The sequence below is a fragment of the Acomys minous genome, assembly GCF_964271855.1.
Source record: "Acomys minous genome assembly, chromosome: 10".
NCBI lineage: Eukaryota > Metazoa > Chordata > Mammalia > Rodentia > Muridae > Acomys > Acomys minous.
Genome location: NC_140491.1, coordinates 60300803 through 60444981, shown reverse-complemented (window position 1 = coordinate 60444981; position 144179 = coordinate 60300803). Strand labels below are relative to the sequence as shown.

The 144179-nt window shown below is 42.5% G+C and overlaps 2 protein-coding genes and 2 pseudogenes across 4 annotated transcripts; 1 reads left to right on the top strand and 3 right to left on the bottom strand.

Moving 5' to 3' along the window:
* The first annotated feature begins 18245 nt into the window (after positions 1–18245).
* On the top strand, positions 18246–19063 carry LOC311606685 (serine/threonine-protein phosphatase 2A catalytic subunit beta isoform-like; annotated as a pseudogene). The gene has a single exon. The product of its transcript is annotated as a serine/threonine-protein phosphatase 2A catalytic subunit beta isoform-like (transcript).
* Positions 19064–33277: 14214 nt separating this feature from the next.
* LOC311608006 (protein SET-like) lies at positions 33278–34661 on the bottom strand. The gene has a single exon (XM_084800309.1). It carries the CDS (start codon positions 34584–34586, stop codon positions 33720–33722), a length of 867 nt encoding a protein of 288 aa, XP_084656435.1. The 5' UTR covers positions 34587–34661; the 3' UTR covers positions 33278–33719.
* A 6704-nt stretch (positions 34662–41365) lies between these two features.
* Positions 41366–75692, bottom strand: LOC311607278 (E3 ubiquitin-protein ligase pellino homolog 2-like; annotated as a pseudogene). Its single transcript has 6 exons — positions 75492–75692; positions 73404–73471; positions 57285–57508; positions 47307–47494; positions 41999–42491; positions 41366–41429 (listed from the first exon to the last, which is right to left on the bottom strand). The product of its transcript is annotated as an E3 ubiquitin-protein ligase pellino homolog 2-like (transcript).
* LOC311607277 (uncharacterized protein) lies at positions 74526–102003 on the bottom strand (the record flags this gene model as incomplete). Its single annotated transcript, XM_084798951.1, has 7 exons — positions 74526–76463; positions 77492–77587; positions 78191–78245; positions 78847–78877; positions 87787–87864; positions 91570–91686; positions 101854–102003. 7 exons carry the CDS (start codon positions 102001–102003, stop codon positions 76169–76171), a joined length of 822 nt encoding a protein of 273 aa, XP_084655077.1. The 3' UTR covers positions 74526–76168.
* Positions 102004–144179: the final 42176 nt, after the last annotated feature.

The window sequence follows — 144179 nt, the reverse complement described above, 5'->3', positions numbered from 1 at the left end:
GCTGTTTTCCGCTCCGGCCACATGACTAGGCTAGTCGCCACCTTTGTTATGGGCGACCACGTGACTACCTTCTCTAAGGACAACTTGGTGGTTAGCTGCCACCTTTGTTAAGGGCAACCACTACATGCTCTGGCCCCACCCAATTCCCATTGCAGGTAAACTGGCAATCCAGTAGATATGCTCAGCTGATCAACCAGCTTTGCTGTTTATTACACCTGCCTTTTTACCAAAAAAATCGTGTGATTATTTGACTGTGTTTTAATTTATGTTTTTGATAATTCCTAGACAAGTAAATAAATGCTATTTCTCCTATCACCAGCTAACTTGGATTCAACTCCTGTTTACAATATTAGATTTTCAATCATTGCCTTAAACCATGTTTAGCTTAAAATTCTAAATATGATATTATTGGTCATACAAAATCTGTTCTATTCTCTTTTATGGATTGTGTTTTTGGACTGTACTTGTGTTATTAACATTCCAACTTAACAGAGATAAAATCTAAAGTTTTAGTCTGTCTATTTAGATATTCTTAAGATAGACAAGACTGTGGTCTTGTTGCCATTTTAATTAAAAGGCTGAGGATGTGTCCTGAGCCCCATATAAGGACCGGTAAATCTTTAAACCCCAAAAGACCTTCCCAACAGGCTCAAACTACTCCAGGCTTTAACCACTACCTGAGGAAAATAGAAGTCGGCATGCCCCTTCCCGCCGGGGTCCAGCCTGAGCCAGCTCTGCCAGGGACCTGTTTCAGATGTAGCCTAAAGGAGACACTGGTCTCACAGCTGCTGTAACCAGAATGGGATGCTGATCCCACAGTCTAGCCTGTTGGCAAATTTTGCCTATGGATGTCGATGCTCATATGCGGGCTTGTTTTCCTTCCTAGTCACTGGAGGTTCAAGCAACACAAAAGCTGCAGACATGTCCAGCCTTCAAGCCCCTTGACCTGGCAGAGTACAGATAGCTCTTAAATTCAACGTCACAAAACAGGGCAATGCTGCAGGTCTGTTTCAAATTCATACTCGAGCTACATACATAGTCACATTGCCAGCTTCTATCATGAGAGACTTCAGGTACCTTTCCAGCCCTCTTTATATGCAAGAGACCAAATTTTAACTGTTAATTTCACCTATTGCTTAAAGCTTCCAAGAAGATGTTTTAAAAATGTGTTTTAAGTTGGAAAATGTAAGTTATGAAGGTCCACATGTCTAAACAAATGCTTCATTTCTTCCTGTTACTATGCTATTGTATTAACTGTTCAAGGTATTGAGACTGATCAGTGGAGCTCTGATTTACTAATCTAATTATGGTAAATCATTCCACTATATGATCCTACCATGGTTCCAATATTTTAAATTTCCTTTTGTTACTGTTCCACAGAGGCCAAAAGGGCTTCTGCTTTCCCTAAGCTCATCTCAGAGCATTTATGCTCTTAACACAAAGTTCTTTTCCCAAGGATGATATATTTATGGTATATATATTTACTACCCTTTTCCTACAATGTGTTCATGTCTAACAATGTGTATTTCACTGCAGATTTCAAACAGTGATGATGTCATATTTATCTCCCTATATGAACTTAGAAGGATTCTTGTAAGCTACAGGAAATCCATCTCTGAGGTCAAATTAAGTCCAGCTAAGTACAGTAATCCGAAACCTAAGTTTCTCACCTATCTTTAAGAGTGGGATTCCTTTTCCATTTCCCTGGTTTTGGGACTCCCCTTTCCCTAACTCCCTGATTGCCACCTTTCTACACCCAACACCAGCTAAATTCTCCCTAAATGCTTCCCTCTAGTTAGAGAGTTTGCTGGCCCTCTCTGATTGACTGGGAGCAGGGGACACCCTGGTCCTCTTCACTGACCCTCAACTAGGCTCTTTCTCTCCTGTTTAGTCACAGCCACTGAAAAATTAGAGTGCATTCCTAGCTACATCCCTGTGGCTAACTCATCTGTTGAGCTAGGCTATTGGTTGCGGGTTAGTGCTGATGAGCTACTAACTGGTCTGCACCAGACCCCTGGGTCACTAACCATTTTTGGGACACCCTGATGGCTTACTGACCTCACCTCCCCATGGGAAATGTTCAGTCATCCATTCTTTCTGACACGCCTCTGGGAACACCACCTTAAGGCTTATATGCCTCTACAACCAAACTTCAACATTTCCAAAAATAAACTTTTAATTATTGCCAACAATCAGATAAATGAAAGGAAGCTCCCATATCTAAACTTTTTCTTTGCTCTCCCAAAATTCTCACAGTGTCAGCATTGTCTTAAGCCTTTTCTGTTTGCTCTCCCAAGAGTTTCAAATATACACCTAAGTTTTTTTCCTCCCTGTCTTCTGCCCACATATATGTTCCAGTATTTTGCCAGACTGCCTACATGTAAGATATCTTCAAAGAAGCTACACACAAGTGCTCCTGTCCAACCTCAGAAATCGTGCCAGCTGGTCCTGCATTGTTCCTTCTAGCTGGACCTACATTGCCCTTCCCAGCTACAGATGTTCTCAGACCCTGGACAACAAATGCAAGAGCCTGTTCTTCTGGAACCTGACCAACATTTCAGCCTTTTAAATCCCCTATCGGCACCCTACTGTCAGCAGGAAGTAGTTAAGATGATTACTTCGCCTCTTATCTATATACAAAAGACTGAAATGGTGTGTTCCAGGTTCCCTCAGCACTCCTCAGCCCCTATCTACTGCAGGATATGACTAACATAGTCTGCCTTCTACCTTGAATTTTCAGGGCAGAACTTTTCCTTCCTCTTCATGATATGATTTGGACATTTCGTTGCTATTGCTTTTTTTCCTATCTTTTTTCTTCATTACCTACATTTACATACTTTAACTTGCCTTATATAAAAACAATCCAATGTTCTTCATTTTTAAATATAGGAAAAGGAAGGAATGTTAGCAGTCTGCCTACCTGTGATGTTGTTAGACTTTGATTGACCGAGTCTGTTCCTGGAAGCCAGACTGTGAGCCAGAGTCCAGAGATGATGCAAAAGTAACGGATTAATTAAGCTGACGAGTCAGGGTCCACCGTACTTTGGGGAGATGGAAAGACCCGCATTCTGTAATGGCGGAGGGTTTGAATACCCTTACAGATGCAGAACTTAGTACAAACATGATTGGTTAGTTGACCTTTAAAATGCTTGGTTACTAGTTATTTTATCCCTGAGGGGGCAAGTGCTCAGCTTGGGACATCATGTCACATAAAAGACACCCTCCACATGGTGCTCTATCTCTTCTTCTCTACCTCTCTCTCTACACCCCTCTTACTTTCTCCCTCACTCTCTCTCTCTCTCTCTCTCTCTCTCTCTCTCTCTCTCTCTGGTGCCCCTTCCCCCTTTTTCTTCTCCCTCCTTGTTCCTTTAATAAACTCTGTATTACATCTGCTGCTGGTACCTTGTATTCTATTCTATCATCTGCCTTAATCTTATATATAACGAAAAGCAAGCAAACAAACAACAACAACAACAAACTAACAAAAAAAACCTAATGAGTATAGAATGTCAATCTGGTTTTTAGAAAACAAATAACAACCATTAGACACCCCTTAAAACCACATTGGATCTGTGCACTATTCTGAAGAAAAGCAGTCCCAGCACTTGGAGGCAGAGGCAGGAAGATCTCTTGGCTCTGCTCCTTAACAATTAGATTTTATTATGAATTTATTAAACAAAACTGTCTTCCTTACAACCCAACTACTCTAAGCAAAAAGGAAAGGAGGTTAAAAAAAAAAGAAGATTAAATCTTCCGGGTCCCTAGGTGTCTCTGGGCCTGTAGGAAGATCCTCTCCCTGATCGAAGGAATCCTCCCCTTGTGGTCCAAACCTGCAGCCCTTTCTGTTGTCTTTTTGTCTCCTTCTTCCAGTCTGTCTACAACTCAGAACTTGGTCTTCTTTCCATTTCCCACCTCCCATCATTGGCAATTTACAATACAATAGCCCGCCTGGAGTTCCCAGTCCTTTTTCTTAATTTTGGACCCAGGATGGATCCTCTCAGTCCATCACAATGTTTATCACAATAGGTATCCGTGGTGTCTCAAAAAAGCCCACCAAGATTGCTTTTACCTTGGGCCAAGTCATATTCCTTCCACAAGGATCTCTATGAATTTGAGGCTTATCTGGCATCTATATGAGTTCATGGCTGATCTTGAGTAAGTAGCAGGCCAGCTAGGACAGACTGCATAGTAAGAGCTTGCTTCTGCTGCTGCTGATAATGAGGAGGAGGAAGAGGAGGAGGAGAAGGAGGAGGAGGAGGAGGAAGAAGAAGAAGAAGAAGATGAAGAGGAAGAAGAAGAAGAAGAAGAAGAAGAAGAAGAAGAAGAAGAAGAAGAAGAAGAAGAAACAACAGGAGGAAGAGGAGAAGAGGAAGAGGGAGAAGGGAGAGAAGAAGGGGAGAGGAGGAGGTAGAAATATTTTTAAAAGATATATTTTTTATTGGTTAAATGATTGTCATCACAAGTATTTGTACATATAAATATATAAACACAACCTGCTGAGTGCATTTATGTTTCCCATATGTATATGGTTTTAGAGCTGACTGTTTGGCGTTAATCTATCAGGGATAATCCCTTAAGAAGATTGATTCTCCCTTCCTTAGCAGTCATTAATTGACTGAAGCTCTTCATTTCTGTGTGTGACCTTGTGAGATTTCTGTTCTTCATGATGATGTGTCAATTGGTGGAGTCATCTTTCAACTGTTGTTCAGGCAAGCCATAATGTTGAGATTTCACAGATACAGCTTCCCTGTTATTAATAGAAGATACTGTCTCACAACTGATTTCCTAGTTCTTGGGCTTGTAGGAGAGGTACACATGTTTTTGTATTGATCCAAAATATGGGATGGGGAACAGACTTGTGAGAGAGCAGGATGTTTTTCGGCTTAGAAGTCAAACCATTTTGCTGGAGAACTTGGATGTTTCCAGCTGAAAACATCCTAGTAGAGACTCTGGGAATATATATATATATATATATATATATATATATGAGCCTCAGCTGCTGTCCAGGTTCCAGCAACAATCTTGGTTGAATTGCGGGTTTGCTGAGGGCCTGCTTACTACACCAGGAGAATTGTTCCTTATAACTGATATCCTTAAGATTTCATTATTGTGTTCCTTAATCTTCTTTTCCTATTGTTTGGGTTAGTCGGGTTGTAAGTGAGGTACTCTCTGTTAGGGAGTTCATAATAAAGTATAATTGTTAAGACAATTGGGCCAAAACAGGCTCTTACAGCCTTTCCACTCCCTCTTCCAAAATGTTCCCTGAGCCTTAGGTATAAGGTCTATGTTGAAGATGCATCAATTGGGCTGGATGCGAGGTGCTAGGTGCCAGGTGCCCAATGGTCAGATTTCCACGACATTTCGTCCAGTTGAGGCTTTCTGTAACAGCCTCTGTTTGGTGCTAAAAAAAATAATTAGAAGAATTTTCAAAATTATAAAACAGAGACAGCTGTGAATAGAATGCTTGCTACCATGTTCTGGCTATTATGAAACAGCCTAAGTGTCCCTCAATTGAAGAATGGATAAAGAAACTGTGGTACATATACACTATGGAATACTATTCAGCTATTAAAAACAAGGAATTCCCGAAATTTGTGGATAAATGGATTGAGCTAGAAATGATCATAATGAGTGAGTTAAACCAGAAGCAGAACGACTCAAATGGTATATACTCATATCTGCATATTAGCCCAAGGGGCATGTCCCACGAAAGCCTTCACTTACCAGGAAACCAAGACAGAGGGGAGGACATTCTAGTGGGACTCTAGATGAGAGAAGCATGGAAGAATGGCAAAGTAGAAGGATCCAGAGGTCCTAGAAGCCTACAAGTAGAACATTATGATAGGCAGATTTGGGCTCAGGGGTCCCGCTCAAACTAAGGCAACAGCCAAGGACAATACAGGCGATAAACCTTAAACCCCTACCCAGATCTAGCCAATGGACAGAACACTCTCCACAGTAGAGTGGAGAGTGGGATATTACTTTCTCACATAGTCTGGTGCCTCACCTTTGACCATGTCCCCTGGAGGGGGAGACCTGGTGGCACTCAGAGGAAGGACAGCAGCTTACCAAGAAGAGACTTGATACCCTATGAACATAAACAGGGGGAGGTAATCCCCCTCAGGAACAGTCATAGGGGAGGGGAATTAGGGGAAAATGGGAGGGAGGGAAGAATGGGAGGATACAAGGGATGGGATAACCATTGAGATGTAACAAGAATAAATCAATAAAGGAGAAAAAAAACCAAAACAAAACAAAAAAAATAGAATGCTTGCTACGTAAGCCTAATGGCCTGAATTCAATCACAGAACTCACACAACACTACAAAGGAGAGAATCATTCCAAAAAGTGGTTCTCTGACTTCTACGGACCCAACACACATACCTACACTCACACATGTGGAATATATGCACATACTAGGTAGATGGATGATAGATAGATGACAGATAGATAGATGATAGTAGATAAATAAAAAGAACAAATAGATGATAGATAAGGAAAAGATGGAAAAATAGATGATAGATGGGTAGAAAGATAGATGATAGATAGATAGATTATAGATAAATAGAAAGGAAACTGAGGGTAGATGGATAGATAGAAAGAAAGATGATAGATAGAAGATAGCTAAAAAGATAGATGATAGATAGACAGACAGACTGATAGATGATAGGTAAGAAACAGGTGGGGAGCTGGCTCAGTGGTTAAGACTGAGTTGCTATCGCAAAGGACCTAAAGTTAAGGTCCCAGTATCTATGTGGGGTGGCTCACAACTACCTGTAACTCCAACTCTAGGAAACTCAATGCCCTCTTCTGTTCTCTGAGGACATCTACAATGTGTGCAAATACCCAACCCCTACACATATACACACATACTTAATAATACAATATTAAAATAATAAACACTTTAAAATTTTGAGACAATTAAAAATAAAAATGTTAAAAAGTAATTGATTTGGGTTAAAACAATTAACTCCAAACACAGAATTCTTTTTATTTTATTCGTATGGAGACTATTGTACCAAGAAGCAAATGTGTGATGAGACTAGATTGGTCACTGAGAAAGTGGCCCTTACTCCCTGTCTCCTCCATCTGCCTAGTACAAGCTTGCCACTCTGCTTCAGTTCTCCCCTCTTCACCCCACCTGTACAGACAGCTCATCTATGTCAAACAAGTTCATCTGGCATTTGAATACATTCTCAAAACAACAACAGAGTGAGTATTGTATCAGAAACAGCCCAGAGGATTGCAGGGATTTCTTGAAAGATGTGTGGTGACACCATTCAGGGATGTAGGGTACACTGGGGGTGGGGGAGGGACACTGAAGCTCCCTGGGCTGGAAAAGGAGATGTTGTGGGTTGATTTCACTTTCAAAACCCATAAGCTGATACAAAATCAGGACAGTAAGAAAAGGGGGCTTGAAGTGGCCACTTTAATCTTCTTTGCTTTCCTTTGAGAGACTGAAGGAACCTAGATTTCCTTCTTCTGCAGGGCTGTCCAGTGTGTTGTGGCTCCAAGACTGGATCACATGGGCCAGGACATCATTCCAGTTATGAGTGCCAATGGGGATGAGCACATCATGGTTCAGTACTGAGCAGCTGCCCCAGCCAAGTCAGCATGACCCTTGAGCCTCTGTTTTCTTATTTCCAAAGCAGAGAAACTCAGTAGGACCAGAATTTCCAAGGGATGTTCTGTTGGAATTTAATGCTGATTATCTGGAAAAGGGCATAAGCAAGGTGAGGTGTGAAAATAGTGCGTTAAACATATTTAGCTTGTTTCCTCAAGAGTTTCTGAGATATTCATGTCGTGTGGCTTGGGAATTCTCAATCATGCTCCTAGTTCATGCTTGATTGTGGGATTCTTCCTACCATCCGGCTTACCTCAGGGTTTCTCAGATTATACTGTGGGTATGTGCTAATACCCATTAAGATCCCTGCCCCATCTCCAACTCTAATATGCATGATTTTAAAAAAATCCATATTCATCAATGGAAGATGTTATCTATTTGATCTGTTTGGAAAAAATACAGAAGGAAGGACTGAATGCAGGTCACAGGATCTCTGAAGGAGGATATAGAGGTCATTGCCTTTGTAGCTCTAACTCTGTCATGGATATTTCATTATTGGTGGTAGATAAGTGCATAAAAATATATCTAATAGTGAAAGTGTAAAATCCAATGTTAAGCTCACTGAAATGTCATCAGTTTCAATGTGTGATTGCTACCTTATTTCCAAGTTTTTAATGATAAATTTATTTTTAATTTTTTAAATAAGTAGAATGAAAAGTATATTTTCTATGAAGTGAGAAAAGTCAGAGATCATGAAGAAGACAGCAGGAAAGAAGGTTGAAGGGGAAGGTGGGCAGAGAGGGTCCCTTAGGGCACTGGCTGAAGGAGCAACCAAAGCATGCGTGTGTGTGTGTGTGTGTGTGTGTGTGTGTGCGCACCCACCCACCCACCCACACACACACACACACACACACACACTCATGCATGTTTAAAATGATCTGTGAGCCCATGGGTGGTTGCTGACAGGTCAAAGAAGGCTTTGCATTATAGGTTCAAAAGTGTTGCCGCCAGTACCTTTGTCTATTGAATAGCACAAGAGGGACAATGAGCAAGGCCTTAGCACTGAGCACTGAGCACTCCTCAAAGGAGGCTGAGTAAACTTCCTGCTGCTTTTCCCTGAGATAGTATGGGCACTTCCTGAATATCTGCCACAGGGATGTAGAGATCCTGGATTCTCACCAGTTTCTAGAAGTAGAAACAGTCTCCCAGGATGACCAGTATAAGTCAGTTGCAGTGACAATTAGAGCTGGTTATGACCTGTGACTCACTGCAGCATCCTATCCCCAGATTGACACAGCCAGGTTCCACCAGAAAGCAAAATCAAGTCTAGGTGCTGAGCTGTGCTTCCTCCTGGAGTCTCTCCCTCTTTAGAAGTTAGTTAGTGGCCTCTCCACATGAAAATAAAGGCCAGCTCCAAAATGGCTATAGGGGTGTTTTCCTCCCCCAAAACACTTTTCTTATCAAAAGTTCTTGTTCAAAAGTGCTTGCATTCTATGGGTTCTTGGCTCTAAAATCTGGCCAGATAACCAGACACAATGGTTCTCTTCATTTACTCTGTGGAAGGGTTTGTTTTGTAATGAGCTGAGAGTCTTGGTGGACCTAACAGCCCATCAGATACCCAGCTGTCTGGGGTGCTGCCTGGTAATCAGGGCTTAGAAGAGGCCAACAATTCTTAACACTAAAACAGCAGCTGGAAAGCAAAGCCTGGTGGCCTAGCCTTACCCAACCAGATTGCAGGGCTATTTTTGTCCCTGGTGCTGACTATCCTGATGGAATGCAGAATTACTTTTGTGATTAAATGTGACCAAAAGGCTAGCAACTGTTAATCTCTGGAAATCTGTTACAAATTGGATGGCAAGCACCAGCAAACTGCTATTTTTTTTAAGTCTAAAAATAATTCTTAGTGCCCTTTAATGTAAGTAACGTAGGAGTAAAAGGGATTTTCATTTATTAGGTTGGAGTGGTAATGATTGTTAGCAGTCAATTCTGAATATAGTAGGAGGCATGGATGTGTGGGCTCCCAAGGGAAGAGGAGTGGGTGGGGGTGCTAGAGGGGCAGGCAGAGCAGCAGGTAGGGCTTTGAGCTTCCACACTTTAGTCATTCTGGTCTGGAGAGTACTGCACAAGAGCCGATATCCTTTAACTCTGCTTCTGGGGAGCTTTCGTGACTGAGATGAGAGTATATGAGATGTGGACCAAAACAGGGTGGGGGCCTCACTGATTGGGATCACTCTGAAGTAGTGGTGAATATATTGCTAGTCTGGCTGTGTGTCATCTGTGTTTGGTTTCTTCGGAAATCAGGGTCAGATCCAGAAGAATGTTCTACCCCAGAAAAGGCTTTGATTTCTAATTTGGGCCATGTGCAGTCAGCTGTACCGAGACAGGCTGAGAAATAAGTGAGACTCCGGGGGGCGGGGGTGGGCAGCAAAATGCTTTTGTCATCCAAATCTAGGCTTTTTGAACACTCTGAAGATTTCTTGTAAGGAGTCTAGCCACATTGGCCTCAGTTTCATTTTTGTTTGAGTAGAGACCCAAGACTCCAGAGATGTTCCTCCCTACCCTCCTCTCCTCCTTAATTTCACTAGTCCACAGTCATGACTCACTATTTGCCTATTATCCTCAGGACTGTTCTGTACATATAAAGAAACTATGACAAACAGCATAAATTATAAAGCAGCAGCAGGAGCAAAGGTCTAGGCAGATTCCCACATCTTGTTCCTGAACCATTGTACTTTAAAAACCTATCCAATCACAGATTTAGCAAAGCTCCTTAAGCACACCCATATGTACTGCCTTTAAACATGACAGTGCTATATGCTTCTACATGTACACATGTGCTGACATCATTTACTAACATATGTTTGTATATACACACATCTCATAGTCATGAGCAAACAGTATTTGTTTTAATTTTTCCTGTCTCAGATAAATCTTGCAGTAAAGCATTGGATTTTCAGCATTCACAGGAAATACATCCAACTGAATCCATGAGGCATCTCAAGCTAACACTGACTTCTTGCTTATCCTGGGAGAGTCTTTCTTAAATGCCCTTCACTATTGTCTCTGCCATAGAGAAAGAATCACAATTATCCAGGTATTATATGATTATCTAGTGGGTAAGATGACACGAGGGTGGGGTGCATGCATTTGAGTTCCTGTGAGGAATTTGAGCATTAACACTACTCTCGAATCCATGAAATTACCTCAGCCCATGGTGCTCTTAGAATGCCTGATTCTACAGTTCAGAGTTTTTCTTTCCACATCTGGGCTTCAGCTTGTATCTGTATCACTTATATCGATATCCTTTTACTCTGCTGCTTCTAATTTGTTCAATAACTATATGATCAAACTCAGTGATTTGTGGGCAAGGTAAGAATAAACATGGTTGCCTGTGAACCTAAGGACATTCCTTGTAGGTGGCCTGCAGGGTCTTGAGTACCTAGCCCTTGTGAACAGCCTAAGTCCTAAGGCAGTAAAAACCAAAAGCCTGGGCAGAGTTTGATGTCTTGTTCTTCAAGCATTACACTTGTAATACTACTGGGATGCTAAGGGGTGTGTCTGGCCTTCCTGGGTCAGATATGTTTAACACACATGAAAGAAGCTGTCAAAACAGAGTGATTGTTCAGAAACACAAAATGAAAATATCTCCTAAGAGCATCCTTGAATGGAGGCTTCCACTTTACTCTGTTTAGGGAGAATGGGATTCAGTAGCATGGACAAGTGAATACTGATCTTAAACCCTCAGCAAACCTCAGCATCACTATGTTAGAACCCAAAACTTAGGTTACACATGATCTTTTTAAAAGAAAAAAAGCAATCGATCCTTTGCCGGACCTTATTTAATCAAATTCACTGTACAAAATGGATCTCTGAAACACTGAAGGTCATAGAAACTGCTTTGGTTCCCCTATACACAAATGCCTGATGCTAATGGGGCACCTTATGTGAGTGGTCTTCTGATTTAGAGAGTTTGGGGCAGGGGTCTGGTAATATAACTGAGTGACAGAGCATTTCCCTGGTGTTCAAGAGACCCTGGGTTCAGTCCCTATTTGTTGGTGTTGGGAAAAAATTTCCTGAATTAATGCAGCAACAGTCTGTACCATGGCCTGGACAGAGTTAGTATAGACCTGCAGGCACATTTTTACACAGCATATACTTGAGGTGTATTGTTATAATTGGATGTTTCTTACTCTCTCACTCAGGATACTCAGAGGGGTCCACCCTCCAGATGCTCGAACGGAACGCACCTGTGGTCTGCATGCAGCCTGCATATAAAGCATGAATTCACTGTGTGGGATGGTGGTACACCAGAGCCCCTGGCCTGGGGAAGTCTCAGGGAAACAGGAGAATCTGCCTTTGGCCCCCTCCACCTGCCCCATGCCAATTTGTGGAGGGCCCGGGGGCCACGTGGAAACACAGGTGACTGGGTCCACCTAGCCCAGTGAGGGCTCATGCGATGATGGAGGGGACTTAGCCCGCAAACCTGAGCAGCTAGAACCCAGCTTAGACAGTGCCCACAGCCCCGGCAGGATCTCCCACGCACCTGGGAGAGGCTGGAAACCCCTGAGGTGTCTATACACTGGTGTAAAAGGCAACAACAGCTCAGAAGGTCTGACCTGGGTGGGGTCTTGACTACAGGGCCATGGGAAGTACAGGCAGCTTGGAGCAACCTGCCCAGCCAGAGCATACAAAGCCTGTGGTCTGAAACATCCCTGTCTCTGGACCATGGCATACCAATCCTGCAGACTCCACCAGACAGAACCTAGCAGGTTCAGTTCCCATAGCCATGGCAGGATCTCTCATGCTCTCAGGAAAGGCTGGACATAACTGAGGTGTCTATATGCTGGTTGAAAAGTTGCCCATAGCTCAGTGGGTCTGATCTGGGTCAGGTCTTGACTACAGGGCTGAGGGAAGTGTAGGCAACTGGGAGCAACTTGCCCAGCCAGAGCTCGTTGTCCACAGTCTGAGTCCCAAAACAGCTGGTCTGCATCATAGCACTAATGTGAAAGGGACAAGGTGGAAGCCTACGTCTGCTGACCCACCCTGGTGCCTAAGGTATATAGCAAAGTCTCCAGGAGTGGAAACCAGGTCACCTGCCTGTTCCAGGGAAGAACTCCCTGCTCCCCATAGGCAAGGGCACATGACCTGTAATCATTCACCAACTATCTACTCTCAACGACCAGTGAAGAACACCAAAAGCTATGTCCCATCACCAGAAACAGTAAAATTACCAAAGGAGAGTGTAAGAATGCAAACAACAAAAACCAAAACAGTTCGACATCTCTGGATCCCAGCTATCCCAAAGAAAGTAGCCCTGAGAACCCAAACATAATCGAAATACAAGAAAATGATCTCAAGTCCTTAGTATGGAATATGATAATAAAAGAAACAAATAAAACTTGTAAACAACTGCAGGAGGATGCAAGCAAACAGGTTGAAGACATAAAAGAGACATATAGAGAGGCACAGGAAGAATTTCAGGAAAATACAAACAAACAGATGAAGTAGATCAATAAAAGAGTTCAAGATCTGAAGATGAAAATGGAATCTATGATAAATGAACACATAGAAGAAAAACGTGATCGAAAGACCTTAGAGAACATAGCAAGCAACATAGAGATGACCTTCTCTAACAGAATCCAAGAAATGGAGGAATGAATCTCAGGACTTGAAGATACAATTGTAGAATTTGAAAGAGCCATCAGTGAAAATGATGAATCTGAAAAGTTCCTGACACAGAACATCCAAGAAATCAAGGACACTATGAAAAGAAGAAACCTGAGAATAATAGGCATTGAGAAAAGAGAAGACACCTGACTCCACAGCCGAGAAAATATCTTGAACAATGTCATAGAAGAAAATTTCATCAATCTGAAGATGCATATGAACATGCAAGAGGCCTACAGAACATTAAATAAAATAGACCAGAAAAGAAAATCTTCCCATCACATAATAATAAAAAGACAAAACATACAGAACAAAGAAAAATATTAAAAACGGCAAGAGAAAAAGGCAGAGTAACGTATGATGGCAAACCTATCAGAATTACACCCGACTTCTTAGCATAGACCATGAAAACCAGAAGGACCTGAACAGAAGTCCTGCAAACCCTAAGAAAACACAGATGCCAGGCCAGACTACTATACCCAGCAAAACTATCAATAACCATTGATCGAGAAAACAAAAGATTCCACGACAGAAAAAAATTCAAACAGTTCCTATCCACAAATCCAGCTTTACAAAAGTTACTAGAAGGAAAACTCTACCCCAAAGGGATGAGTAACAACCAAAACTAGACAGGAAATAGATAACTACACCATTGTAAAATCACAACCTCACACACTCCCGACTATAACAAACATCAAAAATTGAAGGGACTTAACAGTCACTGGTCATTAATATCTCTCAACATCAATGGTCTCAATTCTCCAATAAAAAGACACAGACTAACCGAGTGGATGCATAAACAAGACCCAACATTCCTCTGCCTTCAAGAAACACATCTCATCCACAAAGACAGACATTACCTCAGGGTAAAAGGCTGGGAAAAAATATTCCAAGGAAACGGTCACAAGAAGCAAGCTGGTGTAACCATTCTAATTTCTAATAAAATAGACTTTCAACCAAAATTAATCAAAAGGGATGAGGAAGGACATTTCATACTCATCAAGGGTAAAATCAACCAAGATGGCATCACAATTCTGAACATCTATGCTCCACATACAAGGGTACCCACACTTGTAAAAAAAACTGTTAACAAAGCTTAAACCACTCATTGATCCCCACACATTAATAGTGGGAGACTTCAATACCACACTTTCACTGAAGGATACGTCATTGAAACAGAAACTAAGCCAAGAAATAACACCATTAACCAATGCCATGAATGAAATGGATCTAACAGATATTTACAGAACTTTTCACTCAATCACAAAGGATTATACCTTCTTCTCAGTACCCCACGGAGCCTTCTCCAAAACTGTTGAGAAAGTAGGTCACAAAGCAAGCCTCAACAGATACAAGAAGATTGAAATAATACATTGTATCCTATCAGATTACCATGGTCTAAAGCTGGACTTCAACAACAACAGAAATAACAAAAAGCCTACTCACACATGGAAACTAAACAACTCTCTACTTAATGACACCTGGAAGGAAGAAATAAGGAACTCCCTGAAATTCAATGAAAATGAAGGAACAACGTACCCAAATTTGTGGGATACATTGAAAGTAGTGCTAAGAGGAAAATTCATAGCACTAAGTGCCTTTATAAAGAAATTGGAAACATCCCACATAAGCAACTTAACGACACATCTGGAAACCCTAGGAAAAAAAGAAGCAGAAATGCCTAAGAGGAGTAGCTATCTGGACATATTCAAACTCAAGGCTGAAATCAATAAATTAGAAACAAAGAGAACAATTCAATGAATCAATAAAGCCAGGAGCTGGTTCTTCGAGAAAATCAACAAGATAGACAAACCATTAGCCAAACTAACTAAAAGATGGACAGACACTAAGCAAATCAACAAAATCAGAAATGAAAAGGGAGACATAACAACAGACCCTGAAGAAATACAAAGAATCATAAGATCCTACTTCAAAGGTATATATGCCACAAAATTTGAAAATCTAAGGGAAATGGAAAATTTTCTTGATTGATTCCACTTGTCAAAATTGAATCAAGATCAGATAAACAAATTAAATCATCCTATTTCTCCTATAGAAATAGAAGCAATCATTGATAGCCTCCCAACCAAAAACAGCCCAGGGCCAGATGGTTTCAGTGCAGAATTCTACCAGACCTTCAAAGAAGAGCTAATATCAATACTCTTCAAGCTACTCCAAAAGATAGAAATGGATGGAACATTACCAAATTTTTTCTATGAGGCCACAGTCATGTTGATACCTAAACCCCACAGAGACCGAACAAAAAAGAGAATTTCAGACCAATTTCTCTCATAAACATTGATGCAAAAATACTCAGTAAAATACTCGTAGAACAATTACAAGAACCTATCAAAGATATCATTTGCCATGGCCAGATAGGCTTCATTCCAGGCATGCAGGGATGTTTTAATGTATGGAAATCCATAAATGTAATCCACCATATACATAAACTGAAAGAAAAAAAACACATGATCATCTCCTTAGATGCAGAAAAAGCATTTGACAAAATCCAACACCCTTTCATGTTTAAAGTTTGGAGAGATCGGGAGTACATGGTGCATACCAAAACATAATAAAGGCTATACACAGCAAGCCAATAGCCAGCATCAAATTAAATGGAGAGATACTCAAGGAAATTCCTCTAAAATCAGGGATCAGACAAGGCTCCCCACTCTCTCCATATGTCTTCAATATAGTTCTTGAAGTTCTAGCCAGAGCAATAAGATATCAAAAGGAGATGAAGGGGATTCAAATGGGAAAGGAGGAAGTCAAATTATCCCTATTTGGAGATGATATGATAGTGTACATAAGTCACCCCCAAAATTCAACCAGAGAACTCCTACAGTTGATAAACACTTTCAGCAAATTGGCTGGGTACAAAATTAACTCAAAAAAGTCAGTAGACTTCCTATGTACAAAGGACAAACATTCAAAGGAAGAAATTAGGACAACTATTCCCTTCACGATAGCCACAAGCAATATAAAATATTTAGGAGTAACTCTAACCAAGCAAGTGAAGGACTTGTTTGAAAAGAACTTCAAATCTCTGAAGAAAGAGATTGAACATGGCATCAGAAGATGAAAGCATCTCCCTTGTTCATGGATTGGACGAGTTAACATAATAAAAATGGCTGTCTTACCAAAAGCAAATTACAGATTCAATGCAACTCCTATCCAAAAACCTACACAATGTTTTTAAGACATTGAAAGACCTATTCTCAACTTCATATGGAAAAACAAAAAAACCAGAATACCTAAAACAATCCAATACAATAAAAGATCCTCTGGAGGAATCTCCATTTCTGATCTCAAGCTGTACTGTAGAGTAACAATAATTAAAACAGCGTGGTACTGGTGCAGCAATAGGTGATCAATGGAATTGAATTGAAGACCCAGAAATAAATCCACACACATATGGTCACTTGATTTTTGAAAAAGAAGCCCAATCTATTCAATGAAAAAAGGATAGCATCTTCAACAAATGGTGCTGGTGTGACTGGATTTCTACATGTAGAAAAATACAATTAGACACATATTTGTCACCATGCACAAAACTCAAGTCCAAGTGCATTAAGGACCCCAACATAAAACCAGAGAAACTAAATCAGTCAGAAGAAAAAGTAGGGAAGAGCCTGGAACACATTGGCACAGGAGACAACTTCCTGAACAAAACTCTAATAGCCCAGGCCTCAAGGTCAACAATTCACAGTGGGACCTCATGAGGCTGAGAAGCTTCTGTAAGGCAGGAAACACTGTCAAAAGAACACAGTGACAGCGTACAGACTGGGAAAAGATCTTCACCAACTCTACATCTGACAAAGGTCTAACATCCAAAATATATAAAGAACTCAGGAAATTAAACACCACCAAACCAAACAACTCAATTAAGAAATGGGGTTCAGAATTAAAAAGAGAATTCTCAACAAAGGAATATCAAATGGCTGAGAAACACTTAAATACATGCTCAACATCTTTTGTTATCAGAGAAATGCAAACCAAAACAACTCTGAGATTCTATCTTACACTTATCAGAATGGCTAAGATCAAAAACTCAAATGACAGTACATGCTGGCAAGGATGTGGAGAAAGGGGAACTCCTTCACTGCTGGTGGGAGTGCAAACCTGTACAACCACTTTGGAAATCAATGTAACATTTTCTCAGACAACTGGAAATAGGGCTTCATCCAGACCCAGCTATTCCACTCCTAGGAATATACCCAGAAAATGCTCCACCACACAACAGGGACATATGTTCAACCATGTTCATAGCAGCCTTATTCATAACAGTAGAACATGGAAACAGCCAAAATGGCCCTCAGTTGAAGAATGGATAATGAAATTGTGGTACATTTACACTATGGTATACTACCCAGCTATAAAACACCAAGGAAATCCTGAAATTTATGGACAAATGGATGGAATTAGAAACGATCATACTGAGCAAGTTAACCCAGAAGCAGAAAGGCTTACATGGTATATACTCACTAGCCCAAAAGGCATGTCCCATGAAAGTTTTCACTTACCAGGAGATTGGACCAGTTGTGAGGACATCCTCTTGGGACTCTAGGTGAGAGAAATATAGGAGATGTGGTAATAGAAGGATCCAGAGCATCTTAGAAACCAGAGCATCTTAGAAAGAAGAAGATCATAATGGATGGATCAGGGCCCAGGGGTGACTTCTCAAAATATTGCACTAACAAAGGACAATACAAGTAATAAACACAAAACCCCTACTCTGATATAGGCAATAGACAGGACATTCTCCACAGTTATGTGGAGAGCAGGGACTAACTCTGACATGAACTCTGGTGCCCCATATTTGATGACCTACCTTCGGTGGAGAGCCCTGGTGGCACTCAAAGAAAGAATAGGCAGGCTGCTAAGATGAGATTTGATAGCCTGTCACCACAAAGTGGGGGAGGAGATCACCTTTGATCATGGACCTAGGGGAGAGTGGAAGGGAGGGAAGACCAGGAGGATACAAGTGATGGGAGAACAATTGAGTTGTAATCTGAATAAATTAATTTTTAAGATTACCAAAGAAATGTACAAAAGGTTTGCATTCTGTGGAGATGCACATGTTCAATTTTGTGACCTTATGGAACTCTTCAGAATTGGTGGGAAATCTCCAGACACAAACTACCTATTCATGAGTGACTGTGTAGGCCCAGGTTATTATTCTGTGGAGGCTGTGGCTCTTCTAGTAGCATTAAAGGTGCACTATCCAGAGCACATTACAATACTGCCAGGAAACTATGAAAGACGGCAGATCACACAAGTATACGGATTTTCTGATGAGTGTCTATGGAAGTATGGAAATGCCAGTGTACGGGAAAACTTTACAGACCTCTTTCATTGTCTTTCACTTACAGATTCAGTAGACAGATATTCTGCCTCCATGGTGGCTTCTCTCCACCCATAGATACAGTGGATCATGTGAGAGCTCTGGATCATTTACAAGAAGTTCCTCATGAGGGCCCAGTATGTGATCTCTTACGGTCAGACCCAGAGGACAATGGTGAATGGGGCTTTTCACCATGTGGTACTAGCTACACATTTGGACAAGATATTTCTGAAACACTTAATTATGCCAAGGATCTCACACTGGTGTGTCATGCTCTCCCGTTTGCAATGGAATGATATAAATGGTGCCATGATCAGAATGGGGTTACCATTTATAGTGTACCCAATTACTGCTCTTGTTCCAGAAACCAGGCTGCTACCATGGAATTAGACAGCCCTTTAAAATATTTTTCTCTTCAGTTTGGTCCAGCATCTCATCATGGAGAGCCCCATGTGACCCAGTGCACCCCAAACTACTTCCTATAAATTCCTCCCCTGGACCTTTTTTTTTGTATTTGCAAGTATACCTGGCCCTTTACTATGTACATATGTACATATATATTTAAAAACAATGGTTATCTATGTGTTTCTGTAACAAATGGTGGTATGTCTTGACATAAAGCCACATCATGGACCACAATGTGATGTACTAATGATAAGTGTTGAGTACAATTTGCAACTTAGGACCCTGTCCTAGACGAGTCAACTGGACTGCTTGCCTGTTGTACTGTAGTAACCATTGTTTTTGACTGGTTAAGCAAAAAAGGTCACTGACTACCTCATTTCCTTTGTGCTTTCTTGGAAATCTAGTTACAATGCTTTAACTGGCATGGATTAACAGAGTTGGAGTTTTATTTTTAAGAACTCACAAGCTGATTTACACTTAAATTCATAATCCTTTATTTTATTGAAATGTATGACTAATTGAAGAAGAGATTCCTTAGGAGTATGTTGTCATAACATTAAAGAGATTTTCTTTCATTTAAACTAAAGTACTATTTGATGTTGAGCTGCGTATTTCTGTCTATTTGTCATGACCATGCATGCATCCTATTTGGTGTCCTGCACAAATAAAGTTTCCAATTTAAACAAACAAATCTGGCTTTAATACTAAACTATTGGTAGACGTCAGTGTCCTGACCACCCTCTTTAAGCTTCTTTTTCTGTTAATGGCACATACAAGTGCAGTGAAGAAAGGCCTCCAGATAGCCAAAGCAGAAAAGGCTGCAATACAGGGGAAGGGTGCTTATGATCCAGGAAGGGCTGAAGTACTTTTTCAGTTAGGAAAGCCAATAGGCTTTCAGGTCATGCCATCATCACCTAACTCCAGAGGACATGAAACTACTGTCTCTGCCTCACTAATGGTAATCAACACTGAAAATTTGAATTCTCTGTAGCAAACATACATATTGCGTCTAACCTGCTAGCATCAAGAGAAGAAGCAAAGAACTTCCTACCTCACACCTAGATTTCAAATTTGGAGCTATTATTCCTCTGTGGTGAAACTTTTTACAGGTACCTCTGAGCGAGTCTAGGTTTTACATCACCAACCTCATTAACAGGGAGATGTACATAGAGAAAGATAGGAGTGCATGCTGAATGTGGCACATATATGGGTATGATTCTAGTAAATTACAAGCTCATCTAAAGTACGTAGTGCTGTGTCTGGAATATAGCAAGTACTTAATATTTACAAAGTTATTTATATTTATATAGCTGGTGTAGTGTTGGAATTCAGGTGCCACATGAGAATTAAATGGGATTCCCATTTTTCAGGCAACTTTTTCAAAATCCATTTTTAGATATTTAGTCTAAATTCTGAAATCACTTTTCCTTTAATCTCAACCTGCCTCATATTTTCCCTCAATTTCCAGTTTTAATCTAACTTTATTCACTAACATACCCTCATCTGGAAAAACGTACCCTAGTGTCTTTACCAGTAGAATCCAAACAGAAACCACCCATTTCCTTAATGACAGGGGGGAGCTTGATTTTCTGACACTACAATGTCAGAGAAATCTTTTCCATTCCCTTTGTCTAATATAGGAAAAATGGAGGAGAAAAACAAAATCTTTACCCATCCAAGCTGAGTTGAGTGGAAAGGTCATATCCTGGCAAGTAGCTAAAGTCAGGTCTCAAAAAGTCAAGTATTTATAAAGCTCCTAAATCTGGATTTTACTTAGCATGAGGAAACTCATTTCAGAGAGGTGAGGATGCAGAAGGCACCCTTAGTAAGGAGCAGTTCTTCTGCTGCCTCAGTCTTGGACTTCCCAGCCCCAGCAAACAGGAAGTGAGGAGCAGCTCTCTGTTTGCTTACAAGTTACCCAGTCTGTGGCATTTTGTTACAGTGGCCTAAAGGGATTCAAACAGGTCAAGGATCGGGAATGAACTTCCTGAGGAGATATGACATGGGGATCAGGTGCACGAGCACCTCAGGCTAGTAGAAAAGAAAACCAGAACAGGCACAAGAGCATGCCTTGGCAGATAAGTCAGTCAAGGGCAGCAGAGGCTGGATCATTCCCTGCCTCAGCATGGCTCCCTCCTCCCCTCCTGCTAGCCCAAACACTGACTTCTAGCAAGTGGCCCTCAGCAGAAGAGGGAGGGTCCAAGAGACAGCGTAGCAGGTAAAGTGCCAGTCATGCTGGCACTAGAACCTGAATTGCACTTCCCTACATTTTAAAAATAGCCTCTCATGGTAGAATGTGCATTTCAGTGCTAGAGCGACAGAGACAGGCAGATCCTTAGGGGCACTGGCCAACTAGTCTAGCCCATTTGTCAAATCCCAGGCAAACAAGAATTTCTTTCTTTCTTTCTTTCTTTCTTTCTTTCTTTCTTTCTTTCTTTCTTCCTTCCTTCCTTCCTTTCTTTCTGTTTCTTTCTTTCTCTTTAATTTTTTCTCTCTTTCTCTCTCTTACTGTCTCTCTCATACACACACACACACACACACACACACATACTCTGGAGTGGTAGGTAGTTATGAACTGCCCAATGTGGGTGTTCGGAGCCAAATTCGGCTCCTCTGCAAGGGCAGTACATGCTCTTAGCCATGGATCTATCTTTCTAACTCCAAGATTCTGAGACCCTTAAAGTTCCTAACATGCTCAGGCCTCTCACTAACCATCACCAAGACTCCCCAAAAGCCGAGGAAGCTGCTTCCCCAGAGGACCAGCCAATCACCTGCTCTAAAGTTAATTCCATCCCCCCTCCAAGTTATGAGGAATGGTCCCATTCACACATCTACCTATCCATCTCTGGCCAAGAGAAGCCTTGCTCTTGCTTTCAGCTCTGCATGGACTCACTTGAAATGATTTCTGGCCTTTTCTGCCCCACTTGCTCTTTAGTCACATAGCACTCCTCACCCAAACCCACTTCAACAACTCCAAAGGAATACTTCAGGTACTGGAAGGAATGTGAGAAAAATGACCCAAATCACAGTTAGACAGAAACCTGTGTCCATTGCAGGACCCCAGCACTTCAGTTTTTCAGGTGAACTGTACCTTTCCTTCTCGCTGAGTCATTTTGTTAATAATCCTGTCCTGGTTTCTCCAGCCCCAACTGCAGCAAGAATGAATGAATCCTGAGACTTTGGATGAGTATTTGTAATAAACATGTCAGGGCTTGTTTCAAAGCCCAGTGTAGGAAGCAGCTACATGTCAGGGCTTGTTTCAAGGCCCAGCGTAGAAAATAGCTGACAGCCCAAAAAGCTGACGTCTGACCAGATGTGTGAGTGATAGATAAAACCTTAGTAGTAAGTTCTGACCTAGGAGCAGCCAGGACTGCAAGTTGGTGATAAGAGTGCCGCAGAAAGCTAGATGTGTGAATTAGAGAGGGTAAGGTTACAGTAAGTATAAAAACCCTGAGAAGAAGCAGCCAGCTCTCTTCGATCTTCTCTCTTCGCTCGCTAGCTCTCTAGCTCTCTCTCTCTCGCTGTCACCATGATTACCTAAAATGCTACCAGCCGATGGGCGCTCTCCCAGGACGGAGCAGACAGACATGCTGTCAGAAAACAACCCGAGAACTGAATCAAGTCGCAGCAGCGAACCTGTTCGACAGAACTTCGCGATATCAGGTCGTATACCCTAATGGCATAAGCTCCCAGAACATTGATATTATAAGATGCTAAATGCTACTCCTATTAGAATTAAGATAGTTTTAAGAGTGTAATGAAATGGTATTGGTGGCTTGGCCTTGGAGCCTTAGCCGCTGCCTTTTGTTGTAGTTGCCTTTGTATTGCTAATAAACCTCTCTTGCTAAATCGTACCACTTGCTCTTGGCCTGACTCTTTTGTTCCGGATTCTGAGTGTAAACTCTCTGCTCGCGACAGTATTTAAGATGCATAGCAGGTGTCTAAGCAAGATTAAATCTAACTCAGCAATTCCCAGGCTGGCATTCTTCTTAGAGAGTCCCAGTCTCTTCTCCAGCAGGGTTAGTGGTAAGGTTTGTCACTCCGGGAACTCTTGGACAACTGAACCTCAAACTTACAGTAACCTGCTGATAAGAGCTTGGCTTCCATTCAAGGCATGGGCTTGGGTGGTGTGCTAGAAACCTAAGCCTAAAGCAGTTAGGAAAGGCTGGGGTCCAAAATTACAGCGTGGGTGAGCCCAGAGGATGCCAAGTCCAGCACCACTCACCTGTCAGGCCTGATTAGGGGCCCCACTTCCGGGCAGACAGGCCTGAGGTTAAAATCTCGACTGCTATTTTTCATGCTATGGGATTTTAGGCAGTTTATACACAGTGCCTCTTCTTTAAAACGGAGACTGTTAATAATAATCCCAGTGTCATGAACTGTGAGGAGGATAACACAAATGGTGTTTATTGATGAGCACTAGCCCTTTCTCACTTACATATGCATCACTTTTCTCAGAAAACAGGAACTTTAAATAACTGTTACATCATTTTAAAATTGCAATAGACAGATGGATGCATCAGACATACTGAATTGCTCAGGGGGAAAGAAAATGAAACCATGAACTACTATTAGAGATGAAGGTGGTGAAGTTCACACAACTAACCAATCAGCAAGGAGAGAACCCAACACAGATGGGTTGGGAGAAGCACTCTGCCATTCAGATCATCCTCCACTGTCCAGTGCATAGTGTCCGTCAGCTTTGCATGGGTCCCAACAAAGGCATTCCAAATGAAAAGCCTGGAGCAGTTCTCTAAGATTCTGGGCCAGCTGAGAAAGGGTTAACTACTCTGGAGCTGAGTGAAGCCCGCAACAGCCTCAGGCTCATGGCACTATTGTTTACCTTGTGTTCTGAGCACCTGACTCAAGCTGAGCAGGAGGGTTTATTTTCTCACTTGGAAAGTTTTCAAAGAACCAAAAGGATTTGGTTAAAAGGAAATAAGTCCACACCAGCCAATTTTTTTTCAGTGGCCAAATAGGATGGGCAGGAAAAAAAAAAGAATTAATCAGCAATCTGCTTCAGGTAGTATACAACAGACCCATTCAGAGGACACTGTCATTTGTTTATCAGTAGCAGCCAGCAGCTTCCTGCAACCAGCAGCTGCTGTCACTCTGCAAAGGGATGTAGTAAAAATGTTAAGGCAAAGCAAATGAAAAATATTTGACTGCATTTATCTTCTTTTTTGGCTATTTTTACCCCCTGCCAGCTTCTCTGACAGCATCTCACTTTTTATTCTTGCTTTTGCTTAGCACTGGAGGTATGAGTGTTGTTATTTAATGTTCTCAGGAGAAGGTGAGACCATGAAACCTAAGCGATGAGGACATGGTGGGACCACCTCTGTGCTGGACCTAAAATGGCCTCCTAGTCCGTAGGCAGGCCAATGGCAATCAGGAAAGGCGGAAATGGCCAAGTCTGTGAATGTTTGAATGCTTACTCACCTGAAGCTGGGCAGAGCAAAGTTACTACTTACCTTCCCAGTGAAGGGCTCCATAAACATACCTGAGCGCCTCAGTTTGAAGTGTAGGGATTTTGTTTTCTTAGCTTAGAATGATATTTATTATCCCATACTTTATTGGTTGACTGGTTGCATAACCCAGGCTTTGCTTGGAATCTGTCCCCTTCCTGCCTTGGTCTCCCTGGTACTAAGATTATGGGCTTGTGCTGCCATGCCCATCAAGATCCAGTGCTTATTTCTGAAGTTTACTTACCCATAATGCCCCTTTATATATTGTAATCTCGGTGAATTGTCTTCATCATTATCAGCAGACTGTGCAGTACTTTCTTCATGAAAAATTACTGTAATTATCTTCCTATTGTGCCTTAATCCATCCATCCACCTATTCATCCACCCTTTCTTTCTTTCTTTCTTTCTTTCTTTCTTTCTTTCTTTCTTTCTTTCTTTCATAGGTCATACACCAGGTTCTTGTTATGAGTGTAGTGGTGAGGACCTGTGGATAAAAAATTGAATGAGTCCCACTTGCTAGCATCAAGCTCACTCCAAGGAGCTAGAAGGTAAACAAGCAGGAGATTTGCAAGGAAATGTCCTGGACCCAGGAAAACCCATCTTCTGTGGGTGCACAAAGGGTGCCTTCTCTTCTGGCTACCTCTGCTTGACCCTGCCTTCTCTTCTCCCTTCGCTTATTGCCCTGTAGTGTTGGTATGTCTCCTACCATTTCCCTCACTGCACATCATACCCCATTTCTCATGCCCCAGCACAGAGGGCAGGCTCATGCGTGTACTTCTTACTCTTCTAGACGTCTTGCTTATGAGCAGCCTTTCACAGAATAAATCAATACTAGTTCTTTAAAGCAAAGCACCACTAAAGCGTCTTTCTCTTTTTCTTGAAGCACATTGTGAAGATTCTAATCTACAAAGCATACTAAAATGAGAACAGACTCGCTGTGCCTCCCTTCATACTCATTTTAACTCGTCTGATTTACAGAGCTGATAGGTGAGGAGATGCTGTCCTCCATCCTGCACTAGGGGTACCCTGACAGGAACATCCATCAAGCAAGCTGTCAGAGCACAATGCTTCAGAGACACCGTTAAACAAAGGTCTGTTTGGTTAACACTTCCAGGAGATGAGAAAGAAGACTGGTGGAATTTTGGGGTCACTTATATACACTATCATATCATCTGCAAACAGGTACATTTGCACTATGGAATACTACTCAGCTAATAAAAACAAGGAATTCCCGAAATTTGTGGACAAATGGATTGAACTAGAAATGATCGTAATGAGTGAGATAGCCCAGAAGCAGAAAGACTCAAATGGTATATACTCACTTATATCTGGACATTAACCCAAGGGGCATGTCCCATGAATGTCTTCACTTAGCAGAAAAGTAGGACAGATGGGAGAACATCCTATAGGGACTCTAGGTGAGAGAAGCATGTGAGAATGGGGAAATAGAAGGATCCAGAAGGTCCTAGAAACCTACAAGAAGAACATTATGATAGGTGGATCTGGGCCCAGGGGTCCTGCTCAAACTATGGCACCAGCCAAGGACAATACATGCAGTAAATACCAAACACTGACCAGATCTAGCCAATGGACAAGACATTCTCCACAGCTGAGTGGAGAGCGAGGACTGATTTTCACATGAACTCTGGTGCTCCATATTTGACCACGTCTCCTTGATGGGGAGGCCTGGCGGCACTCAGAGGAAGGATAGCAGGCTACCAAGAAGAGACTTGATACCCTGTGAGCATATACAGAGGGAGGAAGTCCTCCTCAGTCACAGTCATAGGGGAGGGGAGTAAGGAGAAAATGAGAGAGAGGGAGGGAGGAATGGGGGGATACAAGGGATGGGCTAACAATTGAGATGTAATATGAATAAATTAATTTTATATATATATATATATATATATATATAGAGAGAGAGAGAGAGAGAGAGAAGACTGTTAACTCCAGCACTCTGGAAAAAGTATGTCCCTCCCTCAACAGAGACGTGGCCATAGCAGTAAAGTCTCAAGACTTAAAAATGAATTACAAATATGTCTTCTTTTATGAATCAACTCCTGCCTGAAATATATTGATAAATATATTGATGCCACTGAAAACAGAATTTCTCTTTATTAGTAAACTCAGGCTCTTATTTATGTATGTAAATATAAAGATAACTGAGGGTTTTAAGCCCAAACAGGTAGTTATACTGGTCTGATGGGGTGCCAGATGGGAGCTGGGGCCCTGAGACACGAGCACATGAGAGGACAGCGGCCACTACACAGTCATTGCATTAGTATCTTAGTGATTGAATGTTTCAGAACATCTTGAAATTTAAACACATGTTAGAATCTAAAACACACATGTTAACTGCCATGTGAAATAGTATTTTGTTGTTCCTTTCAAAAGCCTTAGATCTTTCTGGTTTTGGGGTCACTCAAGGCAAGAGAGAATTCCCACAAAGATATAAGAGACTCAGAAGCATGACATCAGAAGCAGGCGGGGAGCAAGACTAAATGGGGTTCTCAGATATCAGGCTGTGTTTATGTGGGAAGCTGCGCTCACATTCGCCATTACAAGATGGCGCTGACATCCTGTGTCCCATGCTGACAAACAACTAATCTGCGCATGTGCGAAGGGATTTTCCACTTGTTGTGCTCTGCCTCTCTCGTGGCGTCATCTCGCCCGATGAGCAACAGCCAATCAGGGACTGACACATCCTAAGCGGAGGACAGTTTCCTACATAAGGGATGGGTTTCTGCTGTTTGGGGTCTCCATTTTACTTGTGTAAGCTTATGCTCTCCCTCTCAAGATGCATTAATGCTTTACTGCAGAAGGATCCTGTTTGTGTGTGTAGCGTCGTTCTTGCTGGCGAGACGGTAATGCTAGCCTCATGTTTAGAAGCCGTTGCACCTAGAATGGGGCTAATGCAAGGGAGGACAGTGAGGCATCACCAAGAGGCAGCATCTGCAGTCTCTGACAATTTGAACTCTGTGGGCACTCTCTAATAAAGACCCCTGCTCATCACTTGTATCCCCCCACCCTCATTTGACTTTGATTATTCATTCCGTGTTGGGTCATGGAACTCCATACTGTGGCAGAAGACTCTTCATGGTGGTATGCCAGCTTAATTTGCCTCTAATGGTAGGTATAACTGTCCTCAAGAATGCTAGTGGGGATGGTAGAGGGTGGGTCTGTCCACAAAGGGGTTCACAATTGAGAGTGACCAAGGAGACATAGCTGTCTATTCCTTTCAGGTTCCTCTTCAAGTCTGCCTTTGTCTCTTGTCTTAAAAGGCCCTAAGAATGCCTATTGCACTTCCAGGTGCATTTTCCTACATTCCCATCCTCTCCTGTCCCCAAGGCTTTGAGCATCCAGACTGCATAGTTAAGTACCCACACTACATAGATCCGTCAAAGGATCTAAGTATTCCATTAACATATTCATTGCCTCCCAGGGAAGGCTCCAGAGGCACACTACCTCATAGACCTCCCAGAAGACACAACTTCCAACCTCCTTTCAGGGTCTGGGTTAGCTTTACTTTGGGAAGAAGAACACATCCAATGTGTGAACTCAGCCTGGAGGCAGTTGTGTCTAAAGAGAATATCTGAGTGTCCTCTGTTGGAGTTTGTGCGTAGGGGTGAAGGAGGTACGGTGGGATGAAACTTTACTATCCCCTATAACTCATAGGCTTAAGTCTTGGCTGCCAGCCTATAGGACCGTTGGAAGGTGGAAGCAGTGTTAGGAGAAGGGATGTTGTCCTAGTCAGGGTTACTATTGCTATGATGAAACTCCACGACCAAAGAAGGAAAGCGTTTATTAGGCTTATACTTCTATTATCACTGTTCATCATCAAAGGAAGTCAGGACAGGAAGACAAACCTGGAGGCCATGGAGGGAAGGGCAGTGCTTACTGGCTTGTTCCTCCTTGCTTTCTCAGCCTGAGTTCTTATAGAATCCCAGATCATCAGGCCAGAGTGGCACCATCCATAAAGGGTTGGGCCCTCCTCCATCATCAATTACCAATTAAGAAATACTCTATGGGTTTGCCCACAGCCTGACCCTATGGAGGCATTTTTTCAATCAAAATAACTGCAGCATATGTCAACTTGATATAAATCTAGCCAGCACAGATGTAGTGAGAAAGTTAGATCTTGGGGGTAAGTCCCTGAAGGAGCCTGGAGTCCTTTCTCTCTCCTTGCTGGTTCAATAGTGTGACCCACCCTGAGCCACTATATGCTTTCCGCCCCCTATAGCATTTGCTTTGTTTCCCAGTTCTTAAATAGAATATGATGACAAAAACAACATAAGGGAGAAAGGGTTTATTCTGCTTCACAGTTCTAAGGTACAGTCCCTTGTGGTGTGGAAGTCAAGGCAACAGGAACTTGAAGCAGCCGGTCACATCGCATCCAGTCAGCTCATGGAAGTGCTCAGCCCTGTTTTCCAGTTCATATAGTCCAGGACCCTGGTCAGCAGATGGTGCCACCCACATTTGGCATATCATCTCACCTTAACACATTCAGGAAAACCCCCCACAGGCATGCCCAGAGGCCAGTTTCCTTGGTGATGAACCATCACGGTGTTCTGTTTAGAGATAGGTCACAGGGCCAAAAGACTATGAACAGAAGCCCGTGAAAACATAAGCCACAATTAACCTCTTCTCTTTCAAATTACTTATTTCATATATATTGTTACAATGAAAGGACATTAACACAGAAAGGGTAGCTGTCAAAAGCCCCTCTCTCCTGATCCCTAAGCAGGAAGAATCCCAAAGAAGAGTCCTTTGAAGCTGAAGGAAGATGAAAGTATGGGAGTGATTTAGGTGCGAGGATGCCAATCAGAGGAATAAGGTGTGCCAATTACTCTGCGCAGAGAAAAGAAAGACGCCACTGGTGAAGAACTGGCAGGAAGCAGAGAGGCCCAGGAGATAGTTACCTCTGAGACATGGATGGAGTTGTGCCATGTCTGGGTAATGCTACCTCATCAGCATACTCCCACAAACTTGCCTGAAGAGTGGCCATTACCAGAAAATGTTTTTGGAGTTCTATGGGGGTGGGGTGAGTGTGTGAGTGGCAAAGTTTAAGTTTGAAGAAGTGTCTGTACATGAGTAAAAAGGTAGGAAGAAGGATGGTCTAACAGGCTGATCCTGCACTGGGCCATGGAAATTAGCAAAAGGTGAAGGACAATGCTCCATTTTCATTATTGTTATTGCCAAGGTCATTTAAGGTTATAGGACAGCTCACTATTATAACAGGTCCCCAGACCTTAGCATGAGTTGCTCCATGACAGAAGTACCATGCAGGCCATAAAGTTCAGAAAGTAGACAGCAGCACCTGCCAAGATGAAAACAGGGACCTAATCCATCAAAGTTCATAGTTCCAGGAGTCTCAAAATGTACTAACCTTGATTTTTGGTTTTCTGTAGTTCTGCTTCTGGCTAACTGTTCTTGCTAACTGAAGATTGCCAACCCAGGGCATGGATTTTGTGCTTAAAAGGCCACTCTGAGAAATGCTTGGGGCTACACTTCAGTCAGAACACCCAATGTAGTCACAGACTGCCTAATACAGATTTTGTATTGGCTTAAACACATGTCTGACTTGTCTTCTCTGGTGGATACCCCACATCCCTGCCACTGAGTGATATGGGAGTGTGTAGAGAACCTGCAGAGGTGGCCTCTGGCAACTACATTTGTCTGTCTGCTGGAAACCTGTCACCAAAAAGCCTTCTCTGGCTTTAATCCAGTATCAGGCAGTTCACAACTCTCTCCAATTCCAGGTCTAGGGCCACTGATGCCCTCTTCTGGCCTTTGCAGTACTTGTGCACAGGTGGAATAGGCACACATAGACATGCACACATACAAAACAAATCTTTTTATCAACTTGAGAGTAAGGGCATGGGAGGAGTTCAAAGGACGGGGACTGGGAAGGGATGGAGGGGAAAGGGCTGGAGGAGGAAGCAATGCATTTCTATTTTGATTAAAAACATTTAAACAGGAGGTTGGAGAGATGGCTCAGCAGTCAAGAGCACTGGCTGCTCTTCCAGAGGTCCTGAGTTCAATTCTCAGCACCCACATGGTGACCCACAACCATCTATAATGTGCGCTGATGCCTCTTCTGGTGTGCAGGCATACATGCACACAGAACACTATGTACATAGTAAATAAATAAATAAATAAATCTTTAAAGAACATTAAAATAAACAAGCAGAATTAACTGCGGGCGGGGATCTATTATTTGAAGGCACCCTGGATACTTGGTAGGATGGATACCCCATAGGTATGAGTAAGATGTGCACCCAGATGTCAGCTTAGTTGGTGGTCTTCACTTGTGGATCCTGGTCTATAAGCATAACTTTTCACCTGCCATCTTGATAGAAACTCCAGAACTCAGATTTTAAAATTGCCAAGTGGGATTTCTGGGCATAGAGCCTGGTGTCATAGTGGAATGGTTCCCTAGGAGACCTAGACACATCTGAAAGATAATAAAGCCTTCTGGGCCAATAAAGAAACAAGAGACAAGCAATTTGATGTTTAGATCTTTATAATAGAGCCTTGTCTTCTGCAACGCGTACCACAGGGCCCTGCTAACTGACCTGGCCCATTCCCAGTCAGCTTCAAGTGCTCATCCAGACTGCAGTGACTCAGCCTCTAGGCCACTTCTTATTAGGCTCAGTCTTCTCAACGGAGATCTGATTCTCCAGGTGTGGGGAGCTTGGCAGGAAGCACCGATGTCAATCTCCATCTCCTATCCCAACTCTCCCACTCTCACCCCTAGATTTCAGGGGTAAGATGCTTGATCCTGGCTAAACAAGATTCTTATATTCATACTGACTGCCATAGCCATGACCAGAGGAGAACATTTCTAGATAGAAAGGCAAGCCAGAAGAGTAGAAACATGAGGCTGGTGGTGGCCATCTTTCCCTTAGTTAGAACATGGAAGAAGCAATTCTGTGAGTCCAGAGAAGAAATGGAGGGAGACAGAGCTGGGATCCAACCATACTTGGAGCTAAGTGCACACAATTACAGGTATAAAAGCCACAAAACCCTTTATGTTCCCTTAGACTAGTTCAGAAATTGAGCTTTTTAAGTTTCCAAGTGACAGAGCCATAACTCTTACACAGAGAAGTTTAAAAATATTAAAGATCAAGTCAGGCGCGATGGCACACACCTGTAATCCCAGCACTCGGGAAGCAGAGGCAGGTGGATCTCTGTGAGTTTGAGGCCAGCCTGGTCTACAAAGAGTCCAGGACAGGCAAGGCTACACATAGAAATCCTGTCTCAAAACAAACAAATAAACAAACAAACCAAAAAAGCAGCACACTAACTGAGGCCCATGGGATTATAAGTCAGTGAGCTGAGACTTGAACCTAGGCAGTCTGGCCTGAGTCTGTGCTGTAGTGACTGAGCCAACAACAACAACCATGAAGCAACACAGTGGTGTACAGTGATGGAGGAGAACAAGCCATAACGTCCCCTCTCTTCCCATCTTTGGCCGTCCCTAGGTACTGTTTTAGCTTTCCAAGATGACAAAGAGGCCTGGTTCCCCTGGAGATTTTGAGTACCACTGTCCTCTAGACCTAGGGCAGAACACTTTGGAAGAAATGTGACAACCCCCCCCCAGATCCAGCATAAATTCCCACAATTCCCTGGATGTGCCGATCTTTTCCCGAGTCCAGTGAATGATGTTATTTAACCTGTGATGAATCCAACCAAATCCCAGGGTAAATTGCGGTATATGGTATACAATACATTTATCAAGGAAAGCCAGATGTTATGAGAACAAGCACTCCCCCTGCTCAGGGCCTGCCTAAAGTGGAAAGCAGGATGACCTGCCATGCTTCATGGGACAAAGTCACTGGGTTTGCATATCCCATGGATAGCTCCCGAAGATTCTCCCTGAAGCTCCAGTTTTCTCTGCCCTCTGTCTAGTATCCCTAGAATTGCCAAATCCTGAATTTGCACTTAGTTTCTTGATTACCCGCAGAAGCCCTGAAGCAGCTACAGCTGCTGCTGTTTTAGGCCCTGTGCATGTCCCTTGCACTTGCCTGAGCTATGGCTTTTGAAATGAGCAGCGACATGGGGACAACAGTTGCCAGGCATGAGGATGGCAGAGCAAAGAAGTAATTCTGAGACTAGAAGGGCAGCAACAGAGGAAGCCTGGCATGCATGATATGCGCGTCTTCCTGAGGATGCCAACTATTTTAAGAAGACAGTTTTGCCTCCTGCCGTGGGATAGAGAGGGTACCTGTGAAGCACAGTGGCATGACATATGAGAAAAGGCATTCTGGGGAGGTGTGTAGAGAGGCTGCTTCTTAAATGGCGTAACCTAGAGAAGACGAAGCACTTTCCAAAGGCCCCTTTCAGCAATAATGCATGGCAGCAGGTTGCAGGGTCCCAGTGAGGTAAGGGTGTAGACACATTTCTGTTTTCTTTCTTTCTTCTCCCTCCTTTTTTTTTTTGGTTTTGTTTTGTTTTCTTTTTCGAGACAGGGTTTCTTTGTATAGCCTTGGCTGCCCTGGACTTGCTTTGTAGACTAGGATGGCCCAGAACTTAGAGAGATCCACCTGCCTCTGCCTCCCTAAGTGCTGGGATTACAGACGTGCACCACTGAGCCCAGTTCTATTTTCTTTTTTCTTTTTTTTTCATTTGGAGAGAATTTTATTTAAAAATGTCACCTTAAACTGCAAGGATGTCTGTTCAACATCACAATTAAACATGCCAAAGGAGAAGCCATGTTTTCAAAATGCCCACTTAATCCCCCCTCAGGCACCTCAAACCCACCCTTTGCTGACCTTCTATATACCTCCTTTTTTCTTTTTCTTTTTATTAAACAAGAGAAAATAGACAGATACATGTTGGTAAATGCTAACTGTCTGTATTCACATAGAGACACAGTGTAATCTCTGAGCCCAATATACAGAGAAAGGAAAAAAAGCTAGAATTCTATTCAGTACTACACAGGGGCCTAACACCCTCCAGCAGAGCCAAGAGAACTGAAGGGCTTCTCTTTTTTCCCCACCAAGCACGGTATTGATATTGAATCCACAGTTTTTGAGACACGAAAGGATAAAATGAATTTAGGACAGAAAAATGGAGATCCTTTTCCTGTTATATTTTGCTCAAGGTATTTTCCCCAAATAAGTTGAGAACCATGGTATTAAGAGAGACCTCGAAACAGGGCAACTGAGCACAAGAGGGGGAGGGAAATGACTGCAACTTGCTCCCAGGGACTGGAGAAAATTAAAAAAATAAAAAGAAAATAAAAAAGAAGGTTGGAATCCATCGGTCTTCTGTGCTAGTCATCCTCGCCTTCATCCTCCTCTCCTTCCTCCCCTTTGTCCTCCTCTCCTTCCTCCCCTTCATCATTATCTTTATCTTCTTCACCTTCATCCTCATCCCCTTCTTCATCAATATCTTCCAACCCTTCTTCCTCTTCGTCATCATCATCATCTTCTGCCTTTCCTTCTTCATCCTCATCCAGATCAGGAACCAAATAGTACTGCAAGGGATTTGGCCAAATGTCGTCTTTGACGGCACCCGCGTCAGAGTGGTCGGTGAACCAAGTGAAGAAGCTCTCTGGCTCTTCGTGCTGCTGCTTCCTGCTGGCCTTATTCTGCGTTTGACTTGAGCACTTTGTCAAATCCTTTCCAGATTTCCATTTGATTTCAGTGGACTTTGAAGATGGGTCACCACTCTCATTCAGATGAAATTCTTTGGAGAGAACTTTATTTTCAAAGTAAGGATTTTCATCAAAATAAAAATCTATTCTGGAACCTGATTTAATGTCTTCAAATTCTGTCACTTCCACTCTGGTCAAATAATGCAGAGCCTCTTCATCCTCCTCCCCAAGCAGTGCGGACATTTGTGGATGGTTGACAAATGTTGTTACCCCAAAATTTGGGACTTTGGCGATCAATTCTGTCCTCTTTTGAGAAAACGGTTGGTGGAGTTTGTTATATTTTTGTTCTACATTCAAAATTTCCTCACTGGCTTGTTCATTAAGTCTGTCTATTTCATTTTGTACTTCATCAATATGTTCAATTGCTTCTTGCTGTTTTTTTTTTCTCCTTCCGACAGGACAGGAGAGGCCAATGCGTTCTCCAGCTTCGGGGCAGGAGAGCGTTTGAGTTTCTTGGGCGGAGGCTCGTTCGCGGTTTGCCATTTTGGGGCCCTGGCACGAGGGAGGTGGTCTGAAGCCAGAGGGCAGAGACCCGATGTTCACAGCAGGAAGGAACTCGCAGGACTATTTTCTTTTCTTAATAGAAATCAATACTTTGTTTTCTTCAAGATCTAGATGAAAGTGAGTTCAAACCAAAGAGGAAACCAGGCAGCCAGTTCTCATGAGTTCTCTGCTCATTTGGCTTTGATTTGGGCTAATCGTTCCTCATGTTTGTTTGACCCTCAGACCTGCCATATTGTCAACGTCTCTTAGGAAGATGAAACAAGGCAGACAGCGGAGGAGAGTTGTAGATGGTGAAGGAGAGTTATGGAAGGTGAATTCCACAAGCCCTAAAGGACCAGATTTCTCCACACTTTCAGGTGTTGAGACCTTGTGTCCCCACAACAGCATCTACTGGCTCTTTATGCCCAAAGGCCTAGGCTTGAGACTGCATCTCTCTCTTGGTGCTCAAGCCACCACAGGCTGGCACACATCTCTGTTTGTGTGTACAATAACTCCTTCAGAAGCCAAAGGGAGAGGACACACATCCTCACCCCTGTCAATCCTAATCCAGGCAAGAGATTCCACAGGCCCTGATAACATGAAATTCATTCAACAAATCGTTGCTAAGCCTTCAAAGCAGAGCCACTTGGGTTTAATGTGAATAGTGTATGTGTTTTTACAGAAAACCTTCTTAATTGAAATTAAGAAAAAATAAGAGATGGACTACTGGCACTTACCTTAGTTACTGTTCTATTGCTGTGAAGAGACACTATGACCAAGGCAATTCTTACAAAAGAAAGCATTTAATTGAGGATTTGCTGAGAGTTTTTAACTTGCTTAGCAGTGTGAGAGGGTTACTCTGACCATCCTGGCAGTATGTAGGTAGGCATGGTGCTGGAGCAGTAGCCGAGGACTTTACATCCAGATAAAGACAGAGAGACAAAGACAGAGACTGAGCCTAATGTTCAAACCTCAAAGCCCACTTCAGTGACATGTTTCCTCAAACAGGTCCACACCCCTTAATCCTTCCCAAACACTTTATGAACTGGCAACTAAGTATGCAAACATATGATCCTTTGGGGGCCATTATCATTCAAACCCCCACAGTGCATGTTTGCCAAGGCTTGAGGGACATTAACTTTGATTAGAGAACTCTTGAGAGCCCTAGGTAGCAACTGGGTAAACAAAAGATTCATGGTTAAATGAAACTCCTGAGCAAAGGCTTCACATACAGGGTGACTTTTGCCTCTGCAGAGAATTCTGCTGGTGATGGTCCTACTGTGAAGAACTAAAATAGTCACATCAAATTAAAAACTGTCAGGGGGCATAGGAGGCCTGCCTGTTCCTTGATGCCTAGAAAGTGCATAGAGCTGCAGAGGAGGTGTTCTTGGCTTGACTTGACCTTCTTCGTTACTGGTGTGTGTGTGTGTGTGTGTGTGTGTGTGTGTGTGTGTGTGTGTAGGGATGTCCATGCCAAGGTGAGTGTTTGGAAGTCACAGAACTTACAGAATGTCTATTCTGATTGAATTGAGGTTGTCAGGCTCGGGGACAAGTGCCTTTACCTTCTGAGTCATCTTCCTTGTCCTAGGGTATCCTTTTTAAAAATAAGTTTTGAGATAAAATTCAAGTAGTTGTTATCTGTCTGTTCAAGTGTTCAATTCAGTTTTTTGGTTTTAGCATGTTCAGTTGACTACTAAGTTTAGAATGTTTTCATCACCTCCCTACCCCCAAACCATATACCTATTCATAAGCATTTTTTGTTTTTCCTTAATCCCCAGTGGCTATTATTAATTTACCTTTGTGGATTTTCATTTCTGACATATTTGTGGACATAGTGTCTGGTTTCTTACACTTAATGTATTTTAAAGGTTCAGTATGTATCAACACTTCATTTGTACAGCCCGAATTTCATTGTATATATATTCATTTTGCTTACCCATTTCTCAAGTGATGGACATTTGGGTTGCTTTCAGACACATCCACATGGCTTGGCACAATTGCAAGGGCATGGAATCAGTCTAGATGTCCATGAACAGATGGGCAGATCCCGGTATTGTTGCAAACACATACAGTGTTAACTGTACTCCGTCATAAAGAAAAATGGAATTTGCATGAAAGTGGACAGAACTGACAACCATTATTTTAAGTAGGGTAGGCCAGGCTCAGAAAGAGAAATTGGGGGGAAGGGGGAAAGGGGAAAGGGGGTAAAGGCAATGAAGTAGAAAGGGTGGGTAAGGATGGTGAAGGGGATAATGGCTTGGAGAGAGGCCTGGGAGCTGAGGAGTGTGCACAGGGATGGACCAAATGCAACCCGTACAGCAAACTCCATATGGAAACCTACTACTTCCTGAGCTAAAGATGGAAGGGACATTCACTAACGCTCTTATGTGTTCTCAGTTCTGTGTGCATGTATCTCTCCAGATTAGCTCTCCAGATCTCATAGTGACTACACTTTGGATGGTCTGAGGAATTGCAAACTGCTTGTCCCAAAGCAGCAGCACCGTTTTCCCATCCCAGAAAGGGGACACGGACGCTCACATTCCAACCTCTTACAAAAGTTCTGTGATGGTCTTTTTCTGCTGTTCCAGTGGTTATAAAGCTGAACTGTGCAGTTTTAATTTGCAGTCCTCAGTGGTTAATAGCGTTGAACATGTTTTATGTGCTTATTTGACATTTATGTATCTGAGGGGGACAACCAGCTTTGACCATTTTTAGTGGCATTGTGTTTTTGTGAGCAAGTTGAAATTCAGATGCTTGATCCAATTTCTTCGTGAGACCTACGACCACTACATTTTGACTCCATTTTGTGAGTTATAGTTATCTTTTTACTAATTACAGCTTCATTTTGTGCACAAACATTTTTAATTTTAATGAAATTCAATTTGTTCATTGGCAAAAGGCTTTTCCCCCCAGTGTAGTATTTAAGAAACCACTGACTAACCTAGTCAGCAGAGTTTAAGCTCTCTCTTCTGAGAGTTCTACAGTTCTGCTTTGACCCACTGAGTTATTTTTTTAAGACCTCACTGTGTATGGGTCTTAATTTCATTCTTTTGCATGATGATAAACAGTGGTCCTTGATCCCATTGTAGAAAATACCATTTTTCTCCACACTGAGTGGTTTTCAGCACACTTGATGGGTGGGTGATACCTTATAAGTGCAACTGCCTGTTTTACTACAGAAACACATTTTACAATTCATGACATCTTGGATTTGATAAAAACAGAACATCTGCATTCTGTTTTAGAAATTAAAAACCTATTTCCCTCAATAACAGTTATAACTCTTGATATCAATTTGAATAGAAAAAATTCTATCACAAATGCAAGTATTATCTTATGATAGACATGCTAGATTAAGTCTTAAAGGCTTACACATCATCCTTTTGCCATTGAAAAGAAATTAAGACTACCACAAAAGTAATAACACAATTATAATGATCATGAAAAAAAATCCATTAATTCTACAAGCCAGGTTAAATTCTCCTACAAGTTAGATTTATTTGACAGTGAGAAGATGTCACAAGAAATAGTAATATAAGCACCAATGGAGTGTCTTTAATAAAAATATTCAGGGATTTCAGAACACAGATGTAAGTATGTGGTGTGCAGAGCATAAGACAACAATAAATGTCTGTTTGGGATTCATGTGGCAGTTCAAGAGATGTACAAATACCTATTATGTCCTATAGTTCTGTATATGACATATGCCCCCAAATACAGGAAGCACCCCACCTTCAGAGTCTGTGACACCATAAACTCAGCTTCATCGGATGTCCTGATTTGTGTAACAATTATTTTGAAGATTTTTTTTCCTGTAAAATGGCTTGTATTTTCACAGGTACAACAGTGAAGAAATAAAATTTTCAATTTGACATGGAATATAAAAGAACAGATTTTACAAAGATAGCCATAAAATTTGACTGCTTATAATACTGTCCACAGTAAATATGACTAGCCCTCTAACTCCTAGATTATTCAATACCGAGAAGCAATATGTGATTTCATCATAAAAGACAGAACAGCCTTTCCAGCATGTCTATTTCTGTTCAGAAAGTTGAGCAGAACTGGAAAATATATTTGTTTCCCTCTACTGCCCACTAGGGAGTCAGGAGGGCATGCATTTGTTGAGGACACATTACAGAACTGGTTTTATTTATTTATTTATTGTTCACTGCTTCAGTAATGCTTAGCTTCCTTTACAAATATTCTGAAGTTATTTCATTGGTTGTAACATGACTGGAGTTTTGTCCCATGTTCACTACCATAGGAGCTTTAGACCTTTAGTCCAAAAGAGGGAGAACTATGGGACCATGAGATTGACAGCCAAGTGAACGGGACCACATCTGCCTTGAAATCAAAACCCTGGGCCTGTCTATCTGAATTTCCACTGTTAGAGGCAAGACTGCATGAAGGCAGCACCAAGAATAGCATGACTGTCCACCTCTAGTGCATATCCAGACAGCAGAACAGCTCTGAGGAGGAAAAGAAGTTGGGTGAAATCGTAGAGCAACCTTTAGTGCATGTAAGTAGAAAATGTGGTTTCTAAGCTCTTCAAAGTGTTCAAATATCAATACGGAGGCTCCTAACTACAGAGACTGGTAAGCAAAAATGAGAGGCATTGATATTTTATGAAGAGCTCTCAACTCTCCTAATACAGTATTTGTAATAACTTAAAAACAATTTCCCTCCTAGTACTGGAAGGCAAATTCTACTACAATCACATTGATGCCAGCCCCGGCACATTTCTGCACCTACGTTAATTAGTCTCCTTAGTAGAGCCCATCATGTTTTCCAATGGCTTTCTCCTTTCTCTATACCCTAATCCCCAAAGTCTATAACCAGTTACATCACGTGGCTTCCCTGAGGCACAAAGGTACCAAACTCTATAATTAACCATGAGGAATGATATAAATATGTTCTCTATTTATATTAAAAGATTTTAATTCTTTTGGGCCACAGAAGTATGGAGGGGGGCCAGAAAGCTTAATACTTACTCTGCAGTGTGAACTGTAGCTCTTTTTGAAAAAAAAAAGCCAAAAAAAAAATCAGAGAAACGTTGACAGCCACAGTCTGCATAACCCAACAACACTGTTTAATAATAATAATAATAATATAATAATAATAATAATAATAATAATAATAATAATAATAATAACAACAACAACAACAATAATTTTAAAACACTAGAAAAATAATCAGAGCTATACCCCATTCACTCTGAATTTTTTTCAGAAGAAAATGACACAAGCAACTGAAAAACAAATATCACTTATGGAGGCATGACATGAGGTCTTGACTTCTGGTCATGCTGAGATGGGGATGGGCAGTTGGTGATGTACTTATGTACAGGTGGGGGTCGGTTAGCATACATCCTTTAAAGTGATGACAAGTCAAACCTGAGAACAGACTGACCTTGGAGAAATTTCCTTTCTCAACTGTGTCCTTTTACCTGGATGAACCTGAGTCCTTTACTCTCAAAAATGAAATTGCTTCCTAACTTGAAAAGCTTTCTTCAGTAGAAAGTGACTTATCAGAAGTTGTGCAAGTCAGCATGGCTTCCTTTGCAGTGTGACACCTCTGCTATCCCTCTGGCAGGGCGGGAGGGGACCCTCACCTGGAAACCAAAGGAAAAGATCAAGGCGGCACAACTGCCACTGAAGAGCCTTCAGCTTATTGCCCGAGCTGAGTTTATGGTGTCAGGGACTCTGAAGGTGGGGTGCCTCCTGTATTTGGGGGCATATGTCATATGCAGAACTATAGGACTGGCACAAAGCAGTCCTGGTATCAGAGTGAACTTCACTGAAAAAAAAAAAGCTTTTTTTTTTTTTGATAGGTGAAATTCAACTTTATCTTATTAGATTAAGCCTAAGATAGCAAGATTTCTCAAAGTATCTTTCTCCATATGACAAGAGGCTGCGAATACATTCTCTAACCTTTCTCTGAAAACCAGCGCTGGGCGCTCTGGCTGCCTCAGATGACATCCAACAGGATTCTCTAGAAAGTACTTCCCTCCTCCCTCCCTCCTTCCTTCCCTCACTCCCTCCCTTCCTTTTTTGTCTGTAGGTGATCTATGTAGAGCAGTAAGAAGACTGCTGTTGGATTTTCACATCATAAATATAATTAAAACAAAACAAAAAAATCCATCTTCCTACACAATGGTCTCCATGGGGAAACAGCTATTTTTAAAATAACAGGAAAGCTCAGCATAGTCAAATTAAGCAGCAGCATTAAACAGTAATTAATATTATCATTTTGCTCTTAAGAAAAAGTACTCAGATAGGTTTAATTTGCTGAAAATAGGCAAACTGTCTGCTAACAGGCAAAATATGGAGAAACCAATTCAAATATGGATGTATCAGGATCATATAATATATGCCTGACACCGGTGCAACACAGCTCTGCAGGCTGGGCACTAAGACATCTGTTGAATACATTTCTTCTACATGTATAAAAAGGATGTAAATCTTGCCCAAGTTTACAAAGGAAAAATAAATCTTGCTTAAAACGTTAAAGTTAAAATAAAAACATGGCAGTTGAAATCCAGTTATTACACAGGTATTAAAGTTTAATCAGGCAGACCTCAATGCTGCTGCTGCTGCGCCGAGCATGCAAAACACAGTTGTATCTGTGGGCTCCTGCCTAGTTTCATTATCAGCCCCGTTTCCCCCAGCCCAGTATGCCTTTCCCTTAACAAATAGCGTTATGAAAGTAGAATCTACAATTAATGGCAAAATCTTCACAGTAACATGTTAATAATGTATAGATGGCTGTCCAGGGTGTCAGTCCACTGGACCTTGGAAAGTCAATGTGATGCAGTTCTGTTCGCCAACTGTGGGCCCTTGTCTGCAGGCGGAGGAGACACTCTCTCCCAGTAAACTGTGTTCCGACATAGGTGAGCGGACCCCTGCCAACAACAACCCAACAGACCCAAATGTGTTAAAAAAAAGATAGTTCCTTGCAGATCCTAACCTGCACAGGAGGTGTCAAAAGCTGGCTCTTTGAAGAAATACATATCAAAAGTACCCAGGAGACACAAGCCCCAGGAAGTGTCCTGGGAGTGTCTCCTGCTATCCTCCATCCCTCCCATATAGAACTGTCCTTGTCCTTTCTTTAAGCTTAATGAATTAAAATCTAGTTGTTTGACTCTTTTGTCTTTATTTTTATTAAAGTGTAGTCTGGCCTTTTACAAGCCAGAGGCCCCCTTTCCCCCCTGGAAGGGACGCAGATTTTTCTTGCCTCAACCTGGCTGAATGCAACTGCCCTGCGTTCCTCCCTGCCAAAAAGTCCTTCTTCAAGGACTGGTTCTCAAAATGAAGCCTTCTTCAGGTAGCCTCCAGAAGGCTGAAGAAAACTCTGGGGCCAGATTCTGAGCCCAGCCTCCGGGAGAAAGGAACCCACAGCCAACCAGCCACGTCGTGCAGAACGGAACGGCGGCTTGAAATGCGTGGGTTCCGTGGGTCAGTGGAATCTGAAACCAGTACTTTGCAGACTTCTCTGAACACACGTGTCAGCAGGGGGAGAAAGCGTGAGTTGAAGGGGTCCTGCGTCAACATAAAAATCCTGCCTCACAGCCCAGACAGAGAGGGCTATAGGGTCCCACAGTCCTGCACATGGGACACTCCCTCTCATTGACCTCTGTGTCGTTCCGATGGCCCCAGTTATGGTAGCCATGCATATGGCCACAACTCAGGTATGCCCAGGGCGGCTTCTCCTCCACCCCCTCCTTCTGGTTGATCTAGGGAAGGCCAGGGCGTTGAGGCTCATGGGGCACTGGGGTTGGGTTGCATTCCTGCCGTGCTTCTGACTCGGAGTGTGAAAAGGGCCATCTGTAGTTCTCCAAAGAAGAGTGGCCCCACACAGGTCAATGGGGGAGCTGTCTTACAGGACACTGATCTCAGTTTTCACCTACAACAGGTTCAACAGATACACCTTTAAAAGCAAAATCTTCAGACTGTGGGGGCAAAGGCACCTCAACACCCTTTCCTCTGTAAGGGGAAAAACAGAAGACACAGGAAGGTAACATATGCAACTAAAAAGTACATGGGAATTGCCCTCCCCAGCCTCAGGACACATAAACGTTCAGGGTGAAACACTCAGAGCCTTTTAGGTTCGATTAATGCAGCAGTTACTTTAAGAGTCCCACAAACATTACACTTTTATCTTTAACTTTTTATGTGGAGAACACACCCATAGACCTTATACGGGATGAGTGCTGTCTTGCCTTTGAAGACCCACACTCTTCTAGCAGAGCGTCCAACACACTGCAGGTGACCCTTAGCTACACACACCTTGATCTGTCTTTCACCCATGTTTTTCCTAAGGTCAGAGGCAGAAGTCTTCATGGAAAGCCTTTTGTTTTCAGAGGGCATCTGTCTGTGCCAAGCACCCCATGCCTGCACAGGTCATTTACAGCTGACAAGCAGCAGGGTCAGGCACTGTCAGCAGGAAGCAGCCCACTGCTAATACTAGATGTATACTAAACCCTGAAGGGATCAAGGCTAAGGAGTCAGAACCGCAGTCTGCAGCAGTGGGAGGCAGGCATGCCTGGAACCAGGGGAGGCCACTGTCACACAATGGCTGACACTACAGTCTGAGGCTTTTGGCCTGTTAAGGACCTGGCTCTGTCCTTTCTAGCTGTGTGACCTTGGGGGTGGTTATTGGAGCATACTGCCATACTCTCCCCTTCTTTAGAATGTAGAAGGCGGCCCTGAGGGTTAAACAGATTACAGCAAGCTGAATTCTTGGAAGCGAGGTCTGGCATGTGTGGGTTCCTTTCCCCTAGAGGCTGGGCTGAGAATCTGGTCACAGAGTTTTCTTCAGCCTTCTGGAGGCTAGTTGAAGAAGGCTCTGTCCTGAGAACCTACCATGAAGGCCAGGGAGGGAGCAAGGTGCAGCCACACTCAGCAGGGGTTGAGACAATAAAAATCTGCATCCCTTTCAGAGGGGGAAGGGAGCCTCTGGCTTGTGAAAGGACAGACCGCACTTGATTAAAATAAAAATAGTCAAGAGTCAAAGAACTAGGTTTTATTTCACTAATCTTAATGATAAAAAAAGACAAAAAGAGAGAGCTGGGGGAGGGAGAGAATGGGGAGTGTGCTGCTAAACCTTCCAGCCTCTGGGTTTTTAAACTAAGAGTACTTGACTAGCAGGAGACACTCCCAGGACACTCACCCCCACCCTCCCACCCCACCCCCCACCCCGGGCTTGTCTCCAAGGTACCTTTGATATGTTTTTCTTCAAAGAGCCAGCTTTTGACACCTTTTGTGTGGGTTAGGGTCTGCAAGGAACTATCTTTTTAACACATTTGGGGCTGATGGGTTGTTATCAGCAGGGCGGTTGCTCACCTATAGCTTAACTGGAGGAAGAGGCTCCTTTGCCTGCAGACAAAGGCCCACAGGCATGCAGTAAACATCATTGATGCTAATACTCTGATGAAGATAGGTCAGGATGGGTTCTGCAAGAATTTTTGCCAAGAGCCACCCTGTTAAGGGAGCTCACTAGGCATGTGGGCTGGGTAGGAGGTAATCTGGTGTCTGCAAGGTCTTGTACCATGATGCCCCTCCCCCCCAAATGGCTTTCAGCCTCTGACATGCTGTCAGGAGCTATTGGCTTGGAGAAGTCCAGTAGGCATGAGAGATCTCTGGAGGTGATCTGATATTTGCAAGGTCTGTATCATGATGTACCCCAGAATTGCTTCCAACCTCTGACTACCATGTCAATTGTGCTTTGCTGCATCTCTCTAAAATCTAGCATTAGAGCCAGGCATGGTGGCACATGCCTTTAATCCCAGCACCTACAGAGGCAGAGGCAGGTGGATCACTGTGAGTCTAAGGTCAGCTTGGTCTACAAAGTGACTCCAGGACAGCCAGGACTACATTCATGGCCAGCCTGGTCTACAAAGCGAGTCCAGGATAGCCCAAGATTACACAGAGAAACTCTATCTCAAAAACCAAAAGTAAAAACATCTGGTATTGGTGTAAACTGTTATTTTCTGGGTACTGACCAGCTCAGATTGAGCAAACTTCCTACAGGATCTTGTTGAAGATGCACGGTTTGTTGTTTAGATGAATTAATCCCTGATTATGGAATTCCTGATTTGATTCAAATAGTTTTAAAAGTCAAAGTTAGTTTATGCCTGTAATAAATACCTTTGTGGACCTCCAGATGCCTCACTAAGGATAGCCTTGTAGTAGATTTGTGGCTTCAGATAAGCCTCCACTGCAGATGGCACCATGAATCCTGGTATTTCACCATAAATATAGGCAAGTTTATTTAAACTTTGCATGAACCTAAATGGAATGAAGCTACCTTGATATGTCTGAATTTACTCTGTTTCTTAGAATGAAAGACAGATAAAATTATTGTCTTGAGCTCATAATGAACTAAGAGATAGCTAGATAATGTATAATTAGGTCCGTCCTAATTGATAAGTGGTATACTTTTGTAAGTTTCAAACCCTATTAACCTTAGACTCTGCCAACATTCATCATTCTGAACTTACTATGAGCTTATGTAATGGATACATAGATAAGAAAGGCTTAGCTTTAAAACATGTAACCAGTTTTATTTTAGAATTCATCTGGTTTGTGATTAATTTTAGTCTGTTGACTATGAGGTAATTCTCTTTTCTCAGAAGTATAAGTATGGTCATCAACAATAAATAGGGCTGAAATTGGGAAGCTTAACTTCAGTTGAAGTCGAGATGCCCAAATTCATCCACCCTTTCTCTTAAATGTATGTGTGTGAGTGGTTTATTCTCTCTCTCTCTCTCTCTCTCTCTCTCTCTCTCTCTCTCATTTCTTACTTCCCTGTAGATTTGCAAATGAGCTAGCAGACTCATTTTTATCAGCCTAAGTTTACACCATCTCATTGGAGATCTCCGCAAAGAGGCCTGCCTGCAGATCAAAGAACCTCCTTTTATGACCCCTGTGCAGTTTCTGGCTAGAAGCTGCTTTTACAGCCTCATCCATAGGAAATTTGTGGTCAGTTTAAATTCTCCTCCTTGGCCGCAGTATAGCCAGTCCCTAGAGAAGAAACCTTGGGCTCTTTTTCCCCTTCCCTTCTTTCTCTTTCAATTGGTTGCCTGAGCCATCAGCTCTGGCCACCCAAGAGATGAAGCAAACAAGACAGACATCTGCATGCAGCCCCAAAGACCCTACCCTGGACCTCTTCAGAGCAGCAGCCAAACATTAACAGATTTTTCCTGAATGGAGATTTGGAAATGACGTCAGGATCCAGGAGGAGGGTGATAAGAGCAGCACACCAGAGAGGTGTGATTACCCTAAGCATGGAGTGGACAAGGAACTCACATGGCCTTGGGAACTGAACAGGCTAGGGAACTGTAGGTGACAACATAGCACCAGGCACCAGGCCTGGGCTGGACAGCTGGGTGGAGAGGTCTGGGTGCCGAAAGAGAGTCAATGTGCCTTTCCTTAGCTCCCATCTAGCAGTAGTAGACAAGAGAGTCCCTAGGAAGGCCTTGTCTTGTGGTTATCCTGTTGTCTCCATGTCAACAGGTAAATCAGTTGATCTGGGTCAATCTTGTGTAAAAGTCTTGGATCATCAGAATCATTCTTGTTAGGAAATTGTTTTCACAATACCTTTCCAATTTACAATTTCTTAAAAAGTATTCAAATAAAACAGAGTTTGCCTGACCTTTCACAGAAAATGTTTTTCATGTGTATTTATTGAAGACACTAAGAAAAGGCTATTTTCTGTAAGGTGAAGGGGCCTTGCTTGTCCCTGAAAGGTGTGAAATAGAAATAATGAAAATGACACCCTAGAAGTAGGCCTCAGGTGTAGGACAGCAAACTGTCCACTAGGCCCCGCTTCCTTTCTCCATCCCAGAAACATCTCGTTGTCACTTTCATCTGAGCCCATAGACCACATGCCCTCACTGCTGTATGTTTTGCCTATGGCTGCTTCGAGAACTGCCTCCCTTTCTACAACCCAGAGCTTCTCTCCTAGCTTCTATGCAACAAAGGAGGAGGGAAAGGTGAATAGGTCTTTTAGGGCTTGTGCCGCACTTATGGTGTGATCAGACCTCAGACTGCCACTTGGCAGTGACACTTCTGAGATGTCAGCCTGTCGTAACAGGTCTGGTCTCAAGTAAAATATTCTTTTTCTTTTTTAAAAGATTTATTTATTGTATATGAATGCTTTATCTGCAGAAGAGGGTATCAGATCACATTATAGATGGTTGTGAGCCACCATGTGGTTGCTGGGAATTGAACTCAGGACCTCTGGAAGAGCAGGTGGTGCTCTTAACCACTGAGCCATCTCTCCAGCCCAAGTAAAATATTCGTTTTCCTCTGGTGAACAATACTGAGAATGCTACTAATTGCTAACCATGAACCTAAGGGAGGGTTCATGGCAAGTTGAGTATTTCTTAATTTTAGAAAATCTAGACATTTGTTTAATTTAAAAATTTCACTCACTGTTTGATACTGCCCAGGATTTTTTCTGGATTAGTAAAGTGTTATGGGGGAAAGATGAATTCTGCAATGATAGTGTAATAAATGACTGTTCTCCTGGAGTGGCCCACCCTGAGGATAGACAGCCACACTTTCCAACTCTCCAGAGCCTGTAGCATTGCTTCTGGACCAGGGAACTGCACACCTGCCTTGCACCAAGGCTCTGAGCTTCAGCAGGGGAGAGTGACAGTTGCCACAAAGTGTCTGTGCTTTGGTCTGTTTTCCAGAATGGAGGCCACTGACTCACTAACTTTCCCCTCTCCTATGCCAACCTGGTCTCTCGCAAGATAATCACATCTCCACAGACAGATATCTCTCACCATATTCAGGGCTGTGACTCCTCGGTAAAACCACCCTGGGAGTGCATCACCAGGACACCATTGGTGGTGAGTCTGTCCATGTGCCATCCATGTTCTTCCACTATGCTGCATTTTTCTGGAGAACAATACCACAGAACAGAAAAAGCCTGCTAAAGTGATACTTGAGAAGCAAAACTCCGGAGTATCCTTAAAATACATGGGAAGCCAGTCAGGCCTGGTGGCACACTCTTTTAATACCAGCACTTGGGAGGCAGAGGCAGGCAGATATCTCTGAGTTTGAGACCAGCCCCATCTACACAGTGAGTTCCAGGCCAGCTTGGTGTAGAAAGTGAGTCCAGGACAGCCAAGGCTACACAGAGAGACCCTGTCTTGAAAAAAGAAATACACAGAAAAGGTGGAAAAGAGCAGAGATGTCATTTTCTACTTAAAGCTGGAAAGTGGAGGATAAATGTGCTGCTCTGACAATGGGACAGAAGCTAAGCTGTCAGAAGCTGAACAGTTCATCTCTGACCACCCACTGTATGTTCTCCTCAGGAGCTTAGCTAGGGCTGGCACCTGATCTCCTCACTCAGGGACCCCTTCCCCTGTGTCAAACCTGGAATCTAAGCCTTCAGTTCTTTCTTGAGTGTCACTTCCACCTGCTCTTACGCAGGTACCTGAAAGCATTTTTGCATGTACTCATTACCTGGATGCAGAAGGAAAAATAGTCTAAAGAAGTACTTTTTATCAAACATACAAACTTTTAAAAATTAAGCCAACAATTGGGGGGCGAGTGTGTTTCCATGCAAACTGCTGTGTCTATCCTTGAGGCGATGGCAGCAGTGATAGGACAGACACTCTCTCATCCTCGTACATGCACTGCTTTGAAGCCCCTCCCCTTTCCCCTTCTGGCCCTGTGGCACTGCAGGGAGGATCAGAGTCCTGCTTCATGTAAACCCATCAGAGCAGCCCCAGGCTTGGAGGCCTTGTGACCGCTGTGAGGTGGCTATGCCCAAGTACACAGCCACTTCTTTCTCAGGGAGCTGCCCCACACAAGCAGATGCTGGGAAACGCAGGAGCAGGTGGCAGACTCAGGAACAGACCTCCTCCTCTTCCCAACCCTCAGGTGGCCACTGCACCAGGGGAGGAGTGGGCAAGACAGAGAGAATCAGGTCCAAGATGTTGCAGGACCACTGCATCACCAGGGCTGAACTGGCTTTCCTCAGTACTTCCTGTCATATTTTCCTTTAGGTCACAATAGACAGTTTTCTCTCCACAACGATGTTCAGATTCAAGAGGTATTTGTATTAAGATAGGTTAGCTACTAAAGCTTTCAGGGTTAGTTTATCAAGTACCCCTTGAAGGCAGGGCTTTCTGTTTTCTGTTATCACATAAAACAGGGGATACAGCAAACGCTCACCTTTCAGTGAACAACTAACAATTTCCTTTGTACACTAAAGATCTGAATTTGGCCACTTATTTTTCCCTTTGAAATAAACCTCCCAATTTCACCATAAATGTATGTATGCATGTGTGTGTGTATATATATATATTGTTAACATATACTTTTTAATTAATACAACAAATACAACAACAACAGCTGAGTAATCTACAGAGTGTTTTCTTTTTATTGAGGCAGGGTCTCTCTGCAGTACGACTGGCCTTGAACTTATAACCCTCCTGCTTCTCTCTCCTGAGTGCTGCATACACGTGGCCAGGTTTTTAACACTGCCTTGGGCTGTTCTTAAAACTAAAACATCGGGGAGTTCCAAGATGACAGCGAGCAGCGTGCACCTTGCTTAGACGCCAGAGAAACCAAGGCAGAAAATTGGACTTATTTCATAAGCAGGAACACCAAGTTCCCCACCCAACTACAGGGGGAGAAACCATAGTGCACCAGGAACAAACTAGGGACAACCTTGTGCAACCCCAAACACGGGGGAAAAGCGCAGACCCCCCGAGGAGCAGAGCATCCGCAGCGACAGCAGCAGCAGCAGCAGCCCACAGCTAAAGCAGAGCGACAGGATAGCAGTGGTGGCTGTGGCGCCAACAACACTAGCAGGGCTTGCTGAGGTAGGCCTCGAGGGACAAAACACTCGCAGTGGTGATTGGCGGGGCGGGGATTGGTGAGCTCAGCAGCGGGAAGTGGCAAGCAACAGAGGCTGCAAGGGACTTTGTGCAGTGACCGTGGGTGACAGAGAATGGACCAGTGCCTTGTTTCAGTGGAGAGTGGCAACCAGCAGGGAGAAAGGGGAGGTCAGACTGCTGAATGGATCAGTGCTCCAAAGTGGAGTAGCCTGTTTATAGAGCAAAAGATTAACAAAACAAAAGTCACACAGCATCTGACATCTAATCACAGATTCATTGTGTGGTGAATCCCTTAGAGGAGACAAACAGCCAGAGGAGCCCTATAAAACCACAGAATCTAGGTGGTAGAGCTCAAACAAATAAAGACACAGAAGGCAGAGTCTGAGAACCCAGTATAGAAAACAGCTCCTTATCAAAGGTACTCACCCCCAAGACCACCAGCTTGGAAAGCCCAAGCCTCCTAAGCAGATGCCTAAAGGAAAGAATAAGAGGTCTAATAACAGAAATCAAGACATTTTGGCTCCACCAGAAAGCCCAGAAACCAACAGATATCCTACTATGGCAGAGTCATAGGAAGATGACCTCAAAACCATGCTTGTACAGCTTTTTTGAGAACTATAAAGAGGAAATGAATAGAGCCTTCCAGGAATTCCAGGATAGCACAAACAAGTGAATAGAAGCCATCTGGGAGAAACAAGATACCACAAGCATACAGGTGAAGGATTTAAATAAAACAATTCAAGACATGAAAACAGAGTCAGACAATATTAAAATATCACAAATCGAGAAAAAAAGTGAAATGGAACAATTAAAAAAGGAAGCAGGAATCCAACAGACAAGTATAACTAACAGAATCCAACACATGGAAGAGAGAATCTCAGGTGCTGAAGATACAATAGAAGTAATGGATACTTCTCTCAAAGAAAACCTTAAAACAGAAAAATTAGGGACACAAAGCATCCAAGAAATTAAAGACACCATGAGAAGGCATAACCTCAGAATTATAGGAGTTGATGAAAAGGAAGATGCAAAGTTCCAAGGTTCAGGGAATGTTTTAAAGAAAATTTTACATGAAAACTTCCCCAATCTACAGAAGGAGATACCCTTGAACATACAAGAGGCCTACAGAACACCAAATACACTAGACCAGAAAAGAAATTCATCCCGGCACATAATAATCAAAACACTAAACCTGCAGTATAAAGAAAAGATACTAAAGGCTGCAAGAGAGAAAGGCAAAATAACATATAATGGTAGATCCATCAGAATTACACCTGACTTTTCAACAGAGACTATGAAGCCAGAAGAGCCTGGTCTGAGATTATGCAGACTCTAAGAGACCACAGATGCAAACCTAGGCTACTATATCCAGCAAAGCTTTCAATCAACATAGATGGGGAAGTCAAGATATTCCATGACAAAACCAAATTTAAACAGTATCTAAACACCAACCCTGCTCTACAGAAAATAGTAGAAGGAAAACATCATCACAACGATAGCAGCCACACCCAAGAAAATGCATCATACTGATAAGTGCACACCAGCAAAACCAAAACAGACATGCCACACATAATCACCACTAACTCCACAATAAAAGAATCCAATAACCATTGGTGAATAATACTATCTGTCAATATCAGTGGTCTCAACTCCCCAGTAAAAAGGCACAGGCTAAAAAAATGGATGCAAAAACAAGACCCTTCAATATGTTGCATTCAAGAAACACATCTCATCAACAAAGACAGACATTACCTGAGAATAAAAGGCTGGAAAAATTTTTGTCAAGCAAATGGTCTCAGGAAGCAAAGCAGGAGTAGCCATTTTAATATCCGACAAATAGACTTTCACATAAAAGTGATCAAGAAAGATTGAGAAGGACACTTTGTCCTAATCACAGGAAAAATCCACCAAGAGGACATCACCATCCTAAGTATCTATGCCCCAAATATTAGGGCACCTGCATTTGTAAAAGGAATACTTTTAAAGTTTAAATCACTCATTGATCCCAACACAAAATAGTGGGAGACCTCAACACACCACTATCACCAATGGACAGATCCTCAAGGAAGAAATTAAGCAGAGAAATAATCATGCTAACAGAGGTCATGAATCAAATGGACCTAACTGACATTCACAGAGCTTTCTACCCAAATAGAAAAGAACATACTTTCTTCTCTGCACCACATGGAACCTTTTCCAAAATAGACCATATAATTGATCACAAAACAAGCCTCAATAGGTACAAAAAATTCAAATAATCCCTTGCATCCTTTCAGACCACCATGCCCTAAAGCTGAGCATCAACAACAATAGAAATAACAAAAAGCCTATGAACACATGGAAATTGAACAATCTTCTACTCAGTGACAACTGGGTTAGGGATGAAATACAGAAAGAAATCAAGACTTCCTAGAGTTTAATGAAAATGAAAGCACAACATATCCAAACCTTTGGGACACAATGAAAGCAGTGCTAAGAGGAAAATTCATAGCACTAGGTGCCTTCACAAAGAAACTGGAGACATCGCATATAAGCAACTTAATGGAACACTTGAAAACTCTAGAAAAAAAGAAGCAGACACACCCAAGAGGAGTAGATGGCTGGAAATATCAAACTCAGGGCTGAAATCAATAAGTTAGAAATGAAGAAAACAATTCAGAGAATCAATGAAACGAAGAGCTGGTTCTTTGAGAAAATCAACAAAATGGACAAACCCTTAGCCAAACTCACTAAAAAGGAAAGGGAGAGTACACAAATTAACAAAATTAGAAATGAGAAGGGAGAAATAACAACAGATATTGAGGAAATCCAAAGAATCCTTAGGTCTTACTTCAAAAGCCTATACGCCACAAAATATGAAAATCTAAAGGATATGGACAATTTCCTTGATAAATTCCCCTTTCCAAAGTTGAATCAAGATCAGGCAAACAAATTAAACAGTCACATATCCACTAAGGAAGTAGAAGAAGTCATCAAAAGTCTCCCAACCAAAAGCCCTGGGCCAGATGGATTCTACCAAACCTTCAAAGAAGAACTAATTGCAATACTCCTCAAACTATTCCACAAAATAGAAACAGAAGAAATTCTTCCAAACTCATTCTATGAAGCTACAATCACCTTAGTACCTAAACCACACAAAGACCCAACAAAGAAAGAGAATTTTAGACCAATCTCCCTTATGAACATAGATGCAAAAATACTCAATAAAATTCTTGCAAACCGATACAAGATCACATTAAAAAGCTCATCCTTCAGGACCAAGTAGTTTTCATACCAGGCATGCAGGGGTGGTTCAATATAAGGAAATCCATTAATGTAATTAATCATATAAACAAATTGAAGGAAAAGAATCACATGATCGTCTCTTTAGACGTGGAAAAAGCATTCAACAAAATCCAACACCTTTTCATGCTAAAAGTCTTAGAGAGATCAGGTATACAAGGCACATATCTAAACATAGTAAAGGCTATATACAGAAAACCTATTGCCAACATCAAGCTAAATGGCAAGAAACTTAAGTCAATCCCACTGAATTCAGGGACACGACAAGGCTGCCCACTCTCTCCATTGCTCTTTAATGTAGTACTCGAAATCCTAGCTAGAGCAATAAGACAGCTAAAGGAAATCAAGGGGATACACGTAGGAAAGGAAGAAGTTAAAGTTTCCCTTTTTGCAGATGCTATGATAATATATATCAGCGATCTCCAGAAGTCAACCAAAGAACTCCTACAGCTGATAAACAGCTTCAGCAAAGTGGCAGGATACAAAATTAACATGAAAAAGTCAATAGCCCTCCTGTATACAGAGGACAAAAAGGCAGAGAAAGAAATTAGGGAAACCACTCCCTTCACAATAGCCTCAAACAACATAAAATATCTGGGAGTAAATCTAACCAAGCAAGACCTATATGAAAAAAACTTCAAGTCTCTACAGAAAGAAATTGAAGAGGATATTAGAAAATGGACAGATCTCCCATGCTCATGGATTGGGAGAATAAACATAGTAAAACTGGCCATACTACCAAAAGCAATCTACAGATTTAATGCAATCCCTATCAAAATACCAATGCAATATTTTACAGAACTAGAAAGATCCCTCAACTTCATATGGAAAAACAAAAAACCCAGGATAGCTAAATCAATCCTATACAATAAAGATCTACTGGCGAAATCTCCATCCCTGATCTCAAGCTGTATTATAGAGCAACAGTAATAAAAACAGCATGGTACTGGTACAGAAATAGGCCAATCGACCAACGGAATCAAATTGCGGACCCAGATATACACCCACACACATATGGCCATTTGATTTTTGACAAAGAAGCCAAAACGATACAATGGGGGAAAAGGGCGTTTTCAACAAATGGTGCTGGTCCAATTACATGTAAAAAATGCAAATAGATGCATATTTATCACCCTGTACAAAACTAAAGTCCAAGTGCATCAAAGACCTCAACATAAAACCAGACACACTAAATCTGTTAGAAGAGAAAGTGGATAAAACCCTAGAACTCATTGGCACAGGAGACAAATTTCTGAATAGAACACCAACAGCTCAGGCTCTAAGATCAACAATTAATAAATGGGACCTTATGAGGCTGAGAAGTTTCTGCAAGGCAAACGACACTGTTAGCAGAACAAAGCAAAAGCCCACAGATTGGGAAAAAAATTTTACCAACCCTACATCTGACAAAGGGCTGATATCTAAAGTATATAAAGAACTCAAGAAATTAAACACTACCAAACCAAACAACCCAATTAAAAAATGGGGTTCAGATCTAAGCAGAGAATTCTCAAAAGAGGAATGTCGAATGAGAAACACTTAAAGAAATGTTCAACATCCCTACTCATCAGGGAAATACAAATCAAAATGATCTTGAGATTCCATCTTACATTTATCCAATTAGGTGTATCAATAACACAAGTGACGACACATGCTGGAGAAGATGTGGCAAAAGGGGAAATCTTCTCCACTGCTGGTGGGAGTGCAAACTTGTTCAACCACTCTGGAAAGGAATGTGGTGCTTTCTCAGAAAATTGGGAATAGCTCTACCCCAAGACCCAGCTATACCACTCCTGGGCATATATCCGAAAGATGCCCCACCATGCAACAAAAACATTTGTGCAACTATGTTCATAGCAGCCTTATTCATAATAGCCAGGACCTGGAAACAACCGAGATGCCCCTCAATTGAAGAATGGATAAAAAAAACTGTGGTACATCTACACAATGGAATACTATTCAGCTATTAAGAACAAGGAAATCTTGAGTTTTGCTGGCAAATGGATGGAGTTAAAAATGATCATCCTAAGCGAGATAACCCAGACCCAAAAAGACATGCATGGTATATACTCACTCATATGTGGATTTTAAACCAACACCGACATCCTAGGAGAGACTCCACCCAGCAGGACATAGGGACATTTACAGAGACTTAAAGCTGGACAATGGACAGAGTCTTGAGTGTGTAGAGTGGCCCAGTCAGGCCACACAGGAAGAGGTCATATATAGTACAGGGGATATTAGATAAACTAAGATCAGATGGTAGGGGAGGAGAGCTCCCCTATCTAAGGACTAGGGGAAGGAGGGAAAGGGGTTGAGAGAGGGGATGGGATCGGGGGTAGATGAGGGAGGGGGTGGGATCAGGAGGGGAAGAGAGAGGGGTCCACAATTGAGATGTAAAGAACTCAAACTACAGAACAAGCAGGTAATTTATATTCCTAATCACACTACATGGGAATAGGTCTGAGACTGGCAGAGGTATAAATGTATAGGCATAGAGAGGCCTCATGTGGACCACAGAAACTCTGTGAATTACTATTAGAGGCCTTTACTAGTAAGGAAAGAAGGAAGATTTGTAAATGCTTTATGTCGACCCATACACTTTAATTGTTCCGGGCATCCCGCAAACCTCATACAATTATAATGTTAGAACTGGATAATACTTGTAAGAGATTGTGTTTTCAGAACAAAATAACCAGCTGGATCAGACTTGAGAGGAATCAGTCCCCCCCAGCACAATGGCACTGATATCCTGCATCCTCCTAGATCCAGCCCTGGATGATTCTGTTCCTTTTACTCATCAGAGTTGGACAGCTTCCTGAACAATATTGTAGAAAACTTCTGATCCAATTAGGACTACCATTGCAATATCCTACTAAGCCTGGAATGTCTCAACATTTAAAAACTGAATCACAAATGCAATCACTATATTGCTTAAGCATTCTCTCCAATTTTGGGGGGCCCACTCCAAAGTATTATGTGCCCCAATTGAACCTGAAGAAACCTTAAGAGAACGATGCTCCATTCCCTCAAAGGGGGTGGGGGGCACAGTTGTATAGGTTGCGGTATGTTTGCCTGTTCTAATTGGGAGGTGGTCATAAGTCAATATTGGTCTTATACAGAGAAAAAATTAGGGGAAACACAGGAATGTCTCTCTTTGTCTTTATCTTGCATACATAGGCAAGGAGATGGGAGCTGAAAGGAAAGAGAGATTTAGGGACATAAAGGGAGGATAGAACAAAAGCTAGATGATTGAACCTATTCCTTAACTCAAGGCCTTAATTGTTACTTATAGTGAAGGGTATGTTTAAGTCCTTGTGATAGAGTTCAATATATTGATACAAAACATGGGGATGTCAAATAATTGGCAGATTTTAACACAAGAATATATATCCTAAGTCTAACAGATAGATATGACTATATCGATATATGAGGTAAAATAGTTGAATAAGGTCTTCAAAAGCCTCAGAGACACACAGAATATAGCATTTAAAGTTGTTCTCATAATCCTAAACTTCTTTGACAACAAGACAAGTTAACTCCTGACAACAACCAGCCGACCTCAAAGATGATGATGAGCATCAAAGAGCCTTCTTATGGACATGGCTTCAAAGTTGGCAAAATAACAACTGGGCAAATTGTCCTCGTTCCACCACTAACAGAATCTGCCTAAAAATGGGCAATTTAGATGCAGGCAGAGTAGACGGCTGCACTCTGCCAAGTCAGGGTAAGCAAGTCCTCTATAGTTCCTGCCCTGGGAACAAGTCTGGCTGAAATATAGGCCAGAAAGCTAAAGATGAGGCTCCAACATTATACAGTGTATTGGGGGACTGGTCAGGAGGTAAACTGTCTTAAGTAAATTTGTACATTTTGGAAACTGCTAACCCACACTGCTGGTTCACTCAGGAATTTAAGTTTTATTCCTTCTCAAGTCTCTGAGGGGCATTGAAGACAAGATCATATAGTTCTTTTTCTGTTTTTGTTTTTGGTTTTGGTTTTTCGAGACAGGGTTTCTCTGTGTAGCCTTGGCCATCCTGGACTCACTTTGTAGACCAGGCTGGCCTCGAACTCACAGCGATCCGCCTGCCTCTGCCTCCTGAGGGCTGGGATTAAAGGCGTGTGCCACCACGCCCGGCTTGATAATAGAGTTCTTTAACCAAGTTTAGCTGGTTGGGGGACAAGATCATTTTAGATCAAGATAAAGAAGTTAGGCTATTAGAGTTGAGATAAAATAGATATTGAATCTCATTCGGAGATCTAGACTCAACAAGACAGGAAAAACACTTACTTCAAAGGAGACAGATGCAGATGGCCAAGTCACTATGAATGTAACATATATAGTACTCAGTATTCTCATGATTGTCACATGGTTCTCCCTGCTGTATGTAGTTTGTTTTACACATGTGTGATAAAATAAAAGTATATATATATATAAAGAAAAAACCCTAAAACATAAAAAAAACCTTCTAACTACAGACTTCACACTAAGCATGTTCTCTGCAATTAACTCCATCACAGCAGTGGTGGAGTTCTGAAACCAGAATATATTGTAGAACCTCCTCCAAGAAATATATTTCTGGAAGAGTCAAATCCAGCTGAGAATACTAATGCTGTGTATGGCTTGTTCCTGTCACACATGATCCTGCAGGCAAACCTAGAGGTGGTGCTCTGTGTGATCTGGGCATCATAGATCTGACTGCCAAAAATGGTGTTGATGACCATGAAGTTGATAGGGCTCTCTGTTGATCTGCCCACTTGAAGAAACCAAACACTCTCATGACTCATATGAAAACCATCAGGCTCTGTGTTGTACTCACAGGAACAGGGACTTGGGACACTGTCAGCTTCCTTATCTTTGTTTAACTGACTTCATGCTCTTCCTTGTTATCTAAGAGAGAAGTTACAGGGAATAAGGATCAGATCCTTTCTAAAATCTAGTTCATTTTATCAATGGACCAAGACCTAATGGGACTGATATGACCCCTCCCCCACTACACATGTGTGTGCATATGCGCATGCATGCATGCATGCATGCGTGCATGTGTGTATGCACACACAGACCCACAAGCATGTATAAGCCAGAAGACAGTCTTAGATATCACCTTCAGGGATGCCATTCACCTGCTATGAGAAGTCTTTCTTTGTCTGTAGTTGACCAGTTAGTCTGGGCAAGCTGTTCAGCCAAGCTGTAGTGAGCCCCATTTCCACCTCTCCAGTGCTGAAGTTACAAGCACACATCACCACCCTTCGTTTGGGTTCTGGGGCTTAAACTTAGGTCCTCAGGTTTGTGAGCTCCTCTCAGCCTGAGGTGGGTGTGTACAAATGCACAACACTACAGGTATAATGCTGTACAGTAGATTCCTAGATCTTAGTCATTTTGTTTAAGTGCAACTTTAGCAAGAAAGCTCAATTTTCTATTCTGGGAGAATGAATGATATTAGATTTTCTCTCTTGGATCAAGTTGGAAATACTACTTTTACAGCAAACTCCTCTTTGTTTTCTATTTTCAGAGGAAGCAAACTTTTAAAGAAACAAAGGGACTCTGCTTGCTAAACTCCCTAAGTCAGTCAGTCCATGAACAAACAAAGTGCTTACCCTGGAGGACAGAGGGAAAACACTGGCTGCCATTGCTCAGTGAGCATGAGAACATGGGATGTGGGGCTTACCCAAGTCAGCCCAAAGCTCGGAGTGTAAGTGGAGGGAATATTTAAAAGACTGCTCTTAGCACTTCATGTCTAGATTAAAATGAAACCTCTCTGGAGAGGGCTAAAGTTGCCACCAATGTTATTGTTGCTTCCTTTCCTTGGTAAGATTTCAAAGCTGCCAGGAGATCATATTTCACTACATATTAGAGTCCTAACAGAGCCTTTCCTGTTCAGTAGATTCCACTGAAACAGGTCTTGCCTTCCCCTGTTAACTAGAAGCACGTTTGCTTATGTGTAGGGACATCCTCAGGGTGTGATATTAAACACGTATGTACTGATGCTCCCTATCTGTCTGCCTGAAGGCAGCAACAGACATGGCCTCCAGTCGAAACCATTTACATGAAGGCGAAGAATGCCTCACTGAGTACACCCAAATGTCCTCGCCTGAAAACAGAGGATTCAGGAGCTGCCCGTGGGATGAACATATAGGCCCTGACATGTATGCACATAAGGACATGAAAATCAACTTCCATGGTGTTTTTATTTTGATCATGAATTCTATCTGAAAAGATAAATGATGTAAAATATATGATTTTTTTAAATCCAAAGGAATAAAGTAAAAAGAAGAGCTGCTCCATCCTTTAGCTCCACATGCTTCCCAGCAGGTCATGAATTTCCTTTGTAAACTTCTCCTCTATGTCCCCATGCACACAGTACCCATACCAAGCCAACAAGCATTACTTCTTTCTTGTTTATTTAATGGCCTTTAATTCCTTGCTCCAGTGAAATGTGCCTGGGATAAACGAAGTTACTAGTTTCACTGGAACCCATCAACCCGAGCAGATGTATATTGCTTAGCTATGTGCATTTCAGGCTTAATAAACATGTAACTTGCTTAAAAATGCAACATAAAAATCTAAAGGAGAGATAGCATAAAGCCATATCACATAAGCCATATTTATAAAGCTGGGCAGACTCCCCTCTGCTGGATTAGTTTTCAAGATGTGTAGCGCCCACGCTGCATATACCCCGATGTATCGAGCGAGGGACAATGAGTTGAAGAATCACTTCAGACAGCAGGTCAATCATTCTAAGAGAATGCTGTTTAATAAGGAGGGCCAAGGACTTTTATACAGTACAGAGGCAGGTAGAAAAATACAAGACTATGTAGATGAGAAGTCCCCAGGACAAGAGGAACCATGTAACCAATGTAACCAGGGTGCAAAACAGGAACTTGTGGTCAGCTCAGCAAGGCACAATGTTCACAACAGGAAGTTGCCAGGACAGAATAACAATTACATACCAGCCAGGGCATAGCCCCAGGGGGCCCAAGCCTAACAGTTAACAACAGGTACTACCTTCATATAAATTAAATGAGCTCCTGTCTTAGGTTGCCAGGACATTAGTCATCTGCCTTACCCATCCTTGGTACAGCTTCTCAAAACACAGTCGCCCTGTCTTAGGTTGGCAGGGGCCTTCATCATTGGATACTCATTTATCAAGGCTAAACCAAATTTTGGGCAGTGGGATTATCCAATGCCAGGGATACAAGGGCCTGTTCGGTCTAGAACTGTTGAATGGCCTGTTGTTTTTTCATGTAGAAGCATTGGTCACCTTAGCTGGGGTAATGCAAGCATGATAATACATAGGATAACAAGGAAGGATATGAACATCCCACAAATTATCAATTTGTTCTTGCAACAAGGCTGTCTGCTGATTAAGATTCTGAACAGTCAATTGAATCATGAAGTCCAATGAATTTTGAGTAGATAGGGCACTGGCCACCTCCTCAAAAAGTTTGTCCAAAGTCTAAATTCTGAGGGATGACAATTCTAGTAGCTGTTGCAGCAGTGGCAGCTAAAGCGATGGCTCCGATAATGGCGGCAGTGATGTCAAAGTCTCTCTTTTCTTGAAAGAGGATCAAACTGATCTCTTCTGTATGCTTCACTGGAAATGGAACTACTCCAGGCACTCGTACTCATGATGTTCCTGCCTCTGCTTCCTTCAGCAAATCCTACCGGTGTGCACCACCACAACTGGCGTCACGATCGGGGGACTTTTCACTGGTGTCCATGCTGCCTCCTGAAGGCTGATGGGCAGATGGATGAGAGACAGGATGCACACAGCACCCAGGAACCCAAATGGGTACCTCATTGTCCTGTGGGAAAACACAAGCAGAGCCTCAGGCCCATACCAAAAGAGGATCCAGACCCTTTCATACACCAGTGGACAGATCCTTCCACTTCACCATTCTTTTATGTCTTGTAGAAGGTCTCCAATGTTTATCTGCAGCAGGAGCATCAATAGTTTAAAAATTTAAAATATATAATATATAGGCTAATTGTGGATGCGGGGTAGTTTTTCCGCTGTATTCACCCTTCTTTATCTTATATAAATAAGCTTTAAGTATACGGTGTGCCCATTCTATAATCACTTGGCCCTGCGGATTATGGGGAATGCCAGTCTTATGTAAAATATCGTAGGAAGAGAGAAAGGATGCAAGCCCTGCACTAGTATAGGCTGGTCCATTATCAGTTTTTAATTGTTTGGGAGTCCCCATGTATGAGAAGGCCAGCAATAAATGCCTTGACAGCCTTAATTTTTTCTCCTGAATGGGCAGATGAGAAAAGGAGTCCAGAATATGTATCAATGGAAACATGTGCAAACTGCAATTTACCAAAACTAGGAACATGAGTAACATCCATTTGCCAAATGTGATTAGGCATGAGTCCCTTAGGATTGACTTTAGAATGTAAAATAGGAAGGAATTCAGCACATGATGATCAATCCTTTACTATTTGGATGGCTTGATTTCTAGATACTGCAGTATGGTGTCACAAGGATTGAGCATTAAGATGAAACTTGGCATAAAGTTGGGGAGCTTGATCCATACCGGTCGTTTGAAAACAAAGCATGGGCGTTTGAGTTAACTGGTCTGCCTTGTGATTTCCTTCAGCTAAGGGACCAGGTAAGGAAGAGTGAGCTTACAAATGCCCAATGAAGATGGGTGAGATTCGACACCAAATAAGCCCTTGTAATTCCAACAGCAAGGATTGTACATTAGAGAGAGGTGAAATATATGGACAAGTCTTTAGAGGGCTAAAATTTGAGTTACATACTTACTATCAGAAAAAATATTAAGTGGCTGGTCAGGAAAGAGTTGTAAAGCTAATATAACTGTCTATAATTTAGCTAATTGTGCAGACCAAGTGGGTACAGTTACGGACTTGCTTACAGACTCTTATACTATGACGGCAATACTTTTAGAGGTTTCATCAGTATACACCACTCTGGCCTTAGGAATAGGTTGTTGTTTAATTATTTTAGGAAAAGTCACAGGATGTTACTTTAAAAAGTCACTCAACTTATTAGGAGGATAGTGATTATCAAATTGACTAGAAACAGAGGACAAAAATATGGTCCAGTCATCATTATTGTTTTGTAACTCTAATAATTGTGCTTCAGAAAGTAGTGTAATAATATGATCTGGGTTTTTACTGAAGGTTTGCATACTAATTTTACAAGCTTTGAAAAGAAGCAACACCATAGCCTGTGGATATGACAGAACCATTTTTGCAGGCAACACTTTTGACTGAACCCATAAGATGGACCCAGTTTGCCAAAACAGCCCAGTGGAGGCATGGGTTGTACAAAAGATTAGTCACTGTAATGTTTGTTTCTAATCTACGTAATTAACATGTGCTTTGGTCAATGCCTCTTGCACTATCTGCTTACAGGCACGTCCCTCAGGTGTTAATATTTGGGCAGAGGAGGGATCTGGATTACCCTGCAGGATATCAAAAAGAGGCTTCAACTGACCAGAGGAGATTCCTAGGCTAGGTCAGATCCAATTGATGTCTCCTACGAGCTTTTGAAAATCATTTAAGGTTCTCAAAGAATCTAAATGCAAGGCAATCTTTTGTGGCTTGATGCCATTTTAAAGAAGTTGATGGCCTAAATATTGATAGGGGTGGTGTTGTTGAATTTTCTCTGGGGCTATCTGTAATTTGGCTTGTTTTAATACTCCTTATAAGGCTGCTAAGGCATCCGAGGCTTCAGATTCCAGTTGGGCCGCTATCAAGATATCATCTATGTAATGAATGAGATATATTTTGGGATACAGCTTTCTAACTGGTTTGATGGCAGCAGAAACATACATTTGACACATGTTGGGAGTATTGGCCATACCCTGAGGTAAGACTACCCATTGGTACCTCTTATAAGGCTCCTTAAAGTTTCCATATGGGACACTAAAAGCAAACCTATGAGAATCCTTAGGATGCAAAGGGCTGGTAAAAAAGCAATCCTTGAGGTCAGTCACTATCATATGCCAGTCCTTTGGAATGGCAACTGGAAGAGGCAATCCGGGTTGAGTACTCCCATTACTATCATGGAGAGATCGACTGCATGGAGGTCTTGCAACAGCCTCCACTTACCAGACTTCTTTTTAATAACAAAAATAGGAGTATTCCAAGGTGACATAGAAGGTATTATATGGCCAGCAGCTAGTTGTTCTTGAACTACAGCATTAGCATCCTCCAGCTTTTCTTTAGAAAGGGGCCATTGTTCTACCCAAACAGGGTCATCTTTTCTCCATGTTATAGGAGGCTGCGTTACAATGGCTCCTGTGGAAAATTTCCTAACCCTGTTCTATCATAGGGACAACGAGTCTCCTGAGCTAAATCAGTTATGGGTTGAGCATTACCCTGAAGATGCTTTCCCAGGCTTTGGCCAGGGCGGTATCCCTGTTGCTGTAACATCTTTTGTACAGAGGGTGTAATTAAAACAGCTCCCATTCCCTCCAGAATATCTCTTCCCCATAAATTAACTGGAACATGATGTAAAACATAGGGCTGAAAAACTTCTATATGCCCTTCAGGATCTCTCCAAGTTAAGAGCTGTATGCTCCGAAGGGGACCAGGATCCATCCCAATACCCTGCAGATGAGTATCACTTTGTTGCAATGACTAAACCTTAAGTCAAAAATTATGTGAAATTACAGAGGTATCAGTCCAGTATCCAAAAGTCCTTTAAACTCTTTGCCATTGGTTGTGAGTGTCATGGTGGGGCAACTATTCATGGCAGCTACCCAAAAGGCTTCAGATTCTGTGGAACCAAACCATTGTCCTTCTCTTGTGTCTTTTAAGAAGGGGTGGAAGTTTTAAACTGAGGCAACAGGACAAGTTGAGCCACTTGGGAACCCTGAGGTATAACAAGGATACCCTTAGTGGTTTCCATCATTATTTTTATTTCTCCCATCGTATCTGGATTAAGGACTCCTGGTATGACCTTGAGGCCTCTCATTAGAACATTACTGCAACCCAGCAGTAAGTCAATTGTTCCTGTGGGTAGGGGGCCTTTGACCCTTGTACCTATGGCTTGGAGACCCATCGGTGGAGTCAGTATGGCTCTGGAGGAGGTACAGAGGTCCAGTCCTGCACATGCTGCTGTACCTCTGATGAGGTCTCTGATAGAAAGGGGTTTCTTTGTGGGATAAAATGTGCATGTCTCTGTGCGGGTGTCTGCAAGGCTCCATACACCCACTGTGTTGGGGCCTGGAGCAGACCCTGAGACCCGTTTCCCTGTAAAGGTCTACCTTGCTTATCCATTTTAGAGTGGCACTCATTTGCCCAGTGATGTCCATGATTTACATCGAGGGCACAACCCAGGTTTGCCTGGCCCTGTGGGAGGCACTCTAGTGCCTTAACAGCCTTGGGTACATTCCTGCTTGAAATGCTCTTCTTGTTGTCATTGGAAACAGGTCTTAGGCCTAGCTCCACTGGAATATGCTTTCCCTTCTACAGTGGAAGCAAGGACTTGTCCCATGATATGTGTGGAGTTAATGTCCCAGGCAAATTTTTAAATAATCACCAACACTCTTGCTTTTATGTGGTCACAAGGCATCTTGACAGTATTTGTTAGCATTTTCAAGGGCCAATTGCTTGATAATAGGCATGGTTCCTTCTACATCCCCAAATATCTGACCAGCTAACTGCATAAGGCGATCTACAAATTCCTGAAATGGTTCAGAGGGCCCTTGAATTACCTTGGACAATTGTTCTCCTGCCCCATTGTTAGGTAAATATTTCCATGCCCGGTGGGCACAAGTAGCAATTTGAGCATACACAGCTGGGTCATAATGAATTTGAGCTTTCAAAGTGGCGTATTGCCCCATGCCTGCAAGCATATCTACATTCCTTTGAGGAAAGCGGGCTGCAGCATTCTGAGTGGCAGTTTGTATGCATTGCTCCTGATAATTGCTGCACCAAAGCAGGTAGTTGCCACTGGCAGAGTCGGCCCAACACATTTGTTGCCAATCACTGGGTGTCAGGTATTGAGTATTAAGAGATTCAAAAATTGCTACAGTAAAAGGGGCATGAGGGCTATAAGCCATAACTGCATCTTTCAATTGTTTTATGTCCTTAAATTGAGGAGCCTCATGCTGTCTTTGAGCCTGTCCTGGATTATTGGGGTTAGGCACTTTTATCACAGGAAAAATAACTCCTTTTGGAGGTGCAGAGGCCTCAGGCAAAGAGAATTGACTCTGAAAATCAGGATTATAGGGTGGGGGTCAATCCTTGTCTCTTTTACTATCTGTCCCACCCTCTATAGTCACTTTGTGTAAAGGCTGTTTCAAAGTCTTGATATCTGCTCTTAATAAACTTTCCTCACCCTCGGACTCCAAGGAGAAAGTGTCCATTGTATCTAAGCCTGTGACTTCAGAAATTCCTGTTCTTATACCTCATTTAAAGTTTCATTCAAGGCCCCTAACTGTTCTTTTATTTTTTCATTGGTACTATGTAGGGCATCTTGAACGAGGCGCCATAAAGAAAAGGTAGATATAGGGACCTTTTCTGAGCCCTCCCTCTGTAACATCTGTTGTAAATCACTTTTTACCTGTCCAAGTCTTGTAAGTTTAATCTCCCCGATACCAGAAACCAGGGGCTGCTCTGTTCTATATTTTTAATAAATTCATTAGCTGTCTTATGTTTAATCCTGTTGCCCTGTTCCTTTAATAACTTAGTTAATTGGCCCACCATGATGGCAGCGGATGTAGTGGCATCCATTTTCCAATACACCCGTATCTTACCTTCCTTGGGTGCTGGCCAACTTCCTGGGGCAACCTGTCTGTATCCTCCCTTCTTTCTTGATCTTGGTGAAACCACCATTTGTAGCACCCGCACTGCAAATGCCCCGAGATATCGAGCGAGGGACAACGGGTTGAAGAATCACTCCAGACAGTGGATCATCCATTCTAAGAGAATGCTGTTTAATGAGGAGGGGCCAAGGACTTTTATAGAGTATAGAGGCAGGTGGAAAAATACAAGACAATGTAGATGGGAAGTCCCCAGGACAAGAGGAACCATGTAACCAACGTAACCAGGGTGCAAAACAGGAACTTGTGGTCAGCTCAGCAAGGCACAATGTTCACAACAGAAAGCTGCCAGGACAGAATAACAATTGCATACTGGCCAGGGCATGGCCCCAGGGGACCCAATCCTAACAGTTCCCAACAAAGATGGATGTGTTAACTTAGCTCTACTGACTAACAGCACTATGAAGTCTTTTTTGTGGTTATTAAGCTTGAGATTACTTATTAATAAATGTAAAAGTAAGTTGTATATGTGCACTGTTCAAAATAAAAATTTACAAAAGCATAGGATAAAAGCACCATCTCCTTTGCTTTTAAGGTGATAGTATTTTACATTTGTTATTTGAGACTTCATACATGTACACAATGTGTTTGGATCACACCTGCTCCCTGTCCCCTACTCCGAAGCCCTCTGGGTTCCTCCCCATATCCCCCTCCCAACTTCTTATTTCTTTTCCTTAACCCTGAGCCTATTGATTCCCATATGTGCACTGGCATAGGGCATATTCCACCTACCAGGGTCAGCAACCTCAAAGAAAACCGACTCTCCCCTCCCCAGCATCCGTCATCTCACCAGCTGTCAACAGCCTCTCTCCCACCCATGCACAAATGACTGACCAGTCTGAGCTTGTGCAGATCTTGTGGAGGTAATTTCTACATTTCCTTTCTTTTCCTTTTTAAAAGCTTTTATTTTTTTTTTAAAGAAAGGTCACAAATACTGCAAATATTTAATGAATATAGAAACATAAAAAGGAGAATATATGGTTTCTTCAAACTCAGCATCATATCTCACCCTAAACTTTCATTCCAAAAGATGCTTAGGAGTGAGTGCAGTAACTGTGAGAAACCCTGTATGTTCCTGGTCACAACACAAAACCTGAAGCCTGGGTCCTAATGTCCATCAGTCTTAGAGAGAGGTGGGACTTCACACACTGTGGGTTTTAATTTCCATCAATCTTATAGAGAAGCGGGACTTCACACACTGTGGGTCCTAATGTCCAACAGTCTTAGAGAGAGACGGGACTCCACAAACTGTGGGTCCTAATGTTTATCAGTATTAGAGAAGAGAGATGGGACTTCCACACACTGTGGGTCCTAATGTCCGTTGGTATTAGAGAAGAGAGGCGGGATTTCACATACTTTCTAAAAGTGAGCACTCTTTTAAAATGTCACACACTGCTCTTAGAAGGCTAGGCAGGTGGTCTGCCACTGAGGTCCACTTCCAGCCCCACCCCTTCATGCCCACAAGCATTACTTCCCTCTAGAAGTGCCACACTGTGACTTTAAGTCACTGACTTCATGTCTCATGATTCAACTGAAATTGACTTTAAGATCTGAAATTTTATTTCAATTAAAACACCCTGCTAGGATCAATCACTGTGAGCCATGTGCTTATCTGCCTAGCCATACATGATTTATCACCTCACTCCCCTTCACATCTAACCTCTGGAGCGCTAGTAAGATTCTCTCCTTTAAGACACAAGCCTCCTACCGTTTTCACCAGCAAAGAAATTTCAGACACCTTCTGACTGAAACCCCAGTTGGTGTGGGAAACCTGCAGTCCATCTTTTCTTCTCTTGGATCAGTTCCACTTTCTCTTACAGGCAGTCATGTAGACAAGATGAGATACCTCTAAATTTTGTTAGACAATTGAGTGGCACACAGGCCAAGATGCTTCTGAATTTATCTGCTATTCACAGGACACTGGCATTCAGAATAGCCACAGTGAGAACTTGAAAATTTATGTATAATGAGAGCACACTTGTGGAATGCCTGTGCAGCCCAGAAGACTGAGCTGAAGTGGTACAAAAAGTTTCTCTCGTTTCTTCCTTCTCTCCTACATTTATTTTCTGACTCTTTTGTTTCTATGGCATGGAAGTTCCTATCCAGGAGCCCTCTCTCAGCTTTGCTTTTGGTCATCTCCCTTGAATCTTCACTCACTTCTTGATTTTGGATCTTGTACCCATCCAAACACACACTGGAGCACCTTGAACTGTGGTTAAAGGCACAGGTTTGTTCTGGTTTCTGTTAAAGATTCAAGCCTGTCTCTGGTAACCTTTGGAAAATATACAAAAGTGAGTCTTTGAAAAGAACCCTTGGCTTAGATCATGTCAGCCATGTTGAGCTGCTATACAAGTTTCAAGGGCTGCTCTTGGAACCTTATACTGCCACCAAGCATCCTGATCCTAGCACAGCCCCTTGTGACTAGATGCTTACCTTAGGGAAGCTCTCCTGGCTGTCTGCAGCTACCAGCTCACCCACCAGTAGTACACCTTAGAAAACCACATCTATTTCCTTACTCATCTGATCAACTTCCCTTCTCAGCTCAGGCCAGCTGGCTTCCTACCCCTCCCTTCTTTGGGGGCCAGTACACTTCTAATACAAGTCTGAACACATCTGCCCTTTCAGCCCCCCCCCCCTTTCTCATAACCCCATCCAATCTCCTTCAGCTCTGATTCTTCTGGTAGGTACAAGTTCAGCCCACTCTATGGCTAAGTGAACATCTCTGGTATGATATGCTCTGAACAAAACTTTGACCCTCCAGCCCTTTTCTGGATGCTAACGGCTGCCATACAATTTGCTGAATCTAAATATCCCAGGGACCGCTGTACAGCCTTGCCACTGTAGCTCCCAAGCACAAATTAAGTCCTTCCATTTTTTCCTCTTTACTCCTGTTATTGTTACTCTGTACAGGGACTCTCTTTTGCTCATCTGGCTCAAATGAACATTTCTGATAGTCTCAGAAAGGCCCAACCACACATTTATTTTTGTTACTACTTTATAACTGTTAATTTTTCTACTGAGCGGTCTCTCAGCTCCTGAGATCATTGGAAATATGTGTTTTCCAAAAGTTGAGACCCAAAGGTTGAGAACCACTGATTTAGTTCTTTCTTCACAAGTAACAGCATCTCGCTCTTGTTGTTTTTCTGCCCCGACTTCCTTCCTGCTAACCTTTGACCCTGTCTTGGAGCTCAAGAAAATTGCTATTTGACCTGGAATGTCTACTGATAGGTGGGTGTTCTATCTACCTCCTTGGTCTTGTATTAGTATATGCAATGTTGGGGATAGAAGAGGACTGTGCCTGTCAGGTAAGCTGAGTCACAGCCCTAGCTCTTTGCCCCTGTAACTGGCTGAGTATCTGATACACCAGACACTCTCTTTCATGTATATGTATATATACATGTGTATATATACATGTATACATACATACATGATATAGATGATGAAGGATTCTAATGGTAAGCCAACCCTTGTAAGTGAGCTCATGAGGACACACACACACACACACACACACACACACACACATACACACATGAGGGGGGGCGTAAGACACTTTTCAAAAATGAGAGGGGGTGGGGAGGTGGGAGAAGGAAAAGGGAAAGAAAGAGGGAGAGGGAGGACACTTTCCAAAAATAATAGTTTTAAATTCAGATATTACTAATGTTTTTTTAATATTAAATTGATGCTGAGTGCGGCAATCTAAAACTATTGTAAATGGACTAAGTTAACGCAGCGTCCTGGCTGAATCACATGTCCTTGGTCCTTTGTCTCATCTGAGTGACACTGTAAGGCATCTGTTCTGACTCCCTCAGATTTTATGTTTTACTTTCTCTATTTTCTTTCCTCATTTACTCCAACCCTAGGAAGCAATTTCTAAGATCTTTCTAGCTTGTATTAGTTCAAACTCCACCATCCTTAAATCCCTTCCTTAACCCAGACCTAGCCCTGACTGTTCGCTCCGATACCCCACCATTGCACATGCAACACTGACATCAAGCTACTGACACCAAGCCAATGGGGATGGCTGGAAAACACAGCCTTCTATGCTGAGGCCCACTGTCATCTCTGACCTGGGTTTCAGTTGCTTTCCCCTTCAAAAACCTGCAGTTTTCAGATTCACAATCTAGCGGCTATAAAAAATAAGTATTCTTCCGTAAAGAGTGTGTATGAGTGCTTGTTTGTGTGTTTGTGTACACTGAGGCCAGAAGTCAATGTCGGTGTTTTTTTCCGTCACATTCAGCACTATTTATCTTTAGATTTTCCCTTTTATTTACTTACTTTATTGTTGTGTGGTTGTGTATATGTGGGGCAGTGGTGTGGTGAGGGGCATGCATGTGGGCGATCATGTAGAGGTCAGAAGGTAACTTGCCTGAATTGGTCCTCCTCAACCTTGTAGTTCCTGGGAATTAGACTTGGGTCATTAGGCTGGATGACTAATGCCTTTATCAATTGGGCTTCTTTGCTGATTCTTTTTATATTATTTTGGGAATCCCTTGTGATTTACTACTGTGACAAAATGAAGCACTCAGAAGTCAGCTGGGGGAAAATCCAACTACATCTGTAATTCATTCTGAGAAGGGAAAGGCACACACACACAAAAAGACTGCATTCAACATCAAAGGATGTTGCATGGCTGCAGAGAATTACTCAGGATTCTCCTTAAGAGAACACACTGTCTCACACTCAGCAGCATCTGCCTGTCTACTTCCTGTGGGAAAACAAGCTGTTGATTTAAGGGTGGGACAGTATCAGTGACAACTGTCAGTCACAATTCTCTTCCCTATTGTTGAGGATGCTTCCAGCCCACTCGTAGTAAAAAGGCTTTGCAGCGAGAAGAGTACACATCTTCCAAGCTTTAAGAATCATTATAAAGTCCCATAACAGTATTGACAGGAAGTGCATGCTCATCATTGCCATAACAAAGAAGAGAGCTCTTAGGTGGCACTTGGAGAGTGGAGCTGCTGTTAATACTGTGTGCAAATAGCAGAAACCTTGCTTCTGAGTTTGAGATGTCATTTAAATAACTAAGTGTGTATTTATGGTTATGTCTGTTATTCATCTACAGTGCCCAGCTGTCTAGAACTGTTTAGCTTCACACGGTCCCCAAATCTGCACATCACCTGTCTACTCCTTCCTTCCCAAAGCTAGCTGCCTAGTCAATGTTTTATTTACCCTTTTAGAGACTTTCAGTGCACCGAGGAATTGTTAAAGTCATTCAATAATACCAATTTAACAATACAACACTTAATGTTAATACACCACTTAGTATTATTGTGTGTATTTAACACCATGATTTAATTATTTGACACTTCCTAGTAAGTAACCTTAACTGACCCCAATACTAACAGCAGGACTCACAAATGCCATTGCTATTTGCTCCTTCAGTCTGTTTTGATGAGTTCTTTCTGAGTCTGTATTCAGAGCTTTTCCTTGCTCAGCTCCATAGCCTTGCAGGATACCAGTGCACTATGCACCCCTGCACTGCTGCACTGTGCTCTGTGCACTGTGCACTGCTGCACTGCCACACTGTGCACTGTTGCACTGTACACTGCTGCATTGTGCATTGCTGCACTGCCATGGGCCCATACTCAAGTATTTCTTAAGCAATGCTTTGAGCAAGAACTTTGTACAATGTCACCGTTGTACATGTGTAAGGACATCCCTGGGATAAATCTGTGGGAGGAGGACAACTTTTCCTTAGAAAGATCAGAGCTCATTCAAAGCATGTGAACATCTCTGATTTCTCATAGCCATTTCCAAATTTCTATGCTGGGAAGTTGCATTAATTTATAATGTGTAGGAGATTTATCTGTCTTTCTCACATTTTTGACAAAAGTCTTTGGGTGTCTCTAATTTAGTAAGACAAAAGTAGTATTAAAATCATTTTCCTTTGAAGTACAGCATATTTTCTTATTTTAAAGAGCCATTTATTGCTCTTTTAAAATGAATATCTACTAAATTCTTTGGTGTATGTATGTATTTTTCTCAGTTATTTCTAGGAGTATCTTATATTTTGGGACATGCATTGTAAGTATTTCTCCCACTTGTCACTAGCCTTTCCCTTTATTATATTTTGGCTAAAAAGGAACTTACCTAAAATATAAAACTCATTCATAATATTCATAAAAACTTATTTTATGTTCTTTGGGGATGTTTCAGGATTAGGAAGTTTTAACTTGAGCACTTTATACATTAATTATTTAATTTAAAAATCTGACCATTTAGTCATTTAGAATTTCATAGTGTTAGTTTCTGAGGCAGTTTTCTTCCTCAGGCAGCTACTTACACCAATTTTTATCTTAATTTTTAATCTGATAGCTATAGAGACAAATATTTCTCCAAAATTTTGAGGATAGTTTAGATAAAGGTAACTCTGATGTAGGTTGCCTCCTCTTAGCTGGAGCTATTGAAGCTCACATGTGCTATGGAGCTTTCTGGTCTACCCACTCTACCTATGCTGAAGCGTACATTTACATTTTTTCACTAGAAAATATAACTCTGAACCAAGGATTTTTGTGGTTAAGTCATGTTTCATAGTCCTTAATTATGTATGCATAAACTGGTGGCAGAGTCATTTGGCCAGTAGGTCTGCTGGTTTATGTCATTGTTGTTGCTATAGTGTTGTTCTGTGGAGACACGACTGTCTCACAGCGCTGTCCAGAGGCCACTTCCACACCAGGTGCTCAGTGCTGCTCTTCCAATTGGTAACTGTAAAGTGTACTGTGAAGTGAGCTCACCTGTATTTAATGATCTTAAGGTACAGTTACTGGCAGAGTTATGACTCTCTTTCTGACAGCTGTCCCTAGTCTGCTCTTGGTTGTTGTAAAGTCTGGGAAAATGGTCCGTGCAGGATGGAGTCAATCTTTGGCATCCGGATTTGCTGTCTTAAGCCCCCACTTTACCTTTCACATTTCCAGCAGACATAAAGAAGCTACACTGTGAAAATCAAAACCTGCTGCTTTACTTGCTGACCAACCTCCCCAATCTAACGCATGAAATCACGGCTCACTCTGTCCACACTTCTCTCTTATACAGAAGTGCAGGCCTCACTTCTGCCTTTTATCTTTATGAGTCCACATTAAAACTTTCTGCTGTTTCTTAAGTCCTGAGTCTTGGGTGCATTTTCTAATACTTTTCTTTTCAATTTCATTGATTCATGTTTTTTGCTTTCTTTCCTTCTGCTTTTGTTTGGTTTACTTCTAGGCTCTGTAACACGCCATTAACTCTTCCTACACTCATCTTATACTTTCTTAAGGTCATAGAAGTTTTTTGAGACAAAAGCAGTTAGTAGGATATCAATCTTTGTCTTCTTAAAATATAATTATAAAAGTGCTCACGCTTTGCATTTTCTAGAACATGGTAAGGCACTGACCACATAGCATGAGTATTTCTATACACTGCTGCAATTACCTGCGGAAGCCTCAATATATTTTTGTTTTCTTTGACTTACACTATTTACAAAATGTTTCTATTAGATTTGTTTTAAAAAGTGGTTGCCTTTACTTTTTTGTGTCTACTGTTAATATCTATTTTTATCGCATCAAGAGTGATTAAAAAAAAAAGAGGCCATGAATTTGAAGGAGAGTAAGAATGGGTATGTGCAAGAGTTTGGAGGTGGAAAAGGGAAAAGAGAAATGCTGTTATTAGAACACAATCTCAAAAACAATCAAACAATCAAAAATATCTGAGGATATGGTTGTATTCTATTACCATTTTAGAATAGGTAATTTTTATAATTATCTCTATCTCTTTCCTCCTGGGGATGACAGAATGGTAGATGTTCTGGTCAAATGTCAAAGCATACAAGGAAGGGGAAATGGGACAGAAGTGTTAGAAAGAAGTGTTAACTGAAACATGTCCGTGTCTGTATCATGCACTCCACCACCACAGTCTGGTTCCTTGACAACGTGTAGGATATGCTGTGCTGCCCTTTGCAGATGATTGCCTAATCATGAGAAGAAAAAAAATAAAAAGGAAAAACTCATTTAACTCTCATCATAGCAACTGGCCACACTTCTGTTACAGTTCTGGGTCACCTCTCTGCCAGGAAAACCCAGCATCTTCTCAGTGGTCATATCCTGTCTCCATTCTCTGCTGTAACATCCAGAGGAGCTAAAAAGGCTAACTTTGGGAAGCTTTATCACATACTCTATGAGGTGTAAAAAAATCAGTTATTTTATTTGCAACACTGGATTTCATTGTCAGAAAAATATATACATCCTTCCTACTACCAAACTTAAGTGACAGAACTTTAAGACTAACTATAGTGATTTTTAAAACAAATTTAAAGCTTTCTTCATACAAGAGGTAAATTAATAAGAATTTGTCACATTGCTTCAGCTGCATTACAGTGATTGTAAGCACAGTAAAAGCTCACTGAAAACACAATTAGCACTATTGATATCCCCTTGCAACTCCTGTGGTGCTGCTGAATGAATGTGTTCCATACCTTGAGATTGTGAACCACAAATCAAATTTACTGATTTATTTGTAACTGTGAATCTGGGGCCAACCCATCAGATTGTACATGTTGGGGTTGTGCTCCAATTGTCAGCTGGCCTGACTTCCCATCTTGAAGCTGAGATTCTGGGGCTGATGGAACAGAACCTGACTTCACACCTTGAAGCCGAGGCTCTGGGGCTGATGGCACAGAACCCGACTTCACACCTTGAAGCTGAGACACTGGGGCTGATGGCACAGAACCCGACCTCACACCTTGAAGCCGAGACTCTGGGGCTGATGGAACAGAACCTGACTTCACACCTTGAAGCTGAGACACTGGGGCTGATGGCACAGAACCCGACTTCACACCTTGAAGCTGAGACTCTGAGGCTGATGGCACAGAACCAGACTTCACACCTTGAAGCCAAGACTCTGGGGCTGATGGCACAGAACCCAACTTCACACCTTGAAGCCGAGACTCTGGGACTGATGGCACAGAACCCGACTTCACACCTTGAAGCGGAGACACTGGGACTGATGGCACAGAACCAGACTTCACACCTTGGAGTGGAGACTCTGAGGCTGATGGCACAGAACCAGACTACACCTTGAAGCTGAGAATCTGGGGCTGATGGAACAGAACCCGACTTCACACCTTGAAGCCGAGACTGTGGGGCTGATGGAAAAGAACCTGACTTCACACCTTGAAGCCTAGACACTGGGGCTGATGACACAGAACCCAACTTCACACCTTGAAGCCGAGACTCTGGGACTGATTGCACAGAACAAGACTTCACACTTTGAAGCCGAGGCTCTGGGGCTGATGGCACAGAATGCTACTTCACACCTTGAAGCCGAGGCTCTGGGGCTGATGGCTCAGAACATGACTTCATACTTTGAAGCTGAGACACTGGGGCTGATGGAACAGAACTCGACTTCACACCTTGAAGCTGAGACTTTGGGGCTGATGGAACAGAACCCGACTTCACACCTTGAAGCTGAGACTCTGGGGCTGATGGCATGAAATCCTTATGTTGTGATTGTGGAACGGGGGTTAATTCCTCAGGGTGTACATTCTGCTGATAAAGTTCTGGGGCCAAATTGGTAGATACCATCATTGAGGTCAACAGTCTATGTTTTGCCCTTTCTGGGACTAAATCTGTGGGTATGTCCACAGATTTCATACTTGGCAATTTTGGATCCAGGACTGGGTTCTCATATTTTATATCCTGTGAGTCCCAGGGTGAGTTCACTGAATCCATGAGCTTAGGTTGTGGGATTGTGTGTCCTCCCAAATATCCCATTTCTTGAAGTGGCGGTGTAGCTGGCACTACTTTGGATTCTATAACTGGATGCTGCTGGCTCATTCCTATAGGTGCTGCCCCTTTATCTGGTGCCCCTCCGGTTGTTCTCACATCTTCGTGATTTGATGGTGTCATCTCTAGAGTAGTCTTCATTTCTGGCCAGGTCCTGGAGGCCAACACTGCAGTCTTCATCACTTTGTGACTTTGCCTTGAGCTCACCTCTGAATAGCCCAATTCTTTGCACCATGGGGTGAATTTCGAAGGGTCCATGTTCTGATGAGGTTGTCCTGGAGTAGATGGCTTTGGGGAAAATCTCACAGATGTGGTCACCCTCGAGTGTGCTTCTGGGCTGAGTCCCATTAAGTCATAACCTGAAGCAATGGCAGTGGTGTGACCTTTATGCTGGCCTTGGCTGAACATGGCATTTTGGGTGCCAGCTCCATGTTAGGTACTCGTGCCTTTTGTGGCTGTACCCATTTTTCTGGAAGATCTATGACCCTCTGTTCTATACTCTGTTCTGACAGGTGCTTTGGATCCTTTTTCAGTGAATGAAGTGATGAAACACCTGAAGATCTGTATGTATTTTCCTCATCGCTCTGAGGAATGGGTATAGGCAACTGAGTCTTGGGTCTCCTTGTTCAGAGACCCCTGGTACCTCTGCCAGATCATTGAGCATGTCCCAGGATTTCTTTACAGGCAGAGGTACTAGGTGTTTCCGCAAAGCAGAAACCTTCCAAGATATATGCCCTTCCAGGTCTCCTCTGACAGAAGGAGAGAGCTGGAGTGGAGACCATACTAGGGGTCCCCGGCTCTCATTCAAAATAGAATTTGGCCCATGTAAGGGAGGAAGAACTGACAAATCCTGAAAAAAAAACCAACTGATTTTTCAGGATCTGTCATCTTAAAAGTACTCTGAGGTGTGCCTTGGTTCCTGGACATAGAGGGTGTCTTTGGCAGGGAAACAGGTCCACTATTGCTGTGGGATTGCAAAGTTGTTCCTTCAGAAAGGGCAGGGAGATAAGACAGGCTTGAGCTGTTGTTGGAGGATCCAGAGGATGTGCTGTACTCACTATAATGCTTTCCCTTTTTACAGTAGGAGGCAGGTGAGACAGCCTCCTGAGCCACAATTCAGAGACAGAGGAAGAAGACACAATGTGGGACTCATGTAAACTTTGTCCCACAAGTATCACCCTGAAAAACAAGAGAAATGTTTTCATTTTCATAGGAGCCAGTAAAGGAAAATTAGGAAGAAGAAAGGGAATAGTCATTTCAAATCCAAAATATGCTTGGTCTAAGGGAGATGTGATGGGGATAAGGAGTTGCGTTCACAAACATCAATTATGTGCATGAAGAATTCCTCCATCAAGAGCAAGATAGACAAGTCAGTCAGTCAAGTGCATGCCACACAATTAGAAAAGCTGAGGTCCATGCCCATAACCCACATGATAATGAAAGGACAGGGTGCCCTGGTGCTGGGCAAACAGAGACGAGTGCATCCATAGGCTCACGAACTGGCCAGCCATAGCCAATCAGTGAATCCAAGTGGGAGACTCTATCTCAGTAAGCAAGGTGGATGGCACCAAAGAAGTGACACACTCATTTTACACACACACACACACACACACACACACACACACACACACACACACACACACATCTGTGCTTGCCATTAAGCCAGAAGACCTGAGTTTGATCACTAAGACACACATGTTGGAGAAGAGAACTGATTGCCTTGGCTTGCCCTCTGGCTTCCACATACATGATATGGGACAGATGTGCACACATGCACACACACACACACACACACACACACACACAAAAGAAAAAATATGTGTAATATAAATATACTTTTAATAAACAAACACACAAAACCTCATTGCTGTGGGAGCTGGATAAATGGCTCATCAGTTAAGAGCAATGATTTCTCTTCCAGAGGACCCAAGTTTGATTCCCAACACACACATGTTGGTTCACAAATTTCTGTAACTCCAGTACCAGGAGATACATACAATCTTCTGGATGCTGTGTGCAGCAGGCATGCCTGTGGTACACAGACATACATGCAGGCAAAACATTCATACACATAAAACATAAATACATCTAAAAATTTCTATTATTCAAACTTTTCTCTTTATCTCTCTTTTTTGATTCTGTTTTCTTCTTCCTTCCTTTATTTTAAATCTTTCTCTACCCTCCACCCAGAAACTCTGTTTCCTGACCTTGCATTTTCTAGTTGTCGTAAGATCTGTTCAAGATGCTTGCATATTGCCCATAGTGCATAATCCTGGGTCCACTTGATATGAAATCCTGTAATACTGGACACAGCAAAGAATGCCAATGGAATTGAAGTGATATTAAAGTACCAGTAAGCTAACCCAGTAGAAATAGTTAATCTAGGAAGGAGATAATTGTTCTTATAGTAAATGAAGTACAAATATTTTACTTATAGCATTTACAATTAAGATGGTACCTTCATTCGGGTTTCTATCACTGTGATTAAACACCGTGACCATAAACAACTAGTGGGGAAATGATATGTTTTATCTTACTATTCTCAGATCATATTCCACTGCTGAGGGAAGCCAGAGTAGAAACTCAGGTCAGGATCTGTGAGGCAGGTGCTGATGCAGAAGCCATGGAGGAACTCTTGTTTACTGGCTTGCTTTCATGGCTTGCTCACCCTGCCTTCTTATACCACCTACAACCACCAGTCCAGGGTGGCACCACCCACAGTGAGCCGGACCTTACCATACCAGTCATCAATTAAGAAAACGCACCCTGTCTTGCCCACTGGGCAATCTGGAAGGGGCAGTCGAGGTGCCCTCTTCAACACAACACTGGCTTATATCAGGTTGGCATGAACCAAGCCAGCACAGGCATTTTGACAGGAGGACAGACTGAAGTCAGACTCTGCTTACCCCGTCACTTCGTCACCACTAATAAAATGTAGCCTGGCTTCTTCCACCTGTGAAGCTGGTAATAGGAGTAAAGAAGATGCTATTTAGCATAGTGCCTGCTGATGTCATTCTAAGAGAACCCCCTTCATTTAACAACCATGAGGGCAAAGGTGAAGTTGTGCTTATCATGGAGCCAATTAGTGGCCCAGCACAGCTATCAAGTCTTTTCAAAGTCCATGCTATGCTCTCTCCATCATGTACTGTAAGCGTCCCATTAGAAGCACGGGACTGGGAAGTACATGGCAGTGGGGGACACAGAGATTCTGATACATTTTTCCCTCAAAGATGTCTACCACAAATCTATGCTAGAGGAATACAGGTAACAGACATCCTTCATCAAACTCTTGGGGATTATCTTCATCCATTCTCCTGACCCACTGAATTTCCTTCCCACACTTTGGGCTTTACATAAAAATACATGGACAGAGAAGCATGAGAAAGGGAGGTAAGGAGGGATATGGGCTGTTCGCATGACTTTGGAAGGTGTTAGAAAGATGGTATACTCTCCAGTCACATCCCCTTTCCCCACTTTCTTCCACATGCTGTTAAAGACTAGAATGTTAAAGCAGATCTGCCATCAGCCTTGAGGTAGCAAAAAGGGGTAGAACTGTTCTGACCTGTGAGCTTCTGGGTCTGTTGCTTCGAAGCCTAGAGAAACACAGAAAGAAACACTAAGTCAGGTTTACATTCTAGGTTGGAGATTTTATTGACAATACATCTCATCTCATCTATGGATATTCTTATGTCCCACATCAAGTATCAACTCAGTTGTCTTCCTTAGCCATATCATTAGTTACCATCTCATTTATTTATTTGTGAGTCATTTATTAAATATACTAAGATATCAGCAAGATAATATCTGTGACACCATGTCTGATGACTTGAGTTCCATCTCTGGAGCTCACATAGTAAAAGGAGAGAAGCAATTTCCACATGATGTGCTCTCACCTCCCCATGCATGCCATGGCATCTGTGCATACATGCACACACATACATATAAGTTGTTTTTTAAAACTAAGTTCTATATTATTGTGTGGAGTACTAACTCCAAAGTAAATATGAGCCACATACTCTAGAGACTTGCATTAACAAGGGAACCAGCCACTTAAACAGTGGTCAGTGGGTTAAGGTGCCTGCTGCCAAGCCTTGGCAGCCTACATTGAATTCCTAAGACCTTCAAGGCAGATGGAAAGAACTGACCCTTGCAGGTTGTCCTCTACTTCTACCTGCCCCATGACATGCACACATGTGTGTGTACACACACACACACACACACACACACACACACACGCACGCATGCATGCACACACACACATCACACACACATCATACACAAACACTTTCAGCACACTAGGAGTGCTCTGTGCTTCTTCCCACTTGCCTTTTTTTCTTTCCTCATAGTTAAACAATTTTGATTTTCATCATAAATACTTTTCTTTTATCACTTAGCACATGTGTTATTTTGTGATTTTGAATTTTAAATAATAATCATTTAGTATACATTCCTTCATTCGGTGAAAGTAATGTTCTCAGTGTTATATAATGTTTCTGTTTTTTACTATGTCTTAATTTATCCTTAGCCAATAGACATCACGTGTTATGCTTGAAATAGTGCTTAAATTGCTCAATTTGGGGCTGTTTAAAGAAGAGATAAGACAAAACCTTAAGAGAAAACCTAGGTTTTCTTAATGAATCTTTCGATCCATAAACATGACTCCTCTCTGTTTTATCTTCCTTTTAATACAATAATAGGCTTTTGCATAAATATCTTACACATCTCTTGTGTTATTTATATCTATGCTTGGTCATTTAATATTTCTTTTTTTTGAGATTTGCAGTTTGCTTTTTTATTTTATTAACTGAAAACAAATTGAACTCATTATAATGTAGCAAATTGAATTGTGGTTATCTGTGTCTTGATGTGGTAGTGATGATATCTCAACAGACCATATAATCTCAATATAGCAGTAGAGAACAAAATTCAAAATTAAAATATAATACTGAAAAAGTCTTGAGTGACAAAAAAATATTGGAATATGTGTTATGTATATTTGAAGGATTACGTATTTGGCTTTGTAAGTGACTCCCCTTTTCCTGGGATTTGATGTGTACAAGCCAGTAGTTCTAACACTTGTAAGGTTTGTCACATAGGCATCCTTTGTTTATTTTACATAATGTTAACAAAGTAATAGCCATTAACTCTAGACAAACAGGTGCACGTGGGGCAGACCCAGTTTCAGCGTGCTGGAATGTGCTGCTTCTGCCCCAGCAACCTGTGCCCCTCCGCAGCTCAGGGCCCAGACCTACTGAACAAGACCACTCCTGAGAAGCTTGGGATCCCTGAGCTGCAGCTTCTTCACAGCTTGAAGTAGACAAATTTCAGAGAATGCGCACTTGTATTTAACTGCTGCCGTGATCCTGCTTACTAGTACATGCTGTTCGGTTGTCTTCTGGGCTGGGATGGCCTTAAACACAGGCTGGCTGTTGTACTGGGTTCCAAGGCTGTGCTCAGAAACGGCAGTAAACCAGATGACTCTCCAGGTCTCTCCTTTGTTTCCTCCTCTCCCAATCAAGGTCTCCTGTAACCAGAGCTGGCCTTGGAGCCACTCCATAACCAGGACAACCTTAACTTCTGATCTTCCTGCTTCCTCCTCCCAGGTGCTGGGATTGCAGGCATGTGGCCACTGTAGCAGGTTTCATGTGGTGTGCTGGGGCCCAAGCTCCGGGCTTCATCATACTAGACAAGCACATTTAATATTTCTTTATCTTTATGTTGGGTTGGGGATAGAACCCCACGCTCTTGCACACACTAGGTAAAGCGCTTTACCCTATGTGCTGCTATTTTGGGTGGCATCTTCACAGAAGCTTGGTTCTTTAATTGATTGTCGATGGTGTCAAGAAATACAACTGACTTTTCCCTATGCTGTTGTCACTCAAGTTTGCTTAGCTCATATGTTAATTCCAAGATAAAAATTCTACACCCAAATGTTATCTCCAGATAAAGTTTCATTTTTCCTTTCCAGCCTTAGGACTCTCCTTCCCCCATGTTCTTCTGTCCTGGCTAGGGCCCCTAGTACAGAGAATGAAAGACTCTCCTGCCTCTGTCTCCCAAGTGCTGGGATAAAAGGAATGCACTACCATGCTCAGCCTAAAGCTTCTAAAGTGAATTAAGAGAGAGAGAGACATGCTGTCTCAACTCTCCCTTTCCCTCCAGTCATTTCCTCCTATGGCCCAGAGGCTAAGCATTTATACAAACCTACAGGGGTCCAGCATGTGGAGAAGTGAGGTCCAGGATAGAGTGGCTATTACCTACCTTTGTCTTGGGTGCCACCTGCTTCTGGCTCTGGCTCCAAGAAAACAACTCCCAAATTCCACTAACTAACAAAACGAAAATTATAAAGCTGAAACTGGCAGGCAGTGGGATACCCAGCTCCCAAACTAGTACCATTTCTCAAGCCTATTCCTCTCTCAACTGGAGAGATTCTGTCTCCAGGCTGAGATTCCATGACATCACAACTGGCACACAGTCTTTCCTGTGGTTGCCCTCTGTACTGAGATGTCTGATAGCCAAAGATCAGGGAAGAATCCATCCAGGAATCTTCTGGGGCCTAGCTACACAAACTGTTATTAAGGGAGGAGTGATGAGGCAAAGTTTCAAAGGGCATCCAAAATGGCTTGTTCTGACTCCCATTTTCTTTGGAGCCGGCCACTGTCCTAAGTTTGGACTGAGTACACTGCCATAAATTTCACACTGCAGCTTAGCACACAGAGTCATGTAGAATCGGAGAGAGTTAGGACAGCTGAGGTGGGAACCCACATAGACTTCGAGGCGCTTGGTTTTGTAAGACCACGGGTCTCCATGTTCTCTAGTTTCTGTCGCCCTGAGACACATCACTGTGAGTAGTGGCCTTCGAGGAGCACCCTCTCTTAGGACCTACTGTCTCACTGCCGCGTTTATATTTTTTATTTTGGAATAACCAAAAGCTGAAACAATAGTACAGAAAATCCCATTGACCTTTGTTCAAGAATCCTTAACATGGGTATTTTGCCTGCACCTGCGTGCACCACATGCATGCCTGAGAGCCAAAGAGGGCATCAGATCCCCTGGAACTGGAGTTGCAGACAGTTGTAAGCCACTAGGGGGCGCTAGGACAAGGCTCAAGTCCTCTGCAAGAGCAGCCAGTGCTCTTAACCACTGAGACATCTCCCCAGCCCCATTATATAACTCTAGCATACTTGTAAAAACCACGAGACTAACATGGGAGATGGAGGTGGGAGGATCCAGAATTCAAAGTCATCCTTGGCTCCACTGCAAAGCCAAAGCCAGTTTGAGCTAACAAATCCTATGTTAAAAAAAAATCAGTGCCTTTATATTAAGTAAAATCCAGCTGTTATTTGGATTTTGTATTTCTTCACAAATGTTCAGTATCTAATCCATAGTACCATGCTGGTGAACATCAAGCCCAGAGTCCTCTGAGTCCTAGGATTTATAACTTCAAAAAGAAAAGAAATTAAGAAATTAAGAAAAAGAAAAGAAAAAATAGGCCCTAAATTTGAGTGTGTGTGGTGTTCTCTTTATGTTTAGACTGAGATTATGTGTTTGGGGTGGATGGGGATGGGGAACACACAGCAGTGGTACCCGTCCTTCGCATTCCAGCATACCAAGACTGATAGGCTATCAATTTGTGACCCCAGTGCCAAGTACTTTTTAGGCCAGTGCGTGATGCATTTCTCTACCTGGCGTTACCATTTCCCTTTGTTCATACTTTGTTCCTGGAAGCGGTCTGTAGATCTCCTGTTGGGGGTACAGGGGCTAGCGTGACTGAGTCCCCATGTCCTGGAGGAACAATATAACACACATATTATTTGAAGTTCCTGTGCACAAAACATTAGCCTTCCTTTCTCCTCATTCTTTGTTCGATTATATTTACTGCTTTGAATGTGTGCATATTTCTCTTGTGCTTTGTATTACGGCTCATTATTGTCATTATTCATCTTAGTGCTCCATTTTTTTTCCAGTTTTTTTCTGTGGTAAGTTCTTCTGCCTGCTTGATTTGGATATATGCCATCACTGTGTAGTTTGGGGACCCTATAAAACAGAGCTCATTTTTGGAGTCAGTCACCAGCTGAAAAGAGACCAGTTCTTCCCTCTCCCATGAGGGGAGTGTTTTATAACTAGTTTCTATATGCCACACTAGATTTAATCCATGTTGACAAACCCTGCCTTGAGTTTAAGTGGGACATTGGGCATTTAGCTGTGTGTGTTGAGACCATATGTGAAATCAGGTTGGTACTTTCATCCCCTACCAGGTTCAAACTCCCTTCTTTGACCTTACACACTCTGTAGAATATTCAAGATCCATGCTAGCTGGCCTAAGTTGTGAAAATAACATTGGATCATGAGTTCCATTTTTAATATATTAGGTTTCAAACATGTTCAGTATCCAACTGTCTCCTACCCTAAGTCCTCTTGGTTTTGATCCAGCAAATGGATATCAGAGAGATCACTTCCTTTATCTTCTTCAGTCCTGGAGTCTTCAGGGTCAGCTCCCTGTCGTCATTGTGTCATCATCACTGCCTATGCTCTTGATGTTTTCATCCCCTCAGATGTTTGGTTTCTCCAGAGAGTGCTAGTATTGAGAAGCACGCTGTAGCCCGTTTGTCTCTGAGGAATTTATTTAACAGGGAGAAAATCTTGCTGGATAGCCTCCAATTCAATCTCCTACCACATCCTTCCATGTGAAGGGATCAGAGGTGCATGCCTCCACACCTTATTCCATTCTAACAAATTTCTGAACTTCTTTAGCTCTTTTATGTAGGGGACGGGCTATAAGGACAATGTTCTTCCATCTTGTTAGAGCCTAGGTTCCTATTTCTCCAGCAGTCTGCCATTTACCAGAAAACTGCTGACCCTGTCGTAGTTTGGCAGGTAGACACCTGTTGTGGTTTATTGTGGGAGCTGCTCATTTTTAGACCCCCGAGCTACTTTCTTGCTATAAACTAGCTTTTCCAGTAAGACTACTGGTAAGATCAGATTAAAGCAGCTGCCTGTGAGCAGCAGTTCCGGGAACTTTTTCCTGACTAACCAGATTTTCACAACTTCTTTTTCTCTCTGGAATTTCTCTCTTCTGCAATTATAGCAGCCGTAAAGGTAGACACCTTCTGGAACATTCCAGAGTTAGGTATTCATAGCAACCCTTGCTTACACAAATACCCATGCCTCTGTGCCTATGAAAACTTCGTGAAATTTTTCAATAAACGGAGTTTGATCAGAATCCAGACTTGCCCCCTTCTTCGTGTCTTGTGTTCTGTCCCTATACAGGAAAATTCTTCTCCTGAGCATTAGTCGAACCCCGGCGGGTCGGGACATTTTTGAATCTCCTGACAAAGACTTAACTCTCTATTATTCACTCTGTATAACCTCTGTAAGTTTTTAAACAGTTCCAAGTTTTATTTGTCTCATTTTTCCTTTGTTGTCCTAGATTCTCGACCTCCCTTTGTAATATTCCAAGATAGTCCTAACCACTAAAAGTTCCTGTAACTCCATGGGGGAGGTCCTGGGGCATCTCTTTGTTGGCTATTTCTCTGCCACTAGGGGGAGCCAGATCTCAACAGTGAGAGCCTTGGTTGTAGACACCTGAAGACTGGATGGGGATGAATTCGGGTGCCTTTGATATATCAAAACTTATGAGAACTTAAGTCTAAGGCTGTTCAGACACCTTCCTAGTGTTTGTTGGGTCCAACCACCAAAGGGTACCCAGCACTGCCAGACTTCCTTATACTCTTTCTTGCAAACACCAGGGGAGGGTGTAACCAAAGCCCTCTGCTCGCTGGTCTCTGAGTGGATGTGGCACTCATTCTAGTCCCAAGGAGGCTGTCTAACTGGCATTGTCTTTCTCTCACGAATACTATCTGGAACACAGCTTCTCTCTTGCCTGGAATACATGAAGCCCCCAATTTCCTTTTTTCCGGGTACTGAGTTTTATTACTGACTTTTTGGAGGTTAGGTTTCAAAACAAGACATTTAGTTTTATTGCTGAAATCAAAAGACACCACTAAAAGTGAAAACAGTCCAGCCCAGACCTTTTTTTTTTTTGACAGAGTTTCTCTGTGTAGCTTTGGCTGTCCTGGACTCACTTTTCTGACCCTGCTGGCCTAAAACTCGGAGATCTGCTTGCCTCTGTTTCCCCAAGTGCTGGGTTACAGGAATGTAATATTGTACCCCACTTCCATTACCCATCCTTAAAAGAGATGTCACAAGTACTTCATGGCTTGCTAACCTCTATGCTATTGGCCAGAGACCACATTAGTTTCTAGGCCTTTTAGCTGTAGAAACACTCTCATAATGCCTGTAAAGGAGTTTCTATGTAGACGCATCTTAAGCTTTAGTGTGCACCTGGAAGTGCAATGATTGTTGCCTGGAAACCTTTCCTCAGATTGTACTGTGTTTCAAATAGCTGACAACAAACTGCCTGGCACTGGACTCCCCATGTCCGATCCATGCTCATGAAGTAGATCTGCATCAGCATTTCATTCTTATCTCTTCACCTGGTTCACTTCCTGTGTGACACCTGCTGGGACCCCCTCAATGTACCTGTGTGTGCATGCATGCAGACCAGAGGATATTTCCAAGAAAGATACACCCATGGAGAAAAAAGCCGTTAACTCTACACCCCTTCCTGACTTTGTAAAAATACATTCTGTGACAGTCTAGGTTTTGGAGCCTCCTATCACGCTCCCACCTGCAACATGGCCAATGCCCTTCAAAAGAGCTTGGAGTTGGCAATGCGGAGGTCCAGCATGTGGTTCTGTGGGATCTTCCCCAGCAGCACGTGGGCTCCATTGCTCACTGTATTCAAAACCCATTTGGTACTTAGCCTACCCTGGAACTACACATCAGGAGTTAGTGGCTGCGAGAGCACCAGGGTAAAGGAGCCATACTATAAAACAGAAAACATGATAGGAAACCAGACACCAAAAAGCAGACCATCTGATGACAACCCTTTCAACTTTATTCTATTCCCGTGAGGGCTGAAGCCTATGCCATAAATCCTCTGTAATTAAGCTCACGGCATCAGCATATCAACAGACCAACCAGTGGAACAAAATAGAAAATCCAGAATGTACCCAAAAGTGGTGGTGCACGCCTTTATTCCCAGCACTCAGGAGGCAGGCAAATCTCTGAGTTCAAGGCTAGTTGGTCTATGGAGTGAGTTCCAGGAAAGTCAAAGCTATGCAGAGATACCTTGTCATGAAAAACAAAACAAAACAAAACAAAAGAAGAGGGGCCTAGAGAGATGGCTCAGAGGTTAGGAGCACTGTCTTCTCTTCCAGAGGTCTTGAGTTCAATTCCTAGCAACCATATGGTGGCTCACAACCATTGATAATGAGATCTGGTGCCCTCTTCTGGCATGCCGGTGTACATGCAGGCAGAACAGTGTATAAATAATTAGTAAATGGATCTTTAAAAAGAAACTGCAAGTTTAAGGTGTTCAAGAATGACGATAGAGGGATGAAGATGCAGCTGCAGGAGTAGAAATTACAGGGAAGATTGAAAAGTAGGCTCCGCAGAAGATCTAGAAATTGAGTCAAATATCCTGCAACAAGGTGTCGTGTAGCCTGGTAGGTTTCTGGTTAGACTTCCCCTCCTTATAAGAACATGTTCAGCAAGCATGTGGAATTCCTCTCCATGCAGATGAGCATTCCCAGCACCTCCACCCCAGTCAATGATGTGCATTCACCCTGTGAACCCCTACCCACTCCCCAAGGTTTGTTTGTTTATTTTGGGTTTTTGAGACAATGTTTAGCCCTGGCTGTCCTGGAACTCACACTGTAGACTTGGCTGGCCTCAAACTCACAGAGATTTGCTTGCCTCTGCCACAGGAGTGCTAAGATTAAAGATTTGTGCCACCACTGCTTGGCCTCCCCTTGGTTTAAACAGTCCTTATTCACCCCTCAATAAAGAGAGCTATTTCACTGAAAAAAAGACCTCAGAGAAGGCACCACCACCACCAACTAGCCCATCTGCTGCAGCTAAGCTTCGTTCTCTCCAGCCCAGTCCAGCCCAGCCCAGTGCACAACAGTACCTGGATACCCTGAGGGGAGAGACTGAACAGGGGTGCCAAAGGACTGAAATGCCATGTTTAAGAAATGTGCTGTTTACCTAACTCAACCTTTTTGTGGTGATTTTCTTGCTGCTTTAATCCTTTCTCCAACCATTCCCAGTTTACCTCCAAATAAATCCCCACTTATCTCCAACTTGACCCTTCTCAGATCTATTTGCTGGAATGCAAAATAACTGTCAAGATCATAAGCCAACAAAAGACCAAACAGTCTAAGAACACACTTGCTGGTCAGACCTGCTTACACAGACATCTGTCCCAGGTGCCCCGTCTGCCAGTTAGGATTTGTGTTGTCCCTTAGCCCCATCTTTTCCAGTTTATCTCCCAAGCCTCTCTCTCAGCTTAACCCCCCCCACACACTCTGATGTAGATGCAGACTATCTAAGGACACACTGAGTATCTGTGTCATGTACAGGCCAGAGGAACAATACTTACTGACTCCATGGTCAATCCGATTGCTGCCAGGTATTTAGGCACAAATCTCTTCTCACAGAAGTGCTTTATAATACAGCTCTAGGAAGACAAAAATGCACATATTTAGCGCTATATACTGGAGAGATGTGGGAAATGAACAATTTCTTCATCAGAGTTTCATTGGTCAACTCAATGAAAAGTAAAGTGTTTTCAAATGCATGTAAATGGATGCTTGAAACTCTAGCCCTTGAGAAGGAGAAACAGAAGCATCAAGAGATCAAGGCCAGCCTCAGCCACATGAGACCCTATCCCAGAAATAAAACAACTCTCCAAAAGACAAAAGGAAAACAAACCTCTGATGTACCTAAAACAAGTATAAAAAGTGAGGATTGGTTTGTTTTGAGAGAGACTTGCTCCTAACTGTCTTTAAATTCACTATGGAGATCAGGCTGGCCTCAGACTCACAGAGAGTGGCATGCCTCTGCCTCCCTAGTACTGGGATTAAAGGTGTGTACCACCAACCAGGTCATGGGTGAAAATTTTAAAGAAAAAATTTCACTTGTTACCTTCATACTAAATGTGGATGTATTTTCAATTTTATTGTCAGTCCCTAAGCTCTTGTCTTCCAGAGACCTGTCCCAGCCTTACACATTCACACCACTAAAACCTCCACATCTAGCCTTGCCTCCAGCCCAGGACCAGATCTACATGTCTAAGCATCTGCCAGATGGACTGTACTCCAATATCCGCCATCATCTCATTCAACATGTCCCAAATGAGCTAATATGACTGTCCGGCTGACATTTGGCTCTGTGCATCTCACCATCATTTTCCCAGGGCAGTGACAAAGAACCAAAATATTAAAGCCATATTTCATTCAGGGCCTAACTCTTCAAGTCTACATTATCATTATTTTTAGTAGCAATATCCAAAAACCCAGATGGATGAATAAGATGTATTACATCCATAGAAAGGAATATATTTCTACAATATGAAAAATATGCTGATACATGCCACAATGAGATGAAATAACCAGAATTGGTTAAGTCCCTAGAGGCAGGAAGTGGATAATGGTTTGGGGAAATAGGGCGAGCCTGGTAATTGCCATGTTTTTGTTGTTGTTGTTGTTGTTTTGCTTTGCTTTGGGGGATGATGAAAATGTCCCATAACTGATAACAATAATGGTTTCATAGCTCTGTGCATGACCTGGAAACCAGTGAATTGTATGTTTTAAATAAGTAAACTCCACATGAGCGGTCTTGTTTTTAAATTTCTACTTTCTCTTTAGTTATGTGTATATGTGTATGTCTATGGATATATGCACATGTGTGTGCAGGTGCCGACAGAATACAGAAGAGCATATCAAATCCCCTGGAGCTGAGACACAGACAGCTGTGAGCTGCACAATCTGGTGTTGGTGTAAGGCTGAATGCCGGTCTTCTGCAAGAGTCGCAAGTGCTTTTAATTGCTGAGCTATCTCTTCGGCCCTTATTAAGCCTTTTTCAACTTGAGAGGTTTTTAGTCTTTGGAGGAAGAAAGAGATTATTTCCAGTATTTCTTTTCTTTTAGCCCATCTCCCATTGACTGTGTATATGTATGTGTGTGTGTGTGTGTATGTGTGTGTGTGTGTGTGCCCTGTATCAGCTGATAACTTTTGGAAATTTGTTCTCTCTTTCTACCATAAGCTCTGGGGACTGAACTCAGGTCACCCATGCTTACACAATAAGGACTTTTACACCAGCTCATCCCTAACCCCTTCCTATATGGGAAACTTTAGATTTCTCAATGACCCTTGTTTATATTCAATTCAACTACTTGCAGTGACAGTCACTGTATTGCAAAGCCCCATGCCAGTCTTCAAGGTCTCCTAGGATCTGAAATTACCTAATATGCTCATTCATCATTTTCCTCATGTCTCTTTCTACATAATATGTTAACTTTGATAGCATAATTTTAAAAATAGTAAATAAAAGTGGTTAGTTTTATTTAAAATATTAAGCAAATTTCAAAACTGTCTTACATTTATCATCATAGAAAGCCAAAAATTACATAGAAAAGGAATTTCAATTAAGCATGTGGGTGTCATTCTTCAGTGGCCACCCATCTTTCTTTCTGAGATAAAATCTCTCTCGGGACCTGGGGTTTGCTGATTAATCAGGCTACTTGGTCAGTGAGCCCCAAGGATCCTCCTGTCACAGCTTGCCCATCATTGGGATTAAAAGCCTGTGCCACCAGGCTCAGCTTTTTAAAAAAATAGTGTTTTATTAATTTATTCATATTACATCTAAATTGTTAGCCCATCCCTTGTATCCTCCCATTCCTCCCTCCTTCCTGCTTCCCCCCTACTCCCCTCCCCTATGTCTGTGACTGAGGGGGCCCTCCCCCCTATATGCTCTTAAGGTATCAAGTCTCTTCTTGGTAACTTGCTATCCTGCCTCTGAGTGCCACCATGCCTCCCTATCCAGGGGATGTGGTCAGAGATGGGGCACCAGAGTTTGTGTGGAAGTCAGATCTCCTTCTCCACTCAATGGTGGAGAATGTCTGGTCCATTGGCTAGTCTGGGTCAGGGTTCCAAGTTTACTGCTTATATTTTCCTTGGCTGGTGCCATAGTTTGAGGAGGACCCCAGGACCCAGATCCGCCTGTCATAAAGTTCCTCTTGTAGGTTTCCAGGACCCTCGGGATCCTTCTATTTCCTCATTCTCTCAGGCCTCTCTCACCTAAAGTCTCAATAGGATGTCCTCTCCTCTGACCCACTTTCCTGGTAAGTAAAGTTTTTCATGGTGCCTGCCCTTTGGGCTAGTGTCTTGATATAAATGAGTATATACCATTTAACTCTTTTTACTTCTGGATGAACTCAGGCTCAGCTTTTTGCAGGGGTTCTGGGAATAGAGCTGTTTTCTATAGCACCAGCTGAGCTATATTTCCATGTCTCTTTGCTGTTTAAAACAGAGTTGGAACATAGTCAACAAATGTTAATTTTCATCAAAAGCTCTGTTAACACATACACTAAGGTACATAAAAGTACAGGACCATGCTACATATTAAAACACTAATAAATATTTACTGAGATCTGCTAAGTGCATGGCACTGGTTAGCAGGCCTTCTGCACTTGGGAGAATAGAAGTCCGCGCTTCTAATCCCTTCCCTGTCAATGTTACCTGAACTTGGAGATTCTTAACCAACAGCTTCCACTTGTTAAAAGAAGAAAACAAGAAAGAATAGGCATCTAAATTCATCTAGGAAAAGCCTCAAGTCACTGCTTCCTTTCCCTTCTCATCTGAGGGGAAGTTTAATAGTTAACATGCAGCAGAAAGAACACATGGAAAGGTACTATTTAAAATAAAAAGACAAGAAAAATAGGCTTCTCTAAGAAAATGGACATGACATTAACAGAAATTTAAAACAAAAACAACATAGGATCCAGGGCAGCCAGTACAAGTCCCCTTACAACCCACCAGGTTACTATGCTCTAGTGATGGAAATACAGACTTCCAGGCTATACCCAGCAACATTTTTCTGAATCTAACACTGCATGGGCATCCCCTTAAACAGTGCAGCTAGGAGGCAACACTCTCCTCCCCTGCAGGTTCTGGATCCCTGTCAGGGGAAGCAGATTTGGTATCCAAGCTAACCATCCTTCATTGGGACCCAAGCTTCCTTACTACTTTCAAAATACAATCAAAGGTCAGAGGCCTCCATCACCCTCACTCTGCCAGGGCTGCTGATTCCAGTGTCCTTATGCACCTAGCCAGCCTGTCCCTCAGATCTGCAAGCCCAATAGCAGAACCACAGCGCTCCTCACCACTCTGGCTCTGCGGCTCACCCTGCCCACCGCTGCCTGGCCAGGGACTGATGTGGGCAGTTGAGAAGCCTTGGGCTGTTGGGAAACCGTTGGCAGTTGGGATTCCTCAAGTGGAATCTGGACATGACAATGCACACTGATGTCATTACAGGGGCCAGGAGGACTGAGTCTTAGGGTCCTGATGGTCAGGTGTAACCTGGGTGCCTGCAGGAGTTTGGGGTGTTTTTGACAGGCCCCAGCGTTGGTCTGCACTTAGTGTACTAAGTGTACTAGAGTCTCTGTTCTAGGGAGTTTCTGAATCTGAGTATAAGGACCAGTCATGCCAAAACTGTAAGCAAACCATGGCCTTTGATGGAATCTTTCCCGGTGGGTGCCTCTGCTGCCCCACATCAATACAGTGACCACTCAGTTTCTGCAGAGGGCTGATCCCAGGATCAGAGTACATTCTGCAGATGTTCCAGACACATAAAGATGATGTCCAGCCAAATGCTTTAATTCTGGCAGAGGCAAGCAGTTCTCAGAGTTCAAGGCCAGGTGGGGATATATTGTGCAGTCCTGTTTCAAATCAATATATAAAAACTGTATAATCTTTACGTAACATATGCACATCCTCTGCCTATCTTAAAGTCACCTCTCTGTTACTTACACTGTCTTAGGGTATCTATTGCTGTGAAGAAACACCATGACCAAAGCAACCAGAGGAAAGAGTTTAACTTGGCTTATGCTTCCATATCACTGTTCACCATCAAAAGAAATTAGGACAGGAACTCAAGCAAAACAGGAACCTGGAGGCAGGAGCTGATGCAGAAGCCATGAAAAGTGCTACTTAGCGGCTTCCTCATGGCTTGCTCAGCCTACTTTCATAAAGAACACAGGGGCAGCCCCACCCACTATGGGCTGAGCCCTCCCCTATCAATCACTAATTGAGAAAATGCCTTACAGGCTTGCTTACAATCTGATCTTATGGAGGCCTTTATTCCTCCTCAAGACAGGGTCTCCCTGTGTAGCTGTGCCTGTCCTGGACTCACTTTGTAGATCAGGCTGGCCTTGAACTTACAGTGATCTGCCTGCCTCTGCCTCCCAAGGGTTGGGATTAAAGGCATGTGTTATGATGCCTGGCTTTTTTTGTTTGTTTGTTTGTTTTGTTTTAAGATTTCTGCCTCAGATGACTTTAGTGAGTATCAAGTTAACATAAAACTAGCTATCAGATTTTGCTGTTATCTTCATTTTCTTAATTGTAGGGGGAGATTGGTCTATATTAGAGATTAAACATTCAAGTATCTTGAAACTAAAAGGGGGATCAGGAGAAGGGAGGCAGAGATCTTTATGGAGGAGGAGGAAGAGGTGATGACTTACAAGTGATAAGTAGAATGCGCATTGTCTTGGGAAAGGAAAGAAAGCAGGTAGCAAGGGGTGGGGCCACAGGGGGGAACAGTGGGACAGCAACCACGGAGTATAAAGTTTGATTTTATGTGTGTTTGGAAACATTCTGGTGAAACCAATTATTTTTGTTAACCTAAAAATTTATTATTTTTTAATGAAAATAAAAGTCAAATGCCCTCCATAGGATTCTCTTGAAACAGCACCCCTGGTACAAAGGTCACAGGATGCTCCCCTGGCTTTTTTGGTTCAAGTTTCAAACTCATGGCATTTGCATCTTGAGCCTGTATATCCCCAAACAAACCCACAGTTTTCAAGTCTTGAATCCTTGAACCTGGAGTCAACTTCATAGATTTTATATCTATGGCCTGGGAAGTTCTTGGGAAAACCACTTTAGATTTTTTTTTCCTCTCTAGACATTGTCCTGGGGTTAAGGTCACAGATTCCCAATCTTCTAACTTTTGCCTTGAAGGTAGAAACTCAGGTTTTATGTCTTCTGACCTGGAGCATGGAGGCAGCTCCTCAAGTTTCCTATCACGTGCTTGCATCCCTAGTTTTGACAGCGTAGGCTGGACATGTCCCAGCTTTGACCTTGACCTTAACTACATGGATTTCACAGCTCCCAAATGTGGCCCTGATGTTATCTCCACAGCTGTCAGCTCTTCATGCTTTGAGACCTTCTCCACAGCTTTTATATATCCCAAATGCTGTCCTTGGATCAATTCAGAAGATCCTATACCTTGGGCCTGTGGTCTCTTCTGATCAACTCAGAATGATCTGTGTGTTCTAAGTATATTCCAGAAGTCAATCTCATTGATTCTGCATTTGCTATCTGTGTCCTTGATTCCCTGTAACATGTTTTATACCTTGAAACTGAGACTCTTGTACTATCATCTCTGGCTTCATCCCTTGCCTCTCTGGCTATGTGGTCAACTCAAAAAATTTATACATTCTAATGGTGGCCCTGCATTTAGCTCTGAAGTTTTCACATGAGGTTGAGTTCTTGGTACATCTTGGTACACTCCCAGGATTGTTCTAGTCTCTGACACAATGTCAAGAGCCATTGATTTGTGGAAGTTCAGTAGGCATGAGATCTCTGGAAAGGATCAGGAATTTTGCAAGGTCTGTGCCGTGATGCACCCCAAAAGTGCTTCCAACCTCTGACAAACCCATCAATTGTGCACTGCTGCATGTCTCTAAAATCTGGCATTAAAGCCAGGCATCATGGCACATGCCTTTAGTCCCAACATTCAGGGAAGCAGAGGCAGGTAGATCTCTGTGAGTCTAAGGCCAGCCTAGTCTACAAAGCGAGTCCAGGATAGCCAAGGCTACATTCAAGGCCAGTCTGGTCTACAAAGTTAGTCCAAGAAATGCAAAGTTACAGAGAGAAATCCTGTCTCAAAAAAACCAAAAAGGAAAACTTTCTGGAGTTGGTGTGAAATGTCACCTTCTGGGTATTGAGCAGCTCAGATTGAGCAAACTTCCTACAGGAACTTCTTGAGTATTTACTATTGTTCAGGTGACTTAATGCCCAACTCTGGAATTCCTGATTTGATTCAAATCATTTTAAAGGCCCAGATGTCTCATTAGGGGATGACTTTGAAGCCGACTTGTGCCCTCAGATAAGACTTCATTCCAGATGGCACCATGACTCCTGGTATTCACAGTAAATATAGACAAGTTAGTTTAAACTTCCCATGAATCCAAGATATAATGGGGCTACCTAGAAATGTCTAAATTAGACATGAACCTTAATGTCTAAATATACAAACTTTTCTCTTATAGTTCCTTATACCTTGTCAATTTGTGGCATCATATATAGTCATTTTAAATTTACTCTGTGTCTTAGAATGAAAGACAGATAAACTTGTCATGAATTCATTATGAACTAATATAGCTGGAAAATGTTTAGCTGTGTCAGTCCTTTGAAAATCATATATCCTTGTAAGTTTTAGACGCTGTTAACCTTTAGGCCTCGTCAATCTTCGTCACTCTGAACTTACTATGAACTTATGTAATGGATACATAGATAAGAAATGTTTACTTTTAAAACATGTATTTTAGAATTCATCTTTTTTTAAATTAATTGCCCCTTTTTGGACTGTAAGGTAATTAATTCCCTTTTCTCAGAAATATAAATACAGTTACCAACAATAATCGGCGTTGAAATTAGGAAGTTTAACTTCATCCAGTTGAAGTTAAGATACCTAACTTTATCCATGTTTTCTCTTGAATGTATGTGTATATGGGTGGGTCATTTTTCTATCTTTCTCTTGTTTCTTATCTCCCTGTAGATTTGCAAATAGGTTATCAGACTCAGGGCTTTACCATTAGCCTTCTAGGGCTGTCAGGCCCAAGTTTACACTAGCTTACTGGAGATCACTGCAAAGAGAACAATCTAGGTATCAAAGAGCCTCCTTTTAAGACCCCTGTGAGGTTTCTGGCTAGAAGCTGCTTTTACAGCCTCAGCTGTAGAAAAAATTGTAGTCAGTTTAAGTTTTCCTCCTTGGCCACAGTACAGCCAGTCTCTAGAGAAGGAACCCTGGGTTTCTTTCCCTCTTTCTTCTTTCAATCCTGAGCAGTTGCCTGAGCCATCAGATAGGCAACCTGCTAGCATTCTGCTTCAGTCTGCCTACCTGTGATGTCACTGCTTACCTGCCATGGGGGCATGGCCCTACCCAGGGCTATATAAAAGAATAAACTCTCCTCATGGTCTCTTCTTACTTTTCCTCTCTCTTTTTCCTCTCTACTACTTTTCCTCTCTCTACTTCTTCTCTGTTCTTACTCTTCCTCTCTCTCTCTCTGTCTCTGTCTCTTTCTGGGGTAACCCTTTCTCCCTTTCCTTCTCCCCCCATGTTCATCTACTAAACCCCTCTACAACATAGTATTTGTTGCCTGGCATCTTATTACCTTACTATCTAATTATTAAATATAACATTGGTGCCCATGACTCAGTTACTAAACTGGAGGTCCATTCTATTGTCTTCACAATGGAAGCCCATCTCCCTTTACTGTCCATAACAAATTTCTGAGTACTCTCTTATTTCCTGGCTGTCTCATACTAACCTAGCCACTTACCCCAGGCCACTTGTGGAGAAGTCTTTCTGACCAGCTTTCAAGACTACCACTGAGGTAAACAGATACTCTCTTGGTTTGCCCCCACCCCCCAAAAGCCCTAAACTTGGCCCCTACCCTAGAGCAGTCAGGCACTAGGCTTCCTGTCCTTCCTGCCTGCACATGGGGAAGGTCTTAGATCTAAGCCCAGCCAGGTTAAAAAAAATGCTGCAGCACTGCTACATTGCATGGTTCATTTGAGGCTGGTGGGAAAAGAGATTGTACCCCATAGGGTGGGCTTGGGGCAACCAGATGGTGCCTGCTACCACCAATCCCCACTTCATGAACAACTTGTGCAACCGTGCTGTTCCAGAGTGACCCCAAACCATTTCTGGGGTGCTTGAGGACTGTCTGTTCTCTTCCATTAAAGAAATTATTACACATGGTCTGTCCACGTGACCGCTAGCTTCCTGCCACAGCCCTAGCCCCTCCCCCTTCTCACCACAGATATGCCAGAGATTCACTGAAGATGCTCATGCACAGCCCCTGAGCACAGCCTGGCAAAGGTGCACTAAGGAAGGCTAGGGGCAGGGTCAATCACCTGCACACAGTGACTGGCTCCAAGCCTCTGGACCTCAGACAGGGCAGCTTTGCTTTCTCTAAGACTATATTTTCCAACTCTTTAATAAAGATTGTTTATTGGGTATGTGATTGTTTCTGGGGTGTGATGTTTAGATTATTTAAAACTTAAACTGTAAATTTCCTTTTATATTAAAAAAAACATTTTATTGTACCCTGGTTCTAAATGTTTCTTATTTCAGAGTTATAGAAAGTCTATTCAAATTAACAAGATAAATGCTGTTCCTCCTGTCATCAGCTAACCTGGATTCAACTATAGGCTTCCTGGCTAATGGGTTTGATAAGGTTTTTATAATGTTCTACTGTATTCACATTCATTTATTTACAATGTTAAAATTTAAATCACTGCCTTAAACCGTGGTTAGCCTAAAATTCTACATGTAGGGTTATGGATCATACAAAACTGTTCTGCTCCCTTTGGACTGTACTTTTGTTTTTAATGTTCCAACTTAACAGAGATAAAACCTAAAGTCTTAGTCTTTAAGTATTAAGATAAGCTATACTCAGAGTTTGCCTATTTAAATATTCTTAAGATAAACGAAACTGCCATCTCATTGCCTTCTTAATTAAAAGGCTAAGGATGTTTCCTGATCCCCCATTATAGGAACTGGTAAAATCTTTAAAACCCAAGAGGAGCCTTCCCAACTGGTTCAGTTACAGCCAACTGTACTCCAGGCCCCTCAGGAAAAATATAGGTCTACAATGCCCCTTCCCGCTGGGGTCCAGCCTGAGTCAGCTCTGCCAGGGACTTGTTTCAGAGGCAGCCAAAAGGAGACAGCTGCAAACAGAATGAGACACTGGTCCCAAAGCCTAGCCTGTTGGCAAATTTGTCCTATGGATGTCACTGCTCTCACACAGGCTTGTTCTCTGTGCCAAGCCACTGCAAGTTCAAGCAGCACAAGAGCTTTACACACTTCTAGCCTTGAAGCTCCTTGACCTGGTGGAGTACAAATGGCTCTTAGATTCAGCAGCCTTGCCAAACAGGGAGGGTAATGCTACAGATCTGTTTTAAACTCATACTCAGGCTAAGTAGTCACATGGCCAGCTTCTATCATGGGAGACTTCAGGTACCTTCCCAGCCCTCTTTATATGCAGGAGACCAAACTTTAACTGTCAGGTCTGGATACAGTCTACCTTGTTACCATTCTTTTAGCTAAAGGGCAGTGACTCCTTACAGCAATCTCATCTATGTTTTAGAGCTTCCAGAAAGACATTTTATGAATGTTTGAAGGTCTATGAATGTGTTTTAAGTTGGTAAATGTGAGTTATGGAGGTCAACATGTCTAAAAGATGCTTTATTTCTTCCTGTTGCTATGCTATTGCTGGATTAACTGTTCAGAGGGTTGACACTGATCAATGGAGCTCTAATTCCTTAATCTAATTATGGTAAAACTTTCCACTCTACCATCCTATCATAGTTCCAAGATTTTAAATTCCCTTTTGTTTGTCTCTTTCTTTTTCTAAATTTTTTAAAATGTATTTTATTAATTTATTCATATTACATCTCAGTTGTTTTCCCATCCCTGTATCCTCCCATTCCTCCCTCCCTCCCATTTTCCCCTTACTCCCCTCCCCTATGACTGTGACTGAGGGGGATTACCTCCTCCATATATGCTCATAGGGTATCAAGTTTCTTCTTGGTAGCCTGCTATACTTCCTCTGAGTGCCACCAGGCCTCCCCATCCAGGGGACATGGTCAAATATGAGGCACCAGAGTTCGTGTGAAAGTCAGACCTCACTCTCCCCTCAACTGTGGAGAATGGCCTGTCCATTGGCTAGATCTGGGTAGGGGTGTTTGTCTCTTTCTTAAAGTGTCTCTCATGGTACTATTCACACTTTAACACAAACTTCTTTTCCCAGGCTTCTGCTGTGCTGCATGTCTACTGCCTTTTCCTACACTGTGTACATGTCTAACAATGTGTATTTCACTGCAGATTTCAAACAGTGATTATGCTAAATTTATCTCCCTTTATGAACTTAGAAGGATTCTTGTAGCTACAGAAACTCCACCTCTCAGGTCAAATGAAATCCAGATAAGCACTGTCAGTCAAAAGCTAAGTTTCTCACCAATGTCTATCTCTGAGGGTGGCATTCCTCCCCCTCTTCACGGGTTTTGGGACTCCCCTTTCCCTAACTACCCAATTGCCACCTTTCTGTACCCAACACCAGCTGAATTATTCCTTCCTCATCACGTAAATGCTTCACTTTGTCCAAGAGACTGTTGACACCTCTCTGGTTCATTGGGAGTGGAGGTACCCAACCTCTTCACTGACCTCCAACTAGGACACTTTCCACTGGGTGAGAACAGGCTCAGTTGCACCCCCAGGCTGCCACTGCTGCCGCTTGGCCTCAGAAAAATTCCTAATGCACTAGGTAGATGACTGTGCCCCAGGCCAGCTCAGCCAGGGAGCTGTGCTCTTTGGTCCCTGTCCAGTACTGATGAGTCACTGGAACAGTCTGTGCACCTGTTCTTTTGGTCACTACCCATTTTGAGGGCTGGCATAACAGATTATTGACCTCATGTCCCCATGGGAAATGTCCAGTTGTCCGTTCCTCCTGACATGCATTTGGGATGTCTTTTAGAGAATCTCAAAACCCTATGCCCACACTAAGGGCTTCTATGCTTACATGCCTCTGCAACCAAACTTGGACAGATCTAAAACTTAACTGTTTTAATTATTGCCAGCAATTGGGTAAAAATGAAAGGACATTCCCAGCTCCATGTTCAAGCCTTTCCTAGGGTAAAGTGAAAGAAAGCTCCCTAAATCCAGACCTTTTTTTGTTAATTTATTCTTATTACATCTCAGTGGTTATCCCATCCCTTGTATCCCCCCATTCCTCCCTCCCTCCCATTTTCCCCTTACTCCCCTCCCCTATGACTCTGACTGAGGGGGACTTCCTCCTCCTTTATATGCTCATAGAGTATCAAGTCTCTTCTTGGTAGCCTGTTATCCTTCCTCTGAGTGCCACCAGGTCTCCCTCTCTAGGGGACTTGGTCAAATATGAGGCACCAGAGTTCCTGTGAAAGTCATACCCCACTCTCCACTCAACTGTGGAGAATGTCCTGCCCATTGGCTAGATCTGGGTAGGGGTTTGAAGTTTACGGCCTGTATTGTCCTTGGCTGGTGCCTTAGTTTGAGTGGGACCCCTAGGCCCAAATCTGCCTATCATAATGTTCTACTTGTAGGTTTCTAGGACCCTCTGGATCCTTCTACTTTGCTATTCTCCCATGCTTCTCTCATCCAGAGTCCCAATACAATGTCCTCCCCTCTGTTCCAGTTTCATGGTAAGTGAAGACTTTCATTGGACATGCCCCTTGAGCTAGTATGCACATTAAGTGAGTACATACCATTTGTCTTTTTCTGCTTCTGGGTTAACTCACTCCTTATGATCATTTCTAGCTCAATCCATTTGTCCACAAATTTTGGGAATTCCTTGTTTTTAATAGCTGAGTAGTATTTCATGTTGTAAATGTACCACAGTTTCTTTATCCATTCTTCTACTGAGGGACACTTAGGCTGTTTCCATGATCTGGCTATTATGAATAAGGCTGCTATGAACATGGTTGAGCAAATTTTCTTGTTGTGTGCTGGAGCATCTTCTGGGTATATTCCAAGGAGTGGAATAGCTGGGTCTTGAGGAAGCCCTATTCCCATTTTTCTGAGATAGCACCAGACAGATTTCCAAAGTGGCTATACTAGTTTGCATTCCCACCAGCAATGAAGGAGTGTTCCTCTCTCTCCACATCCTGGCCAGCATGTGGTGCCTCTTGAATTTTTGATCTTAGCCATTCTGATGGGTGTAAGATGGAGTCTCAGAGTTGTTTTGATTTCCATTTCCCTAATGACTAAGGAGGTTGAGCATTTCTTTAAGTGTTTCTCAGCCATTTGATATTCCTCTGTTGAGAATTATCTGTTTAGTTCTGAGCCCCATTTCTCAATTGGGTTATTTGGTTTGGTGCTGTTTAATTTCTTGAGTTCTTTATATATTTTGGATATTAGACCTTTGTCAGATATAGGGCTGGTGAAGATCTTTTCTCAGTCTGTAGGCTGTTGTTTTGTTCTCTTGACAGTGTCTCCTGCCTTACAGAAGCTTCTCAGCCTCATGAGGTCCCATGTATTAATTGTTGACCTTAAGGTCTGGGCTGTTGGTGTTCTGTTCAGGAAGTTGTCTCCTGTGCCAATGTGCTCCAGGCTCTTCCTCAATTTTTCTTCTAAGTGACTTAGTGTCTCTGGTTTTATGTTGAGGTCTTTGATCCACTTAGATTTGAGTTTTGTACAAGGTAACAAATATGGATCCAGTTGCATTTTTTTACACATAGACATCCAGTTAGACCAGCACCATTTGTTGAAGATGCTATCCTTTTTCCATCGAATGGATTTGGCTTCTTTGTCAAAAATCAAGTGACTATATGTGTGTAGATTCATATCTGGGTCTTCAATTCAATTCCACTGATAAACCAGCCTGTTTCTGTGCCAGTATTATGCTGTTTTAAATACTGCTGATTTATAGTACAGCCCGAGATCAGGTATGGAGATTCCTCTGGATGATCTTTTATTGTTTTAGCTATTCTGGGTTTTTTGTTTTTCCATTTGAAGTTCAGAATTGAACTTTCAATGTTTTTTTAAAAATTGTGTAGGTATTTTGATGGAGCTCCCTATATCCAGACCTTTTCTTTGCTCTCCCAAAATTTTCATGAATTGTCAACATTGCCTCAAGCCAAGGGTTTCAAATGTGCACCTAACTTTGTTTTCTGCCTCTGTGTGTGTGTGTGTGTGTGTGTGTGTGTGTGTGTGTGTGTGTGTGTGTGTGTTGTATGAATGTTGAGGCAAGAGCCCCTTTAGAGACCATGTTTATATGGAGGAGATGTAACGTGTATGAGCAGGTGTGTGAAAACATATACCCATGCATGCATGTGCATGGAACAGAGGATATGAGATGCTTTTTCTGATTGTTTGTTTGTTTGTTTGTTTGTTTGTGGAGGTTGGTTTTTGGGTTTGTTGTTGCTATTGTTGTTTTGGGGTTTGTGTTTGTTTTTATTTTTATTTTTCTGAGACAGGCTCTCTCACTGAACTGGACTGTTTGAGCTAGGAAGCCTGGCTACACAGCAGGCTCCCAGGATCTGCCTTTTTCTGCCACAAGGAACGGCCATGCCCAACTCTTAGGTGGACTTCAGATCCTCGGGCTTCACAGAGATCTAAGTTCTCTCACCTCCTGAGTTGTCTCCCTAGGGCCCACCTGGATTTCCAACATAGGCTTGGCTAGCAGCCTGCCACTGAGAGTTAGGCCGGGTGGCCAGAGAGCCCCAGGGTCCCCTGTCTCCGTCTCTCTAGTAGCAGAACTGCAAATGTTCACCCCCATGTCCAGCCTTTATGCTGCAATCAACAGATCCTCATGTTTGCAAGGCAAGCACTTTGTCCCCAGCCCAGCTGTGTGCTTCTTTTCATGGCATCTTACAACTGAAGCATTGTCAGGCAAAGGTGGAGACTTCCCTGACCTCTCTGAAGTGTTTAACCAGGCAGGGCTGGGGACTGCCTCAGTCAGCTCCGCTGATAACACCTGAGCCTCAGCTTTTCTGCAGTCACTGTCACAGTCAATAAGTGTTCCTCCCTTGCTACGGACCACCGAGGGGGCTTCTAGCTGTGGAGAACAAGGGTCCTAGGATATCAGGTGGGGACAGATTCTGCACGACAGACAGACATAAACGCAAGGGAGGTTCAGTGTTGCTGCCAAAATCTTTACTTGAGCTCAGTGGTTTATACAGTCATGACAGGAACTTCGGCTAGCTACAAACCACAGTTTAAGAGATACAGATCAGGTTACAAAGTGCAAAGTACAGCAATAATCAGAAACTAAAAGTACAACAAGGTCCTCTGGCTATGCATAAGAGCCAGAGACAGACTGCGGTTAATCACCTCAGAAGGTGGCATGAGCTTTTCTTAGAATTCGCAGTCAGCCAGGCGAAGCTGGCTCCTTTCTCAGGCATGTTATTATGCCTTTTACCCATGAGAGAAGTGCAAGTCTGCATGTCTGCAGCCCATACTTAGATAAAGTTGTTATATTCCTTTACACATCTTAACATTTCTCGTAGTCCCATATATTGTAAACCAAAACAATTCCACGAGGTGCCATACTTTACTACCACCTTGGTGAGTTGTGTAATTATGTCATTTTTCTCTGCTGCAGTTAAAGTGCACCATGCAGGTCTGGCCCTCAAGATTCTTTCCCAGGGATTCAGGTCCTTTTATCTTATCCTTTTACCATCCTTAGAAACCCATCATGTTAAATCCTCATCTACACTCCTATATATGGTAATGGACGGTAGGGAGTGGTTCTTAGAGCATATGGTTCTCTGTATTTGGGTCTCTTCTACCATTTCCCTTCAATCCAATCATAAGTTGTCCCATTTTCTGTTTTCCTGGTAACTCCTGGGACTGCTTCATTCTCCTCGCTATCCTCACATTCCTGGATATGCCTTCTCTTTCTAGAATTCTATGGCCTATACTCCAGCTGTTGCCATTTGTCAAGTGTCTCCTGCACAGTCTCATTTTCTTTCTGTATCAACTGCACAAACACCTTCACCCCCAAGGTGTAATTTCATTTACAGTCATGTTTCTGGTAATGTTTAATATGAGACGTTCAGTTTTCTGCGGAACTACTTCATCCACGGCCACCATTGGTTTATTTCCCAATGGGCTCACATCAGGTTTCTCAGTTACTGAGATGTTCAGAGGGTAAGAACGACCTTGCCCTGGAGGTGAACTTAATAAGAATGCATGAGTGATTATAGAACAAGGAAGGAGGAAAAGCAGAAGTAGGCCAATAGCCAGGCTCTGTACACCCAGGACTCGGGATGCTCACCACAACAAATCCCTGGGCTTCTGCCAGGGACCCTCGAGAATCTGGTTGCCCATCACCTGATCAATGTCTGAGCATCCTCTGAGCCGATAAGGTCGCATGTCACACAGACTCTAGTGGAATGGGTGTGGCACTCCCTGTCCCCTCAATTTCAAGTCTGTGGCCTGGGTTACAGGAGATTGTCACAGTGAGCTTGAAGACCCACAAACACCGCACATGTATGTGTAGCATATGTGTGTTTTGTTCTATCCCTCGCCACTTGGAGAGTGTCTTTATGGCGAGCCTCCTGACTCTGCTGTTCACCCACCACAGGGCTGTCACAGGCAGTACACAGTCACTTCTAGGTTATATATCTTTCTGGGACTTTGAACTCTGGTCCTTATGTTTTAAAAAGTGCTCTTAGCGGTTATGTAGCTCTTAGCTAGAACTAGCCCAAACATATTTCTTTTTAGATGAACACTTTGAGAACAAGTTGCTGACACTATGACTTACTGTATATTGAGGATGATCTTGTCTTCTGATCCCTCTGCCTCCACTCATAGGAGCTGGGCTTGCAGACAGCTCTAGGGATCAAGCCCAGGGTTCATGCATCCTGACAAGCGCTGAACCCACTGAACTACAGTCCAGCCTAAGAATTTTGATTTCCTGTTGTTCACTGTTACTATACAGAAATACAATTTATTTTATGTTGACAAGGTACACTGTTAAACCCGCTCTTTCTAGTAGACATTTTTCTTAGAATGTCTACATAAATCATTACATGATCTTTGTGGATTTTTCTTCTTTCCAATCTGCATACCTGTTCTTTTTCTTGCTTTTAACACTGACTATGAACTCCAGCACAATGCTTACAGAAGTGACAATAGACCAACCAGGCCGGGTCCTAAAATGGTAGGGAAAGTGTTTTTCTTTAAGCTTGAGGTCCACAGATCTGCTCATAAATGCCCCCTCAGATGATCAAGCCATACCTTCTATTGTGCTCCTCATAGAAAGTTTTTAAAAATTTATTTACATTGATTTTAGAAATAAGTGTCTTGGTAGTCCTGCATTCATTCCTTGGACAATTTCTACTTTGTCATGATGCATGAATACTTGTTTCTTTTTGGGTTTGCTTTTTGTTTTTGTTTTTCCAGACAAGGTTTCTCTGTGTGGTCCTGGCTGTCCTGGACTCACTTTGTAGAGCAGGCTGGCCTCAAGCCCACAGAGATCTGCCTGCCTCTGCTGGAATTAAAGGTGTGTGCCACCACATCCGGCTTTGTATATGTGTTTCTATGTTTATATTCCACTTGCTTATGCTAGACTCAGATTGCGGGATTCTATTCCTGGAAGCCCAATTGAGAGTCAGAGTCCAGAGTCGATGCAAAAGCAAAGGAATTTTATTGAGCTCACCGACCAGGGTCCACCAAGCTCTGAGGAGAGGGAAGACCCCATTCTGCAAGAGTCAGATTAATATACCATATTCAGATGCAGAACTTCGCAACAATGGTTAACGAGTGATAGGGTAACAAGAGGTGACCTTTTAGGTAAATGGGGGTCTGAGGTAGTAAGTTCTAAGTAGGGTGAGAGAGGGGCAGTAAATTCTGGGGGCAGGGTTGAGATGGGGGTTAATGGAGAATTTTTAAATTGTCCTTCTCAGTTTACTGTTGCTTTGTTTGCCCTTGTTATCAGCCTGTAATTCTTAGCTTGCTTTGCTCAGCTAACAATGCTATTGTTATGATGGCTAAGCCCAGGCCACCTGGAGTCTTACACTTAAAACTGAATACTTTTGTGACCTAATTCATGTGGACATCGTTCTGTCTGTTGTCATTGTTCTTGTAATATCTTACCCTGATTTGGCATCATGGCAATGCTGACCTCGGATCACAACAGAGAAATTTCCCCTTGGCTGTTCCACATGTGCAGTGTGTCACAGAAGCTTTATTACTTACATAAATTTTGCAAGAATTCTGCAGTGAGGATATCTGGTGTTCTTGGTGGAAAATCCCCAATGTTAGAAACAGGAAGAGTGTACCTGTACAGTCTCTGAGGGCACAGAGCATGACAAGGGAAAGGAAGGGAAATCAAGGCATGAAAACCTTTATTGCATAAAGAATGCTTCCAGCACCCGGATTCACCAGTTTGCTCAGCTTTTGCAGTAGTAAAAGAAGCACTGCAGTCGGGTGTGGTGGGGCACATCTTTAATCCCAGCAAAGGCTGGCCAATCACCCTGAGTTCGAGGCCAAGCCTGGTCTACATACGAAGCAAGCCCAGGACAGCCAAGGCTACACAGAGAAGCCTTGTCCCCCAAAAATAAATGAACAAACAAAACAAAAGAAATGCGAGTGGTATCAATAGAATGTTTGTAACGACCAGTACAATATTTCTTTTTTTTCTTTATTGAGGGTTATTTGTATCATGAAGTATGTTATTGCAATTCAATTCATACATAGAGTGTAATAATCAAATTGAGATAGTAAATATTTCCATCTCTTTGATCATTAATCATGCCATACTGGAATTTTCATGTTTTCTAGTCATTTTTAATATATCAGACTGTGTGAGAGGAGATTTTTTTGTTGTTATTTGTTGTTTTGGGCCTTGGGGATTTGTTTGTTGGTTGGTTGGTTGGTAGTGGTGGGGTTTTATTTGGTTTTTTGAGACAGGGTTTCTCTGTGTAGCTCTGGCTGTCCTAGACTTGTTTTGTAGACCAGGCTGGCCTCGAACTCACAGAGATCTGCCTGCCTCTGCTTCCCCAGTGCTGGGATTAAAGGCGTGTGCTGCCACACCAGCTATTGTTTTGTTTTTGAGATACAATCTCACTAATTAGGCCTGCCTGGTTTAGAATGGGACTCTCTTTGTGGACCAGGCTGGCCTTGAACTTGCAGTGATCCTCCTGCCTCAACCTCTATAGTGCTGGAGTTATAGGTTGCCCAGTTTTGTGTTTTCACAATACACCCTTTAGCTCACAGTTACTCTGGTCTCAGACCCACTGGAGTCATGCTGCTATGCTGGGAAACCAGAGACTCCTGAGAATGTCTTTCTCTCCACTGCATCCTTCAGAAAGAATGGACTTAGCAAAACACCTATGAGCTCAGAAAAAGAGGGATAGGAAAGGGGAGGAGAAGGGAGGAGAAGCCAGGGCAGAGGAGGGGATGTGCTGGGGATGGTCTGATGTATTCTGGTGCTAATTACTGCTTGCTGTCTCTATGACCCACCTTTTGCTTAATAAAAAGCCATCCCACCTGGAGAGAGAGGGAGGGGGGAATTCTGGGAAGAAGAAAAAGAAGAGGAAGGAAAAAGACCCTAGGAGGAAAGGAAGGCTGCCATGGGTTAGATGGAGGAGAAACATGTGGCAGGCATGGATGGAGATTCGACACAGATGGAGAACTTTAAAAGAATTTGGGATTATGGATGGGAGGTGGCTTGATAGAAGTTATTTAGAAACAGATGGCATGGGATTTGGGCAGGTATCACATACCTGCCCCACAATGGGAAGTAGTTTAGAGGATTAATGTCTTCCCTGCCCCAAGTTAACTAAGGCTATTTTAAAATATAACAAGTGTGTCTTAATTTAATACTAGCCGGGCATATTGGGAATACGAATAATACAGATAATTTTTTTAAAAATAGGCATGCACACCTACATCTCCATGGCTCCTTGGCAAATGTTGTATTGCCCTGTTGGCTGTGTTGACACGGTGCAGTGGCTTTCTCCTGAACTCACTGTTTCCTCTCCTCCTCTACTGTCCTTGTTCTGAGAGATCTGCCTTCTCCCTAGAAATCCACATTATTCTATAAAAACTACAGTGAGGTTTTCTTCATTTCTCTTCTTTAAATCCACACTAAGTAAGCTTGGCATGGGGGTACACACCTGCAAAACGAGTGAAGACTCAGGAGGCAGAGACAGAAGGACCACAAGCCCAGGCTAGCCTCAACTACATAGCAAGATTCAGACCAGCTGTGGGCTGCATAGTAAGACTGTCACTCATAAACCACACCCCAAACCATTTTATAAACCTGCCACTCTTAGTCCACATGGGTTCTGCTTAACCCCTTTTTAGACAGGTCTCACTATGTAGTCCTGGCTGGCCGTGAAGTTACTATGGAAACCAGGCTAGCCCTAAGATTGTAGTTTCTGCCTCTGCCTAATGATTCAATCCTGGGATTAAATCCCTTCACCACCATGTCTGGCTTTGTCTCTTTTCTTACTGGCCATCACTGTGCCACACACATAGCTCACTGGATGTTTCAGCTGAGACAGGAACAACTGCACATCGGGGCTCTCTGCAGAGGTTACAACAGCCATAAGATCATCACGAGCTGTGAAAACTAGGCAAAAGGAATCAGTATTGGTTATGGGGGGGGTGACACTGGAAAATGCCCCAGACAGCAGAATGTCCAGAGTGAAACTGCAATCCCACTTGAACTTGTTTTAAATATTAGTTACTGAGCACATGACTAGTGTCACACTGGAGGCGCTGACGATCAGACTTTGGTAGGTTAGTCATTTGGTTGGCTCCTCTGTGACCTTCTCCAACACAGACCCTGGGAAGTGGAAACACAGCTGCTTCTCCCTGCATTTGGTTTGAAACTAGCATCCGAATGGCACTCATCACTCCTTGCATGCATTTTTGATGAAGACATGGCTAATTTTAGGATTAAGAGGGGAACATACAAAATGAACCTGGGTCATCTTGTTCCAGAAAGCAAGCAAGCAAAAACAAAATGATGGAGATAGCATGAGAGACACACACAGGGGACAGCTGAGAAGAACTCAATTGCCAATGCTGGGATGAACAGGTGACAGAGTAAACAATATTAGGTAACAGCCCAGAGAATGAGTTCATGCTGATACAAGTGATTCAATAAGTGGGTGGGAGGGGCAATCTTGAATGCAGAACTCCAATTTATGTCAATACCATATATTCTCGGGGAGCTAAGGTGTAATTCAGAATGAAATTCTACCCACTTCAGAGCAGGGTGTCTGGCTAGGCACATAGCTCAGTTGGTACAGTGGCTGTCTATTATGTGTGAAGCCATAGGTTCAGTCCCTGGCACCACCATCTAAACCTGGTGTGGTGAGACATGTCTGCAAACCCAGGACACAGAATGTAGAGGGAGGAGGATGGGGAGTTCAGGGGCATTGCTACTTAAAGAGCCTTTGCAGCCAGACTGAGCTACGAAACCCCCTTGGTGGGAAGGGTAGAGGATTGGTTCTTTAGCAATTATAGAGTATACCATGCAAAGAGGAAAATGACTTGAGAGAAGCCACTCGGCAACATGGTCAAGGGTACTAACACAACAAACATCCTTGCTCTGATGTGACAATGTAGAGACAAATCCTACAGCCAGGCACAGAGCTTGCTACACACCTCTAATCCAACACTGGCAAGGCTGAGGCTAGCCTGGGTTACACAGTGAGAACCTATCCATCCTAACTGATGCAGTCTGCAAAGTAACTGACCTCTGAGCTGTCATCAAAAACACTAGCACAAATACAGAAAGAAAAAAAAAACTTTCATAACCTCTAGGTGTGGAAACATGACTGTAGACTGCCATTATGCATGGGATGCTTGGACAGAAAAGGGACCTTGAGCATAAATTTATAAGATCCATCTAAAGTATGACATTTTGTTAATATTATGCCATTATTTCCTCAGTTATGCTAAGTGTGCCACATCTGGATGTTGACAAAGCTAGACTGGAGTGCCTTTGCTCCTTTTCTGGACTCTGAAGCAATTCCAAAATTAAAGTGATTGGTTTGGTTCTAGAACCGAGGCTTGAACCTACAACCTCCGAAGTACCAGGCCGGTTCTCTACCTGCTCACACAGTGTGCTGTCATCCTCTCAGTGGCTGAGGCTCCATCTTGGTTACTCCATTTCCTTTCTTACTGATGATTTATGTTAGTCCACCAAACTTAGTGACCCAGTGAGTCTGGCTGAACCCAATTAGTGATGTATGGTCATTAGATGTCCCATGGTGTGACACAGCTAGTATCTCAGGACTCACTAGTATCTCAGGAACTTCCTATGGAAAGGTATATCCTTCCTGCTTGTGTTTGCCAGGGCCCACCTCCATGATCTCTGACCCTGTACTATGATTCTCCCTGCAGGGATGGCCAAGGACCCCAAATGTGCATCTTCCTACACCTCCAACACCACTGTGTCCATGAGGTCACTAGGTCCCAGAAGAAGCTCTGTTCTCACCCAGCTTGGATCTACTTGTACAGATCCTGCCTGTTATAGCCATATTCAGAGTTGGCATCACTCCATACCCCCAGGACATGGAAAGAAGGGGCACACTTAGGTGTGAAATGTATCCTTTACCAAATTAAAAGACTTACAAAGCACTATGTTTCCTTATTTATAACTGGGATGTGAGATGCTAGAATGTGTGCTTCTGCCTGATCCACTCCTTGTCACTATAAACTCTTATGAAGTGGATAGTCGCCTTATCTTTGTGGAGTTCGTCTCCTACCCTCTGGCGTGCATTATTTTGTGAAGACCTCCAGAATGGTGGTTGCTTTTCTGGCACCGTCTAATCAGTACACCACTGGTGCATTAGACTGTGACACCCTGAGATATGCCCAAGTCTCTCAGATTACATCATAAAGACATGGGAGTGTCAATACAGCTCAGAGATAAGGCAGGCGTGGGTTTGCTCACAGAGTGTGCATATGAACAACTTTCCTCTTTCCTGATGAGTGAAAACAAAGTTTGCTAAGTTGGCAGCTGGACTACTGTGTGTTCTAGTTTCCATCAACTGAACACAAATAAGAGTCATCTGGGAAGACAGACTGTGAAAATGTTCCACCCAGACTCTCCTGTAGGCAACCTATGGTGGAGTTTTATTAACCGATGACTGGTGTGAGTGGGCTCACTCACTGTGAGCTGTACCACCCCTACCCCAGTGGCCCTGGGAGCGCAAGCCACCATGAGCAAGGGGGCAGGGAGCCCTCCTCTGTGGCTTCTGTATCAGCTCCTGGCTCCAGGTTCTTGGCTGGCGTTCTTGCCCTGACTCCCTAGATGGTGGGCTATAAGCTGTAAGAAAAACAATCCTTTTCCTCTGTAGTGAGAATTTTTGGTTTCTTTAAAAACACAAAATTGTTATGGGAATATATCTTTGTTTTATTCCCAGGAGGGGAACGGGGCTGCTTCAGATTGTCCATAGCAGCTGACTATGATTTGCTGCCAAGTGGGAAACTGATAGTCCTACCTAGATGTGTTGTCTACAAACCACAATAATGAGTGAGATGGGAAGATGTCTCCAAAGGTTTAATAGTCACACTTATTTCTATCTTGGAGTAACAAATAGCCATACAATCAGGTTAAGTTGCACTTAACAGGAAGAAATACAGGCCTGGTCCTATAGATCTAGCCATTGCAGATGAAGCAATGGCCCCGAAAGAACCTACTACAGCCACTTCACTAAACCAGTATGATTTCTAGCTGCATTCTAACCATTTATCCTTATATCCACAGGTAAGTCAGTGTAGCTACAACCCATTATCAGAGAAGTTTCCTTTCATAGCAGTCAAAGACCATTACAGAAAGCCACAGCTTCAAATGCAGAGAACAAGAGATTGTGAGGTTCCTAACCCCAAATGACACATCTACAACAAAGGCTCTGGGAGCATCACAAAAGAGGGAGACAGGTGTGGAACAACTGTAAGAGCTAATGGACCAGGGTGGCTAATGCAAGACAGTTTCTTCTGGGCTGGAAAGATGGCTCAGTGGTTAAGGGCACTGTCTGCTCTTCCATTGGTTCTGAGTTCAATTCCCAGTAACCACATGGTGGCTCACATCCATCTATAATGAGATCTGGTGCCATCTTCTAGCCTGCAGGCCTAATGCAGGCAGAGCGTTGTATACATAATAAATAAATAAATCTTTAAAAAAAGAAAAGAAAGTCTCTTCTATAGATGACAGGAAAGAACACCCATGAAATCTCAACAATATGGCTACCTAAAGAACAGCTGAAAAGTAACAACACCATTTACCACGCCAACATGGTTGGAAGAAATCTCATAAGGCTCCCGTGATTATTTGAATGAAAATGGCCCTCACAGGCTCACATATTTGACTACTTGGTACCAGCTGATGGAACTGTTAGGGAAGGATTAGGAGGTGTGGCCTAACTGAAGGAAGCTGTGCCACTGGGGAGCAGGCTCTGAGGTTTCAAAAGCCCACAGCATTCCTAGTTAGTCCTCTCTGCTTCCTGACTGCCCCACAAGACAGGAGCTCTCAGTTAACTGCTCCAGTGCATTTCTGGCTACCTACTACTATGTTCCCCACTTTCATAGTCCCGAGTGCTAACCTCTGAAAACTTAAGCCCGAAATAAACACTTTCTTTTATAGGTTGCCTTAGCCACGGTGTCTAAGCACAGCAATATAAAAATAATTAAGACAGCCTAGTCCCTGAATGAATTCAATAGTAGGCTATGAAGTCACATGTGGCCCACTCTATACACATATACATATGGTCAACATTAAATGAACTCAACAAATGGTATTTATAAATGTATATGTGAATATATGTAATAATATTAGTGAATAAAACACCATAAATTCTAGAAGTAGTAAGGAGGAGGCAGGAAAGGAGTGAGAGGGAAGAGGAGGAGGAAAATTATATAAATATTTATAAGAAACTACTATGTAATTACTCATTTAGGAAGAAGGAAAATATGTAAATTCTCATATATGAAATTCTTAAAAAATAATTTTTTAAAAAGCAATCTTTACAGCTCTATTCACAGCCACTTGTACCAGAACATTTTTGTTTTTCTAACTTGACAGGTTTGACATGGCTCAGTGGCAGAGAGCTTGCCTAGATAGTTTGATCCCTAACACCACACACACAAATAAAAACAATTACAATAACTTGAGATAATCAAGCAACTTTAAAAACAATATTTTGGTTGACATTCGTCCTTAATTGTTATGCTTTTTGGTTGTTGTTGTTGTTTTTCTTTGAGGTCTTATACTTGATGCAAGTTGCAAAGAATAACCCTTACCACATTCAGACTAGAGTAGCTAAGAGAAATGTTGAGATATTTTGAGAAACAAACAATTAATCAGGAGAAATAGTATCAACTATATAATAAAAGACTCGAGCCTTTTAACTTTGTTTCATTACATTAAATAAGAAAAAAAGTGTATGTGTGGGAGTATGAGGTATCTAGGTATGCAGTCTTCCTAAAATATTGAAAATAAAAAAGCCTTTAAATGTAAGAAAAATAAATAAAAACAAGAAACCGGCAGAAATGTGTTTATGGCCACTTCAGAAATTGCTGGAAATTTTGTCCAACTCTTCAGCCAAGATTCATTTAAAATGAGACTCAGGTCAGCAACCCAAACAGATGCTGTCTGCATCTCAGCAGCTGGTTGCAGATTCTGCCTCCCTTGATGCTGCCTGTTCCTTTCCTCTTCAGCAAGCACGTTTTCAGCTCCATCCCAGTCATGATCTCATCCAGGCGAATCTCCTTCCCTGGGTCCTTCTGCCAATCATCAATAGGCTCTCCAGCCAACAGTTATGGTGTTCCAGATTCCCTCGGTAATGAAAAGTGAAATGTATGGGTAGATGGCCAGGAGGGTGACTAGAAGGGCGGTCATGTGATACAGCACAGGAAATGATCTCTGGAGAATCCAGTGACAGGCTTATTGGTATGCAAGTATCGTTCTTACAGTCTTTCTAAAGGGTTAAGAGTTTCCCAACGAAGTGGTGAGGAAAGGCCCACCAACAGGGAGAATCTGCTGTCATAAGTTGTCTTAATATTGGGCTCAGTAAATCCTAGGTCAGGTAACTTCGGACTAGAGGCTTAGTCCTAGTTAAATCAGCCATGGCCATGGTGACCGTTAGACACCTGATAAAGAAGGGGAACTTTTTGGGGGGCTGTGAACAAGACAGACAATGTGGCACATGCCTCTTTACTGGGTTTCTAGGACTAAGGAAGTAACAAACATTGGAACTAGGTGTCGCTGCTGTCCTATCATATTGGCCATGAGAACTTTGTTTATATATGCAAACTTGAGGAGCCCATGGGAAGGAGAGGCTAAGTAGTTCCTTCTGCCCTGAAATGGCTATCCGTTCAGACCTTCCTTCCACACAAAACTCTCCCTGAAAGAATGTCTCCCAGTGCCTGTCCCACAGATTGCTTCCATCTGCCAGTAGCCAGCCTAGATTTAAAGACTCGGGTAAGAGACAGACTGAGAAGCCCCAGTACAAAAGAAGTTACAACAACAGGGATACTGCCCTGGCCAAGGCCTGGGAAAGCATCTTCAGGGTAATGCTCAACCCATAACTGATTTAGCCCAGGAGACTCGTTGTCCCTATGATAGAATGGGGTTAGGAAATTTTCCACAGGGGCCATTGTAATGTAGCCTCGTATTCCTCCTATTCCTATCACATGGAGAAATGATGACCCTGTTTGGGTAGAACAATGGCCCCTTTCTAAAGAAAAGGTGGAGGCTGCTAACGTCTTGGCCCAAGAACAACTAGCTGCTGGCCATACTATACCTTCTACATCAATGTAGAATACTCCTATTTTTGTTATTTAAAAAAAGTCTGGTAAATGGAGCCTGTTTCAAGACCTCCATGCAGTCAATCTCTCCGTGATAATAATGAGGGCTACTCAACCTGGATTGCCTCTTCCAGTTGTCATTCCAAAGGACTGGCATATGATCGTGACTGACCTCAAGGATTGCTTTTTTACCGTCCCTTTGCATCCTAAGGATTCTCATAGGTTTGCTTTTAGTGTCCCATCCATAAACTTTAAGGAGCTTTATAAGAGGTACCAATGGGCAGTCTTACCTCAGGGTATGGCCAATAGTCCCACCATGTGTCAAATGTACGTTTCTGCTGCCATCAAACCAGTTAGAAAGCTGTATCCCAAAATATATCTCATTCATTACATAGATGATATCTTGATAGCGACCCAACAGGAATCTGAAGCCTTAGATGCCTTACCAGCCTTACAAGGAGTATTAAAACAAGCCATGTTACAAATAGCCCCAGAGAAAATTCAACAACAATACCCTTATCAATATTTAGGCCATCAACTTCTTCAAAATGGCATCAAGCCACAAAAGATTGCCTTGCATTTAGATTCTTTGAGAACCTTAAATGATTTTCAAAAGCTCTTAGGAGACATCAGTTGGATCCAGCCTAGCCTAGGAATCTCCTCTGATCAGTTGAAGCCTCTTTTTGATATCCTGCAGGGTAATCCAGATCCCTCCTCTGCCCGAATATTAACACCTGAGTGACGTGCATGTATCCAGATAGTGTAAGAGGCATTGACCAAAGCATATGTTAATTATGTAGATTACAACCAACCATTACAGTTACTAATTTTTTTGTACAACCCATGCCCCCACAGGGATGTTTTGGCAAATTGAGCCCATCTTATGGGTTCATTCACAAGCGTCACCTGCAAAAATAGTTATGTCATATCCACAGGCTATGGTGTCACTTCTTTTCAAAGCTTGTAAAATAAGAATGCAAACCTTTGGTAAAAACCCAGATCATATTATTACACCCCTTTCTGCAGCACAATTATTATGGATACAAAACAATAATGATGATTGGACCATATTTTTGTCCTCTGTTTCTAGTCAATTTGATAATCACTATCCTCCTAATAAGTTGAGTGACATTTTAAAGTTACATCCTGTGATTTTTCATAAAATAATAATTCCTGAGGCCAGAGTGGTGTATACTGATGGAACCTCTAAAGGTATTGCCTTCATAGTATCAGAGTCTGTAAGCAAGTCCGTAACTGTACCCACTTGGTCTGGGCAATTAGCTGAATTATAGGCTGTTATATTAGCTTTACAACTTTTTCCTGATCAGCCGCTTAATATTTTTTCTGATAGTAAGTATGTAACTCAAATTTTAGCCCCTGTAAAGACTTGTCCATATATTTCACCAGTCTCTGCTTTTGGAACTACAGATTTGATATTGAATCTCACCCATCTTCATTGGGCATTTGCGAGCCCACTCTTCCTTACCTGGACCCTTAGCTGAAGAAAATCGCAGGGCAGACCAGTTAACTCAAATGCCCATGCTTTGTTTTCAAACAACTGGTGTATGGATCGAGCTCGCCAACTTCATGCCAAGTTTCATCTTAATGCTCAATCCTTGTGAAACCATACCGCAGTAACTAGAAATCAAGTTATCCAAATAGTAAAGGATTGATAATCATGTGCTGAATTCCTTCCTACTTTACATTCTGGAATCAATCCTAAGGGACTCATGCCTAATCACATTTGTCAAATGGATGTTACTCATGTTCCTAGTTTTGGTAGATTACAGTTTGTACATGTTTCCATTGATACATATTCTGGACTCCTTTTTGCATCTGCCCATTCAGGAGAAAAATTTAAGGATTTCAAGGCACATTTATTGCTGGCCTTCTCATACATGGGGACTCCCAAACAATTAAAAACTGATAATAGACCAGCCTACACTAGTGCAGGGCTTGTATCCTTTTTCTCTTCCTACAATATTTTGCATAAGACTGGTATTCCCCATAATCCGCAGAGTCAAGCTATTATAGAACTGGCACACCTCACACTTAAAGCTTATTTATATAAGGCTAAGAAGGGAGAATATAGTGGAAAGACTACCCCACATTCACAATTAGCCTATAGATTATATATTTAAAAATTTTTAACTATTGATGCTTCTGATACAGATAGGCATTAAAGACCTCCTACAAGACATAAAGAAATGGTGAAGTGAAAGGATCTGTCCACTGGTGTACAGAAGGGTCTGGATCCTCCTTAGTGTGGGCCCGAGGATCTGCTTGTGTTTTCCCACAGGAAAATGAGGTACCCATTTGAGTTCCTGGGTGCTGTATGTGTCCTGTCTCTCATCCATCTACCCACCAGCCTTCAGGAGACAGTATGGGCACTAGTGAAGAATCCACAGATCTTGATGCTGGCTATGGTGGCACATACCAGTAGGATTTGCTGAAGGAGGCAGAGGCAGGAGCATGACGAATGCCTGGAGTACTTCCATTTCCAGTGGAGCATACAGGAGAAAGTGGCTTGATCCTCTTTCGAGAGAAGAGAGACTTTGATATCACTGCCACCATTATTGGATCCATCATGTTAGCTGCCACCGCTGCGACAGCTGCTAGAATTGCCATCTCCCAGAATTTAGACTTTGGAAAAACTTTTTTGAGGAGGTGGCCAATGCCCTATCTACTCAGAATTCATTGAATTTCATGATTCAATTGACTATTCAGAATTTTAATCAGCAGACAGCCTTATTGCAAGAACAAATTGATATTTTGTGGGATGTTCATATGCTTATTTGTTATCCTATGTATCATCATGCTTGCGTTATCCTAGCTAAGGTGACCAATGCTTCTACATGAAAAAAGAACAGGCCCTTCAACAGTTCTACACCAAACAGGTCCTTGCTTCCCTGTCATTGGATAATTCCACTGCTCCAAAATTGGTTTAGCTTGATAAATGAGTATCCAGTGACTGCTAAGACCATAGAGGCTCCTGCCAACCTAAGACAGAGCGACTGTGTTTTGAGATGGGTAAGGCAGAGAGCTAGTGTCCTGGCAACCTAAGACAGTAGCTCATTTAATTTATATGAAGGTAGGACCTGTTGGTAACTGTTAGGCTTGGGCCCCCTGGGGCCATGCCCTGGCCGGGATGCAATTGTTATTCTGTCCTGGCAGCTTCCTGTTGTGAACATTGTGCCTCGCTGAGATGACCACAAGTTTCTGTTTTGTACCCTGGTTACCTTAGTTACATTCCTCTTGTCCTGGGCACTTCCCATCTACATCATCTTGAATTTTTCCACCTGCCTCTGTACTGTATAAAAGGCCTTGGCCCCTCCTCATTAAACAGCATTCTCTTAGAATGGATGACCCGTTGTCTGCAGCATTGTTCAATCTGTAGTCCCTCGCTCGATACGTCAGGGTAATTGCAGCGCGGGTGCTGCAGGAAAAGACAGACAGGAAGTGTAAGATAAGAGAGGAAGACCTAAGAAAATAGAAACATGGTGATGAGAAAACACATGGCTCCTGGGGAGAAAGTTAAATTCAGAACAGAGAACTGAGTCTGTCAAATAAAGTCTCATTTGCCTCAGTAAAAAATGAAAAGGAACCATTATCTCACAAATTTAAAAGGGAAATTTTGGTGTTTGGTGTGTGTGTAGTATTGTGTATGTGTGGTATGTGGGTATGTGCAGTGTGAGGTGGGATGGTATGGTATGGGGTATGGTGTATGGGTGTGTACAACGTGTGATATAGTATATGAGTAGATGCAGTATGTGTGGCATAGAGTGTGTTGTATGTGTATCGTATATGTGTTGTGTGTGCCCTCCTTCTATGCATGCCTACAAGGTTTGAGAGCCATCAGGGACACACTCTTTAAAAGCAATACTTTTTCTCAATCAGCCAATAGACTGCCTGAAACCACTCATTACTGTGACATACTGGAGATGAAACACATTCTACATTGTACTTATGATAGAAACAAGTGTGCCTCCTGTCCTAACTCATACCTTGATCTAAGCCTCAGCCCAGGCCGTGGTCACTGGCTGGGGTTTGAGATGCTGAGAGGGGTCTTCTCAGGAATGGATGAGCCCTTGAAAGCTCAGTAGAGTAAATTATTAGTACCTTTTAATAAATGAGGGTGTTATTAGAACTGCATTCTCCCAGTAATTGGGGAGCTAAATCAGGCTGATGGCACAGTAAATATGGCAAGGAGACACCATGAAGCCAGGCTTCTGAAGTTCTCTGGCTCATCAGGTTGCGCTTGCACACTGCTGAGAAGACAGCCTTCCAAGCTCACTGCTCTAAAAGCTATTTAGTCAGATCATCCTGGGGCACTAACAAAGGGACCCTGGGAAGACATCAGGCAGCCTGAACATCTGGTGATAAGAGCTGCCACCATCACATTCCACAAAGAGGAGCTGCTGAGGCTTGACTCTGTCACCCTGGGCTTGCCAGTCACTGGAAAACTGACAAAGGAGTGAAAAGTCAAAGGCAAAACTTCATTTTCATTTGAGCATTAGGATCGCAAATGGAAAAAAAACTAGGAGAGTTTTTATTAGGGATGCTGGACTTTGAGGAGCATGGAACTGTGGGCTACTTTAGTCTCCTTTCCAGGTTACTTGTGGTACAAGTAAAATTCAAGATGATCTACGATGTAAAGTGTGTAGAACAGCTCCAGGACTTCTGGTTATCAGGTGGTCTTGATGCTGTAGGTGCATGAAGGGAGGAAGAAGCACACTTGGACACCAGACAGGATCTTCCATTGAATGCAGGACCAGCAGGTGGGATGGAAGGGGTCAGAGGAAATTCAGTATGGAAGACAGCATCCCACAGGCCTCTTGACTTGGGAGGTTGTAGAGAACCCATGGAGAAGAAGGGAGGTGACAGAGCTGAAACAATTAGCAGAATTTTTTTAAAAAGCCACGGCACAGAAAAGCCTCCCAGAGGCTCAAAGATAAAAGGGATTGTCTTCACCCAGGCTGCTCATTCTGCAAGCATCAAAGCTAAGTTAAGGACAACTTGTACAATACAACAAGCATCTGTAATGATGCCCGGTGATAACGACAGAATGCACAACAGATCAATCACCCTACTTCTGTGACAGAGGTACTGTTGTCAAAACTAGACAGGAGTAAACTTTCAACAGATTTTAAAGGGTTTCAGTAGCTCATACAAAGGTGCCCAGTTGCTATGTGACTAGCCCATGATGACTTCAGCATCTACATCTCCACCTTTATACCTTGTGCCCCAAAGAGGGGCAGATGCCCACCACCCATACTTGATGCTCCTTTGGGCCAGAATGAACCATCTCATTTCTCACAAGGAACATCACACACAAAGCTGGTAACCAGTACAGAACCTGTCAATTTGATGGTTTCTGGAAACCACCTAGACAGCTGGGGGGCATGGTGATTTGTTTATACTGGTGACAGAATCATCACATGTCTGAGACTTGTTGTAGTTCACAGTGAAGAACCTTAGTACACCCTAGATCCCAGACATTTGACAGGAAGCAAGGTCTTGCAGTCTCACAGGCAGGGAGATATTTCCCTGGAAAACATTTCCTGGATGCATGGCTATAAAAACGCTTGGGTTAAGGAAGACCTTGAAAAGACATTTAGCCATTGCCCTTGCTCCAGGCAATATGATATTTAAAGTATCCTAGAAAAGTGATTTATTTTCTCATCTTAAAAAAATAAAGATGTCGACCAGGGAAGCCACCAAAAAGTTTCATTTTCCCTCAGGGTCAGAAAGTCTCCTACAGTGTGTAGACAGTATGTATAGCTACTCCTCACTCTCTGCTGTAGTGAGTTCTTCCTGAAGGTGCATTTTCTTTCTGGGTAGAGTCCAGCTCCAGGTCCAGAAGAGGGAGCAGGATCTGGCCTTCTTTAGTGTGATAAAAGCATTCTGACACCTCCAGAGCCAAGACAGTGTAGACTAAAAGGCTGTTCAGTGGACCTCTATAGTCTAAAGTGTGAGCTATAAAAATGTGTGACCAAGAGAACCTCATTAGCTCCAGATACCAAACGTGGATCCAGGACTCCCACAAGGAGGATTTTGTTACTTGGGCAATGGTGGCACACGCCTTTAATCCCAGCACTTGCAAGGCAGAGGCAGGAAGATCTCCATGAGCTCAAGGCCAGCCTGGACTACAGAGTTCCAGGACAGTCAGGGCTGTTAGGCACCCCCAACCCTTCTCCCTTCCTTTCCCCAAGGACAGCATTCCAGGAAAGCACTGGATTCACCCTTAGGCCCCGGGCTCCTCCTGCCTTCCCAAAGACAGATCCTGAGTTCCAGGAATGCACAGTCCCAGTCTCCAGTTCATGGCTCCACCCAGCTCCCTGAGGAGATCTGTTTGACAACAGGATCATACAGGGTCTCACTCCAATATGGCAGTACCTAGCACACATGGTATCTTGGTAGCAGGAGCTTAATGACTGCGGAGCAAGTGAATGGCTGTGCTGCTGACTCCAAAACGCCAGTGTCCCTGTTTCCCCAGCATGAAGAGGGATCCCAGCTTCCAGGTATCTGTAGCTCCACCCTTCAGCCTCCCAGCACTTACCGCCTTCCCAAGGACACTGCCCAAGTTCCAGGGATGCCCAGTCCCAGCCTATGGTCCATGGCTCTACTAGCTTTCATTAGGAGACCTGCCAGATCTGAGGATCATACAGGTTAAGACACCCTCACCCTAATCCCCTGACTGTAGGTCCAGCTGGAACATAGCCAGCGGAGGAGAGTTGTGGGTTATTAGCTGCTGAGTTCCAGCCTCAAACCCATGGCCCCACCCACCATCCCAGAGTAGTCAAATGGGCAACAGGAACAACCAGCCAATGCCAGGGACAACCATCTTGTAATGTCGTATTGCGCTGGATTTTGTTGATTGTGTAAGAACAATCAAACAGGTGAAGGAAATGAATAAAACAGTTCAAAACCTGAAAACGGAAATAGATTCAATTAAGAAAACACAAGCTGAGGAAACCCTGGATAGGAAAAATTCAGGGAAGAGAACAGGAACCACAGAGGTAAATATTACCAACAGAGTAAAAGAGATGGAGGATAGACTCTCAGGCATAGAAGATATAATTGAAATTAATACATCTGTCAAAGAAAATATTAAATCTAAAAAATTCCTCACACAAGACATCCAAGAAATTGAGGACACAATCAAAAGACAAAACACAAGAAAAATAGGAATAAATAAAAGAGACTATTCTTGGCTCCAAGGACCAGAAAATATTTAACAAAATCATAGCAGAAAACTTTTGCAACCTAAAGTGATGCCTTTAAACATACAAGAGACTTATAGAACAACAAATAGATTAGACCAGTAAAGAAATTTATCCTGTCACATAATAATCAAAACACTAAATTTACAGAAAAAAAAACATTAAGAGTTGCAATAGGAAAAGCCTAGTAATATATAAAGGCAGATCTAGCAGAATCACACCTGACTTTTCAACAGAGACTCTAAAAGACAGAAGGGCCTGGGTGGTGTCTTGCAGACCCTAGAAGATCACAGATGTCAGCCCAGACTACTACATCAGAAAAGCTTTCAGTCACCATAGATGAAGAAAACAAGATATTCCTTGGCAAAACCAAACTTTAAACAATATCTATGAACACACCCAGCCCTACAGAAGATACTAGAAGGAAAACTCCAACCAAAGAAGGTTAACTACACCCCCCAAAAAAAACCAACCAGGATATAAAGAACTCCATTGCAGCAAAACCAAAAAAAGATAAGCACACAAACACACTACCAACAACATCAAACTAAAAGGAATTAACAGTCATGGGTCAGTAATATTTCTCAACATCAATGGACTCAATTCCCAAATAAAAAGGCACAGGCTAACAGAATGGATGCGTAAACAGCTCCCATCATTCTGATGCACACAAGAAACACACCTTGGCAACAAAATACTTTACCTCAGAATAAAGGCCTAGAAAAAAGTTTTCCAAGCAAAAAGACCCAAGAATCAAGCTAGAGTAGCCACTCTAATATCTAATAAAATAGATTTTCAACCAAAATTAATCAAAAGAGATGGAGAAAGACACTTCATTCTCACCAGAGGAAAAAACCAAGATGACATCCCAATTCCAAATATCTATACTCCAAATACAAGAGCACCCACATTTGTAAAAGAAACATTATTAAAGCTAAAAGCACACATCAATCTCTACTAACTAATAGTGAAAGACTTCAACATTCCCCCTTTCACCAAAGGAGAGGTCAAGGAAACAGAAGGTAAATCAAGTAATAATGACACTAACCAGTTTCATGAATCAAATGGACCTAACAGATATCTACAGAACTTTTTAATATAGCTTCTTTTCAGCACCACACAGAGTCTTCTCTAAAACTGACCACATTGTTGGTTGCAAAGTAAACCTCAACTGATACAAGAAAACTGAAATAACCCCTTGTATCTTATCAGACCACCATGAACTAAAGCTGGACTTCAACAACAGAAATATCAAAAAGCCTACACACTTAGGGAAACTGAGCAACTCCCTACTCAATGATCATTGGGTCAGGAAAGAAAGAAAGAAAAAAGAAAGAAAGAAAGAAAGAAAGAAAGAAAGAAAGAAAGAAAGAAAGAAATTAAAGACTTATTTTCAATGAAAATGAAAGCACAGCATACCCAAACTTAAGAGACACAATGAAAGCAGTGCTAAGAGGAAATTTCATAGCACTAGGTGCCTTCATAAAGAAATTGGAAAGATATCATTCTGGGAATTTAACAGCACACCTGAGAGACCTAGGAAAAAACAAATGAATACACCCAAGAAGTGTAGATAGAAAGAAGTAATCAAACTAATGCTGAAATCAATAACTTAGAAACAAAGAGAACAATACAAAAAAAATCAAAGAAGGCACGAGCTAGTTCGTTACAGAGAAAATATCCAAATCAACAAAATCAGAAATGAAAAAAATGAAAACAACAGATACTGAGGAAATCAAAAGAATCATTGATCCTACTTCAAAGACCTAGGCTCTAAAAATGGGAAAAATCTAAATGAAATGGACATTTTTCTTGATAGATTCCACTTACTAAAGTTAAATCAAGATCAGGTAAACAAGTTAAATAGTCCAATAGCTCTTTAGGGAACACAAGCATCACTAAAGGTCTCCGAACAACAACAACAACAAAAAGCCCAGGGCCAGATAATTTCAGTATAGAATTCTAAAGAAGAGCTAATACCAATACTCTTCAAATTATTCCACAAAATAGAAACAGAAGGGACATTGCCAAACTCATTCTATGATGACACAGTCACCCTGATACCTAAACCACACAAAGACCCAACAAAGAAAGAGAATATCAGACCAATTTCCCTTATGAACATTGATGTAAAAGTACTCTATAAAATATTCACAAACTGAACTCAAGAAGACATACGAAATATCATCCACCATGACGAAGTAGGCTTCATCCCAGGGATGCAGGGGTGGTTCAATACACAAAAATCCATCAACACAATCTACCCTATAAACAAACTGAAGGAAAAAGTGGTAATTTCATTAGATTCTGTAAAAGCATTTGAAAAAAATCCAATACCTCTTCATGTTAAAAGTCTTGAAGAGATCAGGGATACAAATCAAAAATCACACACCTAAACACAATAAAGGTGATATGCAGAATCTGATAGCCAACACTTAATTAAATTGAGAAAAACATAAAGCAATTCCACTGAAGTCAGGGACAAGACAAGGCTGCCCACTCTCTCTGTATCTCTTCATTAGAGTACTTGAAATCCTAGCCAGAGCAAAAGACAATAAAAGGAGATCAATGGGATACAAATTTGAAAGGAAGAAGTCAAAGTATCGCTATTTGTAGATTTTGTAGATGTTAATACAGTTTACATAAGTGACTCAATAAATTCTACCAAAGAACTCCTACTGCTGATAAACACCTTCAGCAAAGTGGCTGGATACAAAATTAACTTTTAAAAAGAATCAGTATTCCTCCTATATACAAACTACAAACCAGCTGAGAAAGAAATTAGGGAAACAACACCCTTCACAATAGCCGCAAATAATATAAAGTATCTTGGTGTAACTCTAACCAAGCAAGTAAAAGACCCATATGACAAGAATTTTGAGTCTCTGAAGAAAGAAATTGAAGAAGCTATCAGAAGACGGAAAGATGTCCCATGCTCATGGATCGGTAGAATTAACATACTAAAAATGGACATCTTACCAAATGCAACCTACAGATTCAATGCAATTCCTTCAAAATATCAGCACAATTCTTTACAGACCTTGAAAGAACAATTCTCAACTTGATAGGAAAAAACAAAAAAATCCAGAACAGCTAAAACATTCCTGTACCATAAAAGAACTTCTGGAGGTGTCACCATGCCTGACTTCAAGCTGTACTACAGAACAATAGTAATAAATGCTTCCTAGTACAGGCATAGAAATCATCTTCAACAAATGGTGCTGATCTAAGTGGATGTCTACATGTAGAATAATGCAAATAGATGCATATCTATCACAAAACTCAAGTCCATGTGGATCAAACACCTCAACATAACAGCACATACACTACATCTATTAGAAGAGAAAGTGGGGAAGAGCCTTGAACTCATTGGTAAGGGAAACAACTTCCTGAACAGAACACCAACAGCCCAGGCTCTAAGATCAACAATTAATAAATGGGACTTCCGAAAACTGAAAATCTTTGCTAACACTGTCAACAGAACAAAATGAGAACCTACAGACTGGGAAAAGATCTTCACCAACCCTACATCTGACAAAGGGCTAATATCCAAAATATATAAAGAACCCAAGAAATTAAAAAGTAACAATCCAAATAATCTAATTTAAAACTTGGTACAGGGGTAAACAGATAATTCTCAAAAGAGGAATCTCGAGTGGCTGAGAAACACATAAAGAAATGTTCAATGTCCTTAATCACCAGGGCAATGCAAGTCAAAACAACTCTGAGATTCCATCTTACACCTGTCAGAATGGCTAAATCAAGATCACAAGTGACAGCACATGCTGGTTAGGATATGGAGCAAAGAAAACACTCTCCATTGCAAGTGGGAGTACAAACTTATATTCCAGACTTTGGAATCAGTCTGGTGCTTTCTCAGAACAAAGACCCAGCTATACTACTTCTGGGCATATACTCAAAAGATGTTCCACCATACAACAAAGACATCTGCTCAACTATGACCATAGTAGCTTACTTATTATAGCCAGAAACTGGAAACAACCTAGATGTCCCTCAATGGAAGAATGGATAAAGAAACTGGTACATTTATACAACAGAATACTATTCTGCTATCAAAACCTAGGAAATTATGCAATTTGCAGGCAAATGGATGGAACTAGAAAATATCATCCTGAATGAGGTAACTAAGACCCAGAAAGACATACATGGTATCTACTCACTTATAAGCATATAGACATATAGTGTAGCATAAACATACTATAATTCATGGACCCCACCAATCTAAGTAACAAGAAGGACCCAAGGGAGTATATTTAAATCTCACTCAGAAAAGGAAGTAGAATAGACAGCAGAAGCAGTAGAAGAGAGGGAACAACACAGGAGAGGGAGCAGAGAGAAAAATAAGGATGGCTATCAGGCCTGGGGAGGGGGGCTGCTGGAGGCCAGAGGGCCTGCAGAGAGAAGAGAAACTGTGGGTGGGAGAATCCCTGTAAAAATGTTTCTTCCAGTCTAGTGGTGGTGGAGCATGCCTATAATCCCAGCACTCAGGAAGCAGAAGCTGATGGATCTCTGAGTTTGAGGCCATACTGATCTACACAGTGACTTTAGGGACAACCAAAGCTACACAGAGAAACCTCACCTTAAAGAAACAAAAATAGTCAATCAACTTATCTATCTATGCTTCTACGGTGCAGAGAATACATGTCCATAAAAATTGAAACATTACCTTTCTTATTTCCCTACCAAATGGTAAATCTGACTACCATGCAAGAATCTGCACTAGTAACTCTAATGATAGAGAAGGAATACTAATGTCAACAGTCAGGTGAATTAAGAAGGCAAAGTTTCAGTCGAGCACTTTGCACCAAACTATTCATTTTAGTAAAATAGTAAGATGCTTTCTCTTGACCAGAACCTGGTGTAATTTGTTTCATGTTACCTAAAAGGGAAATATGAGAATAAAATAACACAGTGTATAAAGTCTAATCAGATACACCAGGAATATACACATAACACACAGTCTTCTTGTTATTATTCCAACTTTCCTACTTCAAATTCCAGAGGTGTAATCTAGAACTCAAGGCACAGCAACACTGTTGATTGTTTTCTTTAATATCTACACATAGACAGTCCATAGATTCTGAGGAGAATTGATATTTTGTTTTTCTGCTCAGAAAGAATGGGCCTGCGTTGAAGGTCAACACCAACTAGAAGTCTCGAAAACATTCGCAACTGCCTTCAACTAGTCATCTTAAATGAATATAAACACAAGTGATCATGCAACCAGCAACAGGAGACCCATGGATTTCCCTACCACGGCTATTTAAAAGGCACACCAGACACACCAAATAAAATAAGCTAACATGTTATAATCTCAAGCTGATACAGAGTTACCTCTCTGTCAAGCGGCAATCCAGAACCACTAAAAATCAGACTTGGGCTGAAAACATTTCTAAGTGACATACAGAGAGAACCTGGACTTCTAAAGAGATTACAGTTTGCAGCACTACAGCAATAGGAGGCAGCAGAGCATCTTGGGGACACTGTAAATACTGCACAATGCACCTCGTCCTCAGGGCCAGGAATACATTACCAAGTGAAAATAAATTCATCCAGTGAAAAAAATCACCAGGGACTGGTAACCAGTACAGAAAAGGAACTTGAGAGCTGAGAGACAGGAAGCAGAACAGCTCAGGCTCACAACAGGTCCAGGGAGAAGCTCACATAGCTGTTGGTCTAGTGTGCACTGTCAGTCTAGGACTCTCACATCAGACATTATTGTTAAAACACTCCAATTGGAAGCCACAGAAGCTCAGTGCTTTAGCACTTTTAGGCTGTCTCATCCATTATCTTGGAAACTATTTCCTCTAGACTAACAGGGCAAGTGAGGCACAGGCAGGTAGATTCTAGTTATTTCAAGAAAAGAGCTGTACCAAATGAACACTGTCACTGATCCATGAAGATGTTGTGGAAGCTGGGCCTGATGGTCCTCACCTATAATCTCAGCACAGGAGGCTGAGGCAGGACCATCTAGCTAATGAATCCTGCATATTCAACAATGATCCCAGTGGCAGCACAGCTGGCTTAGGTCCTGTCCCTACTCTCGGGGATGTCTGCATAGTTATGAGGTCACCTGCCAATGCATTTCTTAGAATGTGACCCTGTCTGTCGCTCAGCAAATCTATTCAGGGCCATGTCTGGCTGAAAACCTCACACTTGCCTCTCCCATAGCCACTTTAAGGTCAGTCTCCTGTCTCCACTGGGGACCAGTCCCTGAGCTTCTGAAGCCAGCTCAGACTGAAAATGTCTGCTCCCTAAGGCAGGCAACAAAGGGATACTGGGCCAGAGTGTGGAGGTGAAGAGAAAATGTGGTCTAGAGTAGCTGCATGTGTATGAGGTGAATGGTGGAACTGGCGAAGGCAGGAGACCTGTCTGTTTCACAGATGTTGGTATGAGAGACAGAAAATGTTTACACCTGATGCTAGTCAGGGGACTGTCACTTTTCCCTCCTTTTTATGTGCTGAAACCAGAGAAGGACTCTATGACAAATGACAAAGAAGAATAGTGTCAAAATCTGATGGGTGCAAAGATAACATCAATTTTAAGGTGCACCCCAAATTAAAATGTGTTATCATAAAGAAGATGTATCTTAGAATAAGGAAGAACACAGTAGGAGTTTTGTTTGTTTGTTACATACTAAGTCAAATTACTGCTGCACTCGTGCACAGCTCCAGGGACCTGCCTGGAGCACAGCAAGAGAATGAGATAAAAACAAACACACAGAGACACAGACAGAATGCTGGGATTGGAATCTCTTGGTAGGAGGAGCAGTCTCTGGTGGGTAGTCTTCAGGCACAAACAAGGGTGGGGGGAGAAAAGCACAGTGAGAATTCTCTGCACGCACTGTTAACACTCACACTCAGCACCCCCAGGAGGGCTCTACCCTCCCTCTGAGCTTGATGACTCCAATGGGGCCCTTAATATAGCTAAGCTTATGCCAACAACACCTTCACTCAGGCCCTCAGCCAGGCTCCTTGAACTCTTTGCAAGTGCTACCCAGTTCTGTATGGGTGTGGAGTCACCCACTGAATCATGAGAAATCCATCAGTGGCCACAGCTTCAATAACCCCTGGGTAAGGGATGGGACTTGGAGAGCACCTCCCCATCTTGCCAGAATCAGGGCTGGATTCTCAAATGCAGCTTTTTAGTGCAGCTAATGGCAGCTGCTGTTGAGTTCATGAATGCAACCACCATGTGAAGTCCAGAAGATGCATTTCTCAGTGCTCCTCCCCATTATCCACCTCTTACACTCTTTTTGCCTCCTCCTGTGAAATGTTCCCTGAACCGTGTGGGAGTGGGCAGTGCTACAGATGTCCCACCTATGAGTGAGCACCTGTAATCCTTTATTCTCAGCACTCTGAGGAACTGGGGGTCTCTGCACTAACTCACAGCAACAAGAAGCTTCTCTAATTTTTTTTCTGTGTGACTGTTCATGTGTCAGCACAGGAGCATTAGGTATGCGTGTGGAGGTTAAAGACAATCTAAGGGGCTGTCCTTACCTTCCACCTTGTTTGACTGAAATTTTGGTTTACACAGTGCACACTAGACTGCTAATTTGTGACTCTGGAAGTCTCTCATCTTTGCCACAGCAGTGCTGGAGTTACAGTCTCACTACCATGTCTGCCTTTTATGTAGAATTTGGAGACCTAATCTCAGCTCCTCATGCTTGAGCACCAAGCATTTTACCACAACAATCTCCCGACCTTTTAAAAATTGCTGTCAGTAATTTCATCAATAAAATTTTCTTCTTCATCAGTTGCTAGAGAATTACATATTTGGGAGGCCTCAACCCACCTTGTTTCTCATGTTTTCTCTGCTCATGTTTCTCTCTGTGCACGCATGCACACACACACACACACACACACACACACACACACACACACACACACATTTAGCCCTAAATTCCAAATGACCCGCCCTCTATTCCTGACAGAGTCACAGTCAGGCCACACATATGGCCTGTTACAGCTAACTCCCTGTTCCTGTCAGGCCACACATAGGGCCTGATACAGCTAACTCGCTATCTCTGTCAGGCCACACATAGGGCCTGATACAGCTAACTCACTATCTCTGTCAGGCCACACATAGGGCCTGATACAGCTAACTCACTATCTCTGTCAGGCCACACATAGGGCCTGATACAGCTAATTCACTATCCTTGTCAGGCCTTACGCAGAGCCTGATACAGCTAACCCTACAATGAGGCTTACACAAGCCCAGCAAGAACTAGGCATCCAAAGCCTTCTTGCCTCAGACTCCCATAGCATCCTGCCTCCAAGCACAGGACCTACCTCAGGTCCAGGGAGTCTCATGTAGCGATCGTAGAAATGGGAAAGGATCCTCTTTTGTCCTCTAGTTCTAATTTTTGTCTCTTGTTGTGTAACACAAAGAATTTTAACAGAACTGACTAAGCCACTTGACATTCGACCTGAGTTTCATCTCTCCTAGCTCTCTCCCTTCTCCAGGTATAAGTTAGCACCAAGTGCCTAAAAAAGGCTTCTCTTCAAAGACAGATTACTATGGAATAAGAAAAAGGACTGCTGGGCTGTGGTGGTGCACACTTTTAATCCCAGTACTTTCAAGGAAGGGGCAGGCAGATCTCTGTGAATTTGAGGCCAGCCTGGTCTACAAAGTGAGTCCAGGACAGCCAAGGCTATACAGAGAAACCCTGTCTCAAAAACCTAAAAGAGAAAAAAGAAAAAAAAGAAAGAAAAAGGACAAGCCAGGTGCTTAGTCCCAGCATTGAGGGAGGCAGAGATAGATGGATCACTGTGAGTTCGAGGACAGATGGGTATACAAATCAAGTCCAGGACACCAAGGCTATACAGAGAAACCCTGTCTGGAACAAAATCCAAAAAGGAGAAGAGGAGAAGGGGGTGAGGATGAGGAGGAGGCAGAGGAAGAGGAGAGAGAGGAGGAGGGGGAGCAAGAGGAGGAAGAGGAGAAGGATGAGGAGGAAAAGGAGTAGCTTCAAGTCTGTCAGTCACATATACAGCTGCTACTGAGTCACTTCAGCATGTTTCTCTCCATACTTGACTCTTTAAATGTATCTTATCTTTCTTTTTTATGTATTTTTATTAATTTATTCATATTACATCTCAGTTGTTAGCCCATCCCTTGTATCCTCCCATTCCTCCCTTCCTCCTACTTCCCCCCTACTCCCCTCCCCTATGTCTGTGTCTGAGGGGGACCTCCTCCCCCTGTATATGCTCATAGGGTATCAAGTCTCTCCTTGGTGACCTATTATCCTTCCTCTGAGTGCCACCAGGCATCTCCATCCAAGGGACATGTTCAAATATGGGACACCATAGTTTGTGTGAAAGTCAGATCTCCTTCTCCACTCAACAGTGGAGAATGTCCTGTCTATCGGCTAGTCTGGGTAGGGGTTCGAGGTTTACTGCCTATATTTCCCTTGGCTGTTGCCATAGTTTGCAGAGGACCCCAGGGCCCAGACTCGCCTGTAATTTTCCAGAACCCACTGGATTCTTCTATTTCCTTATTCTCCCAGGCTTCTCACACCTCTACGTGTCCCTCAGTAGAAGAATGGATAAAGAAACTGTGGTACATCTACATTATGGAATACTACTCAGCTTACTCAGCTACCTTTTTTATTTATTTATTTTTTTAGTTTTTTTTCTCCTTTATTAATTTATTCTTGTTACATCTCAATGGTTATCCCATCCCTTGTATCCTCCCATTCTTCCCTCCCTCCCAATTTCCCCTTATTCCCCTCCCCTATGACTTTTCCTGAGGGGGATTACCTCCCCCTCTATATGATCATAGGGTATCAAGTCTCTTCTTGGTAACCTGCTGTCCTTCCTCTGATTGCCACCAGGTCTCCCCGTCCAGGGGTCATGGTCAAAGGTGAGGCACCAGAGTATGTGAGAAAGTAATATCCCACTCTCCACTCTACTGTGGAGAGTGTTCTGTCCATTGTCTAGATCTGGGTAGGGGCTTAAGGTTTACCGCCTGTATTGTCCTTGGCTGGTGCCTTAGTTTGGGCGGGACCCCTGGGCCCAAATCTGCCTATCGTAATGTTCTACTTGTAGGCTTCTAGGACCCTCTGGGTCCTTCTACTTTGCCTTTCTCCCATGATTCTCTCATCTAGAGTCCCACTAGAATGTCCTCCCCTCTGTCTCAGTTTCCTGGTAAGTGAAGGCTTTCGTGGGACATGCCCCTTGTTATATGCAGATATATGCAGTTATATGCAGATATAACTGATTATATACCATTTGAGTCTTTCTGCTTCTGGTTTAACTCACTCATTATGATCATTTCTAGCTCAACCCATTTGGTCACACATTTTGGGAATTCCTTGTTTTTAATAGCTGAGTAATATTCCATAGTGTATATGTACCACAGTTTCTTTATCCATTCTTCTACTGATGGACACTTAGGCTGTTTCCATGTTCTGGCTATTATGGATAAGGTTGCTATGAACATGGTTGAGCAAATTTTCTTGTTGTGTTCTGGAGCATCTTCTGGGTATATTCCAAGGAGTGGAATAGCTGGGTCTTGAGGAAGCCCTATTCCCATTTTTCTGAGATAGCACCAGATAGATTTCCAAAGTGGCTGTACTAGTTTGCATTCCCACCAGCAATGAAGGAGTGTTCCTCTCCCCACATCCTCACCAGCATGTGGTGTCACTTGAATTTTTGATCTTAGCCTTTCTGGTGGGTGTAAGATGGAATCTCAGAGTTGTTTTGATTTGCATTTCCCTGATGATTAAGGAGGTTGAGCATTTCTTTAAGTGTTTCTCAGCCATTTGATATTCCTCTTTTGAGAATTCTCTGTTTAGTGCCAAGTCCCATTTCTCAATTGGGTTATTTGGTTTGGTGGTGTTTAATTTCTTGAGTTCTTTATATATTTTGGATATTAGACCTTTGTCAGATATAGGGTTGGTGAAGATCTTTTCTCAGTCTGTAGGCTTTCGTTTTGTTCTCTTGACAGTGTCTCCTACCTTACAGAATCTTCTTAGCCTCATGAGGTCCCATTTATTAACTGTTGACCTTAAGGCCTGGGTTGTTGATGTTCTGTTCAGGAAGATGTCTCCTGTGCCAATATGTTCCAGGCTCTTCCCCAATTTTTCTTCTAAGTGACTTAGTGTCTCTGGTTTTGTGCTGAGGTCTTTAATCCACTTGGATTTGAGTTTTGTACAAGGTGACAAATATGGGTCCAGTTTCAATTTTTTACACATAGACATCCAGTTAGACCAGCACCATTTGTTGACGATGCTATCCTTTTTCCATAGAATGGATTTGGCTTCTTTGTCGAAAATCAAGTGACCATATGTGTGTGGATTCATATCTGGGTCTTCGATTCGATTCCACTGATCAACCAGCCTTTTTCTGTGCCAGTACCATGCTATTTTAATTACTATTGCTTTATAGTACAGTTTGAGATCAGGTATGGTGACTCCTCCGGAGCACCTTTTATTGTACAAGATTGTTTTAGATATTCTGGGTTTTTTGTTTTTCCATATGAAGTTCAGAATTGAACTTTCAATGTCTTTAAAAATTGTGTAGGTATTTTGATAGGGATTGCATTGAATCTGTAGATTGCTTTTGGTAGGATGGCCACTTTTACTATGTTAATTCTCCCAATCCATGAGCAAGGAAGATCATTACATTTTCTCATGTCATCTTCAATCTCTTTCTTTAGAGTTTTGAAATTTTTTTCAAACAAGTCCTTCACTTGCTTAGTTAGAGTAACTCCTAATTATTTTATATTGCTTGTGGCTAATGTAAAGGGTGTAGTTTTCCTAATTTCTTCCTCTGCAAGCTTGTCATTTGTATATAGGAAGGCTACAGACTTTTTTGTGTTAATTTTGTATCCAGCCAATTTGCTGAAGGTGTTTATCAGCTGTAGGAGTTCTCTGGTGGAATTTTGAGGGTCACTTATGTACACTATCATATCGTCTGCAAATAGGGATAATTTGACTTCCTCCTTTCCCATTTGAATACCCTTGATCTCCTTTTGTTGTCTTATTGCTCTGGCTAGAACTTCAAGTACTATATTGAAGAGATATGGAGAGAGTGGGCAGCCTTGCCTTGTTCCTGATTTTAGAGGAATTTCCTTGAGTATCTCACCACTTACTTTGATTTTGGCTATTGGCTTCCTATATAGAGCCTTTATTATGTTGAGGAAAGTGCCTTGTATTCCCGATCTCTCTAAAACTTTAAACATGAATGGATGTTGGATTTTATCAAATGCTTTCTCTGCATCTAAAGAGATGATCATGTGGTTTTTTATTTTCAGTTTGTTTATATGGTGGATTACATTGATGAATTTCCGAATATTAAACCATTCCTGCATGCCTGGGATGAAGCCTACTTGGTCATGATGAATGATATCTTTGATGTGTTCCTGTATTCATTTTGCAAGTATTTTATTTAGTATTTTTGCATCGATGTTCATAAGGGAAATTGGTCTGAAATTCTCTTTCTCTGTTGAATCTTTGTGAGACTATGGCCTCATAGAATGAAGTTGGTAATGTTCTATCCCTTTCTATCTTTTGGAGTAGCTTGAAGAGTATCGGTATTAGCTCACCCTTGAAGGTCTGGTAGAATTCTGCACTGAAACCATCTGGCCCTGGGCTTTATTTGGTTGGGAGACTATCAATGATTGCTTCCATTTCTGTAGGGGAAATGGGACTAGTTAGCTTATTTATCTGTTCTTCACTCAACTTTGGCAAGTGAAATTGATCAAGAAAATCATCCATTTCCCTTAGATTTTCAAATTTTGTGGCATATATGCCTTCAAAGTAGGATCTTATGGTTCTTTGTATTTCTTCAGTGTCTGTTGTTATGTCTCCCTTTTCATTTCTGATTTTGTTGATTTCAATACTGTCTCTCTGCCTTTTAGTTAGTTTGGCTAATGTGGTCTATCTATCTTGTTGATTTTCTCAAAGAACCAGCTCTTGGTTTTGTTGATTCTTTGGACTGTTTTCTTAGTTTCTAATTTGTTAATTTCACCCCTGAGTTTGATTATTTCCAGATGTCTACTCCTTTTGGGTGTTTCTGCTTCTTTTTTTCTAGGGCTTCCAGTTGTGTCATTAAGGTGCTTATGTGCGATGCTTCCAATTTCTTTTTAAAGGCACTTAGTGCTATGAATTTTCCTCTTAGCACTGCTTTCAATGTATCCCACAAATTTGGGTATGTTGTTCCTTCATTTTCATTGAATTTCAGAAACTCCTTGATTTCTTTCTTTATTTCTTCCCTGAACCAGGTGTCATTTAGCAGAGAGTTGTTTAGTTTCCACATACATGTAGGCTTTTTGTTGTTTCTGTTGTTGTTGAATTGCAGCCTAAGCCCATAATGATCTGATAGGATACAAGGTATTATTTCAATCCTCTTGTACCTGTTGAGGCTTTCTTTGTGAACTACGATGTGATCAATTTTGGAGAAGGTTCCATGGCGTGCAGAGAGGAAGGTATATTCTTTCTTGTTTGGGTGAAAGTTTCTATAGATATCTGTTAGATCCATTTGACCCATGGCATTGGTTAATGATGTTATTTCTCGGCTTAGTTTCTGTTTCAATGACTTGTCCTTCAGTGAGAGTGGGGTGTTGAAGTCTCCCACTATTATTGTGTGGGGATCGATGTGTGGTTTAAGCCTTTTTAGCAGATCTTTTACAAATGTGGGTGCCCTTGTATTGGGAGCATAGATGTTCAGAATTGTGATGTCATCTTGGTTGACTTTACCTTTGATGAGTATGAAGTGTCTGTCCTCATCCCTTTTGATTAATTTTGGTTGAAAGACTATTTTTTTCGAGATTAAAATGTCTACGCCTGCTTGCTTCTTGTGACCATTTGCTTGGAATATTTTTTCCAACCTTTTATCCTGAGGTAATGCCTATCATTATGGGTGAGATGTGTTTCTTGAGTGCAGAAGAATGTTGGATCCTGTTTATGCACACATTCAGTTAGTCTGTGTCTTTTTATTGGAGAATTGAGACCATTGATGTTGAGAGATATTAATGACCAGTTACTGTTAAGAGTCTTAATTTTGATGTTGGTTCCAGTCGAGCGTGTAGTTGTGTTTTTGTCATGGTATAGTTATCTATTTCCTGAGTACTTTTGGTTGTAGCTTGACCCTTTGGGATGGAGGTTTCCTTCTAGTACCTTCTGTAAAGCTGGATTTGTGGATAGATACTGTTTGAATTTGGTTTTGTCATGGAATATTTTGTTTTCTCCATCTATGGTTATTGATAGTTTTGCTGGGTAAAGTAGTCTGGCCTGGCATCTGTGGTCTCTTAGAGTTTGAAGGATCTCTGTTCAGGCCCTTCTGGCTTTGATGGTCTCTGCTGAGAAGTCGGGTGTAATTTTGATAGGTTTGCCATTAAATGTTATCTGGCCCTTTTCCCTTGCAGCTTTTAATATTTTTCTTTGTTCTCTATGTTTTGTGTTTTGATTATTATGTGACAGGCAGTTTTTCTTTTCTGGTCAATTCTATTTGGTGTTCTGTATGCCTCTTGTATGTTTATAGGCATCTCTTTCTTTAGATTGGGGAAATTTTCTTCTATGATTTTGTTGAGAATAGTTTCTGGGCCTTGGAGTCTGATATCTTCTCTTTCTTCAATGCCTATTTTCCTCAGATTTCTTCTTTTCATGGTGTCCTTAACTTCTTGGATGTTTTGTGTCAGGAGTTTTCCAGATTTGGCATTTTCTTTACTGGTTGCTTCAAGATCTGTGATTGTATCTTCTAGACTTGAGATTCGTTCTTCCATCTCTTGGATTGTTAGAAAAGCTCAGCACTGTGTCATTTGTCTTCTTCTCTGAGGTCTCACGTTCTTGTTTTTCTTCTGTCTGTGTGTTTATCATTGAATCCATTTTCATCTTCATATCTTGAACAGATTTTTTTATTTCTTTCATTTGACATTTTGTATATTCCTGAGCTTCTCCCATTGTCGCTTTATAGGTCTTCAGATCTTGAACCGTTTTATTTATTTCTTTCATCTGGTTGTTTACATTTTCCTGAAAATTTTCCAGTTCCACTCTATGTGATTCTTTTATGTCTCGCACCTGCTTGACTGCATCTTCCTGCATCTGATTTCGAATTTTATTTGTTTCCTTTATTATATCCTCATTACCAAGGATTTGAGGTCATTTTCTTGTGTTTCCATTGTATTTGAGTTCTCTGCATTGTTTTCTTTCAGATAGTTGGAAACTGTTTTGGGTTTTTTTGCGTATGCTTTTACGCTGTCCTTTAGACATCTTACTGTCTCTGTTTTTGTTGGGTAACTTCCAGATTTGGGTGGAAGGACTCTGATGATAGATTCACTTGTTTTCTCATGATTTCCGTAGGCTGTAAGCCCTGATACTTCACTGGTGTGGATGGCAGGAGGTTAGCCCTGTTGTTTTGGGCTCTCACAGCCAGTAATCCTCAGCTCCCCTTTGCTCTGGGTCCTGCAATCGTTCTGGGTCTCTGAATGAGCATTGGATCAGGCCAAGGTATCCACAGCCTTTTGGGTCCCCTGCCAAGTCCAGCCAAGGATACTGGACCCGAACCACGCATCGAGCTCAGCTAGATTCTCAGGGCCTGAACCATCTGCCACAGCAGCAGAACTGTGACTGCGCTGAGCAAGTGCCTAGGGTGGAACTGAGTGCTCCACCCAGCTTGTATCACAGCAGGAAAACGGCGGCTGCGCTGAGCTGGTGCCTAGGGTTGAAGTGAGCACTCCACCCAGCCTGCGTCACAGCAGGAGAACTGCGGCTGCGCCGAGCTGGTGCCTAGGGTGGAAGTGAGTACTCGGCTCAGCCTTTGTCACAGCAGGGGAGCTGTGCCTTGGGCAGAATTGCTTGCTGAGCTGAGCCAGTGACTCCATGGCACAGCTCACTGAGCAAACCCAGGACTCTGGGGCTGAACTGTCTGCCGAGTCCAGTTTGGGTCCCAAGACACCATGAGACCCAAATCCTGTCTATACTCCCCTCTCCCACAGCAACTCCCAACATCCACCACACCAATCACCTCCACTGGAAGGCTCTGAGCTGCAAACCTCAGCCACCGCCGCTGGTGCCACTGGTGCCACTGCTGTCTCTGCTGCTGCTGCTCTGATCCGAGAAAGTCAGAGCTCCTCCTGTGTGCAGGGGCAAGCAGGTCCTCCGCACCCTGGTCCCTCCGAACTGTGGAGCACTTCTGCTGCCGTGGTGTGGGAACCTTGGTGTTCCTGGCTCAGAAATCTGTGCAGTTCCCTGAATTGTTCACTGGAGCTTCCAAACACGGTCCACACTGCTTGCCGCCATCTTGGATCCTTTACTCAGCTATTAAAAACAAGGATTTTCTAAAATTTGTTGACAAATCGATTGAACCAGAAATTGTCATAATGAGTGAGTTCACACAGAAGCAAAAAGAGCTAAATGGTATATACTCACTTATATCGAGACACTAGTCCAAGGTGTATGTCCCCATGAAAAACTGTACCTACCAGGAAAATGGGTAAGAGGGGAGGACATCCTATTGAGACTTTAGGTATCTTATCTCTCTGCTTTATCAATACTAACTGCTTTATTCTGGTCATCCTGAAACTACTTGTTGGGGAACACACACACACACACACACACACACACACACACACACACAGATACACAGACACACACAGACACACACACACACAATGTGAGTTCTTAGATGAAGCCATAGGTGTATTATTGACATGGTCATAGCCATGTCAAAGATGCCAATGACTCAGGAACATGCAAATGGCAAAGCTTTCCCCCAACTGACACCCAGGAATAATGAAGCCTTCCTCTGGTGCAACTGTTTAGGAATGATGGGCCAGCCTGTGCAAAAAGCCAGCAACCACAGCTTTCTCCTGCTCCTCCAGGATTACCTCTCCCCAATAGAGCCCTCCTAGTGAGACTAGCTCTCCCCTTCTCCTTGTGCTGATTGTAGTAGGTGCTCCCATCAGAGTGACTACATCCTACACGACCCAGCTGTTCTGTATATCTGTCATTTCTTCATTCCTACATCACCCTAGTCAGGTTTCCAAGGCCATGCAGGCTTTAGCACTAGCCTGCAACACTAGCATGCAACAAATACACATAGATGCTCTGGGGGTCCACAGGTTGTACTGACACAACACTGAGTTGTATCTCCTGCTGCTGTTGACAGTTCCATTGGACTAGACTCTACCCCTTGTTTTTTGTTTCAAGATTCATTTCAGTAATTGTTTGTGCATGTGGATGACAAGAAGTACAGGCAGTCAAGAGAGGCCTCAAGGTCATACCAGGAGTCATTGATCCTGATACCATCAGAGAAATAAAAATAATGATGGAAACCACTAAGGGTGTCCTTGATATACCTCAGAGTATACCCTGCCAAGTGGCTCAACTTGTCCTGTTGTCTCAATTTAAAACTTCCAACCCCTTCTTAAAAGACACAAGAGAATGACAAGGGTTTGGTTCCACTGGACCTGCAGCCTTTTGGGTGGCTGCCATGAATAGTCACCCCATGATGATACTCACAATCAACAGCAAAGAGTTTAAAGGACTTTTGGATACTGGAGCTGATATCGATGTAATTTCACATAATTTTTGGCCTAAGGCTTGTCCTGTCTCTCATCCATCTGCCCACCAGCCTTCAGGAGACAGTACGGGCACTAGTGAAGAATCCCCTGATCCTGATCCTGGTTGTGGTGACACACACCCGTAGGATTTGCTAAAGGAGGCAGAGGCAGGAGGATAACGAGTACGCATGCCTGGAGTACTTCCATTTCTGGTGGAGCATACAGGAGAGAGTGGCTTGATCCTCTTTCAAGAGAAGAGAGACTTGGACATCACTGTCACCATTATCGGAGCCATCGCGTTAGCTACCACCACTGGAACAGCTGCTAGAATTGCCATCTCTCAGAATTTAGACGTTGGACAAACTTTTTGAGGAGGTGGTTAGTGCCCTCTCTACTCAAAATTCAATGAACTTCATGATTCAGTTGACTGTTCAGAATCTTAATCAGCAGACAGCCTTGTTGCAAGAACAAATTGATATTTTGTGGGATGTTCATGTGCTTATTTGTTATCCTATGTATCATCATGCTTACGTTATCCTAGCTAAGGTGACCAATGCTTCTACATGAAAAAAGAACAGGCCCTTCAACAGTTCTACACCTAACAGGTCCTTGCATCCCTGTCATTGGATAATTCCACTGCCCCAAAATTGGTTTAGCCTTGATAAATGAGTATCCAGTGACTGCTAAGACCATGGAGGCCCCTGCCAACCTAAGACAGAGTGATTGTGTTTTGAGACAGCCGTGCCAAGGACTGGTAAGGCAGAGGGCTAATGTCCTGGCAACCTAAGACAGAAACTCATTTAATTTATATAAAGGAGGGACCTGTTGGGAACTGTTAGGCTTGGGTCCCCTGGGACCATGCCTTGGCCCATATGCAGTTGTTACTCTATCCTGGCACCTTCCTGTTGTGAAAATTGTGCCTCACTAAGATGACCACAAGTTCCTGTTTTTCACCCTGGTTACCTTGGTTACATGGTTCCTCTTGTCCTGGGGACTTCCCACCTACATCGTCTTGTATTTTTCCACCTGCCTCTGTACTGTGTAAAAAGCATTTGCCCTTCTTCATTAAATGGCATTCTCTTAGAACGGATGACCTGTTGTCTGGAGTGATTCTTCATCCCGCAGTCCCTCGCTCAATACGTCGGGTTTTTTGCAGCGCAGGTGCTGCAACTCACCCTAGTGCTGAGGTTACATGCACACAGGGCCACACTGCTGGAATCCCACAGTGCTGGGTTGACCAGCACACAGGGCCACACTGCTGGAATCTCATAGTGCTGGGTTGACCGGCATACAAGGCCACACTGCTGGACTCTCATAGTGCTGGGGTGACCATCATACAGGGCTACATTGCTGGAATCTCATAGTGCTTGGGTGACCATCACAAAGGGCCACACTGCTGGAATCTGAACTCGGGTCCTCATGTCTGTACAACAAGCACTTTGACCACTGAACCATAGTTAGCTGAGTCATGGATATGGAATGGAGGGATGATTACATCTAATGCATTGTTGGTTTTCTGAATACTTTTTTTCTATGTATTTTTTGTGATATTGAGCATCACTTCTAGGGTCTTACACATGTTAGGCAAACATTGTCTCTTGAGTTCCATACTTGTATTTTTCTATTACATCACATCCCACAGGAAGGTGACTCTAGCTCAGGGAAGGCAGGGAGTAAACGTCTCTTTTCTATTAAATTCAGCTCTCCCAGGAACATGCTTGACAGCTCCCTACTCCCACAAGGATGGTGAGCAGGCAAAGGAAAGAGCACTCTGCTGTAGTAACATCCACTTTACCTGGTGGAGACAGTGAACTGCCAATACAGCTCATAGGGCAGTGAGGAAAGGGGCCAGGCTGAGAGCCAAGCACAAATCTGCTGTGAGGAGAGGGTGTAGGGGAGGGGGAGCACTGATGGTGATGGCCAGTCACTAATGAGATCCTACATAGTTAAGGTGGACTGTCATCTATTTGTAAGGTATATAGTGGACTTCTAGAAGCAAAAATGGAATATAGAGAGCGACATCTACTATATCTCCTACTCTTTTTATTTTATATTTATTTATTATTTTACAATATTTGCCCACACATGTGCCTGCTCACCACAAGAAGGCACCAGATCTCACTGTAGATAGTTGTAAGCCACCATGTGGTTGTTGGGAATTGAACTCAGGACCTTTGGAAGAACAGATGTGCTCTTAACCTCTGAGCCATCTCTCCAGCCCCATATCCCCTACTCTTGCAACATTAGAGAAGTCACAGCTGCTTTCATCTCCTGCACCTTCCTTTGTCCTCCATCTTTCCTTGGACTCATTTACTGACCATCTAAATCTTGGGCTAGAAATGCAAATAAGCAAGAGAAAGCACTCGAGTCTAGATTAGCCTTACAGCTCCCAGATTTTGTACATAATGGAAGGATTCCTAGAAAGAAGAAAGAGGAAAAAGTGATTTGTACACAGGGGAGGGGATTCCTAGAAAGAGGAAAGGAGGTCTTTCTTGAGCATTTCATGCTTACTTTGTGTCTTTGTCGGGAGTTGGAGAAACTGAGGCAGGTGAATGTAGATTGCTAATTAGGGCCAGTCAGGCTTGTGACTGGTGTCTTTTTCTCGAGTTCTGTACCAAAATTCAAAAGCTTTTAAATTTTGAGGGTGCAAAAGTACCCAGTAAGGACAAAGGAGAGGGGAGAGAGACAGGGCTTCCTTCTCTAGCCATTTGGGAATGGATGTGCTACTGCTAAGGAGGAAAACTTAAACTGACCACATTTTTTTCTTGTAGCTACAGCTGTAAAAGCAGCTTCTATCCCCAAACTGCAGTGGGTCATAAAAACGCTCTTAGATCTGAGGTCAGCTCCTGTGCAGAAGCAGACCACTGTAGAGAGCTTGCTGGCTACAGTAAACTTCGACCTGCTTGCCTTAGAAGGCTGATGGTAAGGCCCTAGGTCTGTTAACTTATTTGTGAATCTACAGGGAATTAAAAAATAAGAGATAGAAAACAGAGCACACATACAGACACACATGCACACATGCACGCATGCTCGCATCCAAGAGGAAAGGTAAATGAAGTTAAAAACTTCAACTCTGTATGTACACATAGACAAAAGATCAGACATATAGATCTGTACATATTCATACATATACTCAATGGATGATACAAAAGGAGCTCCTTACATACAGACAGACAATTAACATACACGTATGTAACACATGTACAAAAATCAGACAGATACATTCACATATCTATAAACATATTTACATATTTACAACTCATGATGAAGCAAATTCCAGTGGTACTAGTTTTATATTTCTGAGAAAAAGCTCTCTACATCAGAAAAGGAACTACACACACACACATATACAAACCAGATGAGTGCAATAGGATAATAGGTTACATGTTTTTCATTAAAATTAAACATTTCTTATCTATGTATCCATTACATAAGTTCATAATAAGTTCAGAATGACAAAGGTGGACAAGGTCTAAAGGTTAACAGGGTCCAAGAAGTTACAACAAGATATATGTCTTTTCAATTAGGATTGATCTGGCTACACATTTTGGAGCTATCTCTTAGTTTCTATCAACATCAGAACAATAATTTTATTTGTCTTTCATTCCAAGATTAGTTAATTGTCTATTTTCTGTGCACACAGAGAGCGAGGACTTTATCTATAGCTCTAGAGTGAAAGCATACCTGAGTGATAAACCTCTCTCAGGGCTGTCTCTATTCTAGTGAAGTATATGTGTCAGTGACAAGTGAAAAACACAAAATTCCTGGCAGATTTAGTTATTCTGTATGAGGGGCTGAAAAAGCCACTTGGATCAACTTAGGACTCATTGTCAAGAATAATGACGTCATCCTCATTATGTCTCTGCAAGAATCTTCCTGGCAGAGAAAAGCACTTGCATCAGAGCACAGGCATTATGTATATTGTACACACACACATATATTTATATTTCTATGAATGGTACAGGAAATACAAGCCTGGAAAGGCAATCAGCAGAAGAAACGATCTTGAGATGAGTTACCTAGGGTCTTCACTTACTAGGTCACACATCACAGATACTGCAGCAGCAAGCCACCTCCAGTTAGCTCACTTGCTTGCCTCAAGTCCACTCCTGCATGACTGGCTCCTGACAATTTTGGTGAAGCTCAAAGCATTGGTTTAGAGACACGTGGGAGATACATTGGCCCTGAGTCTAATTAATGTTTGAGAAGAACTAAAACTCCCTGTGTTTGGGGCTTCGACCCTAGTCATGGGAAGTACAAGTTGGATCTGCATGGGTCACCCAGATGCTGCAGAGCAGAATGTTTGGTGTCTCATTGGCTGTCATAAAAAGCAGTGAGTTCTCATGCGTGTTGGTATTCCTCTCTTTCCTGCCTCCGACTAAGGTTTCACCTGCAATTAAGTGATTATGTTGAACAGCCACTAGCCCACTAAACAAAACTATCCCCTTCCCTGTGAGAAGTTTACCTTTTCCAAGTCCCCTATGGCAGAGCTTTCTGGATGACAGGCCTCCCAGAGCCACTGCACCCAATCCATGACAGACACTAGAGATGTAAGATATACATAAAGAGAGCTCAGTCTCCCCACCTCCAGGGGAAAAGCCGAAGAGCACAGGGTATGTATGACACTGGCCTGTGGATTTGGGTTCCATCACTATTCCTGAACTGTAGCATTGAGTAGTTAAGGTAGTTTTCATGGCAGATGTCAGATCAGGAACCTAAAATTGGTTTTTTCCCTTTCTTTCTGGATACCACTGATTTCTAAAGCCAGAGCTGAGCTTACTGTTCTGGTGAGCACTGCTTACAACCAGAAAGGATTCCTAATCCTGACAGCACACATGCGGAGTTCCATAGCAACTGCCTTCCCTGGATGTCCTTGCTGTTCTCTTATGGGCTTGAGTGTGGGGTGGTGGCTACCGTGCTGTCAACTCTCAATCCCATCAGAAAGTCCTATATTCCTCATCATGCACCTGATGGCTGAACAGTGTATTTCCTTCGCCTCTTCTTATGATAATGCTTTTGCTGTGTATCTGAGGTGACATTAAACTCACTATGGAGCCCAAGCTGGTCTTGAACTCACAATTCCCTTACTTCAGCTTTGCAAGTGCTGGGATTATAGGGCTATCCCTGTATTTCTGGTATATGGTAATGCTTGAACCCTGCTGACTGACAGCAGTGGACCTGAATGTGTGCATCCCAATCTAGTGACCTGCATGCTTGTTAAGCAGGGGAGTTGACATGTTGAGCCACTGAGGCGGGAAGGGCAGCTTTCTGCAAGTGCTTTGTGTAGCTGCAGGAAAGTGCTCAGGGACCAGTTACTGCCCTTCTGCGTCTCCAGCATCAGTGACTTCCTGCTTTGCAGCTTTGTTTCCTTAAATCTCACTGTCTCTTGGAAGTGCTCTACTAAAGGGACGAGATAGTAAATCTAACTTAG

Bases quoted from the DNA above. Each gene is read 5' to 3' on its own strand.
- LOC311608006 (XM_084800309.1), bottom strand. From the start codon at position 34,586: ATGGCAAACCGCGAACGAGCCTCCGCCCAAGAAACTCAAACGCTCTCC.